Source organism: Podarcis cretensis, assembly GCF_951804945.1.
Source record: "Podarcis cretensis genome assembly, chromosome: 3".
Taxonomy (NCBI): Eukaryota; Metazoa; Chordata; class Lepidosauria; order Squamata; family Lacertidae; genus Podarcis; species Podarcis cretensis.
In genome coordinates, this window is record NC_137172.1 from 595,808 (window position 1) to 731,750 (window position 135,943).

The following is a 135,943-nucleotide window of genomic DNA, read 5'->3' on the forward strand; positions in this document are numbered from 1 at the left end:
GATATTATTGTAACTGTTGAGTGGATTTCTGTTTAACTTTTATATGTTATCATTATGTTATACTATTCTAATTAATGGTTGAATGTTGCTATTTTGATGTAGGCTGTCAATTTTAAAGTTATGTTTTATTATCACATTTTTGTATTGCGTTAGATTGTTAGAAGATGTACATTTTATGTTTCTTCAGCTTGTAAACCACCTTGAGTATTGTAAGATAGAAAGGCGGTATACAAATTAAAATTGATGATGTTGATGATGACAAAAGTTTTCTTAAACGCTTTCTTTAATTCAGTATATATCATTTCCCAGAATGCTTTTACCACTCCACAGGACCACCACATATGATAAAAGGTACCTTCTTTCCTTTTACATTTCCAGCAGAAATTTGAGCTAGTTCTGTACATTTTTGCAATTTTACTCAGTGTTAGGTACTGCAATGCGTTACATGTTGGGCTGCCTCTGAAGACGGTTCAGCTGGTGCAGAATTCAGCGGCCAGGTTGCTCACCGGAGCAAGGCGGTTTGAACATATTGCACCAATCCTGGTCCGACTGCACTGGCTGCCCATTCAGTGTGCTGGTTTTGACCTATAAAGCCTTAAACAGCTCAGGACCGCAATTCCGCAAGACGGCCTCTCTCCATATGAACCTCCCCGGACCCTGAGATCATCTTCTGAGGCCCTTCTTCATGTCCCTCCTCCTTGAGAGGTCCGGAGGGTGGCAGCACAGGAACGGGGCCTTCTCTGCAGTGGCTCCCCATGTTAAGTATGCTCTCCCCAGGGAAGTTCCCCCAAGCGCCTTTGTTACACACCTTTATGCACCGGGCAAAAATGTTCCTTTTTAACCTTTGGTTGATTTGATTGACATCCTATGGCCATATATGATGGACTGTGGCAAAGGCCTGATTGTGATGGATGGGCCTCAGTTTGGACTGAAAGGATGGAAGGATCCCATTACACAGGGATCTATGGACTGTTGGAAGATGGATATGTGTTTGGAAATGAATGAAGGTTTGGGGGCTACTAGATTTGGATGCTTTCCCAGTAGTGATGTATGGAAGTGAGAGCTGGACCATAAAGAAGGCTGATCGCCGAAGAATTGATGCTTTTGAATTATGGTGCTGGAGGAGACTCTTGAGAGTCCCATGGACTGCAAGAAGATCAAACCTCTCCATTCTGAAGGAAATCAGCCCTGAGTGCTCACTGGAAGGACAGATTGTGAAGCTGAGGCTCCAGTACTTTGGCCACCTCATGAGAAGAGAAGACTCCCTGGAGAAGACCCTGATGTTGGGAAAGATGGAGGGCACAAGGAGAAGGGGGCGACAGAGGACGAGATGGTTGGACAGTGTTTTCGAGGTTACCAGCATGAGTCTGACCAAGCTGCGGGGGGCAGTGGAGGACAGGAGTGCCTGGCGTTCTCTGGTCCATGGGGTCACGAAGAGGCGGACACGAGTAAACGACTAAACAACAACAACAACAAAGATTTGGATTCATTGGGAAATATCTTTGGAAAGACCACTTAAAATCTAAACCTGAAAATTTGGTTGAAGGGTTTAAATGGTACAGCTATTACGTGAGGAAGGGATTCCCCAGAGATGTGTCTCTGGGAATTAAAGAGTATGAACAAAATTGCCAGAAGGGGCCTGGGGGGGACCTAAGAGCCTCCGACATCAGGTTCCCGGATTAACGAGCTTTAGGGAATTGACGGAAAGGATTGGCAGTTTTTTTGGGGACCAGGGGAGGAGCTGTGGGGAGAGGATTGGGAAATTTAAAGTTTTTATTGAAATGTATTATAAAGTTTAAAGGCTATCTTAAAGTAAAGCAAACCGTAAGAGAATTTGGATAATGGTGGATAGATACCCACAGGTTTCAGCAGAAATGTCGTGAGAAGTTATGTATTTGTAAGTTAAGAATCTAAAGTCAATAAGGTCATGAGAAGTATGTTATGTATATGTAAAAATTTTGGAAAGATGGAAAGGATTTGCTAAAATAACAATTGAAGCAGAAAACAAAAAAGGGAGGTGTGAGGAGGTCAAAGAACTAAGCTAATGAAAGTTACATTATTGATGTACATTTTATTTTTATGTAATGTTTTGTTTTCTTCTTTTTTCTTTTCTTTTTGCGTTTGTTTCTTTGTGTGACTGTTTACTTTTGTTATAGTTTTGAAAATCTAATAAATATTATTTTAAAAATAATACATCCTATGCCCTTTTAAAATGTGTTGGGGGGAGGGTTTATTGGGTGGTTGTTTTTATTTTGATTATTCTGTGGTTTTATATTCTGCTTTTATTTTGTGAATTGCCCTGAAAGCCTGTGTGCATAGGGTGGTATATAAATTTAATAAAGAAATGAAACGCCTCCTCCCAGGATTGTATCCCCCTGTGGATAAACAGCTCCTGCTGAAGTTGGAGAGGGGTAGCGGGAGCGGCAGTCGCAGACCCAGCAGCCCAAGTCTCAGCGGCTTATAGACCACAGAACCCCCTGCGCCCCACGACTTGTCCATAGTCGTCAACCTTCCCGTTTTTTGCGGGAAATTCCCTTATTCCAGCCCCGTTTCCGGCTGCTATCCTGTATGGACATCCCATAGACTGTCCCCGGGACAGGGGAGGCTGCTGATCCCTTATTTTCAAATCTGACAGTTGATAGCTATGGCAGGATCCTGGGCCGGATGGGACCCCTTTGGCTCCATGCAGTTGCCTTGGGGCTCTTCCTGCATGGAGCCTCCATGGACAGAGCCAGTCTACCTTAGCGGGCCAAAGGCGCTCTCCTCCTGCTTGGGGCGCCTGAGTGCCACTGTGGGCGCAGGATCCTGGGCCGGATGGGTCCCCTTTGGCGCGATGCAGCTGCCCCAGGGCTCTTCCTGGTTTCTGAGGAGTCCTGCATGGAGCCTCCATGGACAGAGCCAGTCTACCTTAGCGGGCCAAAGGCGCTCTCCTCCTGCCTGGGGTGCCTGGGTTCCACTGTGGGCACAGGATCCTGGGCCGGATGGGTCCCCTTTGGCGCGATGCAGCTGCCTTGGGCCTCTTCCTGGTTTCTGAGGAGTCCTGCGTGGAGCCTCCATGGACAGAGCCAGTCTACCTTAGCGGGCCAAAGGCGCTCTCCTCCTGCTTGGGGCGCCTGGGTGCCACTGGGGGCGCAGGATCCTGGGCCGGATGGGTCCCCTTTGGCGCGATGCAGCTGCCCCAGGGCTATTCCTGGTTTCTGAGGAGTCCTGCGTGGAGCCTCCAGGGCCAGAGCCAGTCTACCTTAGCGGGCCAAAGGCGCTCTCCTCCTGCTTGGGGCGCCTGGGTGCCACTGGGGGCGCAGGATCCTGGGCCGGATGGGTCCCCTTTGGCGCGATGCAGCTGCCCCAGGGCTATTCCTGGTTTCTGAGGAGACCTGCATGCAGCCTCCATGGACAGAGCCAGTCTACCTTAGCGGGCCAAAGGCGCTCTCCTCCTGCTTGGGGTGCCTGAGTGCCACTGTGGGCGCAGGATCCTGGGCCGGATGGGTCCCCTTTGGCTCCATGCAGCTGCCTTGGGGCTCTTCCTGCATGGAGCCTCCAGGGCCAGAGCCAGTCTACCTTAGCGGGCCAAAGGCGCTCTCCTCCTGCTTGGGGCGCCTGGGTGCCACTGGGGGCGCAGGATCCTGGGCCGGATGGGTCCCCTTTGGCGCGATGCAGCTGCCCCAGGGCTATTCCTGGTTTCTGAGGAGACCTGCATGCAGCCTCCATGGACAGAGCCAGTCTACCTTAGCGGGCCAAAGGCGCTCTCCTCCTGCTTGGGGTGCCTGAGTGCCACTGTGGGCGCAGGATCCTGGGCCGGATGGGTCCCCTTTGGCGCGATGCAGCTGCCCCAGGGCTATTCCTGGTTTCTGAGGAGACCTGCATGCAGCCTCCATGGACAGAGCCAGTCTACCTTAGCGGGCCAAAGGCGCTCTCCTCCTGCTTGGGGCGCCTGGGTGGGGAGAAGGTGCTCTCCTCCTGCTTGGGGCTCCTGGGTGTCACTGTGGGCGCAGGATCCTGGGCCGGATGGGTCCCCTTTGGCGCAATGCAGCTGCCTTGGGGCTCTTCCTGCGTGGAGCCTCCCGGGCCAGAGCCAGTCTACCTTGGCGCGGCCGGATCCCTCTCTTGCCCCGCTGGGGCTTCCCTCTGGGGCCCCCCCTTCCTCGGGGTCTCCCGGCTCCTCCCGCCCCGGCGGGGCTCCCTCTTCCCGGCGTCATCCCCGCGCGCCGGGCGGAGGGAGGCGGCGCCTGTCCTTGCCAATGTCAGCTCCGCCGCCGCCGGAGAAGGAGGAGGAGGAGGAGGAGGAGCCCGGACCCGGACCCGGCGGCGGCGGCGGCGGCGGCACGTGGGCGGCCGAGCAAAGGTCTCTCTGGCGGGGCTGCCGGGCGGAGAGCGCGCCGTCCGGGCGGCCCAGGAAGCGCGATCCCCGGCGGACGCCCGGCTGGGAGGTGCGCGCTGGCCCGCCCCGCACGTGGGAACCGGGCCGGCGGCGGCGGCGGCGGGACGCGTGTTCTCTCTCGGGCTCCGGGTGCCCCGAGCAGGTACAGCAGCAGCCGCCGCGCCCCGCGGTGGGGTCTCCGGGAAGGGGGCTGCCCGGGCGGGGGGTCGCAGGGACGCCGCTCCAGATCCTCCCTCCCATTGAGCAGATCCAGAAGGGCAGCTTGGCGCCAGCACGACAGCCCCGCGGGGTAGGCTCGCCTGAGAGCTCGTAGCTGAGATAAAATCATCATCATCATCATCATCATCATCATCATTTTTTATTATTTATGCCCCCCACTTGGGTTCTGGGGCTGCCAGCCCTGCAAGTAGGGAGCCCCCCCCCAATTGCCACCCGCTGGAATCTGGGCATAGGCTGGGGCGCCCGCTGTGCGGGGGTGGGGGGTTGGTCATGGAACTGTAGAACTGGAATAATAATAATTAATAAGAATTTATTGTTTGTACCCTGCCCGCTCTGGGCTGCTTCCAACAAAGATTAAGAATACATTAAAATGGAAGGGACCCCAAGGGGCATTTGGGGCAGCAGCAGCCCCAGCCTTGCTTAGACCCATTGGCCAAGGGAGCCGGCGTACAGCTTCCGGGTCATGTGGCCAGCATGACTAAGCCGCTTCTGGCGAACCAGAGCTGCACACGGAAACGCCGTTTCCTTCCCGCCGGAGTGGTACCTATTTATCTACTTGCACTTTGATGTGCTTTTGAACTGCTAGGTTGGCAGGAGCAGGGACCGAGCAACGGGAGCTCACCCCGTCGCAGGGATTCGAACCGCCGAGCTTCTGATTGGCAAGACCTAGGCTCTGTAGTTTAACCCACAGCGCCACCCGCGTCCCAATATATTCAATATATTCAACACCAAAAACAGGGACAATTTGTTGTTGGCAAAGGACAGCTGCACATATAAAGGGCGCCATTACCTTCAGGAGCTGAGGGCCACATCCAACCTCAATCTGGCCCTGGATGGAGGTGTAGGAGAAGACAGGCCTTCTGGCTCCAGGCCCCCCGTCCCCCTTGAGGACCCTCTCCACCCCAGGGGTCTGGGGGGCCGCGTGACACAGCGTGGTCATCCTGCACGTGGCCTGAGGTGCCACGTGATGCCGACAGTGTGAAGGGACCCCCAAAGAGTCAGGCTGGGGGGGCGGGTAGTGCACCTCTAGCCGCTGGATGCATCACCCGATCCTGGAATCCTAGAGCTGTAGAGTTGGGCAGGGACCCCCAGAGGTCATCCAGTCCAGCCCGCCTGCACGGCAGGAATCGCAGCTCCAGAATCCCTGGCAGGCGGCTGCCCAAGCTCCGCTGACAATTCTCCAGGGAAGGAGTGTCAAAGGGGGCTCTTCTCTCCCCATGAAGACCCCACAGCCCTTGTGCGTTATTCAGACGCAAGATATCAGGAGCATCCTCTGAACAGTACGATCTGTTTGGCAGTGGGGCTGGCTGTGGGGTGGGAAGGGGGTCACTTTTGCTGGAGGGGGTGAGGCAGAGGGATTCCCCGGAGGGGCGGAAATGGCCCCCCCGCAAGCGAGGCTGTAGCTGCTTTCCACTGAGCGGCGGGGTGGGCTGGATGTCCTCTGGGTGTCCTTGCCGCTTTGACATTATTTGCGACAGCAGAGCTCTGGGTGACTCGGGAGAGCCTTCGGGAGGAAGCCAGCCTGTTCCTAGCGGACCCCTGGTGGGCAGGAGGCTGGATTGGCAGAGCACCCTTGAGCTCTGCAAGTTGCCGAGGGGATTGGGGCCCCTGGCCTGGGCGGTGGAAAATCCCCACTCACAGCGTTGCTCCTGTGAGGTCACGAGGCTCCCTCTCCCCCAATTTGGAGGCTCCAACGCATCTCCTCGGATGCTGTCCTTGGGTGAAGGTCAGGAAAAACTAGAGGGGGCCCACGGAGGGCAGGGGGCAGAGTGGGGAGCCCACCTTCCCTCCCCCAGACCCCCCACCCATCTGGCTCGTCTATGGGGTGCAGGAGAATTGGGCTGGGCTGCCAGTCACGTCTCTGGGCAGAAACAGTTCTTCAGTTCTGGAAAATCAGCTGAATGGGGGGGCATTTTGGGAGTGGGGGGGCTTCTGGGTGTGAGGGCAGGGAATGCCAGTTGGGGCATGTGAAAGACAAGGGAGTCCTGAGGTGTGTGGGGAGCAGCTGGCCACACATAGCACCCCTCCTTATTCCTGCCCGCCCCCCCCGTCAGCCGTGGAGACCCCTGAACTCAGAGGGCCTTGAGCCGCTTGGCACAGCTGCAGAGGGAGTGCCTGGGTTGCGCTTACAAAGCCCCCCCCCCCATTGTGGCATTTGCGTGGCTGCTGTGAGGGCAGGATGCTGTGCTGGGGGGGGGGGCACTTTGGCCAGATCCAGCTGCAGCCAGACGCTTCTTTGCTTCTTCTTCTGCAAGGCCTCAAATGCCGATACTCTTGCAAACAAAATAGGAAGCAGACATGGCAGCAGCAGCCCCCCTTCTGCACTTTAGAGAAAGCCCCCCCTCGCTTCTCCTGGGCCCCTATCCTGACCCTCAGACCGGCACTTCGGCTTTTCTCCTGCTAGGATCAGACAAGCCCTAGCAAGCCACCGTGGGCCGTAATCCCAGGAACTATGCATTCAGCATTCAGCATTCTGTGGCTCAGTGCCCTGCAGGATCAGTGCCCTCCCGGCTGGTTGCTCAGCGGCTTCTCCCCCACCCTCCAGAAGTCATTTTCCTCCATGGTGTTGTCTCCCCCCCCCCCAAACTCTCCTTTGAACTGGCAGCCTGGAGGCCGGCTGACTCCTCAAAGTTTGCCAGTTGTAGAGGCTAATCTCCCTCTCTCCCTCCTGCTTAAATGCTTAATCTCTCACCCAGTTTCCCAAGCGCTGTGGCTGATGATTAAGGAGCCCTTTCCAAGACCTGAGCTTGCTAGGTGGAAGCAAAGCCCTTTGCAAGAGAACTCTGTCCCTGCTGCTTGCTTTGCTAAACCTGAGCTGCCCGCTTGCTGCATCTCAGGTCTTGCAATGCACCCGGGTGCCTCGGTTGACCCAGAATTTGTTTCTTTGCTAGCCGACTAAGCAGAATGTAAAGGGACCCCTATCAGGGGTCCCTTTACCTTTACTAGGGGATGCGGGTGGCGCTGTGGATTAAACCACAGAGCCTAGGGCTTTCTGATCAGAAGGTCGGGGGTTCGAATCCCTGCGACGGGGTGAGCTCCCATTGCTCGCTCCCTGCTCCTGCCAACCTAGCAGTTCAAAAGCACGTCAAAGTGCAAGTAGATAAATAGGTACCGCTCTAGCGGGAAGGCAAACGGCGTTTCCGTGCACTGCTCTGGTTCACCAGAAGCAGCTCAGTCCTGCTGGCCACATGACCCGGAAGCTGTACACTGGCTTCCTCGGCCAGTAAAGCGAGATGAGCGCCACAAGCCCAGAGTTGGTCACGACTGGACCTGATGGTCAGGGGCCCCTTGACCTTTACAAAGCAGAATGTCTCCTTCCCCACTCTTTCTTTCACATGACTCTTTTCCATTGTAAAATCACAGGCTTGGCGTTTCCATGCGGTGCAGCTCTCTGCCTTCTTAAAATACTTTACAAATATTGGTCATGCCTAGATGAGAATGTGCAAATTGGGAGAATAACAAAAGCTGACATGTGAGTCTGGTTGAAATGCGAGTCTCTCTCATTCCTTTGTGCTGTGCCCTGGGGAAGGCTTCCAAGCCACACAGAGGAGCCTCGCTTCTCTTCGGGGGGGGGGGGGAGTCCAAAGAGGGCTGCCTGGCAGTGCCCCCCTCCTCTCCACGCTGACCCTCGTTCCCCCCAGGCTGCCCTTGCAGGTCCAGCTTTGGGGGCCTGAGCTCAGATTTCCAGCCCTGCATGTGGGACCCCCACAAATGATCCTCCCCCCCCCGCAAGGGGCCTGTGCTGCTCTCCCCCCCCCCATTGGACAGAGGTCTGCTGGGCTCCCTCTCCTCATTTCTTCTCAGGCTACCAGGAGCTATTTGGGGCTGCAATTTCACAACTGGCTCCATCCTGCTGAGTCCCCACATTCTGGGATCTCAGCCGGGCCAGACCGCCTTCCTCCTCCTGGTTTTTATGGGGGCTTCACTCTGTGGAGGTTTGCAAACAGAGGCTGGGGGGCCATCAGTCAGGGATTCTTGAACTGCAGTTCCTGCATTGCAAGAGGTCAGGCTGGATGAGCCCTGGGGGTCCCTTGTGACTCTGCAGTGCTGTGATTCTATGAACCCTTCCCAGGCCCCCTCAACAGGGACACCCGCTTTCTCCTTAAACCCCCCTCCCCCCCCCAAACCTGGGCATGGATGGTTCCCTTCCACAGTCTCTGCTGGGAGGCCAAGCGGCCCCCTCTGCAAGCTGAGAGCAAACAGGGCTGGATCAGGCCCCTTTTCTGTCCTGTGCCTTTTCAGAGCCTTGGGCTGCTCGACTCTCTTTCCGTGTGGAGGAGAGGACATTCTGTGCAGCTGACCTCAGGAAGCGTTTTGCCTCGCAAACCTGAGCAGAACGTAAGAGAAGCACGATGGACCAGGCCAATGGCCCATCTGGGGCAGAATCCTGTTCTCACAGTGGCCAACCAGATGCCCATACATGATAAAAGATCAAACATTAATAAAATTCCCTTCAGATGCCTTCTAAAAGTCAGATAGTTTTGTATTTCCTTGACATCTGGTGGGATAGGGTGCCACTACCGAGAAGGCCCTCTGCCTGGTTCCCTGTAACTTGGCTTCTTGCAGGGAGGGAACTGCCAGAAGGGCCTCAGCACTGGACCTCAGTGTCCGGGCAGAATGATGGGGGTGGAGACGCTCCTTCAGGGATACTGGGCTATCCATAGCCCTCTCCTCCTCCATCAATTTGTCCAACCCTCTTTTCAAGCCATTCAAGTTGGTGGCCACCCCAGTCTCCTGTGGGAGAGAGTTCCACTGTCTAACTCTGTGCTGTGAGAATAAAGCCTTTCTTTTCCCGTTCTACAAGTTCTGGTGTAGGAGAAATGAAGAAGAGCTTTTCTCCACCCCTCCCTCCAGGCGTCATGTTATAAACTCCCATCGCATCTGCTCCTACTTGCCTCTTCTCTCGACTAAAACCCCCCAAATTCTGCTTCTCCTGGGCTGGGCAGATGGCGCCAGCAGATGCTTCTCCTGGTGGCACCCCCCACTGCGCCCTCGGCACTCGGAGGCTGCTTTTGGGCGGCTCAGGCTGTGTGCTTTGGCCCCGGGCGCTGCTCCTGGGGCGCTTCTCCGAGTCCTCCCTGCCCCTCGCTGGGAAGGCCTGGCTCCCTGGTGCCAAAAACACTCCGGGCCGTGAAGATTGGCAGCCGGCACTTGCCTCACTTGGGGTCCTGCCAGAAGACTTTGCTCGCTCCCTCTCTGCCTTGCAGCCTTGAGACGGGGAGATTAGCAGCGGCGAAGGTCTGCTGCCTCCCGGAGCTGGGGTGTCTGGAGGAGGGGGTGCTGGCTGGGTCACGCGCTCCCGGGTCCTTGGGCTCATTCGTCCTCCCTCTCTCTTCCAGATCGCCTCGCCTGGGCCATGGCAGCCTCAGCGGATCCCTGGCAGCGAGGCCGGCGCTTGGCAGGCTGGTGACGAGCCGGTGCCCGGTTTTGGGAAGGCAGGCTGAGTGGCTGGAGCCGGGTTTCAGCGCGGGGGTCCCTCCCGTGATGGCCAAGGGACAGTAGAAGCCCCTCGCCCTCCAAGAGGCTCCGGAGAGCCTGCGCCGTGGGGACAGCCATGCCGGTGCTGACGTTTGGCGTGGCCGACTACGCCATTTTCGTCCTTCTGCTGGTCTTCTCGGCCGGGATCGGACTCTTCTACGCGCTGAGTGGCGGGAAGCAGAGGACCACGCAGGAGTTCCTGCTGGCCAACCGCAGCATGGGCTTCTTTCCTGTGGCGCTCTCCCTCCTGGCCACCTTCCAGTCGGCCGTGGCCATCCTGGGCGTCCCCTCCGAGATCTACCGCTTCGGCACCGAGTACTGGTTCCTGGGGTGCTCCTACTTCCTGGGGCTCCTCATCCCCGCTCACGTCTTCATCCCCGTCTTCTACCGCCTGCGCCTGACCAGCACCTACGAGGTGAGTGGCAGCGGGTGGGGATGTTGAGGGTCTCCTTGGAGATGGGCTGGCCTGAAGATGGGGTCAGAATTGGACCCACGACCCTCTTCTCTCGGGGTTTGTCTCCCGCTGCAGCTGGCACCGAGGCACAAAGTGTGGTGCTCTTTTGGTGTGGTGGCATCTACACTGCGGAACTCCCTGCCTCTTGAAAATCAGGCTTCATTGCACTCTTTTTGGCACCTACTAAATATACTCTCTTTGTTATATAAAACTTTATTTATTTGTTTTTTTAAATTAAAATTTTACAGAGATGTATCAGACATAAAAACAAGATTCCAAAGAATCTCCTGGACTTCCCTCCTCCCCTTTGTGGGTCCTATTATTTATCATTTCCTCCTGCATCTTTTATGATAGTCCAAATCTTTTACATCTCCATTGTATTCAGAATTCCCCCTGAAACTACAAGTGATGTTCCTATCCTACTAACAAAATATTCTCACTTAGACAGGTGTCTGGAAAGTTGGTCTGTTTTTATTTTGTTGCCGTTTTAACTTTTTGAAAGTCTTACACTGTTGGTGTTATTCATTCTTCTTGCTGACACTTTTATCGCATTGTCTTCTCGGCAAAACCGCCTCGAGATGTTTTCTTGGTGGGCGCTGCTGAGTCGAGTCCTGCAAGGAGGCCGGCTGGCTTACAGCCCCACTGGGAGGCCGGCGGTTGGAGGTCTCTGGCCGTCCTGGGGTCCCCCCTCCTCTCAAGTGGTGCCTGCAGATGGGGGAAACATATGGGGACGTGGTGGGTGGGTGGGGGTCAGGAATGCTGCCCCAGATGCCCCAGGAGAGCAAGGGGGCTGTCCAGGGCTCCTTGGGCACCATCTTGTGGGGCTCCTGCCCTCCCACCAACAGGGCAAAGGCTGCGCCTGGAAGCCAAGCCATATTTGCTCTCTGCCCCACTGACACCCCCAATTCTCTTTCTCGCCCCACCCAGTACCTGGAGCTGCGGTTCAACAAGGTTGTGAGGGTGTGTGGAACAGCCACCTTCATCTTCCAGATGGTGAGTGCAGAAAACCACCCTGGGCTCTCTGCCTCGGCAGCCATGGGGAAAAGGAGGCCTTTTCTTTTTAAGCTTCTGCCTCAAGCTCCCAGTCCTTCTGCTTAAAACTCTCCATGTCTCCCTCCCTCACTCCCTGTCTTCCTTCCTTCCTTCCTTCCTTCCTTCCTTCCTTCCTTCCTTCCTTCCTTCTGTTGCAGGAATTTATGTATAGGTTGGGGGGGGGGGCGGTTTGCCCCTCCAGCAGATATCATGCGCATGCAGCCCACTACCAAAACCAGCACAATCGCTTTTGTGACTTTCGTGATTTGTCCCCACAAAACACTTCATCACAGTTTATTCCTATCTATTCAAAGGGCCTCTGCTGCACGATACCAAATGTAAAAATTCACTGATAAATGTATATAGAATCATAGAATCCTAGAATCCTAGAGTTGGAAGAGACCCCAAGGGCCATCGAGTCCAACCCTCTGCCAAGCAGGAAACACCATCAGAGCACTCCTGACATATGGTTGTCAAGCCTCTGCTTAAAGACCTCCAAAGAAGGAGACTCCACCACACTCCTTGGCAGCAAATTCCACTGTCAAACAGCTCTTACTATCAGGAAGTTCTTCCTAATGTTTAGATGGAATCTTCTTTCTTGTAGTTTGGAGCCATTGCTCCGTGTCCGCTTCTCTGGAGCAGCAGAAAACAACCTTTCTCCCTCCTCCATGTGACATCCTTTTATATATTTGAACATGGCTATCAGATCACCCCTTAACCTCCTCTTCTCCAGGCTAAACATGCCCAGCTCCCTTAGCCGTTCCTCATAAGGCATCGTTTCCAGGCCTTTGACCATTTTGGTTGCCCTCCTCTGGACACGTTCCAGTTTGTCCGTGTCCTTCTTGAACTGTGGTGCCCAGAACTGGACACAGTACTCCAGGTGAGGTCTGACCAGAGCAGAATACAGTGGCACTATTACTTCCCTTGATCTAGATGCAATACTCCTATTGATGCAGCCCAGAATTGCATTGGCTTTTTTAGCTGCCGCGTCACACTGTTGGCTCATGTCAAGTTTGTGGTCAACCAAGACTCCTAGATCCTTTTCACATGTACTGCTCTCAAGCCAGGTGTCACCCATCTTGTATTTGTGCCTCTCATTTTTTTTGCCCAAGTGCAATACTTTACATTTCTCCCTGTTAAAATTCATCTTGTTTGTTTTGACCCAGTTCTTTATATGTACTGGCTCACTGGGAATACTTCAGAAATTCCTATAGACCTGTGAGCTCAGCTCCTCAGCAGCCCCTCTGCCTGAGGGATAATTCCTGGCATCCTGATACCTGAGTGCCAGACAGGCAGCCATTCCAGAAATAAGGTTTGATTAACTTGGCTGGGAAACAGGGAAATGTAAATGTCTCTTTTCTTACACTTGATGGGTGTTTGGTGGAGGGCAAGGGGAACCATGGGGCAGGGTCCAGGATGCTCAGATTCCTGCCACCAGACCTCCCCTTTCATGATGTAACCGTGATGTATGAGTGATGTAGTTTGGGGGGGTGTAAAATGGGGATTAAATGTAAAAGGACCCCTGACCATTAGGTCCAGTCGTGGCCAAATCTAGGGTTGCGACGCTCATCTCACTTTATTGGCCGAGGGAGCCGGCGTACAGCTTCCAGGTCATGTGGCCAGCAGGACTAAGCCACTTCTGACGAACCAGAGCAGCGCACGGAAATGCCCTTTACCTTCCCGCTGGAGCGGTACCTATTTATCTACTGCTTTTGAACTGCTAGGTTGGCAGGAGCAGGGACCGAGCAACGGGAGCTCACCCCGTCACGGGGATTCGAACCGCCGACCTTCTGATCGGCAAGTCCTAGGCTCTGTGGTTTAACCCACAGTGCCACCTGTGTCCCTAACATGGGGATGAGCAGCTAATAAAAGTTTGGGGGCTCTTTTGTTTGGGGCTTCCATCTTGTTCCACCTGGTGGCAGGCGGGAATCCTGTCACGACAGTCTTCCATCAAGACCAAGCCTCCTGGCTGCTGTTTTGCCCTGGTATTCCTGGCTGGGGTCCATGTTTTTGGTCCAAGGGAGCCCTCAGATTTCTCCGTAAACAGTTCCTTCCTTCCTTCCTTCCTTCTTGCCTTTGTCTTCCTCCCTCCCTCCTTCCGCTTCCTTCTCCCCCCCCCCATGCTGTCTCCCCCGTCCTTCCCTCTCATTCTTCCTGCCTTGGCTGTGGCGCTCAGTAGTTGGCGCAGAGCAAGGCCTTCTCTCTCAGCCTCGCCTCCCTCGCAGGGCTGTTGTTGGGCAGGTGGGGGAGGGAGGAAGACCCAGAAACCGGGGGGGGGGGGGGATGATCACGGTCATGATTCTCCTCTGGAGTCAGCTCCCCCCCCCCCCGGCATGTGGGTTTTGTCAGTTGTACTCTGCCTCATCCTCCGGTCTTGGGGCGGGTTCACAACCCAGAAAGGCCCTGTGGGGTCCACGTCACAGTGGGGCTGCCTTTCTCCCCCCAGGTGGTGTACATGGGGGTCGTCCTCTACACCCCAGCGCTGGCTCTCAATGCAGGTGAGGAAGTGGACCTGATCCCGGGGGGCAAGGCTTTTTCGCAGCTGGAGCATTTTGGGTGGTCTGGGGGGCAGGGAAAGTGGGCAGTCTGGACCCAGCCCCCCACTTGGGGGGAAGGGGGGGTCTGATGCTGGGCTGCTGCTCTTGAGGGGCAGGCACTCGGCCGCAGGGCCCCTCCCTGAGGACTCTTCCTTGCTTGCAGTGACCAACTTTGACCTCTGGGCCTCTGTGCTGACCATTGGGCTGGTCTGCACCCTCTACACCGCCCTGGTGAGTAGACCCTGCAAGGGGCAAGGGGGCAGCCTGAGTCCCCCAGAGATTCTGGGCTGCAGGAGGTTGGAGGCTCCACAGGGCCCCCAAAGAGGGCAAATTCTTAACCACCGGCCATGAACAGAGTGGCCACTGATTGGGGGTTGGCTAGATGTCCCTTGGGAGTCCCAGCTCCACAAGTCTATGATTCTGGGGTGGGGCTGGAGGTGCGAGTGGCCACGCAGCCCCTGGGCCCCTTCTCCTGTCTAGATTGGTGGCTTCTGGCCCCCTTTTTCCCATATGACCATCCCTAGTGCCCCTCACCCTATAAAATGCATTGCAGTGTCCAGATGGGCAGGTTATAAATTATTTTTATTTAGACCCCACCCATCTGGCTGAGTTTCCCCAGCCACTCTGGGGAATATTAATTATTATTATCATTATTATTAGCAGTTTGCACTCCCCACTAAGGAAGAGAACGACACGAGGAACTCCAAGACAGTGACAATTAATTCCGTGCTTATTCAAAATCCCATTTAAACCACAGAATGGATGGACTTGATCCAGGAAAGCCTGATATTCAGGGACCCCCTTCAGTGTGCCTCTCAGAGCCCCCCACAAAATCCCATTGCCCACCCGCCAGGGGGCAGGACCACCCACTGTGGAAACCGTGGGACAGTGCGATCGCCCCGAATGTTGCCCCCCTTTAACCGCCCCCTCCTTCCCTTTGCAGGGCGGCCTCAAAGCCGTGATCTGGACGGACGTTTTCCAGACCTTTGTCATGTTTGCCGGCCAGGTGGCCGTGATCGTGGTGGGCACCGTCAAAGTGGGCGGCATGGGGCGCGTCTGGCAGCTGGCAGCAGAGAAGGGCAAGGTGTCCGGCATCGAGTAAGTCGGGGGGCAGGTGGGGGGATAGGGGGGCTGGTCCCTCCGTCTGCTGCTGCCCCGCGGGATGGGCCCAGCAGAACCCAGAATCAGGGCCCCGGGGCCCCTGGCCTTAGAGCCACGGGTGCAGATCCGTCCCTTTGCACTGCACCTCTGCACAAGGAAAGCACCTGGGGAAAGGATCTGGGGGTCTTGGTGGACCCCAAGCTGAACCCGAGCCCAGAGGGTGATGCAGCAGCAAAAAAGACCAGCGCTGTTCCAGGCTGCATCTGCAGAAGTCGAGGGTCCGAGTCAAGGGAAATCAGAGTCCCACTCGATTCTGGAAGATCGTGTCCAGTTCTGGGCACCACAATTTATATTGGATATTGACAAGCTGGGAGGTGGGCAGAGGAGGGAGACCAAGAGGGTCAAGGGTCTGGAAACCGAGCTTGATGAGGAACGGTGGAAGGAACTGGGAATGTTTTGCCTAGAAATGAGGAGACTGAGAATAGATATGAGAACCATCTTCAAATATCTCAAGGGCTGCCCCATGGAAGATGGAGGAAGCTTGTTTCCTCCTGCTCTGGAGGGCAGGACTCGAACCCATGGCTTCAAGTTACAAGAAGTGAGATTCTGACTAACACCAGGAGTAACTTGCTGGGGGAATGAACTCCCTTTCCTTGGAGGGTGGATGGCCAGCAGCCAGAGATCCTGCATTGTGGGGTTGGGGTTGGTCTAGATGACCCTTGGGGTTCCCTTCCACCTCAACCGTTCTCTGCTCCCCTTCCCTCCCCAGCCTGAACCCCGACCCTTACGAGCGCCACACCTTCTGGACCTTGGCCTTTGGGGGCGTCTTCATGATGCTGTCTCTCTACGGGGTCAACCAGTCTCAGGTCCAGCGATACCTCAGCTCTCGCTCGGAGCGGCAGGCCGTGCTGTGAGTGGGGCGCCGTGGGGTGGGGGGCGGGGTAATTGGGAGACGTGGGGCTGTGGGGCCCAAGGGGCTCCAGTCCCCGCCTGGAAGCAGGAGGGGGCAGCTGGGAGGAGGCTGTGGGTCAGCCTAAGGATGTCCTGGGAGAGAGAGGGAGCTATGGGGGGCTTCTATCTGGGGTGGGGGGGCTGACCTCTTTCCCTGTGGAGCATCTGCCTGGCCGCTGGGCCAGATTTGCCTCCTTTGGCCTGATCCAGCAGCCTCTTCGGGTGCCCTTGTGGAACCTCCAGCTCCAGAGGCAGTCTACCTGGAGTCCTAGTTCTATGGGGCCTTTGGGGGGAGAACAGGATGCTGGGCCTGATCTGGTGGCCTGATCCTCCCTCCCTCTTTCTGCCCCCCTTCCAGGTCTTGCTACGCCGTCTTCCCCTGCCAGCAGCTGGTCCTCTGCCTCAGTTGCCTCACCGGCCTGGTGATGTTTGCTTACTACCAGGAGCATGAGCTGAGTGCCGAGCAGAGCAGCGCCTCCTCCGATCAGGTGGGTCAGGCGCCTGCTTCCGCCGGGAGAAAGACACCCCCCTCCCAAATCCCGGAGAGGCATTGCAGCTGCCGGTCAGTGCAGGCAATACTGTTGCACACAAAATTGGAGTGGGCTTTTGCCGCCCAGCCCCCCATCCAGGGACCCAGGACCCCCTAAGTCCGTTATTGATCAGAGAAGAATGGGTGGGGTCTCTGTCCCAGGGGCTGCCCCAGATGATCTTCACGGGCCGGTTCCTGTTTGGGGGGGGGGCAACTGCCCTCCCTGAGTTGCCCCCTGATTTGCATCTCCCTCATCCACTTTGCAAACCTCTACTGCGGTTTTTTTTAAAATTATTATTATTATTATTACTGAAATTTCCCAACAAAATTTACCATAATCAATACTAAAAACAAAAAACAAAAACACAAATTGCATATTATTATTATTATTATTATTATTATTATTATTATTTATTTATTTATTTATACCCCGCCCATTTCTATTCCCTTCCCCCAACTTCCCTTTCTGGTTTATCACTTATTCATTTCTTCTGTGTGTAATTTTCCATACCTTGTATATTGACATTGAAATCATACCTTATTGACATATTCTTAACATTTTATCCTCATATTTATTTTTTCTGTTTATATTTGTCCGTTGTAAATGTATTACTCGAATCCTGCAAGTGAGTTCATTTCAGTACGTTATTTCTGTATATACATCATAAAAGGTTCCCAATCTTTCTTAAAGTCCTTATTGCCCTTAAGCTCTGCCATTTCCGCGTATTCCATCCACTTTTCTTGCCATTGTTCTTTCGTTGGCATTTCATCGCTTTTCCACCTTTGAGCTAATAAAACACTGGCTGCTGTTGTGACATACATCAGTAAATTCTTCTTGTCTTGGTCACTCTTGCAGATGGTCCTCTACTTTGTGATGGACGTCCTGCAGGGAGTGCCCGGCCTCCCCGGCCTCTTTGTGGCTTGCCTCTTCAGCGGCTCCCTCAGGTGAGCTCGGCAGGCAGCCAGCCCTTCCTTCCTGGGGGATCATGAGGACTAGAACCCTTCATTATTCCAAGCACAATTCAAAGTGTTGGTGCTGACCTTGAAAGCCCTAAATGGCCTCAAAGGCCCAGTAGACCCAAAGGAGCGTCTCCACCCCCATCGTTCTGCCCAGACACTGAGGTCCCGCTCTGAGGGCCTTCTGGCGGTTCCCTCATTGTGAGAAGTGAGGTTACAGGGAACCAGGCAGAGGGCCTTCTCGGTGGTGGCACCCGCCCTGTGGAACGCCCTCCCATCAGAAGTCAAGGAAATAAATAACTATCTGACTTTTAGAAGGCATCTGAAGGCAGCCCTCTTTAGGGAAGCTTTTAATGTTTGATGGATTACAGTATTTTAATATTCTGTTGGAAGCCGCCCAGAGTGGCTGGGAAAGCCCAGTCAGATGGGTGGGGTATAAATAATAAATAATAAATTATAAGTATAAGTATAATTAGGATTAGGATTAGTATTAGTATTATTATGATTATGGAAGGACCAGAGCACAGGGCTTGGCACGCAGGCTCTGCCAGGTTCGGTCCCTGCCGGCAGCATCTCCAGGGAGGGCTGGGGGGAAAGACCCAGGAGGGCTGGTGCTGCCAGCCAGTGTCGACATTATGGAGCCTGTGTTCCTGCTTAGATCTTCCTTCGGAAACATGAGGACTAGAGCCTTGTGTTTATTTCCAGGGAAGTGCATTGTGTCTCCCGGGAGGGCTCTGCCCAAGGGGCTTTTTCTGCCCCCTTCCCTTCGGCTGACCCCTCCCCCTGCCTCTTCTCTCGGCAGCACCATCTCCTCCGCCTTCAACTCCTTGGCCACCGTGACCATGGAGGACCTGATCCGCCCTTACGTGGCCAGCATCCCCGAAGGACGGGCCACGCTCTACTCCAAGCTGCTAGGTAAGCTGCCCCTGGGGGAGAGGGGTTGGGGGGCAGGCAGCCTCCCAGTGCCCCCAGCTCCACGGCTCCAGCCACACAGCCCAGGGGTGCCCCTGCCTCTCCTCTCCCTCTGACTGGAGCCCCTTCTCCCCCCAGCTCTGGCCTACGGACTCCTCTGCCTGGGCATGGCTTACGTCTCCTCCATGATGGGTTCGGTGCTGCAGGTAAGGGGTCAGTGGAGGGGGCGGCCGGGGAGGGGGGAGCTGAGTTTGGAGGCGGTGCACGTTGATTTTTTAAAATAATAATTTGGGGTTGGTCTGGATGACCTTTGGGGGTCCCAACTCTACGGTTCTCTGATTCTCTCCCCCCTTAGGCTGCCATCAGCATCTTTGGCATGATGGGGGGCCCTCTGCTGGGGGTCTTCTGCCTGGGCATGTTCTTTCCTTGTGCCAATTCCGTGGTGAGTATTGCTGTTTATTTTTTTGGGGGGGTGTTAGGAGCTGTTGTTCCCTCACCCCTCTTTCTTTGGGGTCAGGAGCCTTCCCCTCCTCTTCCCACGCTCCAAAGGGGGTGACCAGCGTTGCAACTGGCAGAATAGCTGGTGGGGTTTTTTCATGGGGGTGGCTTGGCCTAGCTTGCAATGGGGGGGGGTCAGGATCCCCTTAATACTCTCTTCCTCGCAATGGGATATTGGCTCTGCCCAAGGCAGGATGGAGAGCAGCAGCGGCTGGGAATACGCAGACATAACATTTTACAAGGACAGGACCAGGGACAGAATAGTCGTCGCACACAGAAGGAATAAGGATATGGTTTGAATGTTTCACCTATGGGTTTATAAACCATTTAATGTATCTAGACGAATGGATGCCGTTAATATTGCAGTTGTTGTATAAGGGATTGTTATTCAGACTGGAACGTAATTGAGATGAACAAGATTTTGGGACTCAGAAACAAAGCAACGTCATCAAACCATGCGGGGGGGGGAACCTAAATTACATAATTTGGCATCTGAATGGTTGGGATTTGTCATTGTATTATAATTTGGCTGCCATTGGATTATTGTAATTGAAAACTAATAAAAATGATTGTCAAAGAAACACACCTTAAATAATGAATTATTATTATTCCCAGCAGATGTCAAGGGAATAAACAACTATTTTACGTTTAAAAGACAACTGAAGGCAGCCCTGTTTAGGGACGTTTTTAATGTCTGACGCTGTATTGTTTTTAATATTCGCTTGGAAGCCGCCCAGAGTGGCTGGGGAAACCCAGCCAGATGGGCGGGGTATAAATAATAATTTATTATTAATTATTACTATTACTCTCTTCCTCAGGGGGCCGTCGCTGGCTTGGCTGCCGGGCTGGCCATGGCTTTTTGGGTGGGCATCGGGAGCTGGGTGGCCAACCAGGTGCTTGTGCCCCCCGGGACTGGCGCCCCCCAACCGGACGGAAACCTCACAACGGCCGTCATCACGACGCTGCAGACCTTGACGGCGACCCCACAGAGGTAATGGGGAAAGGGACTGGGGGACCCCAGGACACAAGGATTGGGGGGCTGGCTGTATGTGTGTGTGTGTGTGTGTTTAGGTCGAGCTTACTATTATTTCTGACATTCCTATCCCACCCTTTTCCCCAAGGAGGCATCCATGCTTCTCCGCGCTCATTTAATCCCAACAATGACCCTGCGAGGTAGACCAGGCAGAGAGCGGCAGGGAAGGAGCCTTGTGGCTGGGGGGGGTATGAGCCCATTTAACCCCTGCATCCCCCCTGCCCAGAGGTTGGGGTTCCTGTTCCCAGGATGCCTTCCCCATGTTTGCTTAACCTGACCGTTGCTGGAAAGAGGTTTGGTGGCCCTGAGCGATGGGGCCATGGCTGACAAGGGATTCTGGGATGCTGCTCTGGACTCTGGGCTCCCTGTGCCGCGGACGGGATCTGAGCACCCAAAATCCCCTGCCCAGATCCCAGCGTGGCTTCAGGGCAATTTGTGGTTTCAGTGGTACCTCTGGATGCGAACGGGATCCATTCTGGAGCCCCGTTCGTGTCCAGAAGTGATTGCAACCCATGTCCGCGCATCTGTGCATGCGTGTGACGTCACTTTGATGGTCTGCGCATGCACGAGCGGCAAAACCTGGAAGTAACGCGCTCCATTACTTCTGGGTCACTGCAGCACTGCCGAAAATACTTATTTTGAAGCTACTTCAACCCGAGGTATGTGGGGGAATGCCCTTCCGTCTGGCCCAGGATTTCCTCTTCCTCCTTTTCCTCTCTTACCTCCAAGCTCTCATCCTGCCATTTCCTTCCAGAACTGTAGAATTGGAAGGGACCCCTGAGGGTCATCCAGCCCAACCCTCTGCAATGCATGGTTCAAGCATCCCTGGCAGGCAGCCCTCCCAGGAAGGAGAGCCCACCACCTTCCAAGGGAGTCGGTCCCACTGCCCAACGGCTCTTGCGCTTGGATATTCCTTCTGAGTGTGAAGTCAGAATCTCCTTTCATGCCCCGTGAAGCTGTGGGTTCGAACCCTTCCCTCCAGAGTGGCAGAAGACAAGCTGCCTCCGCCTTCCATGTCCAGGCAGGCTCATCAACAGGCGAGGGGGGCAAGCCGCATTCGCAGTATGGGGGTGCAGCACTGGCCAACCCTAGAGGGTTGTTGTAAGGATGGCTCTGCTGGGTCTGGCCTGGCGGTTGGCTTCCCCAGCGGCCCCCTGGGAGACCCACAAGACCCCCTGTGGCTGGTGGTTGTATAGCAGCCCCCCCTCCCATGCGCTCTGGGGGCATTTTCCCAGTCTCTGCTTGCCCCCTTTGTGGAAGCCCCTTGTTCCCCACGACTAGGGCAGGCGGCTGCATCCAGGTGCCAGCATCTCTTTCTTTGATAGATTTTAAGAAGATTTATGAAGGTTAATTTGCAAGATCCAAAGATTAAAGATACTGATGTAAATAAAGACTCAAAGCAGAAGAAGGGAGGAGGGAGAGAAGAAAAGAAAAAAGGAGAACTTTCTGTGCTTTGTAGAAAATTATTCAAGACACTCCCTTCAAGATAAACACCTTTCTGCCTTTTTCTGCAGGGTCACGGGGCTGCGCAAGTTCTACAACCTGTCGTACTTGTGGTACAGCGCACACAACTCGACCACCGTCATTGTCGTGGGACTGCTGGTCAGTCTCCTCACAGGTAGGACGGGAGCGCGGGTGGCGCTCGATTTCGTGGTCGCCCCACAAAGCTGAGTGTTGGAAGATTCGGGACGGAGGAAATTTGAAAGGACTTCCTCTTGCAGTTTATTGTTAACCTGTGGAACTCCCTCCCTCAGGAGGCAATGATGGCTGCCATTTTGGATGGTTTTAAACGGGATCAGATAATTGCATGGAGGGGAGGAGGGTGATTGATGGCTCTGCAGAGACAGCAATGCTTGTGAATCTCAGTTGCTGGAAGCCACAGGAGGGGAGAGCGATGCTCACAGCCTAGGACCCTCGTACCTACGGGACCGCCTCTCCCGATATGCCCCACGGAGGACCTTAAGGTCCATAAATAGCAACACCCTAGAGGTCCCGGGCCCTAAGGAAGTTAGATTAGCCTCCGATAGGGCCAGGGCCTTCTCAGTGGTGGCTCCAGCCTGGTGGAACACTCTGTCTCCTGAGACCAGGGCCCTGCAGGATCTGATTTCTTTCCTCAGGGCCTGTAAGACGGAGTTGTTCCGCCTGGCCTTTGGCTTGGAATCAACTTGATCCCCTCCCCCTCTTTCCTTTCTCCTCCTGTGATGGAATTCCCATTTGGGGACTTCACTGGCTTTTTCTGGCCCATGTAGGACCAGTCTGGAAAGTTAGCCGTGGTGAAGACTTGACGTTTTCATCCCCAAAAAAGTTTTTGATTTGAGTTTCCACTGAAATGAGGCTGCATTTTAATGTTTTAATGTTGTATTTTAATCTTGTTTTTAAGTTGTATTTCAATCAATTTGTTTTTATATCTAACGTTAGCTGCCCTGAGCCCGCTCTTGGCTGGGGAGGGCAGGGTATAAATAAAAATTATGATGATGATGCTCGGATCCTGCTTGCGGGTGTCCCATTATGGGCACCTAGTTGACCACTGTGAGAACAGGAGACTGGACCAGATGGGCCCTTCAGAGGTTCCTGCGACTGGAGGAGCAGAGCTGGCCCAAGTCAGAAGAGGCAAAGGGGGCAGGCGCTGGGGTCTGTGTGCGTATTCTGCACCCGGCGAGCCAGGGGCCGAGGCCTCTGCCCCCCTTGCCATTGCAGAGGGTGGAATCCTTATTTCATTCTTCTTTGAAGCCTCCACCAGCATTTTATAGTGTGGGGGGGTGTTTAATAATATTTGTACCCCGCCCATCTGTCTGGGTTTCCCCAGCCACTCTGGGCGGCTTCCAACAAAGATTAAAAATACATTAAAATGTCACACATTAAGAACTTCCCTGAACAGGGCTGCCTTCAGATGTCTTCTAAATGTTAGGTAGTTGTTTATCTCTTTGGCATCTGCTGGGAGGGCGTTCCCCAGAGCCGGTGCCACCACCGAGAAGGCCCTCTAATCTAATAAATGTATAAAAGAAGCCTGGAGTTGGGGGCATGGAAGGCAGAAGGGTGAAGTGGGGGGGGTGTTGGGGGGCCCTTCCAACCAGACCCTTTGTGCGCCTTCACTGTGCCTTGGCATTCTGCCTGGCACCTGGGCTCATGCCACACTGCGGGTGCCTAGGAGACTGAGCAGGGCCGCCTCTTCCAGCCCCATCAGGAGGGGGTGTGACGCTGCTGGAGCCCAGTAATGCTGCCTTCTTTCCCCCCCCCCCCCAGGCCCCACGCGGGGGAAGGACGTGGACCCCCGGACCATCTTCCCTGTGCTGCCCCGCCTGTTCTGCTGCTTGCCGGCGAGGTACCAAGAGAAGCTGCGCTGTGGGGTCTGCAGCCCCCAAGAGGTGAGGTTTTCTGCGTGCGCCTTGAGTGGGGGGGGGGGAGTTCTGGGAGGGGGCAGGCTGGGCAAGGCAACCTCCCATGCGCTTTGGAGCCCTGAGAAGCGCACCGAGGGGGGTTGGAGGGGGAAAAAAGGGGTTGCGAAGAGCTCCAGATAGACCGCCCCAAACTGAGAAAGGGGCGCTAAAGCAGCAAATGCGAAGAAGGGTAAGCAAGGGGAAAGTTTAGCATCCTGGGAAAAGGGGACAAGTGGGGGCTGCAGGCTCCTGTCCTGGGACTGTTGTTGTTCAGCGTCTTTCTAAATGACTTGGGTGGCGCTGTGGGTTAAACCACAGAGCCTAGGACTTGCCGATCAGAAGGTCGGCGGTTCGAATCCCCGCGACGGGGTGAGCTCCCGTTGCTCGGTCCCTGCTCCTGCCAACCTAGCAGTTCAAAAGCACGTCAAAGTGCAAGTAGATAAATAGGCACCACTCCGGCGGGAAGGTAAACGGCGTTTCCATGCGCTGCTCTGTTTCGCCAGAAGCAGCTTAGTCATGCTGGCCACATGACCCGGAAGCTGTACGCCGGCTCCCTCAGCCAGTAAAGCAAGATGAGCGCCGCAACCCCAGAGTCGTCCACGACTGGACCTAACAGTCAGGGGTCCCTTTACCTTTAAAAGGACTTGGATGACGTAATCGAGGGGATGCTCACCCAATTTGCAGATGGAGTACTGTAGCTGATGCCACAGAAGTCAAAATCAGAATTCAAAATGACCGTAACAGACTGGAGAACTGGGTGCAAGCTAACAAAATATATTTCAATAGCGACAAAGGTCAGGTTCTGCATTTAGGCCGGAAGAACCAGATGCACAAATAGAAGGTTATTATTATTATTAGATTTATATATCGCCCTTCGTGACAAAATCTCAGGGCAGTTCACAAGGTGAGGGACACCTGGCTTGTGAAAAGGATCTGGGGGTCTTAGTAGACCACAAGCTGAACAAGCTGAACATCCATTGTGTGATGCAGCAGCAAAAATGGCTAATGCTATTCTAGGCTGCATCAACAGAAGTCTAGTGTCCAGGTCAAGGGAAGGAATAGTCAAACTCGATTCTGCCTTGGTCAGACCCCCACCGAGGATCCTGTGTCCACTTCTGGGCGCCACAATTTAAGAAGGATGTTGACACGCTGGGAGGTGTGCAGAGGAGGGAGACCAAGAGGATCTGGAAACCAAGCCGTATGAGGAACGGTTGATGGAACTGGGTTATGTTTAACCTGGAAAAGAGGAGACTGAGAGGAGATAGGAGAGCCATCTTCAAATATCTCATGTGTTGCCGCATGGAAGAGGGAGCAAATTTGTTTTCTCCTGCTCTGGAGGGCAGGACTCGAACCTGTGGCTTCGAGTGACAAGAAGGGAGATTCCGACTCAACATCAGGAAGAGCATTCTGACAGTAAGAGCTGGCACTCAGTTTCATTGGAGGTTTTGAAACAGGTTGGGTGGCCGTCTGTCAGGGATGCTTTAGCTGAGATTCCCGCGTTGCAAGGGGCCGGACTAGATGACGCTTGAGGTCCCTTCAAACTTTAAAATTCTATGGTACTAAACCGCAGACCTGCAGAGTCGGCGTTTGACTTGTGCCCTTTCTCTCTCTCTCTGCCCAGGACGGAAACTGCTCAGAGCCCGTCCCCCTGACTGTGGAGAAGACCAGCAACGGGCTGCTGAATGGGCTTCCGGAGGGGCTGCCCCTTGGGGGGGGCGATGAGGGAGAGGAGCCCCCCGGGGAGGGGGCGGCCCGGCCAGGCGGGAGCCACAGCTACATCCTGCGGGAGACAGCCCTCTGAGCGGGACGGCGGGAGCAGGCAGGCGGGGGTGTCTGCAGGGCTTGGCTCTGTTCCGAGAGAGGACACCCCCCAGGGAGAAGGGGGTCCCGGACCCTCCTTGGGGCACCGTGGGCCACTCTGCACTGGATCCTGGATGAGCACTGGAGGGGGGTCAGACTGGACCCCACATCTGGGTGATGGAGCAGCCCTTTCCGGGGTCCCTCCTGCCATACTGTGAATGTGCCAATCTCTTAAGTGTGGGTGGGGGGCTGCCCCCCCCATAACTCAAGCACACTGGGCGAGGCTGGAGTGTCTGGGTCCTCAGAGCCCTGCAGCCCACCCACCTGAGGCCTCACCAAAGAAGCCCCCCTGGACCTTCAGTGGGGTGGGGGGTACCCTCTCATTCCACTTCCAGACATTCCTCCATCTCAGCGGCTCCCTTGACGGCAGCCCCCCCCCGTCCGCTCGTGGGCCTCGTCATCCCCTCTCGTTTTCTGTTTTCTGTACCCCGTCTTGCACTTCCTCTGAGCGGTTCTGTTTCCCCGGTTCCTTGCCATTCTGACAACGCTCAGCGAAGGATTTTGGCTGCTGTTAATAAAAACGGTTCTTGTTGCTGCTGGCTGCTTCGTGGGTGGAAGCTGGGGACTGAGGGAGCCGGGTTCAAATCCTGCCTTGCTGGGCTGCTCTCGGAAGACGTCTGGGGCTCTGCTCAAGGGGCGCCGCTGTGCATGTGGGGCCCGTTGTTGTGTCCACTGGAACTTATTTATTATATTTATAATACAGGACCGCCTCTCCTGGTATGCCCCGCGGAGGACCTTAAGGTCCACAAATGACAACACTTTGGAGGTCCCAAGTCGCAAGGTGGTTAGATTGGTCTCAACTAGGGACAAGGCCTTTACAGCACTGGCCCCGACTTGGTGGAATGCTCTGTCCCAAGAGACCAGGGCCCGGCGGGACTTGACATCTTTCTGCAGGGCCTGCAAGACAGAGCTGTTCCGCCTGGCCTTTGGTCTGGACTCAGTCTGACCTTTATGTTTCCCTCCCCTTATGGTTTTGATCTGTGGACTACTTTTAAAATGAGGCTGCATTTTAAATTGCATTTTAATCTGTATTTTTTTACTTATTATGTTTTTTACTGAAATTTTTATTGGTGTTACCCGCCCTGAGCCCGGCTCTGGCTGGGGAGGGCGAGGTATAAATATTAATAAATTTTATTAATATTATTATTACTATTATAACCCGCCTTTGCTCCCCAGGAGCTCAACGTGGAGCCCACCGTTCTCCCCTCTCCTTCTAATCCCCACAGCAACCCTGTAAGGTAGGCCAGGCTCCGAAAAAGACAGAGAATGGGTCACCCAGGCAGCTTTGTGGCCAAGTGGTGATTTGAAGCCTTTTCTCTCAGATCCCAGTCCAACACTCTAACCACTACTCCATACTGCCTCATGCAAACCACAGTCAGGGATGCAGGCGGAGGGGGGAACCTGGAAATCACAGGCTGGATAGACCCTGGAAAACAGGAGGACGTGGTGCCCAGCATGGAGGAGGAGGAGGAGGCAGCGGCTCTGGGTGGAAACTCGCCAGGGAGCTCGAATCCTTCTTGCCCGCCTCCCACAGCCCCCTGGCTGGCCTCTACGAGAACAGGACCACTGCACTGCAGCGGGTTGGACTAGATGACCGCAGGCTCCCTTCCACTCTGCAGTTCTAGGATTCTGTGTCTAGATGGGTCCCCTCTGGCCGGATCCAGCAAACAGGCCCTTCTGTGCCAGGAGACAAGCTGCTGCTCTTTCCTGCTGGGTTTGAGGGTCCCTGGTGGGGATTCCATCTTTGGGGAACTCAGCCATATTTGGGGAAATAATAAAAATTGAAAAGTTTAAGGAAAAAATTGGAAAATTGTACAAAGCCTTAACGGGATGCCAGCTACAGACCTCGTTAAGGCTTTGTAGAATTCTAGGTTTTTCTAATTCTTTCCTTAAACTTTTTGATGTTTATTATTTAGTTTATTTCTAGTTGATTACTTCTCGTTTCAGGGATTTCCACAGTATTTCATTTGTTTTGTGTAATTTCTCGGTTCCGTGACTGGCTTTCCCCCCCTACTGCTTTCCAGCAACTGGCATTCAAGAGCCTTGCTGCCTCCAGTGGCAGTGAGTTTCGTAGGTTAACTGCACAAAGAAGTCCTAGCAGCCCTGGAGGCCTCGCCTCGGTGCCCCACATGCCACCCCTTCCCCCATGCTCCTCTGCCCCATAAGCCGCTCTCCCTGGCTCCTGCTCCGGGCCCTTAAGCCGTGGGGAGGGAGTGGGGGGTGGCCCAGCTGCTGAGTGGCTGAGCCAACTTTTCCTGGGAACGTCAACGCCAATTCACCCCCTAAAAATATCTCTTGTCTGGGAGCAGCTGGACTTTTGCAGGGCTGGGTGACCCCTCTTTCCACGGACCTTTGAGGGTCCTGCCTGGAGGAGGAGGAGGAAAGCTCGTTAGCTCGCTCGTTAGGGAAGGCTTTGGTCTGGGGCCAGGGTGGATTTATGAGTTCGGCCTTGGCCCCAGCCCCCTTTCCCAGAGAAGAACAGATGAGGCTGCTTTCCTTCTCCCCCCATCGCCCCACAAGCAGAAACTGGAAGCCTGAGCTTCTCTTAGCCCCACAGGCAGCCCCACCAAATATAGGTTTTTCTCCCCACCCCACGCCTCCCATGGGGTTCTTCCAGAAAAAAAGATGCCCCAAGGATGCCCAGACCCCCTCCTCAGGGACCCAGGGGATCCACCCCAATCTTCTTGCAGCCGTAGAAATGCACTCTGCACATGCTCAGAGCCACACTGTGCAAAGGATGCAGTTTTGTTAATACAGATTGTGTGTGTTTCAGGAGCTGGCAAAATTCAATGCAGTAAAAGCATGGTGCAACATCAAGATTTAGGCACTAGGTCAGTGCGTCCCTAAGTAGGTGGTGGGGTTGCCTAGGGGGCGCTGAGAGGGAGGGGGAGATGATGGTCAGCTGGTCTCCCCAGATCAAATTCAACTGGTTTGAACTGGAATCTGAACAAACTGCAAACGATTGTGACTGGTTTGGATTTGATGGAGTTCTCTTCCTCGTAGCGAGACGCGCAAGCCGCCATTCTGAATAGGGTTTTCTGTAGGGTAGGGGGCACTGGGGATGCATGGAGGGAACCTAGGGGGCAGGCCCCTAAAAAGGTTTGGGACCCAAAGATGCACAAGATGGAAGACTCAAAGAAGAACAGCTGTCCAGAGCTGCGGCAAGTTTCAAAGGCCGGGGGAGATAAAAGGGTTTTGTCCGTGCCAAACCCCCACAAATTCAGGAAGGCCTTTCTGGGGTCTCTGGCAAGGAAAGGCCCGTCCTCTGGGCTCCAGGCCGAGTTGATCCCGCAGGAAGAGGCAGCTCAGCCCCACAGCCTTCTGGTCCCAAACCCTAAAGGGCTTTAGCAGTCAAAACCAGCCCTTTCCACTAGCCCTGGAAACAGACTGGGGGGTGGCATAGCAGGGGGCCATAAGCTCAGCGCCAGGGGTGGACTAGAGGACCTTGGGAGTCCCTTCCACCTCTAGGATTCCAGCAGGCAGCAAGTCTGAGCACACGTTGCAGGAGGGGGAACCCCACGCAAAGGCAAGCTGCTTATATAGAACAGTTGTAAAAGATGTTTCTGAACAAATGCCTGCAATGCAGGGGGTTGGACTAGATGACCCCAGGTGTACATTCCGACTCGAGGATTCTGTGAAATGCTGGAAGTGGTCTTGCGCCAGGTCACCTCCCCTCTGACCCACCTAAGACCTCCTGCCTTAGATGATATGGACTCCAGTCCGCCCTACAAACAGCTTTTAAGGGGTCCAGAGGGGTCCTGTAACCCGCTCTGGGAAGAGCACAGCCTGGGACTCGACTGTCCCTCCAAATGCAGCCCCAGAGGGCAGAGGAGGGTTTGGGGGCATCCAGGCTTTTCCACGAGGCAGGAAGCACCCCATGGCACCATCACCCCTGGGAGAAACGGATAACTGTAAAGTTGGAGGGATACCCAAAGGTCATCCAGCCCAACCCGCTGCAGTGCAGGAATTTCAGCTAGAGAATCATCTCCCTTCCGAGGGAGTCCGGTCCACCGTCAGGTCTTCCTTCACGGAGACGGGTCCTGGCTGTACCCCCCCGGCGTCAGGACCCGTCTGAGCCCACCCGCCGGGGGCAGGCAAGGGTACGACTGCTGCTTCTGTGGAAGGGCGGCCTCCAGGCCAGGAGCCCATGTAGAGGGCGCAGCGCAGGGGCCACTTCTGCAAGACAGGAAGGTGAGATGGGGGTGAGGGGGAGAAGGAGCGAGAGGAGCCCTGCTGCTCTGTCGGGCCCCTCCTGCCTCTGATCTGGGCCAGCCAATCATAATAATCATAATCAACAAGACAGAAGTACTGTTTTGGGGGACAGGAGGCGGGCGGGTGTGCGGGATTCCCTGGTCCTGAATGGGGTAACTGTGCCCCTGAAGGACCAGGTGCGCAGCCTGGGAGTCATTTTGGACTCACAGCTGTCCATGGAGGCGCAGGTCAGTTCTGTGTCCAGGGCAGCTGTCTACCAGCTCCATCTGGTATGCAGGATGAGACCCTCCCTGCCTGCAGACTGTTTTGCCAGAGTGGTGCATGCTCTGGTTATCTCCCGCTTGGACTACTGCAATGCGCTATACATGGGGCTACCTTTGAAGGTGACCCAGAAACTACAACGAATCCAGAATGCGGCAGCTAGACTGGTGACTGGGAGCGGCCGCTGAGACCACATAACACCGGTCTTGAAACATTGGCTCCCAGTACGTTTCCGAGCACAATTCAAAGTATTGGTGCTGACCTTTAAAGCCCTAAATGGCCTCGGTCCAGTATATCCGAAGTAGCGTTTCCACCCCCATCGCTCAGCCCGGACACCAGGGTCCATCTCCCAAGGGCCTTCTGGCGGTTCCCTCCCTGCGAGAAGCCAAGTTACAGGGAACCAGACAGATGGCCTTCTTGGTGGTGGCACCCACCCTGTGGAAAGCCCTCCCTTCAGATGTGAAGGAAATAAGTAGTTATCCTATCTTTAAAAGACATCTGAAGGCGGCCCTGTTCAGGGAAGTTTTTAACATTTAACGCTGTACTGTTTTTAATACTTGATTGGGAGCTGTCCAGAGTGGCTGGGTATAAAGAATAAATTATTATTATTATTATTATTATTATTTCAAAATCAGTGCCTAAGTTTTGAGTTTTCCTCTTCCCTCCCTGTTGCTGTTACCTTGCATGCCGTGAGGTTTTTTGGTGACGGGGAGTGTTAGCCTGCTGGTAGGGCCTGTCTCATTTCAAATGTATATAGGTCACTCTGGACGCCATTTTGGTGAAAGAGCAGGGTGCAAAGGCCAAAAATGAAGCAAAGCAAACAAACTTGGGGGAGGCACAGGGACCCCCCCCCCAGGGCTTCCCCAAAGGACTCTGGCTGCTGAACAGATATTCCCGCCCGCCTCGCAGGGCTCCTTGTGAGGAAACCGCCAGTGCTTCAACGTGCGACTTGGGCTTGCCAGTTCCCTGGCAGATGCTGCCAAAGCGAGCCCCCTCCATTGCCCGTTCGCAACTGCCAAGGCCAGACCCCAAGAGGGGGAGACCAGCCCTCTCCCTCCCCCCTTACCTTCAGTGGGTGCAAGAAGGCTGCTGGGGGCATCCTGGGGGCGAGGGACCCCTGCTGGAGGGTCTGGCTCAGGTGGGTGATGTAGCTGGTGGCCAGTAGGAGGATGTCCAGCTTGGAGAGCTTGGTGCCAGGGGGCACAGCGGGCAGCGCCGCCTGCAGGGCGAGGAAAGCCTGGCGGAGGGTCTGCACGCGACTTTGCTCCCGGGCAGCAACAGGGGCCCTCCTGCGGCCCTGAGGACGAGGAGACGCAGCAGCGTCAGCCCAAGGTGGCGCTACCAATGGGCCCCTGCCTGTCCGCCTGCTGGGCTGGCCAGGCCCAAGCCACACATTCCTCTGGCCCTAGAGCAAGGACATCACATGACCCACTCCCCACAGAACTGGGGGCTTGGCTGAGGGTGCCCTTGTGCTCTTTTTATGTCCCTTTGTTCCAGCTGTTTAGCTGCAATTCATGTACTGCAATGGGGTGGACTAGATGAGCCTTGGGAGCCCCTTCCAACCCTACGACTCCCTACACTTCCAGCCGCATAAGAGCCAGTGTGCCATAGGTAAAGGTAAATGGACTCCTGACCATTAGGTCCAGTCATGACCGACTCTGGGGTTGCACCACTCATCTCGCTTTACTGGCCGAGGGAGCCGGCGTACAGCTTCCGGATCATGTGGCCAGCATGACTAAGCCACTTCTGGCGAACCAGAGCAGCGCACGGAAACGCCGTTGACCTTCCTGCTGGAGTGGTACCTATTTATCTACTTGCACTTTGACGTGCTTTCGAACTGCTAGGTTGGCAGGAGCAGGGACCGAGCAACGGGAGCTCACCCCGTTGCAGGGATTCGAACTGCTGACCTTCTGATCGGCAAGCCCTAGGCTCTGTGGTTTAACCCACAGCGCCACCCCAGCTGCATAAGAGCCAGTGTGCCATAGAAGTGTCCAAATGGGGCCTGGCAGAGACCAGGGTTCGAATCCCCACTCGGCCAGGAAGCGGACTGGGTGTGGCCGTAGGTCAGTCAGTCACTCTCGGCCTGACCTCCCTGGCAGGGTTGCTATGAGGCTAAAATGGGGAGGGACAGAACCACGTGTGCCACGTAGCTCAGCGGCAGAGTGGCAGACCTTCCATGCCAAAGGCCCCGGGCTGGGAGAGACTCCGTGTCTGAAACCCTAGAGAGCAGTAGGCAATTCTGAGCTAGATAGAACACAGGCAGCTTCCTATGTTCCTTATGCTCTCTGGTGGGATAGAAGTGCAATCAATCAATCAATCAATGCTTTGTTGGGCCTCAGCGCCATCTCTCAAGCCGCAAACCCCAGGCTCCTCTGCAATGGGAACAGGGAATGTGCCTGGCCAGCAGTGGGGCTGCCAGCCTGGCTAGCAATTGAGGCAGGAGTCATCGTTCAGCAGTCTCTGGGGTGACCCACCACACGCCCACCCTGCTCCCAGCCTTGCTCTGCAAGCCCTCCCTCCTTCCTTGAACCAGCAGTTCCAGGTGTGGCGTGCTGCTTATGAACAGAGGAACACGAGGCGAGCCCTCCTGGATCAGGCCCAGGGGAGCCCAGCTAGCCCAGCGGCCAAATACCCCAAAGAACCCAGAAGTCTAGATAGACTGCCTCTGGAACTGGAGGTTCTATCAGACCAGCCTAGCTGTTGGTCAGTGGGGATCCCACCTAGTCCAGCATCCTATGCCCATTGCGGGAAATCCACGAGCAGGATCCGAGCGTGAGGGCAACCCTCTCCCCTGCTCCGTTTCCAGCCACTGGCATCCAGCTGTGGATGCAGAACAGAGCCCCCCTGGTTATGAGCCATCGGCTGCCCCCTGGCTGCTGCCCTCCTTACCCTCCTTGCAGCTGGGACTGGCCCTTTGTCCCTGGACAGCTGGCTGCCTCCTTTGGCTCTGCTGCCCCTTCTCTGGCTCCTGCTCAGCCCCACTGGTCCCCTCCGTCTGCGACCCAAGGATGAGGACAGCTGGGACTCCCTCTGGCTGCTACTCCCACGGCACAGGAGGCAGGCAGCCTGGGGGGCGCAGGGGCCAAGCGTCATCTTCTCCCCAGTCCCGGCCACAGACTCTGGCTCAGCCATCCCTCCTGCTGCTGCTGCTGCTGCCGGCCCTGATCCTCCTCCTCGGGGACCAGATGTGCTTTGCGGCCGCCAGGAGGACTCCCAGCGCCCCTATCCCAGCTGGGAGGATCCGGCCCCAGCCCAGCCTCCTGCTGGGACAGCTCAGGCAGCTCCACCCAGCTGGCTCCAGAAAGAGACCCTCTGTCTCACAAAGAGGGGCTCGGAGAACTCAGGCCCAGGTGGGGCTGGCCAGAGAATCATAGAAATACAGAATTGGGAGGGATCCCTGAGGGTCATCTACTCCAACCCGCTGCAATGCTGGGCCTTGCTTTGGGGCAGGCACACAGGGGCTCAGCAACACACAGGGCACATAAGAAGAGCTTGCTGGATCAGGCCAGGGGCCCGTCTAGTCCAGCGTCCTGTTCTCACTGTGGACAACCAGGTGCCCATTATGGGAAACCTGGAAGCAGGATTCGAACACGAGAGCGACTCTCTCCTCCAGCAACGGGGATTCAGAAGCATGGCTGCCTCTGACTGCAGAGGCAAGATGGAGCCATCCTGAATTTGTCTAATTCTTTTATTATTGTTGTTGTTTATTTAACATAACTTACAAAAAAAGCAAAATGTTACAAATACATACATATATATTTCAAATAAGCACATATATATGAAAAAAGGAACAAAAGGGAAAAGGAGAAAAGGAAAAAGAAGAAAAAAGAAAGAGAAAAAAAAAAGAAATGTTGGAAGAATTTCTTCCAAGTTCATTCTACAGATATCTCAATATGAAAATAATTATAAAATTTCATTGATTGACTTCCATCACTTACACTGCACTTCCTGTATACATTTTAAGCAAGATTATATCTGTTATTCCATTTCTAAGTTTTCTAAATCTCTCATAAATCTATTCTAAACACAACCAATACCTTACATTTAATCCTTGTCTACATAGATAATCATTTAAACATTTCTATTTTTCTGGATTAGACTTTTTGGTTTTTGTCTTATCAAATTGGTCAACTTTGGAATTTGTCTAATTCCTTTTAAAAGCTGTGCAGCTTGGAGCCCCCCCCCCCGCCAACCTGCTGGGGAGCTCTCCCTCCCAGGGACCCGCATGGCTTGCTATACTTAGGGGGCAGGATGGGACCAGCTGCTCCTCGCAGCTCTATCCTTATGCAGGTGTGTTCACAAGAAAACAGCCCTGAACACAGCAGGGCTGGATTGCAAGTAAATCTCTGGAGGATCGCACCCTTGGCCTTTCCTCTCCTCCGGCGCATGGGGCCTTTTCCTCTGGCGCATGGGGCCTTTTCAGCAGTGAGCCTGCCTCGTGGGCTCAGAAGGCACTCAGAAGGGAATTCAAGTATAATAATAATAATAATAATAATAATAATAATAATAATAATTTATTTATACCCCTCCCATCTGGCTGGGCTTCCCCAGCCACTCTGGGCGGCTTCCAACAAAATATTAAAATACCCTAATACATAAAACATTAAAAGCTTCCCTAAACAGGTCTGCCTTCAGATGTCTGGTAGTTGTTCTTCTCTTTGACATCTGGTGGGAGGGTATTCCACAGGGCAGGTGCCACTACCGAGAAGGCCCTCTGCCTGGTTTTCTGTAACAAATATTAAAATACCGTAATACATCAAACATTAAAAGCTTCCCTGAACAGGTCTGCCTTCAGATGTCTTCTAAAAGTCAGTTAGTTGTTTTTCTCTTTGACATCTGGTGGGAGGGCGTTCCACAGGGCAGGCACCACCACCGAGAAGGCCCTCTGCCTGGTTCCCTGTTACTTGGCTTCTCGCAGTGAGGGAACCACCAGAATGCCCTTGGCGCTGGACCTCAGTGTCCGGGCAGAATGATGGGGGTGGAGACGCTCCTTCAGGTATACAGGACCGAGGCTGTTTAGGGCTTTGAAGGTCAGCACCAACACTTTGAATCGTGCTCGGAAACGTACTGGGAGCCAATGCAGATCTCTCAGGACCGGTGTTATGTGATCCCGGTGGCCACTCCCAGTCACCAGTGTAACTGCCGCATTCAGGATTAGTTGTAGTCCAAGTAGTAGCAGTCCATTTCATTTCTTTTCACTGAGAGATCGCAAGCACAGTGTGCTGCTGGTCCCGGTCTACAGCTTTGGAGGCAGCAAAGGTAAATTGTGTTGAAAAGAGGTTTACAACAAATTCTGTTAGCTCCCAGACTTGCTTTGTCTCCTGTTTGGCCCATCTTCTTCACACAGCGCAGTGTTAGACTGTGGAACTCTCTCCCACAGGAAGCACTGATGGCCACCAACCTGGATGGCTCCAAAAGATTGGACAAATCCACGCAGGGTTTTTTCGATGGCTACTAGTCAGGATGGCCCTGCTCTGCCTCCACAGTCGAGGAAGCAATGCTTCTGGAAACCCCTTTCCTGGAGACAAGAGGAGGGGAGAATGGAGCTTGTGTTCGAATCCTGCTTGCTGGTTTCCCAGAATGGCATCTGGTTGCCGGCTGCTGTGAGAACAGAATGTTGGACGAGATGGCCTGATCCTTGGGCCTGATCCAGCAGGCTCATCTTCTGTTCTTCTGGAACCTCCAGGTCCAGAGGCACTCTATCTTGGTTCCTAGGTTCTTTGGGGTCTTTGCCGGACCAGATGGGCCACTTCTCCTCCGAAGTCTCTGCTCCCCAGGAGCTTTCGGTCAAAAACTGGCAACGCAGCTGTGCTTTCCACAGGGAGGGAAGAAAGGGATGAGCGACCCAGGAGGGCTGCTTCGCTCCTGGCCAGAGCTGGGACCAGTGCTGGATTTACATATAGGCTAAACAAGCTATAGCTTAGGGCCCCACTCTCTTGGCCCCCCAATTTTTTTAAAGGAATAAGAAAACTGGATGTACATTTCCAAAATGTAAGATAAAAAACAAATACAGTGGTACCTCTGGATACGAATGGGATCTGTTCCGGAGCCCCGTTCGAATCCTGAAGTAAAGGTAAGACACGACTGTGCATCTGTGCGTGCGTGGGTTGCGTTTAGCCGCTTTCGCGCATGCGCATGACGTCATATTGAGCGTCTGCGAATGCACGAGCGGCAAAACCCGGAAGTAACATGCTCCATTACTTCCGGGTTGCCACAGAGTGTAACCCAAAAATATTCACCCTGAAGCTACTTCAACTTGAGGCATGACTGTAGAATAAAACCTACATACAGCAACAGTGTTTTGTGTTGTGTAGGCTCCTGTGATGTGAGTCATGGGCTCCGCCTGCTCTCTCAAATATCCCTGGTTTGCTCCTTTCTATATAGAGGGTGCCGACATTCTGAATGGACTGCTTGCAGGGCAACATGGGCAAATGGCTTGAGATACCTATGAGGTCCATCAGTGACCATCTAGTATCTATTCAACACAAAAAAACAGCTACAGTTTGTTGCTGACAAAGGGCAGCTGGACATAGAAAGGGCCCCATTCCCTTCAGGAGCTGAGGGCCACATCAAGCCTCAATCCGGCCCTGGGTGGGATCCAAGAGAAGCAGCTGCTGTGGGTCGGCCCCAGTTCTGGGCACCACAGTTCAAGAAGGACACGGACAAACTGGAACGTGTCCCGAGGAGGGCAACCAAAATGGTCCAAGGCCTGGAAACGATGCCTTATGAGGAACGGCTAAGGGAGCTGGGCATGTTTAGCCTGGAGAAGAGGAGGTTAAGGGGTGATATGATAGCCATGTTCAAATATATAAAAGGATGTCACATAGAGGAGGGAGAAAGGTTGTTTTCTGCTGCTCCAGAGAAGCGGACACGGAGCAATGGCTCCAAACTACAAGAAAGAAGATTCCACCTAAACATTAGGCAGAACTTCCTGACAGTAAGAGCTGTTCGACAGTGGAATTTGCTGCCAAGGAGTGTGGTGGAGTCTCCTTCTTTGGAGGTCTTTAAGCAGAGGCTTGACAACCATATGTCAGGAGTGCTCTGATGGTGTTTCCTGCTTGGCAGGGGGTTGGACTCGATGGCCCTTGTGGTCTCTTCCAACTCTAGGATTCTAGGATTCTATGATTCTATGAATCATGTGGAACCTGCAGGCGCAGCCTCTGGGAAGCCACAGTTAAGCAGCAGAGACCGCTGTCCCTTTAAGATCTCCGGGCTTCCGCCCTTCCCAAAGATGGCGCGCCGCGCGACGGAGGGACGCAGGTGACGCGCGACTCCTCTCGCGCCGGCCGGGCTGGGCGCTGACGTGGGCCGGGAGTCCGCGCATGCCCACTCCGGACCTGAGCGCCGCCGCCGCCGCCGCCGCCGAGAGGGGCTGAGGAGGAGGAGGAGGAGGGGATGAGCTGACCTTTGACCCGCCCGCCATGGCCCCCCGGCGGCCCCCGGAGCTCTACCGGGCCCCCTTCCCGCTCTACGCCCTGCGCGTGCACCGCGGGGCCCGCCTGGCCCTCATCGCGGGCGGCGGAGGCGCGGCCAAGACGGGCATCAAGAACGGCCTGGTGAGGGGGAAGAGGGGGAGCCAGGCGCGAAGGGGTTAATGTTCTTAGCAATGGCTGACCTGCCCCCCTCCCCTCCCCCTCCCTTGGCACCCTTGGGTGCCCCCTTGGCCTGGAAGACCCCCCCCCCCCCAGGGCCCGGGGAAAGAGGGGGAGCCCTGGCCGGGGGGGGGAGAGAGGCGCGAAGGGGTTAATGTTCTTAGCAATGGCTGACCTGCCCCCCTCCCCTCTCCCTCCCTTGGCACCCTTGGGTGCCCCCTTGGCCCAAGGGGGAGGAGGGCCTGGAAGACCCCCCCAGGGCCCGGGGAAAGAGGGAGAGCCCTGTCCCGGGGGGGGGGGGAGAAGCACGAAGGGGTTAATCTTCTTATCAATGGCTGACCTGCCCCCTCTCCTTTCTCTCCCCCCCCCCCAGCATTTCCTGCAGCTGGACTGGCGAGGGGGGGAGCTGTGCGCCTCGCTGCTCCATGCCCACGACACGGAGACGCGCGCCACCATGACCATGGCGCTGGCCGGGGACCTCATTGCGGCCGGACAGGACGCCTCCTGCCACATCCTCAGCTTCCGCCTGCAGAAGCCCAGCGGGAAGAAAGCGGAGGCAGGGGCCGAAGGGGCTGCCGACAAAGCAGGTGGGGGCCGGCCCCATGGAGAGAGGGGCAGAGGGGGATCCGCTGGTGGGGCTGGTAGAGTTGGAAGGGATCCCCAAGGGACATCTAGTCCAGCCCCCTGCCATGCAGGAATCGCAGCTCAAGGATCCCCTTTGGTCTCTGTTTATAAACCTCCAAGGAAGCAGAATCGATTCCAGGGGAGTCCCTTCTTACCGTCAGAAAGTGCTTTCTAATATTTCACCGGAATCTCCTTTCTGGAGCAGCGGAATGGCAGCTTGCGGCCTCCTCCGTTTCAGTCTTGCTCCGTCTTCCCCGAGGGAAGGGGCATGGTGGGCAGAGTTGGCCACAGCCCTCGATCTCTTCCGTTGCGCCCCCAGGTGCTGGCGACAAGGGTCCCCGGAGGCGCAAGGCCCCCGCCCCCAGCGGGTCGGGCAGCAATGGCGGCATGCGCAGCGAGACGAGCCAGGTGGCTGTGGAGACCCTGCACTGCGTCCAGACCGACACCAGCCCAGACGCCCTGCAGAAGGCCGTCTGCTTCAACCACGACCACACTCTCCTGGCCACGGGGGGCGTGGACGGCTTCTTGCGCGTCTGGGAGGTAAGGGGAGGGCGCCTGAAGCTGTGGGGGGGGGCAGCCTGAATGGGTGTTGTGATGGGGGGGAAGAAGGGGTGCTCTGGTTCCAGTGGTGCCAAATATCTCCTTTTGTCTGCAGTTCCCCAGCATGAAGAAATCTCTGGAGTTCCAGGCCCACAACGGGGAGATTGAGGACATAGCGCTGAGCCCAGACAACAAGGTGAGGGGGTGCTGGTCTGGTCCCTGGGGGTCTGTTAGGGGGCACCGCAGGAGGACCCGAGACCCCCGTCCTGGTGGTCCTTGGAAGAGTCACTAGCTTGCAAAGGGAAGAGGCGCCTTCGCTGTCTGGGTTCAGGGACCAGGAATTTGTTGAGCAGGAGGAGGGAGATGGGCGATGCCAAGGCAGGTGCCCTTGGGGTGCCCATGGGGTTAGGGGGGTCAGGGGGTTGTTCCTCTTGTGACTATGCAGAGGGGTCTCCAGCATATTACTTCCTGGAGCAAGGGAGGGGGGCTCCAGAGACCCCCAGAAAGGCAAGTTGAGCAATGGGTTTGACCAGTTCATGGAGAAAAGGCCTGTTGCTGGAAGCCCCAGGAGGGTGGAGAGCTCATGCGCTTGGATCCTGCTCACTGGGTTCCTATGGGGACTTCCGACCGGCCGCTGTGAGACCGGGATGCAGGACCAAATCTAGCAGCCGGGCTCCTCGTGTGTCAAGGAAATGGAAGTGCGTTTTTTATTTTGGCTGGGGAGGGCTTTGCTTCCTTGTCGCTCCTCGTCTCTCAGCCCAGGGGCTCAGAGCAAACGGCCCCTTTTAAAAAGTGGGGCAGGCGATGGGTCTGCGCTGCACAGCCAGGCCCAGGGAGCAAAATGAGCGCATGGTTCTGAGCCCACGTGGTCCCCTCTGCCTTTGAGTCACTAGGCCTTTTCCAGCCCTTCCTTGAGGCCATTGGGCTTCTTGCAAAATGCTCCCCCTGGGGCAGCGCACTGTGAATAGGGGCCAAAGTCCCTGCTTGTGGAAATGAAGCTCTCAGTTCTAATCCAGACCTTCCAAGTCTCCCAAGGCTGGGTGCAGAAGGGGGGAAAGGCAGGAAGCAGCCCTCGCTTTGCCTTCCTTCTTCCGCCAGCAAGGAAAGTGACGGACTCTGGAGGGCCTCCCTCCCCTGAGCAAAGGCTGGTGGGCGTCTTGACGAGGGCTGGGGGTTGTTGCGGGAGGGGTGGTGGTGTTCCTGGGGTCCCTCGTCCTCCCTGAGCCCCGCCCTCTTGCCCCTCCACAGGTGGTGACGGTGGGCCGGGACTTCCAGTGCTGCGTCTGGCAGCGGGACCAGATGGTGACGGGGCTGCACTGGAACGAGAACCTCCCGGGCATCCCGGAAAAGGCCTACCGCTACCAGGCCTGCAGGTAACGGGCTGGGCAGGGGGGCAGGCGGGGCCCCTGCGTGGGCTGTCCGCCCCCTGACGCCTCCTCCCCCTTCTGGCGCAGGTTCGGGACGGTGGAGGACCAGGCTCAGGCGCTGCGTCTGTACACAGTGCAGATCCCCCACAAGCGGGAGCGGCGCCCGCCCCCCTGCTACATCACCAAGTGGGACGGGCACAGCTTCCTGCCGCTGCTCACCAGGCCCTGCGGCAACGAGGTCGTCTCCTGTCTGTCCGTCAGGTAGGCCACGCCGCTCTCGCTTTCCTCCTTTTGGAAGTGCAGGGTCCTCCCGGCACCTAGGGGCTCCACTCCCCTCACCCCTGACCATTGGCCTTGCTGGCCGTTGGGGGTTGGAATCTGACGGTGTCGGAAGAGGGGCCGGTCCGCCTGCTGGAGCAAGACTGATACTGAATCTCCCCACTGCCTGCAAACCGCACCCCCTTGGGTTCAGCCCTTTCTCCTTTAATTCCAGGCGGATGCTGTAGTTGAGATTCCTGCCTTGCTGGGCTGGGCTAGATAATAATAATAATATAATAATAATGATTTATTATTAATACCCCGCCCATCTGGCTGGGTCCCCCCAGCCACTCTGGGCGGCTTCCAACAAAACACTAATATACAATAACCTGTTAAACATTAAAAGCTTCCCTAAACAGGGCTGCCTTCAGATGTCTCCTAAAACCACAGCTAAAGGGTCCCTGAGGGCTGGTCCTCCGACCTCTGTGTAAACACCTCCAATGAGGGGTTTTTCATGCGCTCTGGGGGTAAGATGTGTCTGGCCTTGAAAGGGCTCTCCATATATGCGCTAAAGAACTTTTGACATACTTGCTGATTGCTGTTAGGCAAACACAGAAGCGCAGCCCAAGAAGCCGTTGCGCAATGTCGGCTGGCGTCAGAGCCCTTGCGACACCGCAAGCACCCACAACCCACGTTTGCTGTAGGTCAAAGGGAGTTTATTTTATCTGCCTCCGGATCACGCAAAGAGCACCTGTCTGAAAATGCAGGACAATTTGCCTTGCACAATCTTCTCCCCATTGAGGTCCAGCTTGTTTTTGCATTTGCAGTGACTTTGCCTCCCCCTGACGTAAGATTTCTGAAGATGTGCCAATGCTCCCGCTCTCCTGTTTTTGTTATGTGTTTTCTGCCGCCTTTATATTTCCCGTGCAATTTTGGGGTGGGGGTCCCCCACAAACCTGCCTGCCTTGTTCTGAAGCTGACGGCTGTCTGTCTGTGCTTGCAGTGACACGGGCACATTCCTGGGGCTGGGCACCGTCACGGGCTCCGTGGCCATCTTGGTGGCCTTCTCCTTGCAGGTAGGCAACTTCCCGCTCCTGCCTGACACTGCTAGCCCAAGGGCAAGAGAGGGCAGCAAAGGCCCTGGGCAGGTCCTGGGGCTAGAGCACAGAGAGGGCTGGAGTCGAGCTGGGAGGGATCCACCTGGTAGGGCTGGTGTCAGAAAAGAAAAGCCCCGCTAAGCCGGCTGGGCAGGGCTGGGGCTGAGCCTGAGGACAGGCACTCTGCAGGCATGGCCAGCTGCTTCGCTCCTAAATGGCATCGGGGAACAAGTGCGGATCCTGAGAGCCCCATCGCTCCTCCACCTCCCCACTCCCTCTCTGGAAGACCTTCACGTGAGGCCTAGGACCCTTGTACCTAGGGGACCGCCTCTCCCGATATGCCACACGGAGGACCTTAAGGTCCATAAAGAGCAGCACCCTAGAGGTCCCAGGCCTCAAGGAAGCCAGATTAGCCTCAACCAGAGCTAGGGCCTTCTCAACACTGGCCCCGGCCTGGTGGAACACTCTGTCTCATGAGACCAGGGCCATGCGGGGTCTTATTTCTTTCCACAGGGCCTGTAAGACAGAGTTGTTCCAGCTGGCCTTTGGCTTGGAATCAATTTGATTCCAGTTTCTGGAAACTAATGGAAAGTAGCTCTCGCACTCGTGCCTCTGGGGAATATGGTTGGCGACAGTGAGAAGAGGATGTGGGGCATGAGGGGCCCCTGGCCTGACCCGGCCGGCTCTTCTTCTCTCCCGCAGAGGCTGTACTACGTGCGAGAGGCGCACGGCATTGTGGTGACGGCGTTGGCTTTCCTGCCGGACACCCCTGACCTGCTCCAGGACAACGAGGCGGCCCTGCTCAGCGTGGCCGTGGACAGCCGCTGCCGCCTGCACCGCATCCCTTGCCGACGTAGGTCGGGGGTGGGGAGGCAGTGCAGGGGGGCTTGGGGGACCCCTCCCCTGCTTTGCTCAGCTGTCTCCCCTCTCTCCTCGCAGGGAGCTTCCCCGTGTGGCTGATGCTACTCTTGTGCGCTGGACTCATCGTGGCCTCGGTCCTGCTGCTCCAGCTGGCCTTCCCTGGCTTCCTCTAGGCCTCGGCTCTGCCCTTCCTGCGTGGGGGGCGCCCACCCCTTCCTCATCCCACAGACTGCAGAAGGCTCCGGGGGTCCGGGGCGAAGGCTGCCCCCTCAGAGCCTGTGGACAGGTGTGCTTGGCTGAGCCAGGGGGGCAGAACCCCCACAGATGAAGGCTTGGGGTGGGGCATGAACTCTCCTCGTCCGCCCGTCCCCCCCCCCGCTGGTGACTACGGGTGGGGCAGCCCCACTCCTCCGTTCTGGACTGCCACATTGAAACATTCCAGCCTCGGCTGCGTTGGGCAAGCGAGGCTCCTCCCAGCCCCCGGCAGGGGTCTTGCAAGTTGCCATTAAACAAGAGGATGGAGCAAGAGCTCTGCTCCCTGCCTGCCTGCCTGGTCTGTCCCCTCCTGGCTGGGGCGGGCCTGGAGCACCCCGCAGGTGCGTGAGGGGCTGTTTTGTGCCAGGACTGGGAGCAGTGGAGGTGGTCTGCCACGTGGCACCCCTTCCCCGCTCTAGGAAATGGCTGCAGCCTGGCAGCCCCCACTTGGCCTTGTGCCCATGGGTGTCGGGGCACGAGGAAGAGGGGAGCAGGGGGGCTTGTGCCTTTGGTGGGTACATGGGCTTTTTAGGGGTTGCATGTGCCATCAAGCTGCGGAAATGCTGATCAGAGCAGCGGGTTGGACTTAGATGACCCACGACTTATGCGATGACCCAACTAAGCCACTAAAAATTCCCCTAAGCTGTAATCTGACCTCCTTCCTCTTGCTCAACTCCGGTATCTCTTTTCCCTCTGTGTAACTCTAAACCCCTCGCTTTCTGCAGCTGAGACGATCCTTTGCTCCGCCATGTGCAAAGCTGTCAGGAATCTCTCAGCTGCTGCTGGGCTCCTCCAGCTTCCCAGGAAGCTCACATTTCCGCAGGTCAGCTGTGAGGATCCTGCTTCCGACGCCATTGGCTCCCAGTTGCTGTGTCCTGAAATGATGACGGCCCTTTATTTCCCCAGCAATGAAGTTGTATTACGAACGGCCTTTGCATGCCACCCTCTGCCCTCATTGAGGGGCAAGCAAGGCTTACCCGGTTCAGCGGCAGCCCAGGTGTGCTCTGAGCTGGCTGCCCATCACCCCTTGAGGGAGTCAACCAGGAAATCAGAGGCTGGAGGGCGACAAGGCCCAGAGCAGTTGTGGAAAGGACAACTAATAGTCTTCAGAGGGTCGGTCTCCACCCAAGCCCACACCTGCTGCCTAACATGCAGCCTGGCTCTGAGTGGCACTGAGAGATTTTTGTGTGGTAGGTGGGGGTAGAATGTCCACATTTGTGTGTGTTTATTTTACAGGAAATTGACCCAACTCAATCAAAGATCTCAGCCCTTTCTCTCCTTTCACCAGTTCGGCCTCCTCTGGTCGCTGCTGGCTGGGAGTGGCTCTCTTGGGTCTTTATTATTATTATTGATTATTGATTAAATTTGTTAGTCACTTAGGGCAGTCCAAAGCGACTTGCGACCATTTTAGATGGGTGTCCTTTGCCAGCTGTTCTGACTCTCTATAGTTCTTTAACTGGCAGCCGCTCTCCGGGGCTCCAGACGGAGAGTCTTTTTCCGCAGCCCTCCCTGGAGACGCTGCCAAAGGGGTTTGAACCCAAGGCCTTCTGCAGACAGAGCAGCTGTTCAGCCCCTCAGCTCTTGCTGCCCCCCCTCCACCCAAAGAAAGAGGGGAAAGGGCTCGTCACTGGGCTGGAAGCAAGTTTCTGGGCAAAAGAAGTGCAGCTTCCTTTGTGCCCGGAACGGAAGCAGCCTCACGCCAAAGTACTGGAAAAGCCATCTTGTATTCTGCATGGTCCTGGTGCTAGCAGCGCTGCTAGCTGGAAGCCCCCCGGAGGACAGAGGCCAGGCCCTTGGAGGGGCTGCTGGCCCTCCTGGCCTCTGGTTTCCCCCCTTGGAAGGAGCAGGGCAACAGGCTCAGGCCCTCCACCTGTGGGGCTCACAGGGCCTGCGCTAGGGGCCTCCTCCTCCTCCCTGGTTCTGCTTAGGAGGTTGCCACCTGGGCGCCCGGCCCCTGTTCGTGGCACTGCTGCAGCTGCTGCTCCTGCTCGGCTGCCACGGCTGCCGCCAGCTCTTCCTGGTGCTCAAAGACGGCCCCCGCAAACTGGGCGAAGACGCGGTCCATGTAGCTTTGGTGGCGCGGCAGGAGTCCCTCCAGGAAGCCGATGTGCCCCCCTCGTGCCGTCACCAGCAGCGCCAGGGTGGAGACGCTCTGGGCTTCCTTCATGGGGATGGCTGGAGGAAGGCAGATGGGGGTCAGTCGAGAGCAGGAGCCCCGGGGGGAGAGGGGCGCCCGCCTAGGGAAGGCCGGGGGACTCACCGTGAAGTGGGGAAAAGGGGTCGTCGGAGGCGTTGAGGCACAGCACCGGGACCTGGAAGCTGTGCACCTTCTGGCAGGGGCTGGCGGCCTGGTAGTATTCCTCGCAGGAGCGGTAGCCAAAGGCCACGGCCGTGTAGCGCTCATCAAACTCCCGGATGCTGCGCGCCTGTGAAGAGAGAGCACAAAAGCGTTCGCTGTGGTGTTGCAGGGGGGTTGGGCTGGATGACCCTCGGGGGTCCCTTCCAACTCTGTCAGGGAGGGGGCTGTACCTTCAGCACGTGGTCCACGTCAATTCGCTCAGCAATGACCTTCCTGTGCCTGAAAATAGGGTTGAGGTGTGAGAAGGGAATGGAAAAGGGGGCAGCTGGGGGGGGGAGGGGGGTTCTGGGAAGGAAGAGCCGAAGGGCAGGGGGGTCTTGGGGCCCCTCCCTCCCAGAATGGGGCCATAACACCAGACCTGCCTCTGGTCCACACACACACACACACAACAGCCACGCACCGCTGGATGAGCTTGCGCAGGTTGGCCGTCAGGTGCTGGTTGAAGAGCACCTGGTTGAGGGGGCTCTCGAGGGAGTGGGTGGTCTCAAAGGAGTCCCAGCTGACCGAGCACGTCATGGCGGCCACCAGTCCGGCTTCCGGGCCCTTGCGCCCCAGGTAGTTCAGCACCAGGATCCTGGGGGCAGGAAGAGGAGTTTGGATTTGATATCCTGCTTTATCACTACCCAAAGGAGTCTCAAAGCGGCTCACATTCTCCTTTCCCTTCCTGCCCCACAACAAACACTCTGTGAGGTGAGTGGGGCTGAGAGACTTCAGAGAAGTGTGACTGGCCCAAGGTCACCCAGCAGCTGCATGTGGAGGAGCGGAGACGCGAACCCGGTTCCCCAGATTACGAGTCTACTGCTCTTAACCACTACACCACACTGGCTCTCCAGAGGGATGCTTCAAATGGATGGAGGGGTGGCTTTGCCCCAGGTACGTTCTGGGCACAGCTGGACCATCAACCCCTGTCCTGCCCCCCCCCCAAGCCCCTCTCTATCGCAGGCGGCCCCTGTGATTGGCCAGCAGCTCTCTGGGAAGCCCTCTCAGTCTGGAGAAAAGGCAGCAAAACAGAAGTTTATAATATGAAATAAATAAAGTCCTTTATGTAGCACATAGTTAAAGTGTGGAACATTGCAAGATTCAGGATGGATTTTAAAAAAGGACTTCTTCACACGCCACAAAGTTAAACTACGGAACTCCCTGCCACAGGAGGCAGTGCTGGCCACCAACTGGGGTGGCTTTAAAAGAGGAGGAAAGGGCCGTCAATGGCTACTAAGCACGATGGCTCTGCTCTGCCTCAACGCTGAGAGGCAGTGATGCTTCTGGATTCATAGAATCAGAGGGGAAAGGGACCCAGCGGTCATCTAGTCCAACCCCCCGCAATGCAGGAATTCCAGTCACCAGAGGAGGGAGGACTCATGCGCTTGAATCCTGCCCTTTAGGACCACTGGGGGAACAGGATGCTGGGCTAGAGGGGCCAGCGGCTTGATCCTGTTCTTGCGCCTCCCTGCAGTGTACTGCAAGCGGCAGCGGCACCCTCCTCTTTTGGGCCAAGACTCAGGGCAGCTTCCAGGCTGCTCAGAACATTTCTTCAGGTCCAAACCGCTGCAGGCCAAAGGCTGGCACCCCCCCCCCCAGAGAGCTGCTCCAGTAAAAGCCCACCCGCCCCCATTCCGGAGTATCGCCCTTGAGCCACTTCTGCTTTGCTCTTCTGCTTCTGCTTTGCTCTTCCATCCTCTTCCACACTGGCAGAAGAACGTGGGCAAGTTCTGGAGGAGCAGGCCTGTGAGTCCAGAGGGGCAAACGGGGCAGACCTGGAACATCTGGAGCCATCAGATCTGCCACATCGGGGCTTATAGGACATGAACACGAATGGCTGCCACAGGCCACTTCCAGGGTCACACCGGAGCATTCCTCTGGCATTCCTAGTACTGGGGGTCCCTTTCGCAAGCAGACCGGATCTGGTGGTGGAAGGGGGGTACAGCCCCCTGGCACCCCAGAGCTGGACTGAGACCCTCGCTCTTTTTGGTCAAGGTTATCAGCTGAATTAAAAGATGCCTGCTTCTTGGGAGAAAAGCGATGACAAACCTAGACAGCATCTTAAAAAGCAGAGACATCACCTTGCCAACAAAGGTCCGTATAGTCAAAGCAATGGTTTTCCCAGTAGTGATGTATGGAAGTGAGAGATGGACCGTAAAGAAGGCTGATCGCCGAAGAATGGATGCTTTTGAATTCTGGTGCTGGAGGAGACTCTTGAGAGTCCCATGGACTGCAAGAAGATCAAACACATCCATTCTTAAGGAAATTAGCCCTGAGTGCTCACTGGAAGGACAGATCCTGAAGCTGACGCTCCAAGACTTTGGCCACCTCATGAGAAGAGAAGACTCTCTGGAAAAGACCCTGATGTTGGGAAAGATGGAGGGCACAAGGAGAAGGGGACGACAGAGGACGAGATGGTTGGACAGTGTTCTCAAAGCTACCAGCATGAGTCTGACCAAAATGCAGGAGGCAGTGGAAGACAGGAGTGCCTGGCGTGCTCTGGTCTGTGGAGTCACGAAGAGGCGGACACAACGAAACAACCAATCAGCTGTACCTCTGAGGGCTTCCCAGGGGCTTTCCTGTGCCCCCAGCTGGCAAATTTGCTAGTAGGGGAAACCTTTCTGTAGCATCAAGCAGAGACTGACGCTGCTGGGAGCAAACTCCTGAGTCATAGGAGCAGGAAGGTTGACTCACCGGCTCCCGTAAGCACCACAGCCGGCCAAGCTGGGCTCTGCCTTCCCTTTCACCCAGATGATCAACCGCAGCCGAGTCCCGGTTGTGTGGGCGCAAAAGCCTCTCCAGCATTTCAGTTCCTTTCCCCTCCAACCATGGCTGGATTCAGGACACAGGAGGTCCGGCCTGTGGGTCCCTTGAGCGAGGGGCACCTTCCCCCTTCCAAAGGGTTCCCCCAGGACACCCTCGCCCCTAACTGGCTTAAGAGAAGGGGCAGGAGGAGCCGTTGGGAAGGAGACCCACTGGCAGGAGACTCCGCTCCAGAGTGTCCTCGCCCAGGACTTAGGTGCTGCCAGGAGCTGTTTCTGTGCCCTTTGCACCGCCACCCTGGAAATTTGTTTTAGGGGAGAGGCAGCTTGGCTCATAAACAGAGTCCTAGCAGGATGCAGAGGTCATCCTCCAGCTCCTGCCTTCTGGGTGAGCCCTGGAGTGAGGCTGGCAAGAGAACAGCAGGATCTGACCAAAGGGGCCCTTTGGGTCCAGCCCCCTGCTCTCACAGGGGGCACCTGAATGCCCAGAAGCAAGCGGGAACTGAGCGCCACAGCCCCCTGGCTCCTTCCTGAAGTGCCCAGCACCCAGGATTCAGAGGGGGGGACACCTTGGCAGTTCCTGGGGGACAGAAGAGAAGCCGGCCTCAGGCGGGGGGGGGGGGGGTCTGGGGGGGGGGGAGGCCCAGGCTTCTTCCAGCAGGTACCTCCTGGCTCAGCTCAGCAATGCTTCTGAATCTCAGTTCCTGGAAACTGCAGGCGGGGAGAGTCTCTCTTGTGCTCAACTCCCACTTTAGGGTTTCCCACAATGGGCACCTGGTCGGCCTCTGTGAGGACAGAATCCTGGGCTAGAAGGGCCACGGGCCTGATCCTGCAGGCACTCCTGGTGCTCTTTCCTTTCTACGAGGCCCAAGCTGGGAGGCAGCGGGACTCCCCATCCTGGGGCAACAGAGCTGCTTCTCTTCAGCGCAACTCCCCTTTCCCACCCGCCTCCCCCCGCCGGAGCCTCACCCGCCAAGCGAAACGCCCACTGCCATCAGGGGGGCCCGGGGGAAGCGGCTCTTGATGTGCCCCACCACCAGCTCCAGGTCTTCGGTGTCGTTGGCGCAGAAAGCCCTGTGGGTCTGTGGAGGGAGGAGGAGGGAGGGGAGATGGTGGGTGGGGCTTGCCTCTTCTGCAGAGACAGGGAGTTGGGGTGCCCATCCTGCCTTCGCCTTGCAGCCCCAGGGAACCCTTCCCCCCCCCAGCACCCAAGGGTGCACCGCCCCCCAGCTGTGGCCACACTCACCAGCAGCTCCTCTCCTTTGCAGCCTCGGTTGTTGAAGACAACAGCCCTGCGAGGGAGACGGGAAGAGAGTGAGAACCAAGGAAAAGGCTGCAAGTCACGATGGCTACATGCTATGCCTGTTGCTGGGAAACAGCAGCTGGGAGGAGAGGGCCAAGACCCTCCTGCCCGGGGGGTCCTGGGCAGGGGGGCGCACCTGGTTGGCCGCTGTGGGAACCTGGATCATGGGCCCCCCGTGACCAGACACAGCAGCCGGGCTCTTCTCCGTTTATTGTGATTGCTAAATGGAACCTCCATAGACAGAATCAGTTTAACTTACGGTGGAAAACAAGAATGGGAAAAGGCAGTGGTGCGTAATGGCTAGAGTGTTGGACTAGGACCTAGGGGTAAAGGTAAAGGGCCCCCTGACCATTAGGTCCAGTCGCAGACGACTCTGGGGTTGTGGTGCTCATCTCGCTTTACTGGCTGAGGGAGCCGGCATACAGCTTCCGGGTCATGTGGCCAGCAGGACTAAGTCGCTTCTGGCGAACCAGAGCAGCACACGGAAACGCCATTTACCTTCCCGCCAGAGTGGTACCTATTTATCTACTTGCACTTTTGACGTGCTTTCGAACTGCTAGGTGGGCAGGAGCTGGGGCCGAGCAATGGGAGCTCACCCCGTTGCGGGGATTCGAACCGCCGACCTTCTGATCTGGTTTAACCCACAGCGCCACCCGCGTCCCAGGCCCTAGGGGAGCAGGGTTCAAATCCCCCCCTAGGCCATGAAACTCGCCTCTCAGCCTACCCTACCTCACAGGGTTGTTGTGCGCCACCTTGAGAGAAAGGTGGGGTGTAACGCAACAAGTAATAGCACCGCCGATGCCAGGACCCCCCCCCCGGGGCGCCCTTTCCCACCTGTAGCCCCGTTGCTGGACGCCAAGGACCATGTGCAGAATGTAGGTCTCCTGGCTGTTGCCCGTCAGGCCTGGCAGGAACAGCACAATGGGGCAGCTCTCTGGGTCAGGATGCTGCCCGCTCTCGCCATCAGCCCAATCCAGCAGCAGCTGGCCTCCGTCTGCGGTCCTCAGCACTTCACTGGATGGGAAAGGCAAGGAGGAGCAGGCTGGTGAGACGGGCTCCGTGGCATCATACCCCATGCCCACCATCTCCCCAAGCAGACTGGCACCGGCCCCCACCTCGGGCCTGGCTCCCTCCCCTCCCTTGTCCGGCTGACCTGCGGTAGGAGACGGGCGGGCTGGACTTGAGGAAGACGCGGACGATGGTCTGGAGCCGTCCTTCGAAGCACCACGGCGTGGGGTAGAAGGTCTCGTTCACGATGGGGCAATATTTCTCCAGGAAGGAGCGGAAGGGCTGGCAAGCCACCAGCAGTGGGGGCTGCGGGGGGGGGGGAGAAGAAGGTCACAGGGAGCTCAAGCTCAGGCGGCCACAGTGCTGCCCCAGAGCTCTCCTTCCTTGGAGTTCAATATTCCTGTATTACGGGGTTGGACTAGATGACTTCTAGGGGTCCCTTATAACACAGAGGTTGCTTTCCTGCCTATTGCCAAAGGGCCTCCGGCTGGCATTTATTGCGCCCCTGGGCAGGGTCCTCTCCTGGTTTCACAGGGAGACTTTGCTCACCCTTTCCTGCAAAAACGCCTTTCACAGGCAAACTCCTATTGCTGCCCAAAAGTCCTTCCTAATGTTTAGTTGGGATCTCCTTCCTTGTCATTGGAATCCATTCGTTTGGGTCCTGCCCTCCGGAACAGGAGGAAACACGATCCATGTGAGAGCCCTTGAGATCTTGGAAGGTGGCTATCATAATCAATCATAATCATAATTTATTATTTATACCCCGCCCATCTGTCTGGGTTTCCCCAGCCACTCTGGGCGGCTTCCAACAAAATATTAAAATACAGTCATACCTCGGGTTGAATGTGCTTCAGGTTGAGCGCTTTCGGGTTGCGCTCCGCGGCGACCCAGAAGTAATGGAGTGCGTTACTTACAGGTTTCACCTATCGCGCATGCACAGACGCTCAAAATGACGTCACGGGCATGCATGGAAGCGGCAAAACGCGACCCACGCACGCGTAGACATGCCGGCGCGTCTTACATTCCATTCAGGATGCAAACGGGGTTCCGGAATCCCAAGGTACCACTGTACAGTAATGCATCAAACATTAAAAGCTTCCCTGAACAGGGCTGCCTTCAGATGTCTTCTAAAAGTCTGGTAGTTGTTGTTCTCTTTGACATCTGGTGGGAGGGCATTCCACAGGCGGGTGCCACCACTGAGAAGGTCCTCTGCCTGGTTCCCTGTAACTTGGTTTCTCGCAGGGAGGGAACTGCCATATCAGTGGCGGATTTGGGGGTCTCCAATTTCAGGAATACCACGTGTGCAACACCAATATTTACGCCAGTTGCGCTTCCTTTTCCTCTCTTTTCCTTCCTAAACACCCCAACTTCTTCCACTGTTCCTCACAAGGCTGTTTTCCAGACCCTTCATCGTCTTCCGCCCACCTTCCAGCTTGTCCATTCCCTCCTGAAACCGAGCTGCCCAGAACCTCAGAAGGTGCTTCCCTGCCAGGGAGAGCCAAAACCAGGCGTGGCAGGGAGGAATCTAGTTTCTGTCCCTGATTATTGTTCTGGCAGACACCTAATGAATACTTCCCAACCTGTTTTCCAAAGCGGGGGTTTGCCGCACGTGTGTCAGCCTCACACGCCAGCCAGCCGGAGGCAGGTGGGCAGGCAGGCAGCCCACCCCGCCGTCTGGGGCAAATGCCAGGCTTGGCCCCGAGACCCCCGAGGGAAGAGAGAGCAGAGATCCCACCCCCATCCCCGTGGCCCTCCCGGTGCCTCTTGCCTCCACCTCCGGACCTGGCCAGGGGTCACGTCGGGCTGCCGTCGGGGGAGCTGAGCTCGCGGGGGTGGGAGGAGAAGGGTCCCCCCCAGCCTAGTCCCTCGCCCGCAAGAGGGGTGCCAAGGATGCCCGGGATGCCCTCTCCCCCTGGCCAAGAGGCTCAGCCTCCGCCCGCCCCGTCGAGGCTGCCCGGAGCAGCGCCCGCTTCCCCGGCTGACCTTGGGGACGCGCGCCCAGTAATAGGCCAGCCAGCCGGTGCTGAAGCCCAGCAGCAGCGACAGTCCCAGCATCTCTCCGCCGTCCGCGCCGTCGGGCAGGTGCTGCTGCTGCTGCTGCTGCGCCAACCAGGCGCCCAGAAAGTGGCCCCGGACGGGAAGGCGCTCGCGCAGGCGCACACAGCCGCCCGGCCTCACCGGGGAGGCCATCTTTGGAGCGGGCGAGAAGCCGCGCCCCGCCTATCTGCGGCCATCTTTGGGGCGGGCGCCCCATTCCAGCCCGAAGGAGCCCAAAGGAGGGAGGCTCCTTAGCCCAGTTTCTGGAGGAGGAGCTGGCCGGAAGAAAAGCAGTGGCGTAGCGTGGGGGGTGCAGGGGGGCCGGCCGCACCCGGCGCAACATCGGGGGGTTAGGGTTAGGGGGCGCAAATCCACGGGTTAGGGGGCGCAAATTACTTGCCTTGCCCCGGGTGCTGACAAGCCACGCTACGCCACTGCCTCTGAGAGCTCTGTGCATGCTCAGAGGCACTCTTCTTTGCCTCCCTTCCAGGCTGAGCAGTGGAGAGAGGGAAGGAAAGAAAATTTATTTATTTATTTATTTATTTATTTATTTCTATCTATCTATCTATCTATCTATTAAGAGACGCCTGCTTCTTGGGAGGAAAGCAATGACAAACCTAGATAGCATCTTAAAAAGTAGAGACATCACCTTGCCAACAAAGGTCCGTATAGTAAAAGCTCTGGTTTTCCCAGTAGTGATGTATGGAAGTGAGAGATGGACCGCAAAGAAGGCTGATCGCCGAAGAATGGATGCTTTTGAATTCTGGTGCTGGAGGAGACTCTTGAGAGTCCCATGGACTGCAAGAAGATCAAACCTCTCCATTCTGAAGGAAATCAGCCCTGAGTGCTCACTGGAAGGACAGATCCTGAAGCTGAGGCTCCAAGACTTTGGCCACCTCAGGAGAAGAGAAGACTCCCTGGAAAAGACCCTGATGTTGGGAAAGATGGAGGGCACAAGGAGAAGGGGACGACGGAGGACGAGATGGTTGGATAGTGTCTTCGAAGCTACAAACATGAGTCTGACCAAACTGCGGGAGGCAGTGGAAGACAGAAGTGCCTGGCGTGCTCTGGTCCATGGGGTCACGAAGAGTCGGACACGACTAAACGACTAAACAACAACAACAACAAATCTATCTATCTATCTATCTATCCCGCCCATCTGGCTGAGTTTCCCCAGCCACTCTGGGCGGATTCCAACCAAATATTAAAATACAGTAATACACCAAACATTAAAAGCTTCCCTAAACAGGGCTGCCTTCAGATGTCTTTTAAAGAGAAGATAGCTGCTTATTTCCTTGACATCTGATGGGAGGGCGTTCCACAGGGCAGGCGCCACTACCAAGAAGGCCCTCTGCCTGTTTCCCTGTATCCTCACTTCTCACAATGAGGGAACCATCAGAAGCCCCTCGGCTCTGGACCTCAGTGTCTGGGCAGAACGATGGGGGTGGAGACGCTCCTTCAGGTCTACTGGACCGAGGCCGTTTAGGGCTTTAAAGGTCAGCACCAACATTTTGAATTGTGCTTGGAAATGTACTGGGAGCCAATGCAGATCTCTCGGGACCGGTGTTATGTGGTCCTAGCGGTCACTCCCATTCACCAGTCTAGCTGCCGCATTCTGGATTAATTGCAGTTTCCGGGTCACCCTCAAAGGTAGCCCCACAGAGAGCGCATTGCGGTACTCCAAGCAGGAGATAACTAGAGCCACTCTGGCAAGAGAGTCTGCGGGCAGGGAGGGTCTCATCCTGCATACCAGATGGAGCTGGTAAACAGCTGCCCTGGACACAGAATTGACCTGCGCCTCCATGGACAGCGGTGAGTCCAAAATGACTCCCAGGCTGCGCACCTGGTCCTTCAGGGGCACAGTTGCCCCATTCAGGACCAGGGAGTCTCCCACACCTGCCCGCCCCCTGTCCCTCCAAATCAGTACTTCTGTCTTGTCAGGATTCAACCTCAATCTGTTAGCCGCCATCCATCCTCCAACCACCTCCAGACACTCACACAGGACCTTCACCGCCTTCACTGGTTCTGATTTAAAAGAGAGGTAGAGCTGGGTATCATCTGCATACTGATGAACACCCAGCCCAAACCCCCTGATGATCTCTCCCAGCAGCTGTCTTTTCCTTCACAGATCCTGTCTTAAGGGTATGTCTGTGTATGAATAGGGTGAGCCTGTGACCTGGCTCAGGAACTAAGTATTTATCATTACGAAAGACTGGCCAGGCTCCCCAGGCAATCCAGTCAAGTGAGCATTAATAGGAAACCTGCCAGACAGGAGATAAACAACGCACTCAGATTTCCGTCGTAGACCGCCCTTGCTGCGATGTAGGTATGATGTGTCTGGGGGTGATCTTGGACTCCAAGGTGGGCAACTTAAAATGTCTATATAAGGGCAGACACACCTGGGTTCTGGGTCCCTGCTGCAACTGTTCAACAAAGACCAGGTTTACTAGCTGCTTTGCTTCTCCATCTTCTCTGGTTGGCCTCTGCTCTTTTCTCCGACCGATGGAGAACCTGCAAAGGACTCTAAAGGGGCTCTTGTGTCCCCCATAAGAGAATAAGGGCAGATTTCCGTTTATTACAGGTGTCCACCTGGCAGGAATTCGTCCTGCGTGGCAGGGGGTTGGACTAGATGACCCCTGGGTGCCTTCCAAGTTCTACGACCCCTAGTTCCCATAAAAGCTACTGCCCGGAGCCTTCCCATCTCTCTCTATGCCTGCGTGTCTGGTGCCTTTGCATCATCTCCCGAGGGTTCCTTGGCGCAGGAAAGTCCCCTCCCTCGGAGAGCGCCACGTCGGAGCCGGCTGCGCCCAGAGCGGCTGCGAGGCCCAATGGTCGGAGCGCCTGGCAGGCAGCTCCCGAGGGAGGGCGCCAGGGGCGCGCCTGGCAGCGCCCGCCTCCCCCGCGGGCCCAGGACGGCCGCCAGCAGCCGGGGATCGGCGCCTGTCGCTGGTGGGTCCCTCGGTCTGCCTCTCATCCCCACGATCCACGCGTGGGGAGGAAGATTCCTCGTGTTGCGCGTGGCTCGGGCCGGGGCTGTGCAGCAGCCGGGCAGGGCGAGGAGGAAGAAGGCGGCGGGCGGTGGCATCTCCTGGGAAACTCCAGTTCCCCCTCCTCCCGGACCCAGGTCCTCCTTTCCCACGTGCAGAATATTAGACAGGCAGGCAAGGGGATCTCCCTTTCCCCGCTGCAGTGGTACAGTCCATTCTGCCGCCGCCGCGGCCGCGCGCATCCTCACATCTTGGGGCGTCCCCGGGGGAGGCGCGTGCCTGCGTGTCAACGGGTTCTGTCTGTCCGCCGTCGGAATCCGTGTTCTGGGTTGCTCCCCGGCTTCCCTGCCCGTGGGAACGCGTCCGCGTGGGCCCTCGCCACCTTCGGCAGCTGGTTGGCAAAGCCCCGGTGCCCACCGAAGCGACGAAGCGGGCAGCCCGCCGCGTTGGCAGGGCATGAGCGGACGGCGGGTTCCTGTGCCAACCCCGGAACGGTGCCAGGATGAAGGAAATGCTTCTGGCCGCGCTGCTCCTCGCGGTGCCAGCCAGTTGGGCGGCCCTAAAGGAGGGCACTAACAGGTACCAGGTGGGAAACTGGGGGTGGGGAAGGAGGCACGGGCGGGGGGGGGTTGAAGCTGGGTGGGGGGCTGGGGAGGAGGTCCTGGGTGCCCCCTCCAACAACACCTTCTCTTTGTGCCCTTTAGGTTGGAGCCCCTCCCCAGTGCCAGGGAGCCCCCCATCCCAAACCCCCTCGACCTGGGGCAGGAGTCTGCCAGGTGAGTTCCTTGCCCATCACACCGCTTGCCCCCACCCCTTTGCCCCGGGGGGGGGGGGGAGACTGGCAGAGAGGGAGGCAAGGTCTCTCTGCCTCTGACCCAGTCAAATTTCCACTCCATTCTCAGCCTCAAAGGGCCCCCAGGCTTGAAGTTGAGGAACCCCCCCCCCCCATAGAACCATAGAAATATTGAATTGTAGAATTGGAAGGGACCCCAAGGGTCTTCTAGTCCACCCCTCACAATACAAGTGGGCAGCTTAGTCTCCAGGCAGAGAATGGGCCCCCTCCCCTCTGCCTCTGCCCCCCCCCCCCAGCACTCAGTTTTCTTTTTTAAAAAACATGATTTTTATTGAGTTTTCCATATTTCATTTCATTACACATATCACAGCTTCTATTATTTGCTCAGACAGAGCATTGACCTCCTTCCCTCCCTCTTTTCTGACTTCCCTATAACATTAACGCATCTATCACATTTCCATAATCACTTATTTATCTTATATTCACATTTAAGAATCACTCTCTCATTTGTAAATTAGCACCTTCATTTCACAAAGCTACAAACGTTTTCAAATATTTACAACTTTCTTTCAAAAAATAAATAAATTTGCTCCACTCCTTTTGAAACCTTTCATCGGGTCGATTCCTGATTCTCCCCATCAACTTTGCCAACTCCACAAATCCTGCCATCTTGATCTGCCAGTCCTCCTGCGTGGGGAGTTCTCACTGTTTCCATCTTTGGGCCAGGAGGATTCTTGCTGCCATTGTGGCGTACATGAACAAATTTACATCTTTTTTATGATATTCTTCGCTAATTAACCCCGATAAGAATGCCTCTGGTTTTTTGCTGAAATTATATTTTAATATTTTTTTTAGTTCATTTAGCAGTCAGTTTTCAATTAGGCTTGGTGCTCACTCAAGCCCCCAAACCAGGCATCTAATAAGGCAGCTTCTGAACATGTATAGGTAGTTCATCCCTGGCATATAGTAAGAGGGCCTCTGAGCATGTGCAGAATACGCACCCTCCCAATGAGGAACTGCGGGTCTCCCTTCCCACCCCTTCAAGGCGCAGTTTCCCCATCAGGCATTTTGATCCTGAGCAAACAGGAGCTGCCCGAACTTCTTTGTCTGCAAATGCCTCAGTCTGCCAGTCCTTGAAATGGGCAGACCTTGGCTCCTTCCTGACCGTTGCGCCTGTTGCCCAGGCCCAGAGGCTCCCTGCTGCCCCCTGCCCTTGCCAAGCCCCACAACCCTCCCCTGCCCCCTGGTTTGCTGACCTGTGGCTTGGCCTGCCTTAGGTTGATACAGGAGTACCTGAAGAGCGCTGGGCAAGAGGATGGCACGGCCAGCGCCATGAGCAGGAAGCAGGGTAAGTTGCAATGGGGTCCCAGGGCCAGGATGGCGTTGGATGGCACCTCGGGGCCTGAGTGCCAGGGCCTGGCAGGGCAGGGAGGGTAGAAGGCTGGCCCTGAGCACCCTGGGGTGTGGGCTTTCTTCCAAGAGGGGGCTCAGGAAATCCCCTGGGGCAGGTGACTGCTGTCCGGCTCCCTTTATTTGGGTTGGGAACAAATGCTTTGGGGAAGAAATGGGGAAGAATGAACAAATTCTGCTGGGGGAGCTGAGCAAACCTCAGAACAGGCCAGTGGCGTAGCGTGGGGGGTGCAGGAGGGGCCGGCCGCACCGGGCGCAACATCTGGGGTTAGGGCAAATCCATGGGTTAGGGGGGGCAAATCCACGGGTTAGGGGGCGCAAATTACTTGCCTTGCCCCGGGTGCTGACAACCCACGCTACGCCACTGGAACAGGCACTGGTGTGTGTAGCAAAAAGCAGGGGAGGGGCAAAAGCTGGAGCAGCAGCTGATTTTGGCAAGAGGAAAAAAGAAGAATCATAGACCTGTAGAGTTGGAAGGGAACCCCAGGGGTCATCTAGTCCAACCCCTGCAATGGAGGAGTCACAACTCATCACACACACACAACCTCTGCTTGAAAACTTCTGACCCAGGAGAGTCCACCCTCTTCCACCCTCAAAGAGCTCTTGCAGCCAGAAAGTTCTTGCTAAGGTTTAGTCGGAATCTCCTTCCCTGTAATTCGAATTCGGGTGCCGCCCTCCAAAGCAGGATGTAAACAGAGCGAGGGGAGGGGAAGCAGGGAGCCTGTCTGTGTATCGCAGGAGAGGGGAAGTCAAACAGGGAAACGAATGGGAAATAGGTGCTTTGGATCTTGAAGAGAGAAGGGGGGGCCCCTGACAAAAACCAAGGACCCCAGCCAGGAATGCCAGAGCAAAACAGCAGCCAGTCGGCTTGGTCTTGATTGAACTGTCACCACAGGACTCCCACCTGCCACCAGGTGGAACAAGATGGAAGCCCCAGACAAGAGAGAACCCAAACTTTTGTTAGCTGCTAATCCCCATGTTACACCCCAACTACATCACGGTTACATCATGAAAGGGGAGGTCTGGTGGCATTAATCTGAGCATCCTGGACCCTGCCCCATGGTTCCCCTTGCCCTCCACCAAACACCCATCAAGTGGAACAAAAGAGACATTTACATTTCCCTGTTTCCCAGCCAAGTTCATCCCACCCTTTTGTCTTCACCTGGGTTTGTCATTTCTGGCATGGCTACCTGTCTGGCACTCAGGTATCAGGATGCCAGGGATTATCCCTCAGGCAGAGGGGCTGCTGAGTAGCTGAGGTCACAGGTCTAGATGGATTTCTGAAGTTTCCCCAGTGAGCCAGTACATAGATACATTTATCAGTGAATTCTTACATTTGGTATAGTGCAGCAAAGGCCCTTTGAATAGATAGGAAGAAACTGTGATGAAGTGTTTTGTGGGGACAAATCACAAAAGTCACAAAACTGATTGTGCTGGTTTTGGTAGTGGGCTGCATGTGCATGAGATCTGCTGGAGGGGCAACCCCCCCCAACCTGTACCTAAATTCCTGCAACAAAGTTAAACCACTCAATAAACAGAAAAAGACCTTCAGGTAACAAGGTGTCACTATTAAAAGCACCCTTTTTAAGGCATAGCAAAGGATGCTGGGAAAGGGGCCTCGTTGCTCCAGAGTCGTGGCCCCTGCAGATGGCCAGCATCTTCCCAGTGAAGCACAGCCTGTGATTATGCAGAGCCTAAAATAAGTCCCTGGCTGCCCACACGGCCCAGCCGGCTTTGCTCTCCTTTCCCCAAGGGAGCGGAAGGAAGGGAGAATTTTGATTTGGACACCCAGAGGAGGCAGCCAAGATGGTCAAGGGCCTGGAAACGCAGCCGGATGAGGAATGGTTGAGACAGGTGGGGTGTTTGGCCTGGGAAAGAGGAGACTCCGGGGAGATAGGAGAGCCATCTTCAAAGATCTCAAGGGCCGAACCATGGAAGATGGAGCAAGCTTGGGTCTTTGCTGCTCCAGAGGTGAGAACCCAAAAGAATGGATTGAAATGCTAGAATAATGGCAGATCAAGTTGATGGATTATGCCGAAATGGCTAAAATGCCGGAAGAATCAGAAATCAGGAAAATCAAAATTTTAATAAGGAATAGGGGAAATTTATAGCTTATCTTAAAGACCATTGTAAACAGTTAGTTAGTTAGTTAGTTAGTTAGTTAGTTAGTTAGTTAGTTAGTTGGATTGGAATATCACTTCTAGCTTAATGGTGAATTTTGGATACAATGGAGAGGTAAAATATGTGGACTATCATAAAAGATGCAGGAGGAAATGATTAACAATCAGACCCACAAAGGGGAGGATGGAAGTCCAGGAGATTCCTTGAAATCTTGTTTTTATGTTGCATGTTGAATATGTGACTGTGAAATTTTAATCTGAAAAACCAAATAAATAAAAATTAAAAAAAGAAATGCAAAAAGGAGAATTCCCAGTGGAGCGGCTGCAACATCTGCCCAGCAACTCTGGTCTGAGTGCTGGGGACATCCTGGAAAATAGGGGCTGTGTTGTGGTGGGGAGGGCTCTGTGGGTCAGGAAGGAGAGGTGAGAGAGTGGGTGGGAGTCTCAGGCTGCAGGAAAACTTCAGCCCCACTGCTGGAGTCACCCCACTGGCTCTGTGGGCTCCTGTGCCCTCTGGCTCAGCCCCCCAATATTTCACCCTCCACGTCGTCCCTCTGGTGTTTACAGCTCTGTTGCTCCTCTTCGCCCTCCACGACTACGACAAGAGCGGGCGGCTGGACGGTCTGGAGTTCATGAGGCTGCTGAGCGAGATGCCCTCCCAGAGAGACAGTTCTGTGCCGGACTCGGTAGGTGCCGCTTTCACTCCTTGGCCTTTGGTGTGCCAGGCAGAGGGGGCATCTCTGCCCAGGCTGCGAATCTGAGTGCCTTCCCTGCTGTGGCTGCCTCTGCCTGCCTGCGATTTCAAAGCACATCCGCTTTGTTGCTGTTGTTTATTGTTCAGTCGTGTCCAGCTCTTCATGACCCCCTGGACCAGAGCACGCCAGGCCCTCCTGTCTTCCACTGCCTCCCGCAGTTTGGTCAAACTCAGGCTGGTCTCTTTGAGAACACTGTCCCACCCTCTCGTCCTCTGTTGTCCCCTTCTCCTTGTGCCCTCCATCTTTCCCAACATCAGGGTCTTTTCCAGGGAGTCTTCTCTTCTCATGAGGTGGCCAAAGTCTTGGAGCCTCAGCTTCAGGATCTGTCCATGGAGTTTTCTTGGCAGGGATACTGGAGTGGCTTGCCGGTTCCTGCTCCAGGTGGATCACGTTTGGTCAAAACTCTCCACTATGACCTGTCCATCTTTGGTGACCCTGCATGGCATAGCTCATAGCTTCTCTGAGTTATTGAAGCCCCTTCGCCACGACAGGGCAGTGATCCATGAAGGGGCTTGTCTGCTTAGACATTGGCAAACTCGACCCTCCAGATGTTTTGGGACTACAACTCCCATCATCCCTAGCTAACAGGACCAGTGGTCAGGGATGGTGGGAATTGTAGTCTCCAAACATCTGGAGGGCTGAGTTTGAGGAAGCCTGGCTTAGAATCATAGAATTGTAGAGTTGGAAGGGGACCCCTAGAGTCATCTAGTCCAGCCCCGCCAGTGCAGGAACCTCAGCTAAAGCATCCGGGACAGAGGGCCATCCAACCTCTGCTTTGAGACCTCCAAGGAAGAAGGCTCTCCAGCCCCCCATTTCTGTGTACACTGGACAAGCAGAAAAGTGTCTGGAGCCCACGGTCAGAGGCAGCTGGGCTTCCGAAGGACCATCGCTGGAGACTGCAGAGGGGAAGAGTTCCTCTTGCGCTCAAATCTTGCTTGCTGGTTTCCCCTTGGGGGATCTGGTCGGCCATGGGGAGGGCACGATGCTAGACTAGATGGGCCATTGGCCTGATCCAGCGGCCCTCTCCTCCTAGCCCCCTCCATGAATTTGTCTAACCCTCTACTAAAGCTATCACTGCTCCTTGTGGCAGTGAGTTCCAAAGTTTAATTATAAGCTGCATGAAAAAGTTCCTTTTTTAATCTGTCCTGATGCTTCCAACATTCAGCTTCAATGGATGTTCATGAGCTCCAGTGCGATGAGAGGGAGGAAAACTTTTCTCCAGGCATAATTTTATGAACTTCTGTCCTGTTGCCTCTTCCTTGCCTTCTCTCTAAATTACAGAGTTCCAAACGCTGCATCCTTTGCTCACAGGGTAGTGGCTGCATTGCCTCAATCTTTTGGGTGGCCCTTTCCTGAAACTTCTCCAACTCTTTAAGAGAGAAGTTCTAATTCACTGCATGCCAACCGTGATGGGCACCTGCCAGCTGCAGAACCAGAGGTGCCTTGCCTGTGCAATACCTTTTCCTGGGGTCTTAGCAGAGCAGAGACCTTGCAGAGACCCTCAGGTCCTCTTAGTGGGCTTCTGTTCTCACTCATAATTTTCTGGTTTTATTCTCCTTGAGGTTTTATTTTTCCAGTCAAGGGGTGCATAAATGTTACAAAATCAATGGAAATGCCCCCCCTTGACCCCTGCAGGTAGTTCTGATGGTGGACAACATCCTGGCGACTCAGGACCTGAACCACGATGGGCTGCTGGAGCCCTCAGAGCTGCTTCAGGGGCCCTGGCACAGCCAGACCCCCACCCTCCTCGCTGCCCCCAATGGAGAAGAGGGCAGCTTGCTGCGGGCACCCCCTGGACCTGACGGACAAGGCGTCGGCCACCCGGATCCTCTTGGCCAGCAAGGCACTGCTGAGTCCCCGGCTGCGTCAGAGGCGGCTCAGGACCAGGGCGTGATGGAGGCCCCTTCGCTGAGCCCCCCGGCACAGAATCAGGAGGGGGCACCTGGGCAAGGTGAAGCAGCTGAGGCACCTCAGCCACAGGAGCCTGGGGAGCCTCTCACGCCAGGAGACTGAACCACCCCCCCCCCGGGAGAAAGGGGGGCCAGCGGAGGACTGAAAAGCAGAGGCTGCACAGGGTGGCAAAGTTGACTCCCAGCCAACCTAAAAGCACAGTTGGAAGGGGCATCGAGGGTCAACCTCCAGCAATGCAGGGATCACAACTAAAGACGCCTTGGCCAATGGAGGTCCAACTTCTACTTAAAAATCTCCAAGGAAGGAGAGTCCATCGCCTTCGGAGGGAGTCTGTTCCACTGTTCAGCAGTTTTTACTGACATAAAGTTCTTCCTATTCTTTTTGTCAGAAATACATTTATTGCCATTTGAATCCATGGGTTTGAGTTCTACCCTCCAGAGCAGGAGAAAGCAAGCTTGTTCTCGGTCCCACTTGACAGCCATTAAAATATATTAGGGATGCGGGTGGCGCTGTGGGTTAAACCACAGAGCCTAGGACTTGCCAATCAGAAGGTCGGCGGTTCGAATCCCCGCGACGGGGTGAGCTCCCGTTGCTCAGTCCCTGCTCCTGCCAACCTAGCAGTTCGAAAGCACATCAAAGTGCAAGTAGATAAATAGGTACCGCTCTGGCGGGAAGGGAAACGGCGTTTCCGTGCGCTGCTCTGGTTCGCCAGAAGCGGCTTAGTCCTGCTGGCCACATGACCCGGAAGCTGTATGCCGGCTCCCTTGGCCAATAAAGCGAAATGAGCAACCCCAGAGTCAGTCACGACTGGACCTAACGTTCAGGGGTCCCTTTACCTTTACCTTTAAGATATTTGAAGATGGCTCTCATATCTCCTCTCAGTCTCCTCTTTTCCAGGTTAAACATAACTCAAGTTTCATCAACCATTCCTCATACGGCTTGGTGTCCACACCCTTCATCATCTTAGCTGCCCTCCTCTGCACACCTTCCAGCTTGTCAACATCCTTCTTAAATTGTGGTGCCCAGAAGTGGACACAGGATCCTCGGTGGGGTCTGACCAAGGCAGAATAGGGTGGGACTATTCCTTCCCTTGACCTGGACACTAGACTTCTGTGGATGCAGCCTAGAATAGCATTAGCCATTTTTGCTGCTGCATCACATGGTTGACTCATGTTCAGCTTGTGGTCCACCAAGACCCCCAGATCCTTTTCACATGTACTGATGCCACACGTACTTTTCTCATGTTCTACTCGTAAGCCAGGCGTCCCCCACCCTATATTTGTGCACCTGGTTCTTCCTGCCTAAGAGCAGAACCTGACTTTTGTTCCTGTTGTAATTCATTTCATAATTTGGGCCCAGTTCTCCGATCTGTTAAGGTCATTTTAAATTGGGATTCTGGCATTAGCTACCTGGAGCCCCCTGCCATGCAATGCCCCACAAGATCAAATGACCCACCAGCAGTTCTTCGTAGGACCTGGTGCCGCCCTCCTCAGCTCTCTCGATTTATGCAATCTCTTCTCCAGCCCGGCAGGACAGAGTTCCTTCCCTCCCCCCTTGCTGTGGGTCACCCTTGGGAGAACCGGTCCTGAGTGTTGCTGCAGCTGCAGAAGAGAACCCCCCCCCCCCCGCATTGCTCCATCCTTGCTGCTTTGGGCTCCCTCTTCTGCAACCCCCACAGCCTGTGCTTCTTCCTCTACTGTGCTTACAGTGTCAGGTTATGACTCAGCCACAAAGCCAACTGGCCCTGACTGTTAGCCTAATCTGCTTTACAGGGATTAATTGAGGGGGAGACCCATGCATGCCACCCAGAGCTCAGAATATAAATGCAAGAGATAAATAAAATATCTGGGGCAGGCCAGCCCTTTCCATCCTGCCCCCTCACCCTACCCACACAGGTGGGGCTTCCACACAGAGGCCACTGGTCCAAGCATTTTATTGATTGGCCTTTGCAAAGAGGCAACGCGGGCAAGTCTCTCTCTCTCCCCAGATCCAGGCCCAGCCAGGACACACAGGGCAGCCCGGGCACAGCAGAGAACCGGCTTTGGCTGCCCAGCCCCTCCGCTTCTTCCTCGCTGAGTCAGGGGGGTTGTGTGATTTTGGTCCACGGCTTGATGAAGGTCCCCAGAAAAGATGGGCAGACATGGCTTGCCGCTTGCAGCTCACACAATCCCATCATAGCCGTGCACACCGCACTTCCGTCCGGCCACCTGACACCCGTAGGTGATTGCCTCGGCCAGGGGTCTCCCTGGAGGGGGGGGGGGAGACAGAGAGGGGTCAGTTGAGCTCCGAGGCAGAGAGGTGCCCTGGGGCTCAGGCAACAAGAACTCTCCCCGGCAAGACCCCTCTCCCCAGGCTCCAGGGCTACTCTTTATTAGGGGCGGGCAGAATTCAGGGCGTGCGAGATTTACCGTATTTTTCGCTGTATAAGACCCACTTTTTCCCTCCTAAAATGTAAGGGGATATGTGTGTTCATCTTATGGAGCGAGTGCAGGCTGTGCAGCTATCCCAGAAGCCAGAACAGCAAGAGGGATTGCTGCTTTCCCAGGTGCTTTCCTTGTGCAGAGGTGTCTTGCAAAGGGAAGGATCTGCACCCGTGGCTCTAAGGCCAGGGACCCCGGGGCCCTGATTCTGGGTTCTGCTGGGCCCATCCCATGGGGCAGCAGACCAGCCCCCACCTCCGCCCCCTCACCCCACCTGCCCCACCCGACTTACTCCTTTCTTGTCACTTGAAGCCATGGGTTCGAGTCCTACCCTCCAGAGCAGGAGAAAACAAATTTGCTCCCTCTTCCATGCAACAGCCCTTGAGATATTTGAAGATGGCTTCATATCTCCTCTCACTCTCCTCTTTTCCAGGCTAAACATCCCCAGCTCCTTCAACCGTTCCTCATCAGGCTTGGTTTCCAGACCCTTCATCATCTTGGTCTCCCTCCTCTGCCCACCTCCCAGCTTGCCAATATCCTTCTTAAATGGTGGCACCCAGAATTGGGCACAGGACTCTGACCAAGGCAGAATAGTGGTACTACCACTGGTGCCAACTCCAGGGGGCCCTGGGCACCTACGATTGTTTTGTGGGTACTCAGCGCCCACACCCCAGGGCCTCCAACATGACTTCTGGGGCCCCGCAAAGAACTGGAAGTTATGTCTGAGGCCTTGTGGGGCCTTGGAAGCCTTCTGGGGCTCCCAAGTGCTGCAACATGAAGTCACGATCTCACGTTATGTTGCACATGTCGCTGGGCACCACTGGGTACTATGAATTCCCTTGATCTGGGCACTAGACCTGCTGGTGCAGCTGAGACTAGCATTCACTTTTCTTGCTGCTGCATCACACAGTTCATAGAATCACAGAAAGCAAAGCAAAGCAAGAGACTTGTAAGAAAGCAAAGCTCAAAGCAAAATTCATAAGAAACAAAAGCAAAGCAAAGCAGAGACTCATTTTCTCCCCCCAACTCCAGTCCTGGTCTCCCCCCCAAAAAAAAACCCCTTTCTTATTTGCAGAGCCTAATTTTGAAGCAAGTTTGGGCAAGCTTTTTTGTTGCTCCTATAGTTAAAACTGACAGACAGTCCGAAGAGCATGGCGATCTACTGCAGACCCTGGAGATCTCTCCGTAGATCCCATGTCTGATGAGCAGGTTGCAGATCAGATCACAAAGGGGAGATATGGACATGCGGGCGACAGGGAGGAGAGAAGCCCCCGCGACTCACCCCTGCTGAGGGCCAGGATCACGGCCGCGTTGAAGGTGTCCCCAGCACCCAAGGTGTCCACCACCACCTCGGGGGAGAAGGCGTCCGAGTGGACCAGCACCCCGTCCGGTCCCATGGCGTCAGCCCCCTCCTCAGCCCAGGCACAGACCAGGGTGGCTCTTGGGGGGGGGGGGAGAAAGACGAAGGAGCCTTTAGCCTTGGGACAGAGACCCCACAGGTGCCTGGGTGTGGAGGCCCAGGGGGCAGAGGGAAAATGGGGGCACCCCCAAAACACCCTCCCCACCTCCAAAAGTCCTGGTTCTTTCTCCCAAGGGAACTGGGCTCAACAGGGCCTGTTTGGTTCAACCCAGGGAGGGGGGACCTGGGGGGGGGGTCCGCCATGTCCCAGCAGCCAGGATGATGAAGTCCCATCCTGCAGACCAGCTTCACAGGTAATTTCAGCAAGTAGAATTGCATAATAATAATAATAATAATAATAATAATAATAATAATATCCACCCTTTACCCTAAGGTTCCAGGGCAGGTTGTAGCGTTGAAAAACATATTAAGCACTACGTAAAACAACTTACAACCACTTTAAATAAGGTGGCTCTGAAAAAACAGAAACCCCAAGTGTCAGAAGTTGCTTTGTAATTTTTTTAAAAAATGTAACTCATTTTTAATGTTTGCTCTAATAATAATAATAATAATAATAATAATAATAATAATAATAATTTATTTATACCCCTCCCATCTGGCTGGGTTTCCCCAGCCACTCTGGGTGGCCTCCAACAAAATGTTAAAATACAATAGTCTGTCAAACATTGAAAGCTTCCCTGAACAGGGCTGCCTTCAGATGTCTCCTAAAAGTCTGGTAGTTGTTTTTTCCTTTGACATCTGGTGGGAGGGCGGGTGCCACCACTGAGAAGGCCCTTGCCTGGTTCCCTGTGACTTACGGATATTTTATGGATATGGATATTTTAAATGAACATTTTAAGATCATCTTTTTGCAAACCGCTTGGGAGCCTTCAAGGTTTAGGGCAAGCGGCGTAGATACATTTTGTTAAATAAAAACATAATGTAAAGAAAAGATGGAGGGAAGAATAAGGAGCAGTTCTGGAGCATTGCGTAGAACTGTAGAATTGGGAGGGACCATGAGGGTCTAGTCCAACCCCTGCAAGGCGGGAATCCTTTTGCCCAACATGGGGTTTGACCCCACGACCCTGAGGTGAAGAGCCTCATGTTCTAGCAACTCCCCTAAGTTCTTTGCAGCCCCCTTGGCATTTCCCACAGAGCCCCGAAGGGCCAGTGGTCATTAAATCTAGATGCTGGAGTTGGCACGAGTTCCCCTCCCATGCCAGAGGGTGGGCAGGGGGGCTGAGGGGCACCCCAGAGGCAATCCAGCCTGCCCCCTTCTCCTTGGGGGTCTCCACCTACCCTGGCTTCAGATATCTGCGGAGCCCCTTGACAGCTTCGGCGGCCGAGTAGAAGCCCCTCGCCTTGGCCACGTCCTTGCTGACAAAGACCTGGAGGGGGGGAAGAGAAGCCAGAGTCACCTTCTCCTCTTGGTCTCTCTCTCATAACACTAGAATTCCCAGGCACCCAAGGAAGATGAATGTTGGAAGATGCAGAAAGGACTCATTCCTGCAGCACAGTGTTAGACTGTGGAACTCCCTCCCACAAGATGGCCACCTACCGGGACAGCTTTAAAAGAGGATTGGCTAAACTTATGGGGGAGAAAGGGGCTCTCAGTGGCCACTTGCCAGGATGCAGAGATGCTTCTGAATGCCAGGGGCAGCAGGGGAGAGGGTTACTCTCGTGCTCAGATCCTGCTTGTGGGTTTGCCGTAATGGGGATTTGGTCAGCCACGGTGAGAACAGGAGGCTGGACTAGGTGGGATCCCCACTGACCAGCAGCTAGGCTTGTCAGGCAGAGCCTCCAGTTCCAGAGGCAGTCTAGACTCCTGGGGTCTTAGGGGTATTTGACCACTGTGAGGCGAACAGGATGCTGGTCCAGCAGAGCTCATGTCATGTTCTGAGGTCAGACCTCCACACCCAGGGCAGCCCTGCCTTCCTGCTGCTCAGCCCAGGCAGGGCTTCACAAGCAGAACTTAGAATCGTAGAGCGGGAGAGTTGGAAGGGACCCTCAGGGGTCATCCAGCCCTGTTGTGGTTCTGGACAGTTGAGAGTTAACACTCCCAGGAGGCGTTCTTATTAACTGGGCGCACTGCCCATATAATCCGGGCATTTTCCTGTGGGCTGAGCTCTCTCTGAGTGCAGAGTGTCTGAGAATGTGAGCGAGGTAGTTTTGGTTTTGTTAGAGGCAGAAAGCTGCAAGCATGCAGCTAGATTCTGTAGGTTCTCTTTTCTGTTTGTTATCCTTCTAAATAAAGAGTGTTAGATTAGAAGCACTGGTGTCGAGCCGAGTTATTGAAGACACCACACAGACACAGACAAAGCCACAGTTCCTGCATGACCCACTGGCATAGCTGTCAACTTACAGATTTGAAAATAAGGGACCAGCAGCCTCAAAAATAAGGGATCAGCAGCCAAAATAAGGGATTTTCCGGGCACAGGTATGTTCAACTTCTGAGCCCCTCCGAGCCAAAGGCAGAAAGCCCAGCCAGCAGCCAAACGAAGCCTCAAGCGGTGGTTCCCACAGCGCAGCAACCCGGCAAAGGGGATGCAGCAAGGAAAACCACCGTCACCTCTCCGCTGGGAAGCGCTGAGCAAAGGCGAGTCCCCAGGCAAGGCGGCCGATTTGATTGGCACAAGGCATGCAAGCTCCACCCCCCAGTCGTTCTTGGACTCCTTATTGGGTGAGCAACGCAGCCAAGCAACACAGTTGGAGCTGGCCGGGAGGGAGGGAGGGAGAGAAGCTGCTTCCTTTGAAACCCGGGAAATTTAAGGGACATCATCAATCCGGGACAGCAGTGGGACACGGCGCTGGGATAAGGGACTTTCCCGCCAAATAAGGGACGGTTGACAGCTTTGCCCACTGGATTTACGACCCACAAACTTTAACAAGCCCAACCCCCCCGGCCATGCAGGAACCACAACTGAAGACTCCCTGCCAGATGTCCACCCATCTTATAAATCTCCAAGGGAGTCCGTTCCATGTAAGGAGGATGTCCTGAGTATGGAGGAGCCTGCCCCCCAGGACCACCGGGCGAGGAGGGCTGCCTGGTCCAGCCTGTGGCTCTTCGGAGCTGCGCAAAGGCCTCTTCTGCAGCCAAAGGCCTCTTCTGTGCAAGAGTCGGAAGAGCAGCAGCTGCTGTGCTCAGAGGCTTTTGCCCTTGCGTAGAGGAGGCTGATGGGCAAAGGACCTGGGCAACGTTGGGCAGCGCCAGGGTGGTGCCGCCAAGCCCTGACCCTGAATGGGGGCTCCTGCTCCGAAGTCAGGGGGCTGTTTGTGGTCTGTGTGTGTGGTTTGGGGGCTGCATGGTCAGGGAAAAAACAATGCTGTCCAGGGTTGTCAAGACTGCGTAGAGAATAATTGGGTGCACTCTTCCCACCTTGGATCAAATCTACGCTTCCAGGTGCCATAAGAAAGCTGCAGAGATAGCGCAGGATAGTGCGCACCCCGGAAATGATCTCTTTCAGCTTCTGCCTTCTGGAAGAAGGTCCAGGGTTATAAAGACCAGGACTAGCCGCCTGAGAAACAGTTTCTATCCAAATGCAATTTTGGTTTTAAACGCAGTGTAAGGTAGTATCTCTATAAGGGACGTGGGTGCCGCTGTGGGTTAAACCACAGAGCCTAGGACTTGCCAATCAGAAGGTCGGCGGTTCGAATCCCTGTGACGGAGTGAGCTCCGGTTGCTCGGTCCCTGCTCCTGCCCACCTAGCAGTTCGAAAGCACTTCAAAGTGCAACTTGATAAATAGGTACCACTCTGGCGGGAAGGTCAACGGCGTTTCTGTGCGCTGCTCTGGTTCGCCAGAAGCAGCTTAGTCATGCTGCCCACATGACCCAGAAGCTGTACGTCGGCTCCCTCAGCCAATAAAGCGAGATGAGCACCACAACCCCAGAGTCGGTCACAACTGGACCTAATGGTCAGGGGTCCCTTTACCTTTACTCTTTAAGGTAGTCTCTATGTGAGTATATTATGGGGTATCAGAGTTTTTAGGGGGCTAACCAGGTTGGGATAGCTGGGATAGCAGGCTTGTTGGTTTCTGAATGTCTTATGTAGATTTTTCAGTTTCATTGTTCTGTATGGGACAATGACAATAAAGATTATCGTATCGTATCGTTTCTGGCCCATCATCCTGGCTTCCCCCTCAGACAGAGGCTTTCCTACCACGTCTCCGTAGCCGAAGAGCTGGTATATCTCTGGCCGTGTCTTCTCCACTTCCACGGACATGGTCACTCGGTCGGACGGTGGGCAGGTCCTGTTATACTCCTCCACGCGCTGGATCATCTTCACCTGCTCAGAGGCATTCCTGCCCTGGGGGTGGGAGAAGGTGGGTCTCAGAGGGAGACAGGAGCTCACCCTGGCATCCCAGGGAGCGTCCGTGGCCAGGACTGCTGCACCCACAGCCAGAAGGTTGTGGCCACGGTAGTCCTGGCATTCATGCTCTGCTGAGCTCTAGACTACTGCAATGCCCTCCCCGTGGGGCTGCCCATGAAGACTGCCTGGAAATGCCACCCCTCTGGGCACCAGAGGGTGAATGGCCAACAGCTGGCATTCTCAAGGGCAGTGACATATAAGCAGTGGCTCCCAAACTTTTCTGGGCCCCTGCCCCCTTGGTTCCATAAAGTCACTCCCAGCAACCCCTACCCTATAAAAAGCATTATTCAGCCATTACAGAGGAGAAAAACCCAATAAAATTCAAAACGGGAATGATTGCACATTTATTCAAAATCCAATTAAAAACTATGTTGTTGAATTAACTCCAACAAAACTGATAAACTTGATCCAGTGATGCCAGTGAAGTCTGACAGGTCATGGATAGCTCCAGCACCATGAAGCCCCTCCTTGCCTCTTAGTGCCCCCCTCCCGGTAACCCCACGACTCTAAGATCCGGTAACAAGAGACTTTAAAGGGGGCTATCCCTGAAGCAAGGCCCTGCAAATGCGACACGAAGCCCCCTTCACAAAGAGGTTTGGCCCTGTCACCTGTGGAGTGAGCCGCCTTGTTTTCAAAACCATTGCATGTGTTTACTGGCTCACAATAAGTCTTGCTCCCAAGGGCAAATGTGTGCAAATGGCCAGTGTTGAGAACTTATCAATGGCCACCTATAATAATCATAATAATTTATTATTTATACCCTGCCCATCTGACTGGGCTTCCCCAGCCACTCTGGGCGGCTTCCAACAGAGTATTAAAATACAATGGTCTGTTAAACATTAAAAGCTTCCCTAAACAGGGCTGCCTTCAGATGTTTTCTAAAAGTCTGGTAGTTGTTCTTCTCTTTGACATCTGATGGGAGGGCGTTCCACAGGGCGGGAGCCACCACCGAGAAGGCCCTCTGCCTGGTTCCCTGTAACTTGGCTTCTTTCAGTGAGGGAACCGCCAGAAGGCCCTCGGAGCTGGACCCAGGTGTCCGGGGTGGAGACGCTCCTTCAGGGATACTGGGCCGTTTAGGGCTTTCAAGGTCAGCACCAGCACTTTGAATTGTGCTCGGAAACGTCCTGGGAGCCAATGTAGGTCTTTCACCTATACTTTTCCGTCTTCATTTCCTGCTGATGGCAACCCCTCCTGGCACCTTCATCCCTGCAACTCAGGAAGACCCTTCCTCCCTCTCGCTCCCCCCATCTCCCCAGCAATGGCTTCCTTCACTCACCTCCCAGTGGATCCACTTGTATTGAGACAGGTTGACCTGCTCAAAGTCAGCCGCCGTCACGTCCGGCAGGTTGCTAGTTGGGGGTAGCGGGGAGAAGGCGGAAGGGTGGGATGGGGGGGGGGTTACAAAGGTCTATGAGATGCAATGTCTTCACAGCCTCCTCTCCCACCCGAGATTATTCATTTGAACAAATTGATTAAAAAGCACAAAGGAAGGTGTTGTCTTGGCCTCCCACCGTAGCACAAGCCAGGCCCAACTGGTGGGGTCCATGCAGCCAGACGCCCTCTCCCTATGGGCCCCCCAGGTGCCCCGCAAAGTATGTGAGGAGGGGGCATCAAGGCAATAGTCAGCCCCTCCTATCTGACCCCAGGGTCCTATCCAGAAGCCCACTGCCTCAAAAGCATGTGTCTCAGATGCAAGGCTGATCTTGCAATGAGGTATGTCCACTTTGATCCCCTTCTATGTACAGTAGTGCCTTGGTTCCCAAACGCCGAAAACCCGGAAGTAAGCGTTCTGGCTTTCAAATGTTTTTTGGAAGCCGAACGTCTGATGCGGCTGTCGGCTATTGTTTCCGGGGCGCCTGCACCAATCAGAAGCTACGCCTTGGTTTTTGAACATTTCGGAAGTCAACCAGAGTTCCAGAACGGATTGACTTTGGTGCTTTTGTTTTTGCTATTTATTTTGTGTTTTTGTTTTTGAGGTTTTTCCGGTTAATTTGTTTTTGTGACTGTGTGGAATCCAGTTCAGCTACTGATTGATTGCTTGTGTGACTGCAGAAATGGATAAAAGCAAGCAATGACTATCATCAGTGCAGGTGAGGGGGGAAAAATACCGTATTTTTCGCTCTATAGGACGCACTGGACGATAAGACGCATCTAGTTTTGGGGGGAGGAAACAAGAAGAAAAAAATTCTGAACCCCAGAAGCCAGAACAGCAAGAGGCATCTGGCTTCTGGGATAGCCTCTTGTTGTTCTGGCTTTGGGGACAGCCTGTGAAGTCTCCGCAGGGCGGGGGGGGGGGGGAGGAGGCACCCCACTGTCCTGCGGAGGCTTTGCGCAGCCACCCCCAAGCTAGAACAGTGACACGGAGCACTGCGCTGCGTTCCGTCTCCCTGTTCTGGCTTTGGGCTTAGCTGCGCAGCCTGCATTCACTCCATAAGACGCCCACACATTTTCCCTTACTTTTTAGAAGGGAAAAAGTGCGTCCTATAGAGCGAAAAATACGGTAATTTTAATTTTTGCAATCTACAATACTGTCTTATTTATTTTATAGTACAGTACATTGATTATTGCTTTCATTTTATGGATCAGTGGTCTTGTTAGATAGCAAAATTCATGTTAAAATTGCTGTTTTAGCGGTTGTTTTTAAAAGTCTGGAACGGATTAATCAGTTTTGCATTATGTTCTATGGGAAAGTGTGCCTTGGTTTTGGAACGCTTTGGTTTTGGAACGGACTTCTGGAATGGATTAAGTTTGAGAACCAAGGTACCACTGTATGCTGGGCCCCTTCCAAGGTGCTGGCTTCCATCTGCACAGCCCAAAGAGGGTTGCCTCTGAGCCTGCGGTTTCTGTATTGCAGGGGGTGAACTGGATGGCCCTTTGAATAGTTCTGCGATTGTGGCCTAAACCTTCACATTTGGACAACCAGAAGGAGCATTAGCATAAGAACATAATAAAAGCCTGCAGGATCAGGCCATGGGCCCATCTACTCCGGGATCCTGTTCTGACAGTGGCTGACCGGACCCCTGCGGGAAACCGGCAAGCAGGATTCGAACGCAGGATCAACACTCTCCCCGCCTACAGTTCCCAGCACCTGGTCTTCAGAAGCATCCCTGCCTCGTCCATGAATCTGAGGTGAGCAAGGAGGGCTATGAGGACACCACACAGGCTGACCAGAGAGCAGGGAGGAGATGGAAGGGAGATGGAAGGGAGAGAGACGTTCTTCTTCCTCTCCTGTAGAGGCAGTGATGGCCACCAACTTCAAAAGGGGAGCCAGACCAAGAACATGAAGGTCAAGGGGGTGCCAGGGGGAAGAAGGAGGGACCCCTCCCCAGCCCTCTTCTCTCCCCAACACAGGCCCTGCCCCTCCTAACACCAGACCCCGCTTTCCAAAAAGCAAGGGGAGGGAACACCCCCCCCGCCTTCCTCTGTCCCCACCTGCCCCTAAGAGCCCCCATTTGCTCCCCCCTCCAGACCAGGCAATGACCAGGAAGGCGGATCAGCAACGGATTGAGGGAGATGATTGGCTGCTGCATCTGGGCTGAATTATCAGGTGAATCTGCCAAAAAATTATTGGGCATGCATGGCGGTGCTTTCCCCTCTTCTCCCACTGGGTGGCGCCACTCAGGGAATGTGGGGGGGGGCATTCCAACTCCAATTCAGGCCATAAAGATAAAGGTAAAGGTAAAGGTAAAGGTAAAGGTAAAGGTAAAGGGACCCCTGACCATTAGGTCCAGTCGTGACCAACTCTGGGGTTGCGGCGCTCATCTCGCTTTACTGGCCGAGGGAGCCGGCATACAGCTTCTGGGTCATGTGGCCAGCATGACTGAGCCGCTTCTGGCGACCCAGAGCAATGCACGGAAATGCTGTTTGCCTTCCCGCCAGAGTGGTACCTATTTATCTACTTGCACTTTGACGTGCTTTTGAACTGCTAAGTGGGCAGGAGCAGGGACTGAGCAACGGGAGCTCACCCCGTCGTGGGGATTCGAACCGCCAACCTTCTGATCAGCAAGTCCTAGGCTCTGGGGTTTAACCCACAGCGCCACCCGCGTCCCTATATTTCAGGCCATAGCTGTCAACTTTTCCCTTTTCTTGCGAGGAATCCTATTCAGAATAAGGGAATTTCCCTTAAAAGAAGGGAAACGTTGACAGCTATGGTTCAGGCTTCTCAAGCAAACCGCTACCCTCTGAACTGGGCCGTAAGCCAGAGGGTGCAGACAAGCCTCAGGCCGCTTGGCCACAGGTGTAGCTGAAGGGATCGGAATTAAATGAAGTTCAATTTATGAACACTTTGATGTGTATTTTTTGGGGGGGTGTAAAGGGGGACAGGGGAGGGTTTTAGACAATTTATTTACTTTTCCTATGTCCAGTTTTCCTGTTGTTATTCTGTCTCTCACAGCTACAATAAACCTACCGTTAAAATTATGTACTGGTCATTTCCTCGTCAGAGGGCAAACGGGCAAATTTAGCAGGGGATTAAATACTCCCCCCCCCCTCACTGTAATTGGTTCATTTTTTAAAAGTAGTTTTAAAATAAATAAAGTCAGTGAGAGGGAACCTGGAGGTCTTGGCAGCTCAGCCGCCAACTTCCTCAGAGGCCTCTCGGCCTCAGTGCTTCCAGTCTGCAAAATGGGAAGAGAGGATTTGAGCAAGGGGGCTGGGGCTGGCGGGGGGGAGCTGGGCAGCTTGGCTTTGGGAACTGTGGGGCAAGCAGAAATTCAGCCACTGCAGCTTTGCACCTGAGCAGATCAGCTTGCAAATCTGAGCTTCTTTTGCTTGTGGCGTAACTGTTAAAACCTCAAGAAAAAGGCTTGCTGGGGGGGAAAGTGAAGTAACCTTAGTACTATTAATGATCAAATGCACTTTGCACTTTAATAGTCCAAGATTAATGATTAATATTACGAATAAGAAGGGGGAGGGGGCAGAAAGAGAGAAGGTGACATTGAGCTGCCCCTTTGCTCTCACACACCTTGCTCACGCACTCTTGACAATTTATTTCTCATTTACTGTATTTTTCCGTCTATAAGATGCCCCCCTGTATAAGATGCCCCTTATTTTTGGGGACTCAGATTTAAGAAAATGGGGGGAGATGCATCCGTGCATAAAACGCCCTCTAATTTTTGACATTATTTTTTAGGGAAAAAACCTATGGTACAGTCATACGGTACAGTCATACCTCGTGTTACAGATGCTTCAGGCTGCGGTTTTTTGGGTTAGGTAAAGGTAAAGGGACCCCTGACCATTAGGTCCAGTCGTGACCGACTCTGGGGTTTCGGCGCTCATCTCGCTTTATTAGACGAGGGAGCCAGCGTACAGCGTACAGCTTCTGGGTCATGTGGCCAGCCTGACGAAGTCGCTTCTGGCAAACCAGAGCAGCGCACGGAAATGCCGTTTACCTTCCCGCCAGAGTGGTACCTATTTATCTCCTTCCACTTTGACGTGCTTTTGAACTGCTAGGTTGGTAGGAGCAGGGACCGGGCAACAGGAGCTCAATCCGTCATGGGGATTCGAACCGCTGACCTTCTGATCGGCAAGTCCTAGGCTCTGTGTTTAACCCACAGCGCCACCCGCCTGAAAGTACCAGAACGGGTTACTTCCAGGTTTGGCCGGTCGCGCATGCGCAGAAGCGCTAAATCATGCTTTGCACATACACAGAAACACTGAATCGCAAACCCACGCATGCACAGATGCGCTGCTGCGGATTGCGATCGCTGCAGGTTGCGAACATGCACCCCGCACGGATCACGTTCACAACCCGAATGTCCACTGCTGGATTATAAAAATGGCAGCCTCAAAGCGGTTTACAAAACTAAGCACCATACAAATCTTATCGAATTGATAAAAGGGTTGGGACGGTTTCTAGAAAAAGCTGGGTCAATGCCCACCCCCTGGGATGAGTGACAGCTTGCCTGCCCTGTGGCAGCCGGCAAGGTTATTGTTTTGCTTATGCATTTCATCCCCCCCCCCCATTTTGTATCTTTATGCCCTGAACTGCTCTGAGGTCTTTGGGCAAAGGGTGCAATGCAAATTCAATAAATATTAGTTGGGAATAATGAATAGAGGGAGCCCTGTGGCGCCAACCAGTGGCAGGGTGGGGAGTTGGCGGGCGGGGGGCAGCAGCTGCCCGCCTGGCCTTACATGTCATACAGAGTGACCGTCCGAGAGCCGTTGTGGCAGTTGACGAGACAGATGGCGCAGGGCATCTCCCCCCGGCTTTGCCTCACCAGGTGAGAGACATCCACGTTGTAGCGGCGGAAGTCGGAGAGGATGAATCTTGGGGGCAGCGGAGGGGAGAGAAAGAGGAGGTTAGAGGCTGTGGCCCAGGGGGGAGACCCCTCACCCTAAGCACCTCGCAGCGTGCAGGATGGTCCGGGTGCCCGTCGTGGAGTTGCTGATCACCATGGAGGTGGGCAGGGCGCACGCCGGGCGCGGCACCACATGGGCAAGGTCCACCTCGTAGCGCTGGAAATCCTCACGGACGAAGCTGGGTGGGCAGAGAAGAGGAGCCCCCTTAGGGGTGGGGAGGGCAAGAGAGGATGGAGACCCCCTTCCTCGCCCTGACCTGTCCACAGTGATCCACACGAAGGGCACCTCCAGGCTTGACTACTGTAACTCGCTCTACGTGGGGCTGCCCTTGAAGCTGACCCAGAAACTCCAGCGGGTGCAGAATGCAGTGCGAGACACCTTACAGTGTCCTTGCTGTGGGATCGCATTCATCCAGTGCTTTACCAACTGCACTGGCTCCCGGTGGAGTACAGGGTCAGGTTTAAAGTGCTGGTTTTGACCTTTAAAGCCCTTCACGGCCTAGGACCCTCGTACCTACGGGACCCCCTCTCCCGGTACGCCCCGCAGAGGACCTTAAATGACAACATTTTGGAGGTCCCAGGTTGCAAGGTGGTTAGATTGGTCTCAACTAGGGCCAGGGCCTTTTCAGTACTGGCCCCGACATGGTGGAAAGCTCTGTCCCAAGACACGAGGGCCCTGCGGGACTTGACATCTTTCCGCAGGGCCTGCAAGACAGAGTTCTTCCACCTGGCCTTTGGTTTGGACTCAGTCTGACCCTTATGTTTTCCTCCCCTTATGGACTTGATTTATGGGCTACTATTAAAATGAGGCTATTATGTTTTTACTGTGATTTTATTGGTGTTAGCCGCCCTGAGCCTGGCTCTGGCCGGGGAGGGCGGGGTATAAATAATTTTTTTTATTATTATTTATTATTAAGGACGCTCCTCTCCCACTGCTTGGGAACAGGAGTTGGTGCCTAGACTTGCAGGGGTCAGGAAACATTTTCAGCAGGGGGCCAGTCCACTGTCCCTCAGACCTTTTGGAGGGCCGGACTATTTTTTTTGGGGGGGAAATGAACGAATTCCTATGTCCCACAAATAACTCAGAGATGCATTTTAAATAAAAGGACACATTCTACTCATGTAAAAACACGCTGATTCCCGGACCATCTGTGGGCTGGATTTAGAAGGCGATTGGGCCGGATCCGGCCCCCAGGCCTTAGTTTGCCTACCCATGGCCTAGAGAGTGCTAGAAGCTGCAGGCGCCATTGGACCATGAAGGTATAGGTAAAGAGACCCCTGACCGTTAGGTCCAGTCGTGGCCGACTCTGGGGTTGCAGCACTCATCTCGCTTTACTGGCCGAGGGAGCCGGCGTACAGCTTCCGGGTCATGTGGCCAGCAGGACTAAGCCACTTCTGGCGAACCAGAGCAGCTCACGGAAACGCCGTTTACCTTCCCGCTGGAGCAGTACCTATTTATCTACTTGCACTCTGACGTGCTTTGGAACTGCTAGGATGGCAGGAACAGGGACCGAGCAACGGGAGCTCAGCCCGTCGTGGGGATTCGAACTGACAACCTTCTGATCGGCAAGCCCTAGGCTCTGTGGTTTAACCCACAGCGCCACCCGCGTCCATGAAAGAGGGCCCCAAATCCACCCTGAGCTCCGAGTACAAAATCTCTGCTGGAGAGCAGAAGGTGTCTCACAGAGAAGGCGGGAATTGGGTGAGGATTCCTGCAGGTACATGGGAGCAAAGCCTTTGTCTTGAGGGGAGCATGAGCTTCACCTTCCCATAAAACTCTGGGTCCAAGCAGGCAGCGACAGAGGGATTTCTCAAGATCTGCAAGACCCACATACTTACATTCAGCTTCTCAACGCAAGAGGTGTCTGGGCTTGTGATTCTTGGGTGATGTTCCACCCCTGGTAAGCAGCTGCCCTTTGCTCTTTAATCCAGCTGTGTGGTGGCTAAAGGAACTCTGCACATGCTCAGAAGGACCAGGGAAGGTGTGTGGGCCTTTATATTTCACATACCCAGTGCAGAGTCCCAGGACTCTTCATGGATCCTTTCTTAAACAAGACTGCCCCGACACATCTCATAGAATCACAAAATTGTAGAGCTGGAAGGGACCCAAGGGGACATCTAGTCCAACCCCCTGGAATAGGATGAGGCCTCCTTCTCCCAGGCTGATCCTCTCCCCATTTTGCAGACTGGAGTCCTACCATTCAAACTGGTTCTCAGAGCTGAATTCAGCCGACTAACTTATTAGGGAAATCCAGCCACTGCCTGGAAGAAAACTGTGGGCCCTGGAGCCCTCTGGGGGTCTGTGCCTCTCCCTCACCCGCCCAGCACAGCACCAGGATCTGACCCTGCTCCTCAAAACCAGCAATGGATGGTGGGGGCAGAAATCAGCAATGGGGTTTTTTTCTGGCATGTTTTGATTTGAGAAACTTTCTGTCCCCCGAATCTAAAGAGATCTGATTCCAGCATGTACAGCTGACACATATTTCGTAAAGAATACTCACAAGTATGTAGTGTTAACTTCACATGCTGTAAAAAAAATCTCAGTACTATATAAGTATCTTAAAAGTACTTCTAATTGTCGAAAGTAGCTGAAATCGAAGCGGGTTTGTATGACCGTTGGGGGTCCCTTCCACTCTACAATTCTTTGGTTCTATGAAATGAAATTTGAGGCCAGGCAAGTGAAGAAAACAACCGAGGAAGCAGATAAAAAAGCAGGCTGCCTTTTACTTGGGAGTAACCCTAATAAAATACAATTCGACTTACTTCCAAATAAACGTGCAGGGGGATAAACTATGCCGTTGGAAATTTTTTTATTGTGGATAAAGCTTTTGTGGCAAGAGCCCACCCTGTCTGATGCAGGCGTGTTCACACCCAGGTGTAGAAAAAATGGCAAGGTGTGAGGTCCGATTTGCATACATCAGGGATGTCCAACAGGTAGATAATAATAATAAAAAAATTATTTATACCCTGCCCATCTGGCTTCCCCAGCCACTCTGGGCGGCTTCCAACAAAATATTAAAATACAGTAATGTATCTACTGGCAGGTATCTGTGGTAGATCGTGGGACCCCCCCCCCCAAAAAAAAGCTCTAGAATTTTGACTTCCCAAAAAAAGCTCAACAACTTTGGCAGATCACTGACAGTTTTTAGTAGATCTCAGTCTGTTGAAAGTGGGACATGCCTGGGACACGTGAATGGAGTGGCCACATTTGACCTCAGGTAAAGAGAGTGACCATTTACACAGAAGCAGTTGCTGCTAATGCAATCAGCCTTTCCTTGCCAAGCGAATGGAGCATCTCTGTCCTCTCCCCCTGAAGGCCCAGAGGCAGTTGCAGGGTGATTCTGCTGCTGGAAAGGGGCAACTGCTGGGCTCACCATATTTACGCCACCTTTCTCTCCAGAGGACCTCAAGGTGTTCCCCACGGTTCTCCTTCCCCCCATTTCATCCTCATAACCAGTGCTTTTTATCTGGGGGGGGGGACGCATACCACTAAATATTTTGTGGATCTAAGTTTGGCCTCATTAAGTGGCAGGATTTCAATATGAACAGGAGAATGAGAGTACCCCTAAATATTTTTTTTTTAGGAAAAAAGCACTGCTCATAACAGTGAGGTAGGGTAAGCTGGCTCAAGGTCACCCAGTGACCTTCATGCCTGAGTGGGGATTCGAACCCTGCTCTCCAAGGTCACGGTTTGATACTCTAACCCAGCGGCTCTCAACCTGGGGGTCCCCAGATGTTGTTGGACTACAACTCCCATCACTCCTGAGCTTTGGCCTTGCTAGCTAGGGGTGATGGGAGTTGTAGTCCAATGACATCTGGGGACCCACAGGTTGAAAAGCGCTGCTCTAACCACTACTCAACACTTATCAGTCCTAGACATTGATACAGAATTGTCACAGGCTGCCCTCCTTGAATTTCATTGCCATTTGACTCAGCACCTTATATTCTCTGCTGTCATGGATGCTGAAATTTCTGCATTGCAGGGGGTTGGACTAGATGACCCTCGGGGTCCCTTCTTTGACTCTGCCCTTCTGCCCCAACACCTGCCAGCTGCTGAGCCTTAAATGGCTTCACTTACTCATTAAAGTAAGACTTGGCTATTCATTTGTCATGCTACTTATTAATGTTAGAAGAGAATGTATTACTAAAAGTAGGGAAAGGAGGGGAAAAATCTAGGAGTGGAAATTCCCCAGCCCTCCCCTCCCCTCTCGGAAAAGGCATCCGGGGTCAGGATGGGACCAGCACCCAAGTCCTGCCTATGCCAGACTGGCTTCCACCCTGGGGCCCCTGACTTCCCTGGAGGAGGAAGAGGATGGATGGATCCTGCAAGACAAGGAGCCCATCACAGATTTGTGGCTCTGGAAGGGACCCAGCGGGTCATCTAGTCTGACCCCAGTCCAAAGGACACCCGGCTGCTGGGCAAAGGGCCCGTGGCCTCGCCCACCCTGCCCTGAAGGAGACCCACAAGGTCCCCCCCCCCACCGGGACACTTACTCTGCGGCGTGGCCGGGCGCCAGGGAGCCCATGAAGGCGCAGGGGGCGCCCAGCAGGGCCAGGACGGTGCAGGTGTTGGAAGCGTTGCCCCCGCGCTGCCATCGCTGCGACAGGCACCTGCCAGCCAGGGAGGAAGGAAGGAAGGAAGGAAGGAAGGCCGTCTGTCCCGGGTGCAGTGCAGCGGGCGGGACTAGATGACCCCCGGGTACCCTTCCAACGGTGCTCGGAGGAAGGGAGCCAAGCCGGCAGCTCAGCCGGGACAGGGAAGCCGCGCGCCCACCGCCCACCCGCCTCTGGCACCAGGCACGTCTCCAGGCCGGGCGCCTTCCAGTTCCCGAGTGCCAAGGCAGAGCCAGCCGCCCGCCCGCCCGCCCGCGGGGAGCCGGGCATCTTTCCCCAGTGCCAGCTCGCTCCGAGACCAGGAGTGCCCTGGCCAGTGGTGCCATGCAGCGTGCATGGCCCTGGCACCCAAAGTGGTGGGTGCCCGGCCGCTTCGTGGGGCATTTGGTGGGTGCCCGCCCGGGCACCCCGGGAGGTGGCACCTCTGCCAGGGGGTACCTGGTGTCCGAGTCCTCGGCCGGGTATCTCTCCACCACGCTGATGATGTCGAGGCACACCAGCCCCACGCACAGCACCCGCTTCTCGCCCATGGGCGCCGCTGCTGCCAGCCCGGCCCGCTGCTCCAAGGCTCCGCTCGCCCAGCGCAGGCAGGCAGCGCACTCGGCAGCCATTGGCCGGCCCGCGCCCCGCCCCGATCCCGGGGCTCATGCAAATCCCTGCCTCCCTATTGGCCAGTCGGGGCAACGCCCCCTCCCTCGCCAGCCCCGCCCCAGGATGTGGGGCCGCCAATCAAGAGGATGGGGGAGCAAAGATGTACATAGAGAACAAAGGAGGGGATTCCTGCGTCCGGAGTCCTCTTACTAATTCTGCAAAACCAAGTTAGAGATAAGCTCGCAGTATCTCCAAATCTGGGAGGGTTGTGCACAGCTATGCACCAAATGCGTATAGTTCAAGCTCTGGTTTTCCCAGTAGTGATGTATGGAAGTGAGAGCTGGACCATAAAGAAGGCTGATTGCTGAAGAATGGATGCTTTTGAATTATGGTGCTGGAGGAGACTCTTGAGAGTCCCATGGACTGCAAGAAGATCAAACCTCTCCATTCTGAAGGAAACCAGCCCTGAGTGCTCACTGGAAGGACAGATCCTGAAGCTGAGGCTCCAAGACTTTGGCCACCTCCTGAGAAGAGAAGTCTCCCTGGATGTTTCCCTGATGTTGGGAAAGATGGAGGGCACAAGGAGAAGGGGACGACAGAGGACAAGATGGCTGGACAGTGTTCTCGAAGCTACCAGCATGAGTCTGACCAAACTGCGGGAGGCAGTGGAAGACAGGAGTGCCTGGCGTGCTCTGGTCCAGGGGGTCACGACTAAACAACAACATTCATCAAATGAAAAACAAAAAGCCAGCAGACCTGATGGGATACCTGCTGAAGTCTTCAAAGTGGGTGGAATGGAACTTACACAACAACTTCACATGCTCATCAAAAAAATCTGGGCGAGAGAAGAGATCCCAGCAGACTTTAGGGATGCCAAAATTATCAATCTCTTTGAGAAAGGTGTTGCAAAAATTTATGTACAGGTTGGGGGAGATGCCCCTCCAGCAGATATCATGCACATGCAGCCCACTACCAAAGTCAGCACAATCACTTTTGTGATTTGTCCCCACAAAACACTTCATCACAGTTTCTTCCTATCTACAGTATTCAAAGAGCCTTTGCTGCACAACACCAAATGTAAGAATTCGCTGATCAATGTATCTATGTACTGGCTCACAGGGAAAACTTCAGAAATTCATCTAGACCTGTGAGCTCAGCTACTCAGCAGCCCCTCTGCCTGAGGGATAATCCCTGGCATCCTGATACCTGAGGGCCAGACAGGTAGCCATTCCAGAAATAACCAACCCAGAGGAAGACAAAAGGGTGGGATGAACTTGGCTGGGAAACAGGGAAATGTAAATATCTCTTTTGTTCCACTTGATGGGTGTTTGGTGGAGGGCAAGGGGAACCATGGGGCAGGGTCCAGGATGCTCAGATTCCTGCCACCAGACCTCCCCTTTCATGATGTAACCGTGATGTAGTTGGGGTGTAGCATGGGGGATTTATTATCTAATAAAAGTTTGGGTTCTCTTTTGTTCGGGGCTTCCATCTTGTTCCACCTGGTGGCAGGTGGGAGTCCTGTCTTGAGAGTCTTCAAGAAAGACCAAGCCTACTGGCTGCTCTTTTGCTCTGGTATTCCTGGCTGGTATTCCTGGCTTTTTGTCCAAGGGAGCCCTCAGATTTCTCCATTAACAAAGGTGACAGAACTGATTGTGGAAACTGTCAAGGCATCTCTCTATTCTTCTTTGGCTGTGGCCGGCAAAATTCTTGGAAGGATCTTAGCAAACCATCTCTTAACTATATCCGAGGTGCCCCTTCCTGAATCCCAAAATGGTTTTCTGCCTTCTAGGGGGACAGTGGACATCATTTTCACCCCTTGACAGCTTCAAGAAAAATGCAGAGAGCAAAACCAACCCCTGTGTATGGCATTTATTGACCTGACTAAGGCTTTTGACACTGTAAATCATAATGCCCTGTGGGCTGTCCTTCTGAAAATTGGCTGCCCAGATAAATTTGTGAACATTCTTCGGCTCCTCCATGATAATATGACAGCAACAATCGCAGATAACAATGGCTCTCAAAGTGAACCATTCATAGTAGGATCAGGGGTTAAACAGGGTTGTGTTATTGCCCCAACTCTATTCATTACTTTCATTGCCATGATCCTACACTTTGTCAAAGGGAAACTCCCCACCGGAGTAGAAATCATATACTGAACAGATGGAAAGCTCTTTAATCTGAGCAGGCTGAAAGCAAAGAGTAAGGTTACTGTAACTTCTGTCATAGACCTTCAGTATGCTGATGACAATGTAGTGTGTGCACACTCAGAGGATGACCTCCAAACCATTCAAAATATCTTCACAGAAGCTTACAAAAAAGCTCAACATCCCAAAAACCAAAGTGCTGCACTGACAAGTACAAAATACCCCTCTGCAGCGCCACAAATCCAACTCAATTGTGTAATGTTGGAAAATGTCAATCACTTCTCCCACCTGGGCAGTTATCTTTCCACAAGGGATAACATTGATGCCGAAATCCAGCATCGCCTGAGCTCTGCAAGTGCGGCTTTCTCCTGATTGAAGGGCAGAGTATTTGAGGACCTGGACATTTGCAAGGAAACCAAAATGCTTGTTTACAAAGCTATTGTATGCTTGTGAAACATGGACCACTTATAAAGGCCATCTCCAACTCCTCGAAAGATCCCACCAACGGTGTTTCCCAAAAAATTACAATCACTTAGGAAGACAGGTGAACTAATACCATTGTATGGGAAGAAGCAAAGATCACCAGTGTCGAAGCAATGATTCTTCAACATCAGCTTCCTTGGACTGGTCATGTTGTGCAGATGCCCGATTGCCGTCTTCCAAAGCAACTACTCTATTCTGAACTTAAAAATGGAAAGCGTAATGCTGGTGGTCAACAAAAGAGGTTTAAACCAAAAGAGATTTAAAATTTGTCTCAAGGCAATTTTTAAAAAAATGCAGTATAAACACCAATAATTGGGAAACACTGGCCTGCAAGCGCTCCAATTGGAGAACAGCCTTTACCAAAGGTATCCTGGGCTTTGAAGACACTCAAACGCAGGATGCAAGGGAGAAATGTGCTAAGAGGAAGACACGCCTGGCAAACCCTCAAGGGATCAACTCCCACCTGGAAACCTCTGCCCCACTGTGGAAGGATGTGTGGATCCAGAATTGGCCTCCACAGTCACTTACGGACTCCTTGTTAAAACCATGTTTACTTGGCTACAAGGGTTCGCCAAAGGAAGCACAAAACTGGATTTCCTGCTGCAGCGGATCTTCTGCAAATGCGATGGCCAGAAGCTGATCTCTCTGCTGCTTCTCTTTCCTCCCTAGGGGGAGCTCTAGACTTTCCCGCATCTCAGCACAGAGGCTTTTGCATGACCCGAGGGGACCTTGTTCCTATCCAAAGGGTGCAGGGAAGGCTCTCTCCCTTGCCAGCCTGCCGCAGGGCCAGCAGCTCAGGCCAGTTATGCGCCAACTGCCTGCCTCTGCTCTCTCTCTAGAGGAGGCGGAGAAAAAATGAGAGAAGGGGCTCCAAGGGTCATCTAGCCCAACCCGTTTCCGGTTATCTGAAACTGGAAACACTTAGCATATTCAAGTAACCCTGAGCATTTAGTGCAATTGCACAAAAGTCATACATAATAATCCATTGGCTACTTCTTAAAGGGGGAAAATTGGCATTAAACTCACCAGACATTGCTGTGTGCCGCCTCTGCGGATCTGCGTGTGCTGAGGGACAGGCCCATAAGCATCTCGGTCGGCCATAGACATCTCTGTGCCTGAGCCAGAAAACTCAGGTGCCTTCCTCCCTTTGAGGAAGGGAGCAGAGAAAAAGAGAACCCTAAATCTGAAGGGTCCTGTAGTCCAACCCACTGATGCTGAGCCCCCTGGGTGTCTTGTGGCAACCCTGGTGAAGCTAACAGAGCAATTTCCCCAACAAGAAAGAGGAGGGAGGTTGGAAAAGGAATGGTTGTCTGAGAGATCGGTGCACTGTTTTGGGATTTCTAGGAAGTGGCAGTGGCAGCCATCCTTTCCCTGTGCTTTCTCCCCGCTGAAATGAGTAACGGAAGCAATTTGGGCTTTTGAATGTCAGAACCTTAGAAAACACACATGGAGACAGATGAACTTGTTTAATAACAGAATACAGAAGAACGGCATGCATAATATATGGCGGTGGTGAGAATATGGTTGCTGGCACCTGTCTGTCCCGAGAGAGAAGGGAGAAATGGCAGCACGCAAGGGACCTGGGCTGTGTGTCTGGAGCTCCTGGGCTGCCCAGGCGACCAGACCCCCCTCTTGGCCTGGCTGATGTGGTCCAAAGGAAAGCAGAGCAAGATATTTGGCACCAGTTTGGCTGCATGAATTGCCGGAAGGAGACGCACAAGGCGCCACCCAACCGCCTTAGGGACTCCGCTCTGGATTTGCATAGGATTCACTCCTGAGCCTTTCCTTCTTCTGGAGATGTACTGCAATGCAGTGGGGCAAATGAAAATATATACGATATACGATATATGATATCTTTATTGTCATTGTCCCATGCAGAACAATGAAATTGAAAATATATTGTATTACCAAAAATGCTCATAACTGAGAGAGTAGCCAGCACCTTTTTAGGATGCTATTTGTTTATATTGGACACTTGACTATATTATCTGTGTGCTTTAGGCTGCCTGACCTTTTTATTTGTTTGTTTAGTTATTTTATATCCCCCTCTGCCCAAGTCTCAGAATTACAACAGGCAAGCAAATAAAAAACACGTAAAGACCATGAAATCCTTAACAGCCAGGAAGAGCAATTCACCGAAGAGCAATTGGAGGCAGCAGCAGTTGCAGCAGCAACCAGGCCTCCCTTCCTGCCGGCACCTGCAGAAAAAGATGGGACTTAAGTAGCAGAGAGATTTGAGCCAGACGCAGCTCAGTTGGAAGGGAGTTGCACATTTGAGGAGCCACCACAGAAAAGACCCTTTCCCAAGCCTGTAAAGCACATTGGAAGATTCAGGACAGGTAAAGGGAAGGACTTTTTCATGCCGTGTGTAGTAAAGCTCTTTGCGGTCGGAGGCAGTGATGCTTCTGGAATTCCACTTGCTGGAAACCGCAGGACGGGAGAGTTGGTCTGTGTTCGAATCCCACAATGGGTGTTGGGTTGTCCGTGGTGAGAGCAGACTGCTGGACTGGACAGACCAGGTCCTCCTCTGGAGCGCAGGGTGGGCTGGACAATGGCAGTGGAGCTGTGGGGCAGGACCCCCTGCCTTGCTGCAGTCAGAAGGGAGCTGGGACCCCTTCCCCCTTCCCAGCTTGAGCCACCCCCTCTGGGCTTGGCCATGGCAACCCCTTCCTGGTTCTGCCATTTGTGTGTGTGTGTGGGGGGGGTCCACTGTGTGCCTGGCACCCTTTCCTTGCCGCCAGTGGGGCGCAGCAAAGGCGGTTCTTCCTGGAGAGGCATCTCTGAGAGGGAGGAGAGGCATTCCACCTCCTGAGTTAATGCCTAACTTGCAGGCAGGGTGTGTCCGGCCAGGAGCTCAGGGACACTTGGAAGATTCCAGCGCTGACATGGAACCCCCCCAGGTTTGCTCAGGGCAGGGAATGGGGCTGGGGGGCTGGAGGAAGAGGGAAGTGTGGGCGCAGGGGGGAGAGAGGGCACCCCACTTCCACCCCAAGGCAGACTCTCGCCCTCCAGCATCAGAGGCAGGAGACTGGGGGCGACTAGGCGGGGAGGGGAGGCCTGTTGCCTTTGCACCCCCTTCCTGGGCTTCTGAAGGGGCGTCTGGCGGGCTGGGAGGCTGGACTAGAGGGGCCCCTTTGGGCCTGATCCAGCCCCTGCTGCAGGGCTCTTCAGAGGCGCATGTGGCTCAGGCTTTGGAGCCTAGATTCCCAGAAGTGGCTGGTGGTCTCTCGGGTGGGGGGCAGGTGTCCCCTCCCCAATGTTTCCAGGGGTCTTGGGGTCTCCCCTGTGTGTCTCTGAGACATTCTCCTTGGATGTGCAGGAAAGCCCTTATGTGTAGGGGGGGGGTGCCCCCACAGCTTGGTTTTCTCGGGGGGGGGGGAGTCTCAGCCAAGACCTTCCATTAAAAGGTCTCTGCCCTGGTCCAGGCAACAGAAGGCAAGCAGCTGGGGGTCTGGGGAGGGGGCAGGGGGGCATTTCTCTCTCTCAATAATTTTTATTTATTTTCCATTTAATTATATACATTCACATCATCATTATCCACTTTACCGCCCTGGCTCTTTAGATCCTATCAACTTTCTTCCCTCCCACCTCATGGCTTTCAAAATTAAATTTGTATCATTGCATTTTGTACGTTTTCCAATTCTAATTGCACTCATTACAGAATGACTCAAAATTTAAACAGATGTAGAAAGGTAGAAAATTTCTCATTACAAGTCTTCAGACAACCCTGCTAGCGATGTTAATTGCTTACAATAATCTTTCAAATATCGTATAAATTTACTCCAGTCCTTTTAGAATACTTGATCCTGCCGGTTTTGGATTTTTCCTGTCAGCTTCGCCAGTTCCGCAAAGTCCATCATCTTCCTCTGCCCCTCTTCTTGGAACTCGGAGCCTGCTTAGCAATCTCACGCCCAGAGGAGGAGACCCAGCGCTGCTCTCTCAGGGCACAAGCCACACCGGGCAGCTTCCAGCCCCCTGCCCAGCTGGGCATCCTCAAAACCAAGCTCCAGCCATCCTGAATTTTGTCAAGCTCTCAGTAAGAGGTGACATGTTAGAAGTCTCTAAAATTACACAAGGTGTGGATAGAGGAAAGTTGTTCTCCCTCCTCTCTCCTAACACTGAAACCTACAGACTTTCAATGAAGCTGAAGACGGAGGAAAGATGAAAGAAATTGCTTCTCTATGCAGTGCAGTGTTAACCTATGGAACTCACCCCCTCAGGAGACAGTGATAACCACAAACCTTTGTTGTTGTTGTTTAGTCGTTTAGTCGTGTCCGACTCTTCGTGACCCCATGGACCAGAGAACGCCAGGCACTCCTGTCCTCCACTGCCCCCCGCAGCTTGGTCAGACTCATGCTGGTAACCTCGAAAACACTATCCAACCATCTCGTCCTCTGTCGCCCCCTTCTCCTTGTGCCCTCCATCTTTCCCAACATCAGGGTCTTCTCCAGGGAGTCTTCTCTTCTCATGAGGTGGCCAAAGTACTGGAGCCTCAGCTTCACAATCTGTCCTTCCAGTGAGCACTCAGGGCTGATTTCCTTCAGAATGGAGAGGTTTGATCTTCTTGCAGTCCATGGGACTCTCAAGAGTCTCCTCCAGCACCATAATTCAAAAGCATCAATTCTTCGGCGATCAGCCTTCTTTATGGTCCAGCTCTCACTTCCATACATCACTACTGGGGAAACCATAGCTTTAACTATACGGACCTTTGTTGGCAAGGTGATGTCTCTACTTCTCAAGATGCTGTCTAGGCCTGTCATTGCCCTTCTCCCAAGAAGCAGGCGTCTTTTAATTTCGTGGCTGCTGTCACCATCTGCAGTGATCATGGAGCCCAAGAAAGTAAAATCTCTCACTGCCTCCATTTCTTCCCCTTCTATTTGCCAGGAGGTGATGGGACCAGTAACCATGATCTTCGTTTTTTTGATGTTGAGCTTCAGACCATATTTTGCACTCTCCTCTTTCACCCTCAATAAAAGGTTCTTTAATTCCTCCTCACTTTCTGCCATCAAGGTTGTGTCATCTGCATATCTGAGGTTGTTGATATTTCTTCCGGCAATCTTAATTCCGGCTAGGGATTCATCCAGCCCAGCCTTTCGCATGATGAATTCTGCATATAAGTTAAATAAGCAGGGAGACAAAATGCAGCCTTGTCGTACTCCTTTCCCAATTTTGAACCAGTCAGTTGTTCCATATCCAGTTCTAACTGTAGCTTCTTGTCCCACATAGAGATTTCTCAGGAGACAGATGAGGTGATCAGGCACTCCCATTTCTTTAAGAACTTGCCATAGTTTGCCATGGTCGACACAGTCAAAGGCTTTTGCATAGTCAATGAAGCAGAAGTAAATGTCTTTCTGGAACTCTCTAGCTTTCTCCATAATCCAGCGCATGTTTGCAATTTGGTCTCTGGTTCCTCTGCCTCTTCTAAATCCAGCTTGCACTTCTGGGAGTTCTCGGTCCACATACTGCTTGAGCCTTCCTTGTAGAATTTTAAGCATAACCTTGCTAGCGTGAGAAATTAGTGCAATTGTGCGATAGTTGGAGCATTCTTTGGCACTGCCCTTCTTTGGGATTGGGATCTTCTCCAATCTTCTGGCCACTGCTGAGTTTTCCAAACTTGCTGGCATATTGAGTGTAGCACCTTAACAGCATCATCTTTTAAAATTTTAAATAGTTCAGCTGGAATACCATCACTTCCACTGGCCTTGTTATTTGCAGTGCTTTCTAAGGCCCATTTGACTTCACTCTCCAGGATGTCTGGCTCAAGGTCAGCAACCACACTACCTGGGGTATATGAGACATCCGTTTCTTTCTGGTATAATTCCTCTGTGTATTCTTGCCACCTCTTCTTGATGTCTTCTGCTTCTGTTAGGTCCTTTCCACTTTTGTCCTTTATTATGGAAATCTTTGTACGAAATGTTCCTTTCATATCTCCAATTTTCGGCATAATTCATAGCTTCTCTGAGTTCTTCAAGCCCCTTCGCCACGGCAAGGCAGTGCTCCATGAAGGGGATTTAAAACCTAGATGGCTTTAAAAGAGACAGCAGTGCTTCTGAATGCCAATTGCTGGAAACCACAAGAGAGGAGAGGACTCTGGTGCTCGGGCCAACCTAATAATAATAATAATAATAATAATAATAATAATTTATTATTTATTATTTATACCCCGCCCATCTGGCTGAGTTTCCCCAACCACTCTGGGCGGCTTCCAATCGAGCGTTAAAAACAGTACAGCGTTAAATATTAAAAACTTCCCTGAACAGGGCTGCCTTCAGATGTCTTTTAAAAATAGGATAGCTGCTTATTTCCTTCACATCTGAAGGGAGGGCATTCCACAGGGTGGGTGCCACTACCAAGAAGGCCCTCTGCCTGGTTCCCTGTAGCTTTGCTTCTTGCACTGAGGGACTCACCAGAAGGCCCTCAGAGCTGGACCTCAGTGTCCGGGCAGAATGATGGGGGTGGAGACGCTCCTTCAGATATACTGGACCGAGGCCATTTAGGGCTTTCAAGGTCAGCACCAACACTTTGAATTGTGCACGGAAACATACTGGGAGGCAATGTAGGTCTTTCATGACCGGTGTTATGTGGTCCCAGCGGCCGCTCCCAGTCACCAGTCTAGCTGCCGCATTCTGGATTAGTTGCAGTTTCCAGGTCGCCTTCAAAGGTAGCCCCACGTAGAGTGCATTGCAGTAGTCCAAGCAGGAGATAACTAGAGCATGCACCACTCTGACGAGACAGTCTGCAGGCAGGGAGGGTCTCATCCTGCATACCAGATGGCTGCCCTGGACACAAAATTGACCTGCGTCTCCATGGACAGCTGTGCGTCCAAAATGACTCCCAGGCTGTGCACCTGGTCCTTCAGGGGCACAGTTACCCCATTCAGGACCAGGGTGTCCTCCACACCTGCCCACCCCCTGTCCCCCCAAAACAGTACTTCTGTCTTGCCAGGATTCAACCTCAATCTGTTAGCCGCCATCCATCCTCCAACCGCCTCCAGGCACTCACACAGGACCTTCACCGCCTTCACTGGTTCTGATTTAAAAGAGAGGTAGAGCTGGATGAACACCCAGCCCAAACCCCCTGATGATCTCTCCCAGCGGCTGCATGTAGATATTAAAAAGCATGGGGGAGAGGACAGAACCCTGAGGGACCCCACAAGTGAGGGCCCAGGGGTCTGAACACTTGTCCCCCCCCACCACTTTCTGGACACGGCCCAGGAGAAAGGAGCGGAACCACCGTATAACAGTGCCCCCAGCTCCCAGCCCCTCTAGATGGTCCAGAACGATGCTATGGTCGATGGTGTCAAAGGCCACTGAGAGTTCCAGCAGTTTGAAAGCATACCAGTGCAAGTAGATAAATAGGTACCACTGTGGTGGGAAGGCAAACGGCGTTTCTGTACGATCTGGTTTCCATCACGGTGTCCCGTTGCACCAGAAGCGGCTTATTCCTGCTGGCCACATGTCCCAGAAAGCTGTCTGAGGACAAACGCTGGCTCCCTTGGCCTGAAAGCGAGATGAGCACTGCAACCCCATAGTCGCCTTCAACTGGACTTCACCGTCCAGGGGTCCTTGACCTTTTTAACAGGCATCCTGTCAGCCACTGTGATGCGGGACTAGATGGGACCCTGGCCTGATCCAGCATGCTCTCCTCATGTTCTGGGGGGGGGGTGTGAAGACCCTCCAAATGCCCCAATTTTCCAGGGACAGCCCCGGAATTACAGAAGCTGTCCCAGTTTCTGATTTGATCCCGGAATATCTTGGTTTTCCTTTTTTCCTCCTCCTCCTTCTCCACAGAGAACAATTCAAAGTGGTGGCTGGGTGTGTAGGTGGGAAAGTGGAGTCCTGTTTCTCCTGAAAATAACTTCCGTGCTCCAGTTGAAGGAAACGCTCATTCTCACAGTTCCCATTAGTATTATTAATATATTCCACCTTTTCCCCTGGCAGCCTCAAGGCAGCTCACCACCACGTTTTTATTTCATTCCATTTATCTGTGGAAGGTGTTGTACACGATCCCTTCGCTCCCACATTTTTCCTCACCCTGTGAGGAGGCAGAGAGGCGACAGGTGTCTGTGTGTCTATGATGATCAACGGCAGAAGATGATTCCTGATGTGGAATGGGATGTCCCTCTTTTCACTGGGGAAAGGTTAGAGGGCATCGAGGTGCCCCCTCACCAGGTGGCAGGTGCCCCCTCCTGGTCTGGCCCTCTGGAAGAACCCCTTGCCCAGAGTAGAGCAGAGCTTTGAGGGCTCCCTTGAGGGCATCCAGCTGGCCCCAAGGGGAGTTTCATCTGCCTGCCCAGCCAGGGCCAGATCTGTATCTGACAGGAGGCGCTGGGCCTTAGCCCCCCCCCCCCAAAGCCCCTTCCAGATCCCTGGAAGCTGCCACCTGGTTGCCCCATGGCTCCCGTGCTTCTGACATGCTCAGAGGCACCCTCTTCTCCTTCGCTACCAGCTGCCTTCAACCAAGTCAAGCCTCTTGGTCCGCGTAGCTCAGTCTTGCCCACACTGACCACCAGCAGTAACAGGTCTCCCAGGGTTCCAGGTAGGGGGCAGTTCCTGGTCCTGCACACCTGGCAACCTTCTGGATGCCAAGCAGGTGGTCTGTGCCTGAGCGACCCGTGGCCCTTCCTTCGGGCTGACTTGTGGAAGTCTCCTGCGCCGTTTTCTGTCTCGGAATACACCCTGGAGGAGCTGGCCAGGCTGAGACCATGAATCGTGGCTGCCTCTCTGGGGCCCTGGCACGTCAGCCTGGCATCTGCCACTTGCCTCAGGGTTGCCTCAAGCCACCTGCTGGCATATAGGTGCCTCTTGGGGGGGGAGTATTTGCTGTGTCTCCTGGGTCCCCCCTGCCTTGCCTTTCTCTCTGTGGTGGTGGGTGTTTTAGGACATGTTAGGGGGTTGGACTAGATGACCCCAGGGTCCCTTCCTATTCACAATGCTCTGATTCTGCGATACGACTGAATGGGCACAGTGTTTGGCTCTGCTCGACGCCCCCCTTCCCTCCCCACTCCTATTCCATCAGCGATGGAGTTTGCCCCCCCTGCCCCCCCGGTCCAGGACGGATGCCCCCCTCTCCCAGCCCCTCCCCCAGCTCACCCCACTTTGCTTTGCCCTCCCCCCTCCTCCCCCCGCATTCTCTGGGGAGAATCCTGCGCTTTAGTGAAAGGCGCTGGAATTGGGCTGGTTGCCCTGGCAACAGGTTGGCATCATGTTTGGCGGAGGAGCTCAGAGGGCAGGGAGCTAGCGGCGCAGCAGCCATGCCCAAGCGAGGATGTTGGCACGCCCCCCTGCCCCCCTCCCCCCTCCCACAGAAACTGGGGTGACTCATTCGCCCACCAGCCCCTCACTCGGCAGCTGGAGCGGCGGCAGAGCGGAGGCACCCGGGCGCTTGGTAGCGCTTGAGAGCTGGGCTACAGGTGCCGCCTTGGGGAGGGTGGCACGGAGTGTGGGGCAACGGGGTTCGGCGACTGTGTGGGGCGCTCTGGGTGCTGGCGGGATGGAGAGAGCCTGTGGGGGGCTGCTGCTGGAGACTCCAGTGCCCCATACCTGGCTGGGTGTCCCAGAGATTCCTGGGGAGATGAGGGTCCCTGGCATAATTGGTGCCACTGCCCCCCCCAGCTGGCATCAATGGCAGTGGGGAACTACTGGGGGGGCATCTTTCTTCACCCTCCCCAACACTCTTCTGCTTCCTGACAGCCTCGAAGAAAACGGAGTTGACGCCTCTTGAAATCTGCCCCCCCCCCGAAAAAAGGAGATGGATCTCCGCCTGAGGGATCTGCGCTTGCAAGAGGAGAAGGAATTCCTGGAGAGCGTGGCGCTGCCCCAGGCTGGTAAGGAGACCCGGGGCAGAGGGTGGGGGGGTTTGTGTGGGTCAGAGGAGAGGGAGACCCAGAAAGAGGTGGGGCTGCCCCCTTTCTGCCTCTCTCTATCTCTGGAGTTCCACTGAAAGAGCAACAGGTTGTGGAGGAATCTCGTCCTCCGCACAGAAGTCGTGGAAGATCATTCTGGGATTCAGAGACCTCCAGCTCTGCAGGCAAAAAGCTCAGGCGGCATCTTTGCGCCTTCCCATTCATCGCAATGGGACATGATCTGCCGGGAAGTTCTCCTGCACAAGCACGGCGTGGGCTCCTGTTCATCTCAATGGGGCTTGTGCAGGAGGGCTCCCGGGGGGGGGGGGAGGGGGAGGAATGGGCATGTCTCAGGATCTTGGGGTTTGGGAGTCGGGACCCTCAAACGTCACCTCGCCCAACCCCTTGCAATTCCGGAATCACAGATCAAGAATCCCTGACTGACAGATGTCTGTTTAAAGATCTGCAATGGATCACAGAACGGTAGAACTGATAAGTTGGAAGGGATTTCCAAAGGACATCTAGCCCAACCCTCTGCGATGCAGGAATCTGTGACCAAGGAGAACCCACCACCATCCAGGGGAGCCCCTTCTGTTGCCAAGTGGCTCTTCCTAAATCTCTTCCTGTGGGTCAGATCTGTCCATCACCCAGCCTGCCACTTAGGGGGTGCCCCACGTAATCTGCCCACCCCCCAGTCCTTTCCTTGCAGTAAAAGCAGTGACTGCCTTGAATGCCTCTGGCTCCTTTGTCCGGATTTCTAGGCTGCCTCCGCCTTGGGGCAGAGACCTTTTTAATCCTCTCTCATAGGGGCTGCCCCCTTTGGCCTGACGCTTCTGATGTTCTTTGGAGCCTTAAGTTCAAGAGGTGCCTGGCCCCAGCTCTTCCTGCCCCATATGTCTTTAAGGCATAGGAGCCCCTACTGAGGCTGCCCAAATGCCCCCCCAATCTTCAGAAGCAGAACTCCCCTCAATGGCACACCAAGAAGAGGTTTGGAGGGGGGAACAGAAACCAAGCCTGGTGAGGAGCGGTTGAAGGAGCCGCGTATATTAAGCCTGGAAAAGAGGAGACTGAGAGGAGTTAGGAGAGCCATCTTCCAATATCTCAAGGGCTGTCACATGGAAGATGGAACAAGCTTGTTTTCTCCTGCTTTGAAGGGCAGGACTCGAACCCAGGGCTTCAAGTTGCAAGAAAGGAGATTCCGACTAAACATCAGGAAGAACTTTCTGACAGTAAGAGCTGTTCAATAGTGGATCAGTCTCCCTCAGGAGGTTGTGGTCTCTCCTTCCTCTGAGGTTTCTAAGCAGAGATTGGAGGCCAGCTGTCATGGAAGCTTTAGCTGAGATTCCTGCCTTGCAGGGGTTGGAGTGGATGATCTCCAGCTCTTCAATTCTGTGATTTCAGAAGCATGGGAAGCTACCTTGCACTGAGCCAGATCCTCAGTCTATTCGGCTCCACGTTGTCCACAGTAATGGGCAGCCACGGCTGTCCAGGCTTTCGCACTCAGGCCCCTCCCAACCCTACAGACAATGTCCTGGGGTGGGGCTGGTGGCGTGTCCCCCTCAAGCCAGGGTGGCCCTTCCAGCAGCTTCTTTCAAGAAGGGTGCAAAGGGTTCCTCTGCCCACCCCTGTTTTATCCCTGGAGGTAGAGGCTTCGGCTGAGAGACTGTGACCGGCCCAAGTGTGTTTTTTGTGGCTGTCCGTTGCCGGCTCTGAAATGGGGCTGTCGGAGTGTGGGGTGGAGATCGGAAGGAGAGGGGCTCTCCTCCGCTGGAGGGTTGAAAGCGGAGCTCAGGTGCTCAGGGATCCTTTAGCTGCAATTCCTGTACTGCTGGGGGTTGGACTAGATGACCCCTGGGGTCCCTTCCCCCTCTACAGTTCCCTGTGTGCTTACAGGCAATGCAGTGTGTGTGTGTGTGTGTGAACATTATGGGAAAGAGCCCCATCCAGTTATAAAACAGGAAGGAGATGGAAGGGACCCTGGAGCCCCTCTGGGGGAACAAAGGAGAGATCTGGAATGGGGGTGTTTTTCTTGGGGGGGGGAGCACAGTAAGGCTTATTTCTGCTTCCTCCCTCTTTCTTTTGCTTTGCACAGACTTTTATTCTTGTTTTTTAATTTATTTTTTGAATTTTCAACACACAATTTTACAGATATATCAAACATAAATCATAAAAACAAGATTCCAAGAATTCTCCTGGGCTCCCGTCCTCCCTTTTGTGGGTCCTAATTATTAATCATTTCCTGCCGCATCTTTTATGATAATCCAAACCCTTTGCCTTTTCCATTGTGTCCAGAATCAAACTCCAAGTGATATTCCAACTCTGCTAACGATTTTCACTTGTTTACAATTGTCTTTAAGGTAAGTGGGGACGAGGGTGGCACTGTGGGTTAAACCACAGAGCCTAGCACTTGCCAATCAGAAGGTCGGCAGTTCGAATCCCCGTGACGGGGTGAGCTCCCGTTGCTCGGTCCCTGCTCCTGCCAACCTAGCAGTTCGAAAGCACGTCAAAGTGCAAGTAGATAAATAGGTACCACTCCAGCAGGAAGGTCAACGGCGTTTCCGTGCGCTGCTCTGGTTCGCCAGAAGTGGCTTAGTCATGCTGGCCACATGACCCAGAAGCTGTACGCCGGCTCCCTTGGCCAGTAAAGCGAGATGAGCGCCACAACCCCAGAGTTGGCCATGACTGAACCTAATGGTCAGGGGTCCCTTTACCTTTACCTTAAGATAAGTTTCAAATTTTATCATTTCTTGATTCCTCTTTGGCTGCAGCTGAGGACTCGGAGGAGACCAGGGACCCCGCGGGCGAGAGCGCTCTGGATCAGTCCCCGGTGGAAGACGCCCGCAGGGGCAGCCGAGGCCACGGCATCGTCCCCGAGCCCCTGGACTCCGATGGCGACTGGCAGCTGCCCTGCATTCCCAAGTCCCCCAGGTAAGCCTTGGGTGGACTGGCCAGGTGGGGCTGCTCTGCTCAGGCAGGTGGCGGCCAAGCTGGAGATGAGAGGGACATGAGAATTGGCGCATGGATGAGGCCCAAGGAGCCCAGGATCCTGTTCTTATCATGGGCCAACCAGATGTCCACTGTGGGAAACTCGCAAGCGCGTTTTCCAGAAACTGGGATTCAGAGGCATGGCGGCCGAGCCGAGCTTTTGATTCTGGGATGGCCACCAACTCCCTCCTCTTCCCTCCCCAGGGACACCGGCCTGATCCTGGACGCGGTCAAGCGCAGCGAATTCCTGCGGTGCCTGGGGGACGGGAAGAGCCAGCCGCTGGTGGAGAGCTTTGTGCCCGAGCAGCACCAGCCTGGGGGCACCGTGGTGGCCGAGGGGGACGACGGGCACACCATGTACATTGTGGCTGGTGAGCAGACAACAGAGGGCCCCCACTCCAGAGCCCAGCGCCCTCCTTGGCTTGGAAGACCCCAGACCCAAAGGAGGACTGATGATCCGCAGGCAGCGCCACCACCCCCTGGCGCCTGCGTTGGGATGGCCCCTCCACGCACACACCCCAAATTCTTGGCTGCACCTCCTCGCACCCAGGGCCAAAGAGGTTTCTTCTGCCTGCCTAAAACCAATAAAACCACAGAATTTTAGAGTTTGGAAGCACCCCAAAGGGAGAGGGGCTCCATTTGATTTTCTAAAGGGGAATTGCCTTCATTAGACACCTTTAGGCGAAAAAGTTCCTTTTGCTGATGGACGTCTGATGCCCTTTTAAAATGTATTTTGGGGATTCTTTTTTGTATGTTTCTGTTCTTATTTTTATTTTGTGTTTTGTGGTTTTTATATTGTGGTTTTATGTTGTGAACCGCCCAGAGATCTATGGGAATAGGGCCGTATGCACATTTAATTAACAAGAACAAGAACACCAGCAGCAATTTCCTGGCTCTTTGACTCAGAGAATCCTGGGAACTGTAGTTTGTTTCAGGTGCTGAGGTTGGATGGCCACCCGTCAGGGGTTCTTCAGCTGGGATTCATGCATTGCGGCGGGGTAGGTCTGGATGACCTTTGGGGGTCCCTGCAAAGGGAAACCGAAGTTCCCGAGATCTTTTCTTGGGAATCCTATTCGGAATAAGGGAATTCCCTTTAAAAAAGGGAAATATTGACAGCTGTGCTCCTTTGAGAGGCAGTGACTTCTCTTTCCTTGGAGGAATTTAAGCAGAGGTTAGCTGTCCACCTGTCAGAGATTATTATTATTATTAATAATAATAATAATAATAATAATAATAATAATAATTTTGTACCCTGCCCATCTGGCTGGGTTTCCCCAGCCACTCTGGGCAGCGGCTTCCAACAAAGATTAAAAATACATTAAAATGTCACACATTAAAAACTTCCCTAAACATGCCTTCAGATGTCTTCTAAAAGTCAGACAGCTGTTTATTTCCTTGACATCTGGTGGGAGGGCATTCCATAGGCAGGGTGCCACCACCGAGAAGGCCCTCTGCCTGGTTCCCTGTGGCTTCGCTTCTTGCATGGAGGGAACCTCCAGAAGTCCGTCAGTGCTGGACCTCAGTGTCCAGGCAGAACGATGGGGGTGGAGACGCTCCTTCAGGTCTACTGGACCGAGGCATTGCAGGGGTTGGACTAGATGACTCTCAGGGTCCCTTCCCACTCTACAATTCTGTGGCTCTTTCCCACCCTTTGCCCAGCCCCCCCCCCAAGACATTTTCCAACCACCTGGCACCCGGCAGCGGCTTCTACAAGTGCTGAGCTTCCAAAGTGGCAAGAACAGGTGTGTTGTGTGTGCATGTGTGAACCCGCCCTTCTTCTCCTGTTGCAGACGGGGAGCTGAGCGTGACACAGAAAGGACGCCAACTCCGCCGCCTGCTCCCGGGGGACGTCTTTGGGGAGCTGGCTGTGCTGTACAACTGCCGGCGCACGGCCACCGTCACAGGTAAGGCAGTGTGCATGCATGTGTGTTGGGGGGGGGGTTGTCCCTGGGACCCTCCTTGCCCCCTTCTGCCCCTGACACCAGCTGCGGATGCTCTTGACCCCTTGGAGTGGGTCAGGCCATCCTGCCCCTTCCCACCCACAGGTCCCACTGCAACTTTCCTGGGTGTCTGGGAGGGATTGTCTGAATCCTGCTCTCTCCAGATGGCAGGAGGTGCATAGGGGTCAGCAACCTTTTCCAGCTGGGGGCCGGTCCACTGTCCCTCAGACCATGTGGGGGGCCAAACTATATTTTGAAAAAAATAATGAACGAATTCCTATGCCCCACAAATAACCCAGAGGTGCATTTTAAATAAAAAGACACATTATACTCATGTAAAAACACACTGATTCCCAGACAGTCCACTGGCCGGATTGAGAAGGTGATTGGGCTGCATCCGGCCCCTGGCTGGACCTTAGGTTGCCTACCGCTGCATAAGAGCAAGAGAAGAGCTGGCAGAATCAGACCAATGGCCCATCTTGCTGTTTCCGTTTTAGCTGTAAGCCTCCTTGACTCCGTTTCAGGGGGAAAGGTCATATAAGTAAATATCAGCATCCTCTATCCCAGCAACTTGTTCTCACAGTGGCCAACCAGATTCTGGCAGGCAGGATCTGGTCCTCTTGTGCCCTTCAGCAACTGGGATTCAACTGAGGAGGCAGAGCATAGCTGTTATTATGTGTTTTGATATTGTTATTTAATAATAATAATAATAATAATTTGTTATTTATACCCCGCCCATCTGCCTGCGTTTCCCCAGCCACTCTGGGCGGCTTCCAACACAGTATTAAAATACAGTAATGGGTCAAACATTAAAAGCTTCCCTAAACAGGGCTGCCTTCAGATATCTTCTAAAAGTCAGATAGTTACTTATTTTCTTGACATCTGGTGGGAGGGCGTTCCACAGGGCGGGTGCCACCACCGAAATGGCCCTCTGCTGGGTTCCCTATAACCTCACATCTCGCAGTGAGGGAACCGCCAGAAGGCCCTTGGAGCTGGACCTCAGTGTCCGGGCTGAACGATGGGGGTGGAGATGCTCCTTCAGGTCTACTGGGCCTTTGAGGCCATTTAGGGCTTTCAAGGTCAGCACCGACACTTTGAATTGTGCTCGGAAACGTACTGGGAGCCAATGCAGATCTCTCAGGACTGGTCTTATGTGGTCCCAGTCCCCAGTCTGGCTGCCGCATTCTGGATTAGCTGTAGTTTCCGGGTCACCTTCAAAGGTAGCCCCACTTGAGTGCATTGCAGTAGTCCAAACAGGAGATAACCAGAGCATGCGCCACTCTGGCAAGACAGTCTGCAGGCAGGGAGGGTCTCATCCTGGGTACCAGATGTAGTGAAGCGCCCTGAGACCTGCCCGGGTATAGGGCAGAATACAAATTTAATAAATAATAGTAGTAATGCTGGCTACTAGCCATGGGCCGCTCTCTCCTCCTCCACGAATCTGCCCGATCCTCTCTTGCAGCTGTCCCAGCTGGAGTCCATGGCTGCCCCCCCCCTGTTGGAGGGAGTTCCGCAGTTGCACTCTGCGCTGCATGAACAAGTTGTTCCTTTCGTCGGATCCCCCAAGTAGAGCAGGGGATGCGAGTGCCGAGGGCATCATCCGTGGCCGCAGCTGCTCTCCCCTGAAAAGGTTTAATTAAGAGAATAATAACCAGAATAATAACCCAAACACGGCACGTCATCCCGGCTCCTGCGGCGCCTTAAAAAATGAACAAATATATTAAGGCAGAAGCTTTTGTGCCCCAGATACCACTCAAGATTTTTAATGCACTACAAAAGGGGGAGTGTGAGCTTTTATGTAACAACTTGATGGTAACAGCTCCTCATAACACGGAGCAGCTGGGGAAACGGTTTCCACTTATCTGAAATAATTAGGCTGAGAGCCAGGAGGGAACCAAGTGTTGGGTAAGATTTGACCCACTTAGCAAGCCCCCTGCATTAGCAGTGGGCCTGCCCCAAGTGGGTCTCTGCCCTGGGCAGCCATCCCTGCCCACCAGTGTCGGCTTTCTTGCCTGTTTGGGGTCCAGGAGGCGAGCAAACTCCTCCGTGGGTCCTGCCTTTGCCAGCCAGCCGACTGGGGCATCCTTGTCCTGTTGCCATGGTGATGATACAATGGCATCCTCTACCTATTGAACAGAGGCTGCATCAGCCTCCCCTCTTTCTCCCGTCCCTCCCTCGTGTCTCCGGAAGATTGCTTGGGGGGGGGGCATCAGAAACATGGGGAGGAGGGCCCTGCTTTTTAAGTGCCAGCCCTTGGCTTTAGTTCCGGAACGAAGACTTTCCGGTGCCATGTTTATCATCCATCTGAAGCATGGCAGGCCTTTTGCGATGCCACGTGCTGCCAGTCGAGATGCGACGGTGGTTTTTTTTTTGAGAAAGTTAATGGCAAGAGAGCTGCCCACGCCGCGTCTTGGAAATTGCCGTTCCCTTCCGCAACACCCTCGCGCGCATTTATGACATTGGCATGTGACAGATGCACTTTGTGAGGAGTGGGGAGGGGCGCATGGTGAAGCAGGGGGCATTCTTGCGCAGGGGAGGCCCCCACCCTGGGCAGGTATCGGGGCAAGGGAGGTGGGCAGCCAGGCCCCTTGGCTCACTGGCGTGTGGGTCGTAGGGGCGCCTCTGAAAGGCAGCCGTGCGTCTGAATCCCAGTTTCTGGAAACTGCAGGAGAGGAGAGATGCTCTTGTGTTCATCTGGTCAGCCACAGTGAGAACAGGGTGATGGACTAGATGGGGCCCCCTTTGCCCTGACCCAACAGGGCCCTTCTGAGGGTCTAATGGAACCTCCAGCTCCAGCAGCAGTCTACCAAGATTCCTGGAACCAGCTGGCTCTTCTTAAGCTATTCAGCCAGACATTTTCTTCAGGGGGCGGTGTCAGGAAACTGCCATCAACTCAGAGGCGAGAGATGGAAGGGCAGTTATGTTATCGGGAGCCTCCGAAAATATCTCTTCCAGCGAGGAGGGAAACCCCACCTGCAGTGGGGAAGAAGTGCAGGGGCCAGAGGAGGCTAGGGAGAGCCTTAACACTGAGCCTGAGCAAGCCGGAGAGGCGGGAAGCGTGCCCTTGCCAGCGCCCATCCTGGCGCAGGGAGGGGTGGGAAAGACTGGGGGTGACATGACTTTTATGCTGGGGGAGGTACCAAAACCAACCACTCCTGGATACTGCTAGCGATTGAGCCAGACATGAACTTACGACGCTCTTCACTGTGAAAAGTTTGCACCAAGAATAAAGCCTGCAAAAGACAGGTCAGAGTCTTGCCTGGTTACTCTCGAGCAACCGCCACACCCCTTGACAGCCGGCTTGCCTCTTCTTGCTTTCCGAATGGGGCCAGTGCAGAGTTGCAGGAGAGGAGAGATGCTCTTGTCCTCAGATGCTGCTTGCAGGTTTCCCTTTGTGGCATCTGGTCGGCCACAGTGAGAACAGGGTGATGGACTAGATGGGGGCCCCTTTGCCCTGGCTCCCGGTGGAGTACAGGATCAGGTTTAAGGTGCTGGTTTTAACCTTTAAAGCCCTATACGGCCTAGGACCCTCGTACCTACGGGACTGCCTCTCCTGGTATGTCCCGCGGAGGACCTTACGGTCTTCAAACAAAAACATCTTGGAGCCACAGGGAGGTTCGGCTGGCCTCAACCAGAGCCATGGCCTTTTCGGCCATGGCCCCGATCTGGTGGAACGCTCTGTCCCAAGAGACTAGGACAATGCGGGACTTGAGATCTTTCCACAGGGCCTGCAAGACAGAGCCGTTCCACCAGGCCTTTGGCCAGGGCACAGCCTGACCCCCTCCTTTGGCAATCCTCACAGAACTCTAGCCCAATGGTTGCCATGAATTTGATTCTGAACTGATTTTAGAATGAATTGATTTTAGAATGCTGTGTTACTTTTATTGTTGTTAGCCGCTCTGAGCCTGGCTTCGGCTGGGGAGGGTGGGATATAAATATATTATTATTATTATTATTATTATTATTATTATTATTATTAACCTCCAGCTCCAGAGGCAGTCTACCAAGATTCCTAGAACCAGCAGGCTCTTCTTAAGCTATTGAGCCGCCCATTTTCTTCAGGGGGCGGCCTGCCTCTTCTTGTTTTCCAAACGGGGCCAGTGCAGAGTTGCCTGGCAGGGAGGGGCTCAGATATCCGGGGGGGGGGGGGTATTGGGGTCGCCTGTCTCCTCAATGCAACCCCAGCCCTGCTTTTCTCCCCCCAGCGCTCACCCTGGTGGAGTTATGGGCCATTGACCGGCAGACGTACCGCACCATCATCACCGAGAATGCCAAGCGGCAGAGGGCAGAGGTGCTGGCCGGCCTGCGGAGGTGAGGGTGAGGGTGGCCAGGGAGCCCCCCCTAAAGCAGCTGGACACCCCCCTACCCCTTGGCTGTTCCAAGCAGGAATTTGGTGCTCCCTTCTCTGGGCAAACCTGTTGTGAAACCTCTCCCTCTTTCTCTCAAACACAATCGCACACCTCCTTCTTCCACAATGCCCATCATGGTATCTGGTTGCTGCCTGCCTGGGATGGTTTGGGGACAGAGGACAAACCAGTGGCCTGAAGGCAGATGGGTTCCCTTCAGGGCTTGAGAACTGACTGCCCAGTGAAGAGAGGGCACCTCTGAGCATGTGGCGAACGCGTTTCCTCGCCGCAGTTGGGCAACCCCACCTGGTGTTGGGGCTTGCAGGCTGCCTTTGGCCTGGGGGATTCTTTCGTTTCGATTCCTGTGTCCTAGCGGGTTGGACTAGATGATCCCTGAGGGGCCCTTCCGACTCTATGATTCCACGTCTGGGATATCCGGGGCATTTCTGTTTTCTCTTCCAGGGTGAAGCCTCTCCAAGGCCTGTCAGATGCCGCCCTGTCCCAGCTGCTGGACTCTGCCGAGGAGGTAACAAGGGCCGGTCCTCCTCTTGGGTAGGAGGAGCCTGCTGCTTCAAGGGGTGGGCAGAGGGGGGCACAGGAGGCCTGGGCCTTGGCATTCCCAGGGCCTCCTTTGCCGCTGTCAAATGCCCAGCAGGATCCAGCTTATGCTCCATCTGGCTCTGGGCATCAATTGTAGGGTGTGGGGGGCAGGAAAATGATGTGGCCTGGGTAGCCATGCAGCCCCCTCTCACCTCTGGCACTGGCCTGGCATGGGAGGTCAGTGCCCAAAGTTGTGATCTCCAGTACCAAGACGGATGGGCAGTGGGCACACAGACTCCGCTTCTCCCCCCTCCCTCTGTGCATGCCTATTTCTTCATTTCATAAAAGAAATAAGCGGGGGACGACCTCAGAGCGGTTTACAAAAAGATTTTTAAAATCCAGAAAAATCTACAACAATACTTTAAAATAAAAAAAAAAGTTAAACCACTTAAACAACAAAAGTTCACAGCAACACGAGAACAGGGCCTTCTCTGCAGTGGCCCCCCATTTGTGAAATGCTCTCCCCAGGGAAGCTCGCTTGGCACCTTCATTATACACCTTTAGGCACCGGGCAAAACCGTTCCTCTTCAAACAGGCCTTGGGCTGATTGACATCCTATATCCTTTTTAAAGTGTGGGGGGGGGGGGGACACCGCAAGTTAATGATTTGTTTTATTTTTGTTCTTTTTTTGCATCTGGTTGAGTTTGTCTAATCAAGAATGTCAGGCGTCAAAAGGAGTACAGTGAAGGTGTCTGTTTTTAGCGTCAAGGGGCAGGGAGTTCTGCAGGTTCTTACGAAGGTGGAATGGGTATTCCGTGGCACCTGTGGCAGCTCCAGTGCCACCGATCAAAGCGGCCAAGTGGGGCTCACAAGTGGGCTGAGGCGACCTTGTGGGTAAACTGGTGCCCAGTTGCAGCATCTCTTTCTCTGCCCCCTCCAGCGCACCTTCGCCCAGGATGAAATGATCATCCAGGAAGGAGATGAGGGGAGGACCTTTTTCTTCATTCTCAGTGGACAGGTGGGTCCCAGTTCACCCTCCCCCCCCCCCCGAATTTTCTGAAGAGGAAATGCCCAGTGTCACCCCCCCCAACTTCACTGACATCCTTCCACATGTGTGGGGCTGAGGGTGTGCCTCTCAAGAGCCCCAGAACCTTCCCCCCCCCACCCTCTGCCCCAGATGGGCTCTTGCATGTGTGCTCTGGCAGGGGTCGAGAGTCTCTCTGCATTTCAGGGGTGGGCTGGATGACCTTCAGAGGTTCCTTCCAAAGAGCAGCAGGATAGCCAGGCCTCCTGCAGTGACCTCCAGGACAGTCCCTGGCCAGCCACATCCATGCCAGGGCGACCTGATGGGTGGGGAGAGGACTGCCCCCCTCCCTGGCCATGGGGCAGCAGGGAGCTGGGGAGGCCAGCCATGCACCTGCCCAGTCTGTTTCATGCCCTCTCTGGGCTCCACAGGTGGAGGTGACAAGGAGCGTGGAGGGCAAAGAGGAGCACATCCGAGTCCTGAAGGCCGGGGACCACTTTGGGGAGCTGTCCCTCATCCGGTAAGCCAGTGGTTTTCTTGGCACCCTGAGATGCCTTGGAGGATGGTCAGGGGTGCTGCAGGCAACTCTGGTGAAATATACTCTGGCCTCTGTTGCAGCGTTCCCAAAGCAAGGAAGGATTCGACTCTGATTCATAGAATACACACGTGGCTTGACCAGCAAGACTCTGGGAGGAGTGTGTATAATAGTAATTCCCCTCCACCCTCCGGCCCAGGTCGTTTTATTCACAAAAGAACTTTTTACACAGTTTTCGTAAGAACCAATCAGATTTCCTCTGAGCATTTCAAAAAACCCCACGTGGGGACAAAGTCAGATCAGAAGAAATTATTTTAACTACAAAGAAACTATTTCCTACTTGAGCATGCATACATAGTTCAGAGTAAATAAAAGAGGAAGCAAGGAGTTATGCTTTGAGGAAACCCCAGAGGTCATAAACAGGAGAGGCAGAATGGCAGTGTCAGCATCGCCCTTGAGCCAGTGTCACCAACTGGACTCATGCACTTCAACCCCGACTGGGCTAGGCAAGCTGGGTAGCACTTCCAGAGACCACCAGGTCAAAGTGCTGTGGACTCACAGCTTAGAGTTGTGAGCACCGGATTCACTTCCACAATACAGTCGTCGCACAGCAGAGTATAGCAGGGTCTAGCAACAACTCGGAGAGCAGCTCTGTAGAATATCTTCTTCTATTCTATAACTATAACTATGATGCAAAACTATATACAGAGCTAAATAGGTCTAAGCATAAATGAATGCAGCACTGAGTGTCTGCAGCTGCTTTTAGCAGCAACCTTATCTCTACACACGATCTCTAACACTCAGTCTCTCTCTCTCTCCGACACACTGACTGACTGACTGACTTGGTGCTGGAGCTGAATAAGTAGAAAGCAGAACACTGCTCCTCCTCTCTGGAGAATCAGCAGACTCGTCAGGAGATTCTTGGATATGGGAGGGGTGAAATCTCCTGAGGCAGTATTTACCATCTCCTTGTGAACTCTCTTCCTGGCCCTTAAGATCTATCTAAAGATTAAACTACATCAAAGTAACTTACTATCTTTATGTACTGAGGATGCCTGATGAAGTAACTGGCCTGTGTTTAGGATGCTTATACCTGCCTGTCAGGCATAGAGAAAGCAAATGGCAGAGGTGCAGAGGCTTGTGGGATTCGATCAGAAACCATTGTCAATGAATCAAACCCAGCCAACGCAGTGCTTTCATCGCGGACACAATGGCTTGCTCCATATTCCTTAATTCCTCATAGCAATCCCACCTGACCCCCACACTCTGGATGTTTGCACCCGCACACTCGGCAGTGGCTGCCCAGAGGACTCCCAAGGAGAGGGAACACACCACGAGGGAGGGTGTTTGAAAAAGGGTGAGGGGCTGCCAGCTCTGCAGGCAAGGGGTGGCGCAACTGGGCTCCTGAGCCCCCCAGGGTTGCCACAGAAAGAATGTAGTTGGTCAAGGCTGTGGACCCAAAAAGGTTGAAAACCTTTGCAGTAAGCGGTCAAGCAGGGGGGTTGGTGGCCCTCTGTTTTGGAGAGGACCCACCTTCCTGGCAGGCAGTTGTGAATAAAGCCACAGGCCCCCCTAAAAATATCTCTAGCGTAGACTTAATTCTTCTGTCTTTTTCTCTCCCTTCTCTGCTTCTTCTCCTCGCCTGCAGCAACATCCGCCGGACAGCTAGCTGCCGGGCCCAGGAGGAGGTCACCTGCATTGCCATCGCCAAGGAGTAAGCCAGGATCCCGTTGAGCCTGTCTGTGGGGAGGAGGGGAGGGGCCCGGGGGGCTGCTTGGGGCCATCCTCACACTTCAGGAGGGTCCCCCATCCATGTGCACCAAAGTGGATGGTATCACGCCCTGGGGATTCCCTGGGGGGTGCTAGGAGGGAAGGGGGGAGCAGGCGGACACTGGAGGTTTAATTGAGTACCAGGCTTTGCAAAACTGGTATCATGGAACTGAGTTCATCCATTTTGTCGAGTTAAACTAAGTACTTTTAATTGGGATTTCGATAAATGCACAATTTATTGTTACTGCTTTGAATTCTGCTGTGCTAGTACCTTCCTTAGTGGGCCGTGCAAACTGCTGTTCTTTTGAATAATGCTTTTTAATAGGGTCGGGGGCACTGGGGATGAGTTTATGGAGCCAAGGGGACGGGGGCTTGAAAGCGTTGGGGAGCCACCGAGCTTATAGCAGTTCTCCAAATTGCGCAGCTCTCAGCTCTTTGCAGGGATGGGTGTTTGAAACTCAGTCAGAAAACTGGAGGTCAAAGGTCTCTGGACTCCCAAATCAGCGCTTGCCTTCAACTCTGACTGCCAGGAAGGAGCTGAGAACCAGCGCCCCCTTTGGCCTTCCTGGTGGCAGGTCTGCACCTGAGCCCAGGTGGGCCTCCAAGCGGGATCTCAAACTGACATCTCCCCTCTTTCCTGCCTTTCCCCACAGGGACTTTCAGGAACTGAGCCCAATGTGCAGCCAAGAGCCGTAAGTATTTGGCTCCCCTTTAAAGGGGCTTCCATGTGGAAGGAGTTGCATTCGTGTCCTCCTTCCTCTCTCCGTATCAAGACCACTCCCCACACAAATCTGGGGTCCCCTGGCCCTCGGTGTGTATTAGCTGCAGGCATACACAACCTGTCTTTGGGGTTCAGCAAGACTTTGCAGGAGGAGATTCTGGCCCCAGTTCCTTCCTTCCTTCCTTCCTTCCTTCCTTCCTTCCTTCCTTCCTTCCTGTTCATTCATTTTCTTTGATGCTGAAAATCATGCTCAAAGTGTGAATCAGGAACACAAGCAAACCGTGCAAGAAGCCATTTCTTAATAACACAGCAAAACAACACAATGGCAAATGCAATAGCATACAAAAAAAAAAAACATGTTTCAGTACTAGAAATATACCAAGGTTACATAAGCAACTTCCAGCATTCAATAGGCAAAATAATAAGGGAGCTTGAGAGACAGAAATATGTGGCTCCCAGTCCCTCTCCTCCAGCAGACTGCATGCTCTTCGTTCTGCCCCCCAAAACATATTTTATTGTTTTCACTTATTTATACAAGAAGCAACAATCAATATTCAGCAATCCCACCCACTCCCAGCAGAAGCACTAAATGTCTGTTTAATTGCGTTTAATCTCCAAATCAATGTGGTTTTCAAACAAAGGCCTCGTTCCACAAGTTGTCATGTGTCCTCGGAGGCCCATCGTCATGTTCCCTGGTTGTTGCGGAATCTAATACAACTATGTCAGGTGGATGGGAATGTGACTTGGGCTGTTGAACTCTCTCAGAGGGTGGATACGGAGTCCCAGGGTTGTGAGGTCTGCATTTAGGGTCTTCCGACACGTTGCAAGGGGGTGTTTGGGGCCTCTGACCCCGTTCCGGCTGCCCCGTCCTTCAGGCGGGACCTGGGATGGGGGTTCCTCCTGCCCTGCGGAATTGGGTGGTCTCTGCCTGCAGGGTCCCACCAAGGTCCTTCCTCTTCCTTGCTTAAACCAAGGGTTCACCCGAGGCCCCAATCCAGGATCCTGTCATCCCCCTTGAGCTGTGGTGGCGTCCCAGAGCAACTCATTCCTATCCCAATTTCTCCTCCAAGGAGCCACGCATGGCTCTCCCCTTCCTCATTTTATCCCCACAAGGACCCTGTGAGGGAGGTTAGGCTGAGAGAGGCAGCGACTGGCCCAAGTCGCCCCCAGCAAGCTTCATGGGGATTTGAACCCTGGTTTCTCCCAGCTTCTAGTCTGGCGCTCTAACCACTACACCACGCTGCCAAGACGAATGGGCTCAGTCCCTTTGGCGAATGTTGCCAAGAGGTAAAGTTGGCTTCAAGTCTCCGTCTGAGAACTGCTTAAGTGACCCTCAGTCGGTAGAGCACGAGACTCTTAATCTCAGGGACGTGGGTTGGAGCCCCATTCCTGCTTTGCAGGGGGCTGGACTAGATGACCCCCCGAGGTCCCTCCCAACTCTGCATTCCTATGATTCTGTGACCTGATTTCTGCACTTTGCCTGTGTACTCAATTCACCCCCTTTGGGACAGAGCAGGCTCTTGGGAGCCCTAGAGGACGACGACTTGCTTGACCCGGGAAGAGGCTGGGGGAAGAGAGTTGCCAGTAGTTAGGAAGGGTGGTTTGGGGTGGGGGGCTCCTCTGGCCCTGGGGGTGTTTGTGGGTGCATGTTTGGGAAGAGCTGGGAGGGTTGGGAAGGGACCTTTCATTTGGCTGATTTCGCCTTTTCTTCCCCCTCCCCGCAGGGAAACGGCGGCGCAGGAGGCTCCCCCCTTCTCTGAGCCCAGACGGTCAGTGCTCAAACTCCTGCGGTTTGGGTGGGGGCATCAGGGCTGGTGGGGTCCCCTGTGGTGGTCCAGGGAGCCCAGATGCAGAGGAAGAAAGAAGCCCACATTTTGGACTAGATTGACCCCTTGGACCCCTTCCAACTCTACCAGGCAGCAGCCAGGCCCTTTGCCCTCTGTCCAGGTGGGCAGCGCCAGGGCAACCTTCCCCCTTCCTGGCCATTTTCTCCCTGCGTTCCTGAGCCTGGGCAGGTGCCTCGCCTTGCCTGGCTAGTGGCCAGCCCTCTGGGGTTGCCTGTTTTTGAAAGACCCCCTCCACAGCAAGGTGGGGCCCCTCGTTGGAGATCCAGGGAAGCGACAGAGCAGCTGTTTTTCATCCTGACCTCCAGCCAAGCTTGGCATCTGCAGGTCGAGCTGGGCGGACAGACACCTTGAAGCCCTGGAGTGGCGTTGCTGCCAGCCAGTGTCAGCACTATTCAGCTCAAGGGACCTGGTTCTGCCGAGCTGTCTCTGCTCCTGTGTCTCTTCTGATTCTGGGGCACCACTGCAGGGCTGGCGGCAGACGTGAGGAGGGGCTTGGCAAGGGGTCAGCAACGGGCCCGCAAGCAGGGGCACTGGCAACTGCCCTTCCCAGGGCTGGGCGTCAGGGGCATACACACAGCCCAAAAAAGGCAGCTGTTCCAGCTTGCCATGGTGGCAACAAGAGCGAGGGACCTCTTCATTTCCCACGCAGAAGAGGGACCTGAATCTTCACCCCCCGGGGAGGGAAAGTCTCCAGCAAGATTTCATGGCTGCTGGGCACCCAGTCTCTCTCTCTCTCTCTCTCTCTCTCTCTCCAGGGGGTCCTTCCTAGAGGGAGCTCAGAACCCCCTGCAGCTCCAGGACCTCCTACCTGTTTTCTACGAAGATGGGGATCAGCGAGGGAAGCCAGTCATCCTGGGCACTGGGGGGTTTGGCACCGTGGAGCTGGTAAGGTCTGGGGAGGAATGCGGGGAAAAGTGTCCTGGGAAATGATCAATTGAATCGAATGAATTGAAACAAAAATGTTTAAAAGTACTTCCCTCCAAAAAAATGAGTCTTTTCTGTGGGGGATAATTCAGACTGAAATTCCCAGGTGTCAAAAAAGATTGTTTATGTATGCTACTACTGCGGCCCGTGTTTTGTAGCCCAGAAATGGAGAATGAGTGAGGCCCCAACTAAAGAAGAATGGCAGCTTAAACTGATGGAATATGTGCATCTTGCAGGCTTAACATATAGAGTAAGAGAACAAGAAGAACATAATGGGTGCAATAATGGAATAGTGAACGGCATAAAAGGTAAAGGTAAAGGTACCCCTGCCCGTACCGGCCAGTCTTGACAGACTCTGGGGTTGTGCGCCCATCTCACTTAAGAGGCCAGGGGCCAGCGCTGTCCGGAGACACTTCCGGGTCACGTGGCCAGCGTGACATCGCTGCTCTGGCGAGCCAGAGCTGCACACGGAAACGCCGTTTACCTTCCCGCTGGTAAGCGGTCCCTATTTATCTACTTGCACCCGGGGGTGCTTTCGAACTGCTAGGTTGGCAGGCGCTGGGACCGAGCAGCGGGAGCGCACCCCGCCGCAGGGATTCGAACCGCCGACCTTTTGATCGGCAAGTCCTAGGCGCTGAGGCTTTAACCCACAGCGCCACCTGCGACCCAGTGAACGGCATAGTTTATGTAAAATATGCAGGGATTTATTATATGTAAAATGAACCACAGAAAGAGAAGAAGTTATTGGTATCTTAAGGACGTAAAAGTGAGTATTCTAAATTGTAAAAGAGAATTATATACAAAGGGCTGGGGGAGGAATGGGCTAACTTGGGAGGTCTCCTCCTTCCTTGGAGGGGGTCCAGCAGAGGTTGGGTGGCCACCTGGCCAGCGGTTCTCCAGCTGTGACTCCTGCTTATTGGACTGGATGACCCTCAGGGTCCTTCCGACTCTACAGATCTTTGGTTCTGCTCTGGACGGATCCTTCCTTTATCCTTCCATCAAATGCCCACCCTGGGTGATGCCACCTCCAGTGCCCTGCTGGGGTCTGGCTGTGCCACCACCAGGGCGGGGACAAGAGAAAGAGCCTAAGAAGGGCTTGATGGATCCAGCCAGTGGCTCATCTGGTCCAGCATCCTATTCTCACAGGGATTGACCAGACGCCTGTCGGCAGGACCTGGGTTCAAGAGCCGCTCTGCCCTCCTGAGGTTTCCAGCAACTGGGACTCAGAAGCATGGCTGCCTCCTGGCTACCGGCCATCGATAGTCCTCTCTTCCTCTATGAATTTATCCCATCCTCCTCCAAAGCCATGCATGTTGCTGGTCCTCCCTTCCTCCTACAGCGGGGAGTTCCATAGTTTGCCTGCGCGCCATGTGAAGAAGGACTTCCTTTCATTTATCCTGAATCTTCCAACAAGCCTTGAAGAATCCTAGAATTTTTTGATAATTTATTACGGTCAGAGACCAGCTTATAAAACACACTCGGGGGTCCAATCCCAGAAGGAAAACAAACATTTAAAACAATGTACAACAATAAATTTAAAATTTGTAAATGCGATAATCGTATAGACACTTAAAACTTTAAGATAAGCTACCGCAGAGAGATGATCCGGAGTCACCCATGGAACCGAGTTTGGGGATTTTCTTAATAAACTAGTTTGGGTCAGGGGATGGCCTGTGCCTACACAGAATCTGGCCACCATCCAGGTCGTCTTATGAACTTTGCCTAACAGGAAAAGGTCATTTTTTTTGCTTTTCCAGGAGGTCAGTGAGCCTCACCTGCAGGGGATCCAATGCAGGGATCTTTTGCCCTCCGTGGGGCTTGAACCCTGAATTTAAGAGTCTTGCACTCTGCCTACGGAGCTTTCTTGGCCTGGGCTGTGCCAGCGGCCCCCCACTTCTCCCCTCTCTCCCCTCCCTGCCTACCTCGCAGGTCCGTCGCGTGGAGGAGGGCCAGGAGCTCTTCTTCGCCCTCAAGCGCCTGCGGAAGGACCACGTGGTGCAGAAGCGGCAGCAGGAGCACGTCCTGATGGAGAAGAAGGTCCTCCGGCAGAGCCGCTGCCCCTTCATCGTCAGGTGCTGGCGCCTTCCTCTTCCCACTCCCCGTCTCCAGTGGGGGGCAAGGGGTGGGGGTCTGGGGCCCGGAGCCCACAGAGATGGACGTCAGGCGATCCCTGCAGCGGCAGCAGCCCAGCCTCCTGTTCTCGCAGTGGCCAAATACCCCTAAGGACCTTGGACTCCAGGTAGACTGTCCCTGGAGCTGGAGGTTCCACAGGAACACAGGAAGGGCCTGGCTGCTGGATCAGGCCCAAGGAGGTCCTCCCATCAAATGACGTCAAGGAGATGAATAACTGTACGACTTTTAGGAGGCAGCCCTGTCTAGGGAAGCTTTTGCTGTTTTATTGTGTTTTATATCTGCCGGTTCCTGGGGCAGCACTAGAATTTTCACAGCTGAGTCCTCAACCCCTGTATTACTGTGCTTTGCTTTCTTCAAGTGGGGCTTTGTTTAAAACTTGCCATTTAGGTTTTCAAACCTTTTTTGTAAATTCAGTCTTTGTACTTTTGAGTCCTCAATCCTTTATTACAGTGCTTTGCTTCACCTAGGTTGAGCTAGGATTATAATACTTCAGAATTTTGGAAGGTTCTACCCTTTTTTGAATTTTGGTCATTTAAAGTTTATGATTTTTCTATTTCCTTCTGAGGAAACTGAATAGTTCAGTGGAACAAGGTTTGTAGCCGGCATCCCGTTAAGGCTTTGTTCAATTCTAGGTTTTTCTAATTTTTTCCTTAAGCTTTTTGATTTTTCTTATTATTTAGTTTATTTCCACAAGCTAATATTTCTAGTCGATTACTTCTCGTTTCAGGGATTTTCACGGTATTTCATTTGTTTTGTGCAATTTCTCAGTGCCGCGACTGACTTTTTTCTATTGCTCTCTCTCTCCTGCAGGCTTTTTGCCACCTTCCGGGACAGTCGCCACGTCTACCTGCTGCTGGAGTTCTGCCAGGGGGGCGAGCTGTGGGCCAAGCTGCGTGAGGCGTAAGTGGGGGTAGAGGGAGGGGTGGGGATGTGGGGCAGGCTATGCCAACAGGCAGGTGGGGGCTGTGATCCGGAAAGGAGGCTGCTTGGGACAAATCATACAATGGAAGCATAGAAGGGCAGAGGGGACCCTGAGCAGGAGCTCCACCTCCTGGCCACTAGAAGCCCCGCCCCCAGGGGAGAAGGCCCCGCCCCCAGCCCAAGCTGTCCCCATTGGCAGGAGGGGCCCTGGGGGTGCATTACAGTCCTGGATTTAACCCTGGGAGTTTCTTGCAGGGGTTTGGGGAGGAGAGCAAAGGATCCTTGCAAGGAGTCCTGCTGGCCCCAATAATGGAACTAACGGTTATTAACCTCTCCTGATTGTGTTCAGGGTGGCAGGAGAGGATATATTCTTTATTTATATCCTTCCTAATTTGCGCTAGCAAGTTCCTTTACTTGGCAGAGTTTACATTCCCCTTCTTCTTACATGCACAGCAGATAGCTGGCTGCAGGCTCGTGTGAGCCTCTCACTAGTATACAATTCAGTCTGCCTCAGATCAAATTGTACGTTCCTGGTAAGTTCCCTTGAATCCCTCTTAAAAGAATAAGGACGCCACAATCTTATTCGTAAGCAATAAAAAGATAGTTTACTCACGATCAGGCAGAGCACAGTGTGATCCCTGAAGGCAGCCTTTAGGCTTAAAGTTACAAACGTATAAAGACAGATTTACCCCATAAGGGAGATTACCTGAGGGACTGCTTGGCTGGCAGCCAGCAGTTCATCCAGCGAAAGGAAGATGGAAAAGAAGGAAAAGAGGGAGAGTGCTGCATGACTCGTCCTTTTGTTACCTGGACAGGTTAGGTCACGCCCACCTTCTATTATTATTATTATTATTATTATTATTATTATTATTATTATTTATTTATTTATTTATTTATACCCCACCCATCTGGCCGGGCTTCCCCAGCTACTCTGGGCGGCTTCCAACCAAATTTTAAAATACAGTAATACATCACACATTAAAAGCTTCCCTAAACAGGGCTGCCTTCAGATGTCTTCTAAAAGTCTGGTAGTTGTTTTTCTCTTTGACATCTGCTGGAAGGGCATTCCACAGGGTGGGTGCCACTACCGAGAAGGCCCTCTGCCTGGTTCCCTGCAACTTGGCTTCTCACATGGAGGGAACTGCCAGAAGGCCCTCGGAGCTGGATCTCAGTGTCCGGGCTGAACGATGGGGGTGGAGATGCTCCTTCAGGTATACTGGACCGAGGCCATTTAGGGCTTTAAAGGTCAGCACCAACATGCAAAGGAAGATGCTCCAACCAGGAGGAACAGGAAGTTTTGACTGGCTGGACCAAACATTCCCTTGCATGTCTTCTCTAGTATTACACGGAATGTTGTACATGACTGCTCCCAGTGGATCACATCCCACACTGATCATGCCTGATCCTAAGAACCGACCTTTCACCGTTGGAGACCCTTTGCATTGCAGGGGGTTGGCATAGATGACCTTTGGGTACCTCCCATCTCTACAATTCTATGAGACTCTGAGTCCCTCCAGTTCAGTATCTGCAGCAGCTTCACTCAGAGAGCCTTTCCCAGCCCTGCCTGCAGCTGCAGGAGACTGAGCCGCAGGCAGACCTTCTGCATGCTAAAGCAGCTGTCCTTGATTTTCCCATCTCTCATTAAAAGCAAAAGAAAAAAGACAAATTATAATATATACATATAATATATGGGAAAATTGTCGAATGGAATTTTCTTTTTTGACCCTAGGGGAAACGTTTCAAGAATAAGTTCAGATATATAAGTTTTAATGAGAAATAAGATTAAATAAAGTAAAAGTGGATGGTTAATTGGTGAAAGAAAGAATGGAAAATTACAGTATAATAAGATAAGATATAAGGATAAAAATAAGGTGAAGGATTTGCTTGAAATATCTGTATGAATTAGAATACAAAGAGGGGAGATGTGAGGAGGTCAAGGAGATAAGTTAAGAAAGGGAGTTATTTTAAGGTTTAATTTGTTCTTTTGCTTTTTTTCTTTTTGTTTTTTGGATTGGTATTCTTTTTTCCTTTTTAGCTGTTTTTGCTTTTTTATTTTCCTATTTTTATTTTTCTCTTGGATATGTTTTGCTTTTATATATTGTGTTTTTCTTTGTAACCTTTTAAAACTTGAATAAATATTATTGGGGGGGGGGGAAAGCTAAAGCAGCTGTCCTGTCGCTGGCCTATTCAGCTAAAGGCAAAGCAAGTTTCTAGTCCTCCTTGTTCTGAATTAAAGGGTTGGTTTAAGCAGGAACAAGAAAGCTGCTTTACTCCGAGTCCACCAAGTTCAGTATTGCCTACACGGACTGGCAGCAGTGGCCTTCCTGGGACCCCAGCCCTGCCCAGGGCCTCTGGGGACGGAGCCTGAGGCCATCTGCATGCCAAGCAGCTGTCCTGCCTCTGAGCCTGGCTCCGCCTCCTCTCACCCCTCCAGCCGCTGCTTCTCGGAGCCGGTGGCCGTCTTCTGCTCTGCCTGCGTGGTCGAGGCCCTGGACTACCTCCATGCCCAGGGGGTCGTGTATCGCGACCTGAAGCCAGAGAACTTGATGCTGGATGCCAAGGGCTACGTCAAGCTGGTAACGGAGGGGGAGGGGAGGGTGGCATGGAGGGGTTCCTGGACAGGTGGGCACCTCAGAACAAGCCCCCCCAACCCCTGACCTCTGAGGGTGGAGGGATGGACCAGTGGCAATGGCAAAGGGGAGCACACTCTGCTTATGCTCAGAGGTGCTTTTCACCAGGCAAACGTTCCATGTGAAAAAATGGCCCTGGTCCTGACATCTTGTTCAGCTGAAGCTCTGCAGGAAGAAAATGCCCTCTAGATCGGTGACTCCTAAACTTTTTCAGGCCCCCACCCACTAGCCTCCAGTGCCCCCCTCCCCTCTAAAAAGTGTTGAGATTCCTGTATTGCAAGGGGTTGGGCTAGATGACCCTTGAGATCCCTTTTAACTCTACAGTTCTATGATTCAGAATACAGGCAGTGGGTTTGCATGACCCATTAAGGAAAATAAGAGCACAGCAAAATTCAAAACAGTAATCATGAATCCCACCTTTATTCAAAAATCCAGTTAAAATCATTTAGTTTAACTGATTATCTTGATCCAGCGATACCAGCTTTTCCAATGCCTGATAGTCATTTACACCTGCCGCAGCCCCCTGCCCCCTTTTTGGTCCCCACAGCTAACTCCACCACCCTCCATGGGGCAGAGCACCCACTTGGGAAGTGCGACACTGATGCCAGCAGGGAGAAAGGGCAGGGGCAGAGATGCCCAACTGGCAATGAAAGGGTGGTTGCATTAGCCACGGTTAACGGTGCTGTGTCCTCCTTACCTGTCGCACCTCCATTCATGTATGCAAAGCTGACCTCACAGCTTGCCATTTCCCCCCCTACACCTGTGTGTGGACACACCTGTCGGTTGAGGATAAACCCTACCTGCGTCTGGCCGAGTGGGCAGCTTCAGCTCCAATAAAATTGGTTTTGACATTACCCAGTGCATTCCCTGTCACAGTGCATCCCTCTGCACATTTATTTGGAATAAATCCAACCGTCTTCAAGTAAGAGGTCCGGGCGGTGACGGGGTGCGTGTCAGCATAACTCTATCTCTGCATTATTGGGGCCCCATTGGGGCCCCTCGTCGGCCACTGAGATAAAGGATCATTGGCACGATCCATCAGGACAACTCCTGCAATAGCAGAACCTCCATACCCAGCTGCAGTCTACCTTTGAATGCCAGACAGCGGGGGACACAACAGGAGAGTGCTTGCGGGTTTCCCCTTGGGGCATCTGGTCAGCAACTGTGAGAACAGGATGCTGGGCTCCTGGGCCTGATCCAGCCGCTTTCTTCTTAACCCCCTGTGTCTCTGCAGGTGGACTTTGGCTTTGCCAAGGCGCTGAGGCGGGGGGAGAAGACCTACTCCTTCTGCGGGACCCCCGAATACCTGGCTCCCGAGATCCTCCGCCACGAGGGGCACGACTTTGCCGTGGACTTTTGGACCCTGGGCGTGCTCATCTTTGAGATGCTTGTCGGGCGGTGAGACATGGACCCCCCCCCATATGCACAAGATTATGGGGGGGCCCTTGTGCTGTGTTCTGCTCACTTCCAGCAGCAGCTGTGGGGCGGGGCGGGCGGTGGGGAGAAAACACAGGAAGGACAAAGCAATGGGTGCACCCTAAAGTTTGGGGGTGCCAGAGCTGCCAGCTGAAGCCCAGCAGGGGAAGGGGCTACAATGCTGCAAGGGGGGCACCCCAGATTGCCTCAAGGAAGGCCATAGCACCCTCTCGCTCAGCTCCTTCTAGTCAGGGTGACGGATCTCTTGTGATTTGGGGAGGGATGGGAGCCAGTTGCAAGGAAGGGGAATCCTTGGGGGGTCAGGGAGTGGCTTTGGGGAGCACAGAGGCGCTCAGCATCACCTCCTGGCTTTTCGGTGCATCAACATATTCAGGGCTGACCCCCCCCCATGAGGCAGGCTGAGGCAGGTGGGGAACCCCAAGAAGCAGCAACCCCAAAGGCAGCCCCACTGCGATAACGGCTCCTGGCAAGATGCTGCAGAAGTCTTGCCCGATTTTGTGCGCTCCGAAGGATCTTGCCAAAACCTCACAAGATCTCCTTGAAATCTTGTGAGATCTCGCTAGAACCCACCCGCCTCAGTTTTGACCAGGGGTCAGCAAACTTTTTCAGCAGGGGGCCAGTCCACTGTCCCTCAGACCTTGTGGGGGGCCGGACTATCTTTCGGGGGGGGGGAATAATGAACGAATTCCTATGCCCCACAAACAACCCAGAGGTGCATTTTAAATAAAAGGACACATTCTACTTATGTAAAAACACGCTGATTTCTGGACCGTCTGTGGGCCGGATTTAGAAGGTGATTGGGCCGGATCCAGCCCCCGGGCCTTTGTTTGCCTACTCATGGCCTGGACCAAAACAGTGAAATGGGGCAGGCCAACAGATAGGGGCAGGTTACGGATAGGTAACCTAGATAGGAAGAAACATGAAAACAGGGATTTGGATAATCTCCTTCTGAGAACTGTGTTAATGATGAGCTGAGAAAGTTTGCAAAGGACAAACTCTTGGCCTTGAGCTGGAGAGAGACGAGACACGCTGTTCTTCTCTCAGAACCCGGCACCCACCTCTGGTCAGGAAGGCTTTCTCCTCTGGAAAGGTGACTTAATTTCTCTGCATGTGTGAAGCGCAGAGAAGGTGAGAGAATGCCTGCCGGACTGTGACTTGGAGACCCCTGGACAGGGGTGGAGAAAGGGGGTGCGGTGGGGGTGGTCCGCCCTGGGTGTCACCACTGAGGGGGGTGACAGAATGCCAGGCGGCACTCACCGCTGGGCCTGCAGCACACCTGGGCCACGCATCTGTCCTGGGAGAGACACAGTGGTTGTGGCGCTCGCAGGCTCCACACTCCCCAAACAGTCCGCCCGCTGCCTCCCCAACAGCTGTAGGGCAGCTGGGTGGGAGGGGGCAGGCAGATTCCTCGGAGGCCCCACGGAGCGTCCTGCACCGGCTTGCTCCACCGCTGCCCCTGGACTCTGCTTTTAGGGGTTCCCAGAGGCTGCTGCCCAAGTAAAAGCCCCCTTACATTCTGCAACGGTGTCGTTGATAGGAGAAAATTCACGCCGGCTTCCCCTGTCTCCCCAACCCCCAGGCCCCCCTTCCACAGTGCGGAGCCTCAGAAGATCTACAGCAAGATCATGGACGGCATCTTCTCCTTCCCGGTGTTTGTGAGCGAGTCTGCCTGCTCCCTCGTGGCCAAGCTGTGCAGGTGTGTCTCCCCACCAGCTTCAGGGGGCCTCCCCTCTTAGCGCATGGAAAGTGCATGCGTCATGTGCAAAGGAATGAAGCTGAACCTCTTCTTCTTCTCTCCCCCCCCCCCGGTTTTTATGGCAGGCGCCGGCCAGGGCAGCGCCTGGGCAATACCAGCAGCGGCATCCGAGGCATCCGTAAGCACAGGTGAGTCCACAGGGCAGAAGCTGCAGTGCCTATCTCCGCCAGCAGGAGGCGCAGGAGAGGCCAAGGGTTTCTCTTCCCTCCTTTGGCCTTCCTGGACCCGGTGCCTTCCAGCTGTTTCGAACTACAACTCCCATCAGCCCCAGCCAGCGAGGGGCGGGGACATAGGAAGCTGCCTTATGCTGAGTCAGACCATATTGTGGTTGTTGATCTTGCACATTTGGAAGCCATAGGATGAATCAAAACTGACCGTTCTTGAAATAAAAATTGTCCAGGTGAAAAATATGGTTCAAAAGCTTTACTAACCGAACTCGCAGCAAAACAAACTTAAATCGATAACGTTACATCCGGATAGTTGCATAATATCGTGTGCTGATCCTAGCACAGATAGAACATCTTAGAAATATGAAATATCTTCCTCCGGAGCTGAAATCGAAGCTCCGCCTCTCCAAACCCAGTCTGCATTAGCCAGAGGCTGTGTCCCTAAACAGAGAGAAGCCTTTCTTCTTCCCGGCTGCTTTCAGAACAAAGACACACCCAAAAGGGAGACTTGTAACTGAATGCTTCATGTGACCTAAGTTACACACCTCCTGAGAGCTAGCAGAGGTGCATTCTCACCTGATGATTAATTTGTTAGGCACTCTGAGAGGTTTAGTTCAGCTCCATGGAATTTTCCATACCATGCTATGCTTTTAGCAGTACAGTGGTATCTCGGGTTACATACGCTTCAGGTTACATACGCTTCAGATAACACACTCCGCTAACCCAGAAATAGTGCTTCAGATTAAGAACTTTGCTTCAGGATAAGAACAGAAATCGGGCTCTGGAGGCGCGGCAGCAGCGGGAGGCCCCATTAGCTAAAGTGGTGCTTCAGGTTAAGAACAGTTTCAGGTTAAGAACGGACCTCAGAACAAATTACGTACTTAACCCGAGGTACCACTGTACAGTGATACCTTGCTTCTCAAACTTAATCCATTCCAGGAGTCTATTTGACTCCCGAAACTGTTCGAAAACCAAGGCGCGGCTTCCGATTGGCTGCAGGAACTTCCTGCTCTCAATCGGAAGCCGCAGAAGCCGCGTTGCATGTTTGGCTTCTGAAAAACATTTGCAAACCGGAACACTCACTTCTGGGTTTGCGGCATTCGGGAGCCGATTTGTTTGGGAGCCAAGCCGTTCGACTACCAAGGGACCACCATACACTTACAGAATTATTTTGAACAATTAAAAAATTATACTTATCAGACCTTTGGTCCAGTTTTGACTCTGTGTTGGATGAAGAAGGGTTTTCAATGATCTGTGTCCTGAATCTTCCACCCGGCTGACCCTTGCCTTGCCTTCCTGCCGCAGGTGGTTCAGCTCCCTCTCCTGGAAAAAGCTGGCGCTGCGTCAGATCGAGGCCCCCACCACCGTTCTGCTCAAGCAGGTATTGGGTGGGGGCGAGGGGCTCTTTTGGGCAGCAAGGACTCCCCTCCAGCTGCCGTCCACCCTCACGACTGCCTACTTTCCCTCCTCCTCCTCCTCCAGGGTGCCCCCTACGTCAACTTCAAGCGCTTCTCCGTCTCCCGGCAGCAGCAGCCCGAAGAGGAGTTTTCTGGCTGGGACGAAGACTTCTGAGCTCCTGGCACCGCGGAGGGGGGAGGGCAGGAAGACCCTTCCTTTGACCCCACAGACTGGAGCCGCAGCTGAGAGGGAGCCCCCGCAGGCTCTCTCCCCCCTCGAAATGCTTTTCAGCAGGGGCCCCCCAGCCTGGATGTCCTCAGCCCCCCGCCCCCAGTGCTTGGCCAAGGCTCTCGTGTGCCCCTTCCTCTCCCCCCACAACTGCCTTGTCTGGGAGCTGATGGCTGCAGTGGGCAGAGTCACTGTGAAAGGGGGAAACCCTCCAGTCTGCCTTGTCTCGTCCTGCTCAATGTGGAAAATAAAATTAGTTCAGGGAACAGTCTGGCCCCTGCCTCCTCCTCTGCGATTTGGGCATGCAGGGGGGTGGCTGCTGGTGGTCCGTATTCTGTCTACTCCAGCTCTCCAGGTGCGAGGACATTTGGAAAACACTGTGTGCCGTTCTGGTCACCTCACCTCAAACAGGAGCATAGCTGTCAAGTGTCCCTTATTTGGCGGGACAGTCCCACTGCTGTCCCTTAATGATGAGGCTTTGTTTGGCTGCTGGCTGGGCTTTCTGCCTTTGGCTCAGAGGGGCTCAGAAGTTGAACATACCTGTGCCCAGAAAATCCCTTATTTTGGCTGCTGATCCTTTATTTTCGAGGCTGCTGGTCCCTTATTTTCAAATCTGTAAGTTGACAGCTATGAACAGGAGATTGTAGATTTGGAAAAGGTTCAAAGTGACCGAAGGGATAGAGCAAAAGCTGCAGCGTTTGGGACTTTTTGGTTTAGAGAAAAAGCCAGGAAGAGGCGACTTGATATAAAATTAGTCCTGGCTTGGAGAAAGTAGCTACAGACATGTTTTTTTCTTCCACTCTCATAATGCTGGAACTTGGATATTGAGTGAAGCTGAAGGTGGGGAGATTCAGGAGAGATGTAAGGAAGCCCTTCGTCACACAGCACAGAGTTAAACTGGGGAACTCCTTGCCACAGGAGGAGGCAGTGATGGCCACCAAGCTGGATGGTTTTAAAAGAGAATGAGACCAGTTCAAGGCCCTCCACAGTCAGAGTCAGCAAGGCTTGCTGGTTTCCCGCAAAGGGCATCTGGCTGGCACTGGGAGAAGAGGGTGCCAGGCTAGATGAGCCGCTGGCCTGATCCAGCTAAAGGCTCTTCTTATGTTCTTACTTTCTCCACCTAAGGCAGGATCAAGGGGCCTTCCAGATGTTGATGGACTCCAACTCCCAGAAGTCTCTGCAGCCAGCAGGCCAGTGATTAGGGCTGATGGGAACAGGAGCCCAGCAATGCTACAGGGGGCACCAGCAGACCCCTCCCCCAAGTGTGTCTCTCCCCACCACCACCCCAGATTTACAGAAACTGTCCCGGTTTCTGGTTTGATCCCAGATTGTCCCATTTTTCCTTTGTTGTTGTTGAGTCTTTTTGTCGTGTCCGACTCTTCGTGACCCCCTGGACCAGAGCAGGCCAGGCCCTCCTGTCTTCCACTGCCTCCCGCAGTTTGGTCAGACTCATGTTTGTAGCTTCAAGAACACTGTCCCACCATCTCCTCCTCTGTCATCCCCTTCTCCTTGGGGCCTCCATCTTTCCCAACATCAGAGTCTTTCCCAGGGAGTCTTCTCTTCTCATGAGGTGGCCAAAGTCTTGGAGCCTCAGCTTCAGGATCTGTCCTTCCAGTGAGCACTCAGGGCTGATTTCCTTAAGAATGGAGAGGTTGGATCTTCTTGCAGTCCATGGGACTCTCAAGAGTCGCCTCCAGCACCAGAATTCAAAAGCATCCATTCTTCGGTGATCAGCCTTCTTTATGGTCCAGCTCTCACTTCCATCCATCACTACTGGGAAAACCAGAGCTTTAACTATGGCAAGGTGATGTCTCTGCTCCCCCCCCCGCCCTATTTTCATGGGAGAAATGTTGGAGGGTGTGGAAGAGGACATCCCCAGGGCTTTTTTCCCCAGCTGGAGCTCACAGGAGCTCTGTTGTGGCACCTCCCTCTAAACCAGGGGTCGGCAACCTTTTTCAGCCGTGGACCGGTCCACCGTCCCTCAGACCTTGTGGGGGGCTGGAGTATATTTTTTTGGGGGGGATGAACACATTCCTATGCCCCACAAATAACCCAAAGATGCATTTTTAATAAAAGGACACATTCTACTCATGTAAAAACACGCTGATTCCCGGACCGTCTGTGGGCTGGATTTAGAAGGCGAATGGGCCGGATCCGGCCTCCAGGCCTTAGTTTGTCTACCCCTGCTCTCAGAGAATGAGGGAGGCTTTCATGGCGAGTTCCGGCACCTCTTTTGCTCGAGGAATAGCATCAGAGAAATGTTGGAGGCTACACACCAGGTCCCCCAACTTAGACTCTGCTGTGGCTTCAGGTTCCATCTGGTCCTAAGCAGTGCTTTTTTCCTAGTAAAAAATGTTTAGGGTACTCCCATTGTGACTCAAGGAAATCATTTTATAGTTCAAATCGGGAAAAATAAATACAGTAAATGGACAAAAGTACAAAGATTCACAAAATGTTTTGGGGTATGCATGCCCCTGTGCCCCCTTCCCCAGAAAAAAGCACTGATCATCAGAGACCATTTCTTCTTCTTCTTAGGAAGCTGCCCAGAGTGGCTGGGGATATTATTTTGATATTATTATTATTATTATTATTATTATTATTATTATTATTATTTTCTTAGGAGTAAGTAGCCCTGAGCCTCTTACAAGAACCATTTAAAGAATATAAATAAATAATATAACTTATGCTCCACAAAATGGGTGGGTTGGGGGCCTTTTAGTCTAGTACTCCCTTTTTCTTTTTAATGGGGCCTCTGTCCCCCTCCTGCCCCGGACTGTCACCTGAAGAAAAATAGATGAAGTAAGACAGTGGTTTTGAAAAGCGCCTAATGGCTCGATCTGAAAGGGCTACATTGCTGCGTTTTAGCGAACAAGTGCCCAAGATTCACCCCTCCAGAACAGGCAGGGAAGGGCATAGCTCTCAACGTTTCCCATTTTTAAAGGGAAATTCCCTTATTCCGAATAGGATTCCTCGCAAGAAAAGGGAAAAGTTGACAGCTATGGAAGGGTGGCACCATCTGAGGAGCCCCCCAAGCTGGGCTGCTGGGGATGGGTGGGTCGGTGCCGCGTTGCGTGCCATCCAGGGCGCACTAATCCGTCTCCGTGCCAAGCCGGCGGCCACTCCTGCCTCCCTTCCGGCTGCGTTCGCGGCTGCTGGGAGAACCACGGCTTCAAACACAGCTTGAAAGCAAAGCACTTCAATCAAAATTTATAAAAAAAACCCCCCAGAAGAATAGCTTTTGCGGAGCTGAAATTGCCTCGGGGAACAAACAATGCGTGTTCCACCTGCTCTGAAAGAGAGACGACAAGGGCTGCAGCGCCTCTGAAAAGACTGAGCATCTTAGTCACTCCTGGTTTCCAAGGTAAACTGTGAATCGTGTCGGCGGGGCGGGAGGGGGGCCGGGGGGGGCGCCTCTTGACGCCTGACAGGGAAGCCTGGCTGCAGCGCCCCAGCCCCCCCCCCCGGCAGGCAAATCCCCCAAGTGTCTCGCCCTAGAAGTGAGTTTCCAGCTCCGTCCGCTCCCTCCATCTCTGCCCCTCTGCCTCTTGCAGACGCAGGACTCGCACCAAGAGAGGTGGGGGGGGGTCTTTGTCCTGGCTGGGCAGCAAGGCTTTCTCTTCCCGTGCGCCCCCTTCCCTGGGTCGTTCCTGGGTTCCTGGCCTGACAGCCACGCGGGCGCAACTCTTGAGGTGCCAAGTGGAAGGGGTGTCCGGAGCAGCGGAAGGAAGGGAACTGCCACGTTTCTGAATAATAATAATAATAATAATAATAATAATAATAATAATAATAATAATAATTTATTTATATCCCGCCCTCCCCAGCCGAAGCTGGGCTCAGAGCGGCTAACAGCAATAAAAGTAACACAGCATTCTAAAATCAATTCATTCTAAAATCAGTTCAGAATCAAATTCATGGCAACCATTGGGCTAGAGTTCTGTGAGGATCACAGAAGGAGGGGGTCAGGCTGTGCCTTGGCCAAAGACCTGGTGGAACAGCTCCGTCTTGCAGGCCCTGTGGAAAGATGTCAGGTCCTGCAGGGCCCTGGTCTCTTGTGACAGAGCGTTCCACCAGATCGGGGCCACGGCCAAAAAAGCCCTGGCTCTGGTTGAGGCCAGCCGAACCTCCCTGTGGCTCCCTGTGTTTTTGTTTGAAGACCGTAAGTTCCTCTGTGGGGCAGACCAGGAGAGGCGGTCCCATAGGTATGAGGGTCCTAGGCCATATAGGGCTTTAAAGGTCAAAACCAGCACCTTAAACCTGATCCTGTGCATGGATAGGGGCCTTGGGGCAAGGACTTCAAAGAAAAGGGGAGCTTGGAGGGGTGAAGAGGGCTTGGCACAGGTGCTTTGGGTGGCATTGGGGGGTAAGGAGGGAGGTCAAAGGGGGCTGGTACCCTCAGGGTCAAAGGGCAGGGGAAAAAGTCGGGTGTGGGCAGGCAAGGCCCCAGAGGGCTTTGAGGGTTATATATGTGGGGCTGTAAATAGGGGAGAGAGTGGCATGTTTGAATCGGAACGGAAGAGGTGGAAGGGACACCCCAAAGGTCATTCAGCCCAACCCCCTGCAATGCAGCCACCACAGCTAACGAATCCCTGATGTTTGCCCCCCCCCCACCTCTGTATAAAAAGCTCCAATGAAGGGGAGTCAAAGGACCACCTGTTTTTCTGAAGGGAGAGCCAGCACCTCTCTGAAGCTAAGCAGGTCTGAGTCTGGTCAGTGTCTGGATGGGAGACCCCCACCAAGCCCCCCGCCCTGGTCTGCGCCTCCCTGGGCTCCACCCCCAGAAGGAAGGTGGGCTGTGAAGGTAGGGAAGGGAAGAAATAAGGATCCTTTGCATCAGGCCAAGGTTGTGATGGCATTTAAATGTCCTGGAGGCCGGCTGAGAGAGGTGTTGCCTTGTTCCCCGGTGGAAAGAGCAGGAACGCAAGAGTTGGGTAGCTGGTGAAAAAACAGTTTAAAATTAACTGTTTTAAGTTGGGCATCAACTTCCCCAATGCTGACTCTCAATTCTTCCATGGTCAGAAGACTGGAGTGGAAGGCCACCTTCAGATATACCGTATTTTTCAGTCTATAGGACGCACTTTTTCCCTTCTAAAAAGTAAGGGAAAATGTGTGGGTGTCTTATGGAGTGAATGCAGGCTGCGCGGCTAAGCCTAAAGCCAGAACAGGGAGACGGAACGCTGCACAGCGCTCCATCTTACTGTTCTAGCTTGGGGGTGGCTGCGCAAAGCCTCCGCAGGACAGTGGGGTGCCTCCTCCCCCCCCCCCCACCCTGCGGAGGCTTCACAGGCTGTGCCCAAGAGGCTATCCCAGAAGCCAGATTCCTCTTGCTGTTCTGGCTTCTGGGGTTCAGAATTTTCTTCTTCTTGTTTCCTCCCCCCCCAAACTAGGTGCGTCTTATCGTCCGGTGCCGTCCTATAGAGCGAAAAATACTGTATATTCACTGAGGAAAGAGATCGAATCCTGCCTCTGTCTCTTTCTGTAACTCATGAACAAGCAGTTGGTGTCTGACATCATCAGAGGGTCCTGGGCAGTGTCTGAAATTCCCCAGGCACATTTTGCACCTGGCTATTGGCCTCTTGTGACCCAGTGAAGATGTCCAGGCGCCAGGATGATGCCCAATGTCTCCACCACCTGGAGGTGCATCCCTGGCGATCCTTGGTTCTTGACCGTTTTCACACATGCTCACAGCACATCCTGAAGAATTCCATCAGTTGTATTTTATCTGCACAATCAGAATGAATTTCAGGGGTGGAAAAGTCTTATAAAAAACATGACTTTTGAGCCGTCCAGCCCCCCCCCCAATGGCAACTGGGGGCGTTTTGTTTTGGCGCCTGTAACCCTGGTTTAAGGAGCCATTTGGCGCCTCGCTTATATATCTGAGTTTCTAGCACTGGTTCTGGGCCGTAAATCTCAGCCTGGGGGTCCAGCCCAACCCCAGAGGAGAGCAGCCATCCGCCCATTGCTCCCTCAGCCCCTGTGAGGGAGACCCTGTGGAGCCAAGTGACCCCCTCAGGCTCACCCCACTGTGCCCAGAGGAAGCCACCTGCCCCTCCCTCTTCGCCTGCCCAGCCATCCCACCAGCAGCCAAAAGACAGGGCCACTCGCCCACCTCTCCTCCCTGCTGAGAAGCTGTTCTTCTGACTCCCCCCCACACACGCAAAGTCCAGCCTCATTCAGTAAAGCCCTCTGCCCACCTGCAGCCAAAATACCTGAGACCTAAGCCCAGAGTGTGGCATTTGTGAATATCCCCCTCCTGCTCCAGTTGAAATTCTGACTGCGGGCTCCTGGGGGCAGAGACCTGGGATGGATCTACACACAGGGGGGGAAATGCTATAAATAAGTCAGAAATTAGGGTTCATTTGTTTTCTGTTATCATGATTATGTTAAACTGTGTAGAAAAGTTTTCTGCTCTACGGCACCATCTGGTGTCACAGTGTTTTAACGCATGTAGAACACTTTTTCTTTACTAATGTAGCCGAGTCCCGGGTTTTGACTAGTGTTGCTCTGTTAAAACACCATGTGGCACGGATGGTTCCAGATGGAGGACAGTGGCAGCGGTGGCTGAGAGGGGTGGTGCCCTTTTGGGGTGCAAGGGAGACACACACCAACACCCCCCCGCCTTGTCCTTGGAAGCCTCTGTGCCAGTGGCTGCTGTTCATTCCAAGGCCCAACGCAGAACTGCAAAGCCTCTTAGTTATTTTTGCTTTTGGGTGTGGGGTTTGTGCAATCTTGTTATCTTTCTGGTACGGAAATGCCTTTTTTCATATTACATTTGGCAGTGTGTTGTTTTGCTTTGTTGTTATGAAACAGATGTTTGCATCTTTTGGCTTTGAAATGCATTCCTGCTTTGTTTGTTTAAGTGTGACATTTTTCTGTGGAAAAACAGCATATAAATAAAAACAGTGAGTGAGTGAATGAATGAATGAATGATCCCCGGATGACAGATACAGCACAGGGCCGTGGTTGGTGGTGGTGTTTTTTTAAAAAAGTTGTGTTTCTTTATTCAATAATTATATTGATAGCTGAGTTGGGCCTTTACACAGCATATACATGAAGGGTGACCCACACAGGAGACGGAGGCTGGAGGGAGGCCCTTTCCTCCTCTTCCTCTTCCTCCTCCTCTGCCCACCCCCAGTCCTGTGAAGGGGCCTCTCTTCCTCATCTCACATGAATGGCGGTGTTGGCTCCTTGGGGTGGGGCTCCTGTGTCTGGCCCATCCATGGCAAGCCTGGCATAGCACTGGCATCTGAGCAGCTCTGCAGTGGACGTGGCGAGAAGAGGCAGCCTCAGCGGTGGCAAAGCTGTGACAGAGAGCCGAGGGAGCAAGCCGGCTGGTGGTGGAGGGCAGTGGCATGAGGAGGGAGGGGTCCTTTCTCTGGGGTACGACAGACACAGATAAATAACAAAGGGGACTTTTTCATTCCCGCTGGGCCATGGATGCAGCTGGCATTGAGGTGGCACTTTCTGTTGGCCTGGGCAGTGGCACCCCCCCCCCCCTGCCAGGCCTGGGGAGCTGTGTGGGGCAGAGGGCAGAATTCTGCCTTCCTCCCCACACTGCCTTGGGAAGAGAGAGAGAGTCTTGCAAGCTTTGTGCCGCCCGTGGGTGGCAGGGAGGCCATGGGGCAGGGGGTGCCAGCAAGAGGAGAGCCTGGCGGCTGCAAGGGATGCCCTCCTTGCGGTGTTGGCCCAGAGGTGGGAGGAGGGGAGGCTTGGCCGGGGCTGCAAGAGGGCAGTGTGGAGGGGTCCTCAGCTCTCCCTTCCCAGGCTGGAGGGAGGCGCTGCTTCAGCCAGCCCCCTTCCCCCGCCCAGAAGCCGCCTAGACCCCCAAGTCATCCTCATAGAGCAGGGCTGCGCTGAAGACAGTCAGTGGCTCATCCGAGGAGTGGGCCAGCCGGCCAGAGACCAGGTCCACACAGAGAGTTTCTCCAGCCTCCATGGGGACGACGAGGGTGAAGACGGCCAGCGCTCCGGTGCTGGGCTGCCTCTCGGCCACCGGCTTGTTCTCCAGGCCTTCGGGCTGGTAGCCGGCCGAGTCGCTGCGGGCGATGGCCTGGTTGGAGCGGGAGAGGACCGCCTCAATCTTCTCCCCCCGGTGGCCGGTCAGGATGGCGCTGACCAGGTAGCGGCCAGGAAACGGAGCGGTGAAGATTCCTGCGCAGAGGAGAGGTCCGTTACAGGTGCCTGGCATTGGTCCTCCCACCTGCCTTGCACCCCACCCCAAGCACCCCCCCCCTGGCTTTGTGAGCTCCAGTTCTTCAACCCCTGAGAACATCAGAACATTAGGAAAGCCCACTGGATCAGGCCAGTGGTCCACCCAGTCCAGCATCCTCCTCTCAGAGTGTCCAACCAAATGCCCATCCCCCCCAACTGTCCTGTTTTACCATCACAGATCACAGAAGGCGATGGCAGCTTCTGTTTGGATCCCAGAACGTCCCGTTTAAGACTGACACCCTGGTGCAAGTCAGCAGAGTCATGCCAGAGCACCTGCTGGGTGTGGGAATGTTGAGGGTAGGAAGAGAGGATATATTGATTAAATAATATCCTTTCTCACTCACACTAGTGAGCTGGTAGCAGAGGACATTCCCCTGTTCATTTCAGGAAGCTGGGAGCAGCCAAGTACAACATTCCTCGTTTTCCTAGAGTGGACATGCAAGGGAGTGTTTGGTCCAGCCAGTCGAAACTTCCTGTTCCTCCTGGCTGGAGCATCCTTCCTTTTGCATGTGATAGAAGGTGGGCGTGACCTCACCTGTTCAGGTAACAAAAGGACAAGGCATGCTGCTACTCTCCCTCTTTTTCATTTCCCTTCTACGTTTGACCAGCTTCTAGCTAGGACTGCCCTGCTAGCTTCTCAGAGATCATTCCTCCCTATGGGATAGAGCCACATGTACATATTTGTAACTAAGTCTGCCTTCAGGAATCCAACTGTGAACTGATGTAAGTAAACTTCTTTTTATTGACTTTAAACAAGATTGTGGCATCTTTATTCTTTTAAGAGGAATTCAAGGAAACTTAACAGGAACGTATAATTCAATCTGAGGCAGACCGAATTGTATAATAGTGAGAGGCTCACACTAGCCTGCAACCAGCTATCACGAGCCTGCAACCAGCTATCTGCTGTGCATGTAAAAAGGGGAATGTAACTCTAAGTTAGGAAGGATGTTAATAAACAATATATCCTCTCCTGCCACCCCGAACATTCCCACACACCTGTCTTTCTGAGGCCTTCCCACCCCAAGCCCCATCTTCTCCTTCCTGCATTTCCCAGCCCCTCACTGACCAGATTTCGGGTCGTAGGCGTCCCCATCGTTCAGCAGCTCCCGGTCGAAGGCGATGGTCCCTGTCTCCACATGGCGGGCGGTCAGTGCTGCAGTGAAGGAGACCTTGGGCGTCGTTCCAGGTGGCCCAGGCAGGCCTGCAAGTGGATGGGGAGCAGGAGGTGGGTTGGGGAAACAGAAAAACTTTCAGGGACTTCTCCCTTTTTCCCTGCATTGATCACCCACAAGAAACTGGCTCTCAAGAACTGGCTGGTTTCTGTGCTGGCAACTCACTCTGTATGTGCCTGCTTCCCTCATAACACCTGTTCTGCATTTGTACGAATTCAGTCTCTTAGTGGGCACCACCTGCACTTCGGAACTCTCTGCCTCTTGATCGGGTTGGCACCTTCACACGACTCTTTTTGGCGCCGGCTAAAAACATTCTTGCTTAGACAAGCCTGCCCAGATGTTCAGAAAGTTGACGCAACCCTGTTTTAAGTCTGCTTCTATTTCAACTTTTCAGATGTCTTAAATTACTGTCGTTCATTTTCCTTTTGAAAATTTTATTGCTTTGTCTTTTTTGTAAGCCTATTTGATGTGATTTTCTTCTTCTTTTACAATGAAGAAATTTATAAATTTATGAAATAAATAACTAAATAAATCAAGACACTCCCACCCAGGCCTGTCCATTTGTCCAGCCGCTCCTCACAGCAGAGACCTGGGGACTCAGCCACATTAGTCAAAAAACAGCATTTTGAATGTGTTATAAACCTGCAACACCAGATGGCGCTGGAGAGCAAAAAAAATCTAAGCGATCTTCCATAGTGTTTTTTATTCTTTCTTTTGTTTTAAAGATTTAAATTCTGACTTTTATTTGTAGTGGGTTTTTTTCTGTGTGTAGATTCACCCCAGGGGCCATTCTGCAAGCTCTTGGGGAGGGCAGCTGTGTTGCACAGCCCAGGTTCAGCCCCTGATCTCTCCAGAGGGCAAAGACCCCGTTCGCCTGCCTGGGGAGGTATTGCTAGGTAGCCCTGAGCTCACTCTAAGGCTCTGCCTGAAGTCTCTGTTAGGATTTTTATCCACATGTTCTGCTCCAGTACGTAGCACTGGGTGTGAGAAACGAAGTCTCAGCACTGTTGGGAGTTTAGTTTCACTTCTGTGTGATGCTTTTCTGTACTGATGCTCAGAGAGCACAGACATGCAGATGGATTCTTTGCATATACACTGTAAAATAAAGTAGTTTAGAGCTACTGATTGTCTCTTTCTTCTGCAATGAGAAGCCAGAAGACGAGTGCGCTCCTCTCAGGAGGGAGGGGTAGCTTATCACCAGTCTCTCTGGACTGAGGGAGATTTACAGCCAGAGAGTGACCATCGGAGTGTCTTGGGAAGGTGGTGGCCTTCCCAGGTGTTTAATTCCAACAGTCCCAAGGCTCACCCCCCCCCCCAGACGTTGCCTTGAATGTAGCTTCCCCACAGAGGAGGGAACAGGGTATGTGGAGGCATAGTGAGGTGACTGGCTGTGCTGGCTGCTGGAACCAGTCCCCCCCCCACTGCTGCAGTGGACAGGAGCAGCAGCACCTCCACACACACACACACACACACACCGCCAGCCCTATCAGCTGTGCCCGGTCATTACCTTGTTCTCCGGGGAGACCTGCAAGAGAGAAGGGAAGATGGGTGAGACTCACGGGGACAAGGGAGAGGTGGGAGTGGTCATCCCCATTCCACTTGTTAATTCATTAATTTCAATAATAATAATAATAATAATAATAATAATAATAATTTATTATTTATACCCCACCCATCTGGCTGGGTTTCCCCAGCCACCCTGGGCAGCTTCCAACAAAGTATTAAAATACATTGGTCTGTTAAACATTAAAAGCTTCCCTAAACAGGGCTGCCTTCAGATGTCTTCTAAAAGTCTGGTAGTTGTTGTTCTCTTTGATATCTGGTGGGAGGGCGTTCCACAGGGCAGGCGCCACCACCGAGAAGGCCCTCTGCCTGGTTCCCTGTAACTTGGCTTCTTGCAGGGAGGGAACCGCCAGAAGGCCCTCGGTGCTGGACCTCAGTGTCCGGGCAGAACAATGGGGGTGGAGACGCTCCTTCAGGGATACTGGGCTGAGGCTGATTAGGGCTTTCAAGGTCAGCACCAACACCTTGAATTGTGCTCGGAAACGTATTATTGTTATTATATTTATTCAGATCCCGCCTTTGAACCCAGGCCAGGATTCGAGGCAGCTTGCACAAATTAAGACACAGGGAAGAGATGCAAAGCTAAAAACATATCACAGATATTTGCTAAGAAGTAATTAAACCCTAACAGAATGAAAACAAATCTCTTAAGATACAGATAATACCGTATTGGCCTGAATATAAGCTGCACCCGAATATAAGCTGCATCTTTAAAATGGGGGGGGGGAGAGAAAAAGCTCCCAAATATAAGCTGCTCCCTTCCTTGCTGCTCCTGGCTGCGTACTATGTGGGGGGGGGGGGAGTTGGGCTGCCTTGCCAGCAGCCTTTCCCCTTCCTCGCTCTCTCCCTCCCCGGCCTTGGGGGAAGAAGACAGGGGACTATGCGTGGAGCAGGCGCCGCTTTGCCACACTCCTGGTGCTGTTTGCCCTGTGCTCTTAGCTGCATATCATAAGGTTGTAAATATAAGCCGTACTTTAACTTTTCACGTTTGGAATTTGGAGGAAAAGTGAGGCTTATATTTAGGCCAATACGGTAAAAACAGTCCAGCACTATTACAAGCCCTTTGCTTTAAAAATAAAATAAAATAGTCAGTTCCCAAATGCCTGTTGGAATAAGGGAGTCTTTAGCTGCCGGTGGAAAGACAGCAAGGAGTGAGCCAGTCAACCTTCTCAAGGCAGGGAGTTCCTAGGAGCCACCACCAAAAAGGCCCTCTCCTGCCTCTGCAACAAGCAGGCCTGGAGCTATTAATGAATGGAGCCCCCAACCCCCTAGAGACAAGACTGGGTGCTCTCCAGAAGGGAGGCTGGGGGGGTCATGTGTGGTCAACCAGGCAGGTGTGCACACCTGAGGTGGTGGAGAAGGCCTCTGGTGGAGGGGGGCTGTGGGGTTGGCAGCTGCCACTCATGCAGCTCACAGTCTCAGATGGGGCAGAGCAACCCAGCATGGGGCAGGGAAGGGGACCCCCTCCCAGTGCACCTCCCCCTCTGTCCAGGAGAGGGCGCCAGCCCACTGCAGCACATGGAGGGTTAATTGTTCTGGGGAGACTCTTGTGACCTTCCAAAGGCCCCGATCCCCTGGTGCTCCCAGGGCAAGGAAAGGGGTGTTGGGACACAATGGGCTCTGGGAAGCCAAGCAACCCCCAAATGGTAGAGTTGGAAGGGATTCCCAAAGGTCATCTAGCCCAACCCCCTTCCGAGGGAGGCACAGAACCATAGGAAGGGACCCAGAGGGTCATCTTGCTGTCAGACACCATGATGCAAAAACTCAGCCTGGCCAGTTGCTCACCTGGAGGCCCCACAGAGCCGGTCCTTCCGTCCTTGCCAGGGGGCCCAGCTGGGCCTACGGGCCCCTGCTTCCCCATGGGGCCCTCCAGTCCAGGGGGCCCGGGAGGTCCTGTGGATGGAGAAGAACATTAGTTGTCTAGGCAGAGACAGAGGCAAGAGGGCCCCCCTGCCCCCTGCCGTCCGCCCCAGAGTGTGTACCTGTGAAATCCTGCAGGGTGAGGCCGTGAAGCTGCCCCTGTAAGGTCTGGAGGGAGCCGTTGAGGGTGCTGAGCCGGCGGTGGATGGTGCCTAGCTGGCTGCCATGGATCTTGTCCAGGAGGGCTCCGTGGGTCTGCAGGGTCCCGTTCACCTCCCGCAGGCAGCCCCACAGGGCCGAGACGTGCTTGTCCAGCCCCTCCTTGATCTTGCGCAGGCTCCCGGAGACGGTGTCCAGCCTCTCACACGCCCCCTCCAGCTTGGCCAGCCTCTCCGCCAGCCCCCCGGAAGCCCGCCGGCAGTCGGAGGCCTCCACGCGCAGGGCGCCCCCAAAGCGCTGCACCTCGCGCCCCAGCACCTGGAAGCGCTCCTCGCTCTCGCTGACGTGCTCCGTCACCTCCTGCTGGACCCGGTTGATCTCGGCGATGATGTGGTCCTTGGTGGTGCCCAGCTCGTGAATGTCCGTCTGGTGCTTCTCCACAGTGGCCTGCAGCCCGGCCAGCGTCTCGTTCAGGGAGCTGAAGCCCAGGATGACCTCCGACAGCTCGCCCTGCAAGGACTGCAGGTGGACGCTGGAGCTGCCCCCGATCACGCTGAAGCCGTCCAGCGGCCGGGAGGCGTCCCCTGCCTCCTTGCCCAGGTCAGGGCGCCGCCCAGGAGGCTGGCAGGCGGCCTGGCAGACCTCCACCTCGGACCGCAGCTGGCCCACCTCCTCGCGCAGCTGGGCGCACTCCTGTCCGCAGGAGAGCTGCTCCAGCCCCCGGACCTCCTTCTCCAGCTCCTCCAGACGCTGGCGGGTCCGGTTGGCCTGCAGCACCAGCTCGGGGGGCCCGGCACTGACGGAGACCACCATGCGGTTCTCCAGCTCACCCACCTCCCCTGCCAGTCGGCTGAGGGCGTCGCTGTGGGAGCCCACCAGACCCTGCAGGCTGCGCAGCTTCCCCGAGACGTCCAGCTGGTGGAGGTTGCTGCCCAGGACGCGCAGCTGCCCCTCCGTGTCCAGCAGCCTCCGCTCCAGGTCGCTCAGGATGGTGCTGATCTGAGAGTCCTGGTTGCCCGCAGGGGCGCAGATCTGCGTGCAGGCGTGGGCTGTGCTGTGCACCCGCTCCAGGGCCCCCTGCTGCTGCAGGCTGCTGTCCTTCAGGGCGCCCACATCCCTCGACAGGTTGGCCAGCGCCCGCCCCACGTGGCTCTGGAAGTCGTTCAGGCGGGAGAACGCCGAGTCCAGCTGGCCCTCCGCACGGCGCAGCCGCTCGTCCGCCCCTTCCAGCATGATCTGGAGGTCCCCAAAATGCTCCTCCAAGCTGCGCTGCGTGGTGTTGACCCGGCTCTCCACCTCCGACATGCGCCGGTCCACGCTCCACGGAGGCGGCGGGGGTGTCCTGCGACCGGCCAGGTGCTCGCTGAGGGCGGAGAGGGCCTCCGTGACGGCGTTGAGGCGCCGCTCCAGCCCGCTCACCCTGCTCTCGGCCCGGGCGCAGCAATCCTCAGGCGGCTGGGAGGCCAGGCGGCTCACGTGTTGCCGGACGGTGTCCACAGCATCCCGGTTGCGCTGGTCCACGGAGGCCACCAGCTTCTCCAGAGCCCGCATTCGGTCCTGGTCTTCCTCCCTCTGCTGCCGCAGGTCAAAGACGCCCGTTACGCAGGAGGAGCAGGTTTCGTGGATGGTGCGCTCCACCTCCCGCAGGACCTCGCCGTGGACGTCTGTCCCGCCTCCCTGGGCCACCCCCTGCCCGTTCTCGTGGTTGGAG

General features: G+C 54.1%; 8 protein-coding genes across 13 annotated transcripts in view; 4 read left to right on the forward strand and 4 right to left on the reverse strand.

The window, feature by feature from the left end:
- The first annotated feature begins 7,948 nt into the window (after positions 1 to 7,948).
- On the forward strand, positions 7,949 to 25,848 carry SLC5A6 (solute carrier family 5 member 6). The gene is made up of 16 exons (XM_079968695.1): positions 7,949 to 8,069; positions 9,937 to 10,490; positions 11,457 to 11,522; positions 14,008 to 14,059; positions 14,262 to 14,329; positions 15,042 to 15,196; positions 15,969 to 16,109; positions 16,509 to 16,638; positions 17,536 to 17,624; positions 18,439 to 18,551; positions 18,687 to 18,754; positions 18,904 to 18,990; positions 19,865 to 20,037; positions 21,594 to 21,697; positions 23,323 to 23,444; positions 25,078 to 25,848. The coding sequence occupies exons 2-16, from the start codon at positions 10,152 to 10,154 to the stop codon at positions 25,255 to 25,257; spliced, it is 1,887 nt and encodes a 628-aa protein (XP_079824821.1). The 5' UTR covers positions 7,949 to 8,069; positions 9,937 to 10,151; the 3' UTR covers positions 25,258 to 25,848.
- Positions 25,849 to 27,248: 1,400 nt separating this feature from the next.
- TCF23 (transcription factor 23) lies at positions 27,249 to 33,098 on the reverse strand. Its single transcript, XM_079971449.1, has 3 exons — positions 32,679 to 33,098; positions 30,856 to 31,086; positions 27,249 to 29,492 (listed from the first exon to the last, which is right to left on the reverse strand). The coding sequence occupies exons 1-3, from the start codon at positions 32,919 to 32,921 to the stop codon at positions 29,298 to 29,300; spliced, it is 669 nt and encodes a 222-aa protein (XP_079827575.1). The 5' UTR covers positions 32,922 to 33,098; the 3' UTR covers positions 27,249 to 29,297.
- Positions 33,099 to 37,151: 4,053 nt separating this feature from the next.
- PREB (prolactin regulatory element binding) lies at positions 37,152 to 42,656 on the forward strand. The gene is made up of 9 exons (XM_079968868.1): positions 37,152 to 37,345; positions 37,755 to 37,968; positions 38,325 to 38,545; positions 38,661 to 38,741; positions 39,794 to 39,918; positions 40,000 to 40,173; positions 41,174 to 41,246; positions 41,970 to 42,120; positions 42,207 to 42,656. The coding sequence occupies exons 1-9, from the start codon at positions 37,211 to 37,213 to the stop codon at positions 42,299 to 42,301; spliced, it is 1,269 nt and encodes a 422-aa protein (XP_079824994.1). The 5' UTR covers positions 37,152 to 37,210; the 3' UTR covers positions 42,302 to 42,656.
- A 1,523-nt stretch (positions 42,657 to 44,179) lies between these two features.
- On the reverse strand, positions 44,180 to 51,999 carry ABHD1 (abhydrolase domain containing 1). Its single transcript, XM_079968852.1, has 9 exons — positions 51,778 to 51,999; positions 49,940 to 50,100; positions 49,621 to 49,800; positions 48,730 to 48,775; positions 48,453 to 48,565; positions 45,143 to 45,316; positions 44,913 to 44,961; positions 44,644 to 44,809; positions 44,180 to 44,558 (listed from the first exon to the last, which is right to left on the reverse strand). The coding sequence occupies exons 1-9, from the start codon at positions 51,982 to 51,984 to the stop codon at positions 44,308 to 44,310; spliced, it is 1,347 nt and encodes a 448-aa protein (XP_079824978.1). The 5' UTR covers positions 51,985 to 51,999; the 3' UTR covers positions 44,180 to 44,307.
- Positions 52,000 to 54,638: 2,639 nt separating this feature from the next.
- CGREF1 (cell growth regulator with EF-hand domain 1) lies at positions 54,639 to 62,218 on the forward strand. The gene is made up of 5 exons (XM_079969023.1): positions 54,639 to 55,397; positions 55,523 to 55,594; positions 56,889 to 56,959; positions 59,709 to 59,827; positions 61,532 to 62,218. Exons 1-5 carry the CDS (start codon positions 55,321 to 55,323, stop codon positions 61,907 to 61,909), a joined length of 717 nt encoding a protein of 238 aa, XP_079825149.1. The 5' UTR covers positions 54,639 to 55,320; the 3' UTR covers positions 61,910 to 62,218.
- A 1,505-nt stretch (positions 62,219 to 63,723) lies between these two features.
- Positions 63,724 to 81,529, reverse strand: KHK (ketohexokinase). 4 transcript variants are annotated; one of them, XM_079971194.1, is made up of 8 exons: positions 81,345 to 81,529; positions 80,787 to 80,903; positions 76,337 to 76,471; positions 71,270 to 71,342; positions 69,784 to 69,930; positions 66,926 to 67,014; positions 65,510 to 65,667; positions 63,724 to 64,052 (listed from the first exon to the last, which is right to left on the reverse strand). In XM_079971194.1, the coding sequence occupies exons 1-8, from the start codon at positions 81,515 to 81,517 to the stop codon at positions 63,967 to 63,969; spliced, it is 978 nt and encodes a 325-aa protein (XP_079827320.1). In that variant the 5' UTR covers positions 81,518 to 81,529; the 3' UTR covers positions 63,724 to 63,966. The 4 variants fall into 4 exon arrangements, with proteins under 4 accessions (XP_079827320.1, XP_079827318.1, XP_079827319.1 ...); XM_079971192.1 differs by having other exon boundaries at positions 76,328 to 76,471; XM_079971193.1 differs by lacking the exon at positions 76,337 to 76,471 and adding an exon at positions 76,126 to 76,260 and having other exon boundaries at positions 81,345 to 81,528.
- A 5,387-nt stretch (positions 81,530 to 86,916) lies between these two features.
- On the forward strand, positions 86,917 to 121,536 carry LOC307211736 (cGMP-dependent protein kinase 1-like). 2 transcript variants are annotated; one of them, XM_079968668.1, is made up of 21 exons: positions 86,917 to 87,024; positions 93,817 to 93,950; positions 96,737 to 96,896; positions 97,158 to 97,324; positions 98,744 to 98,857; positions 103,099 to 103,204; positions 103,702 to 103,765; positions 104,720 to 104,797; positions 105,235 to 105,323; positions 106,987 to 107,052; positions 107,762 to 107,800; positions 109,554 to 109,598; positions 110,432 to 110,561; positions 112,530 to 112,672; positions 113,544 to 113,633; positions 116,089 to 116,230; positions 117,519 to 117,682; positions 119,301 to 119,417; positions 119,543 to 119,605; positions 120,950 to 121,025; positions 121,127 to 121,536. In XM_079968668.1, exons 2-21 carry the CDS (start codon positions 93,875 to 93,877, stop codon positions 121,214 to 121,216), a joined length of 2,019 nt encoding a protein of 672 aa, XP_079824794.1. In that variant the 5' UTR covers positions 86,917 to 87,024; positions 93,817 to 93,874; the 3' UTR covers positions 121,217 to 121,536. The 2 variants fall into 2 exon arrangements, with proteins under 2 accessions (XP_079824794.1, XP_079824793.1); XM_079968667.1 differs by lacking the exon at positions 86,917 to 87,024 and adding an exon at positions 93,367 to 93,536.
- A 6,694-nt stretch (positions 121,537 to 128,230) lies between these two features.
- Positions 128,231 to 135,943, reverse strand: part of EMILIN1 (elastin microfibril interfacer 1) — a 17,509-nt gene continuing 9,796 nt past the window's right edge. For both annotated transcript variants that reach the window (XM_079968525.1, XM_079968526.1), the window contains exons 4-8: positions 134,196 to 135,943; positions 133,999 to 134,106; positions 132,158 to 132,175; positions 130,545 to 130,679; positions 128,231 to 129,418 (exon numbers count right to left, since the gene is read on the reverse strand). The exon at positions 134,196 to 135,943 is cut by the window's right edge and continues 238 nt beyond it. In XM_079968525.1, the coding sequence (XP_079824651.1) occupies positions 129,084 to 129,418; positions 130,545 to 130,679; positions 132,158 to 132,175; positions 133,999 to 134,106; positions 134,196 to 135,943 (2,344 nt within the window). In that variant the 3' untranslated portion in view covers positions 128,231 to 129,083. The remainder of the gene's footprint in view (positions 129,419 to 130,544; positions 130,680 to 132,157; positions 132,176 to 133,998; positions 134,107 to 134,195) is intronic.

What these genes read in the sequence shown, in the direction of transcription:
- ABHD1 (XM_079968852.1), bottom strand. Translation starts at nt 51,984, where the DNA reads ATGGCCTCCCCGGTGAGGCCGGGCGGCTGTGTGCGCCTGCGCGAGCGC. An exon ending in ACTGGGCGCGCGTCCCCAAG is followed by an intron (nt 50,101 to 51,777) that starts GTCAGCCGGGGA and finishes CCCCCCCCGCAG; the next exon opens with CCCCCACTGCTGGTGGCTTG. An exon ending in CCGCCCGTCTCCTACCGCAG is followed by an intron (nt 49,801 to 49,939) that starts GTCAGCCGGACA and finishes TTTCCCATCCAG; the next exon opens with TGAAGTGCTGAGGACCGCAG.
- KHK (XM_079971192.1), bottom strand. Translation starts at nt 81,517, where the DNA reads ATGGCTGCCGAGTGCGCTGCCTGCCTGCGCTGGGCGAGCGGAGCCTTG. An exon ending in GCCGAGGACTCGGACACCAG is followed by an intron (nt 80,904 to 81,344) that starts GTACCCCCTGGC and finishes CCTGGCTGGCAG; the next exon opens with GTGCCTGTCGCAGCGATGGC. An exon ending in GATCCTGGCCCTCAGCAGGG is followed by an intron (nt 64,053 to 65,509) that starts GTGAGTCGCGGG and finishes CCCCCCCTCCAG; the next exon opens with GGAGACCCCTGGCCGAGGCA.
- CGREF1 (XM_079969023.1), top strand. Translation starts at nt 55,321, where the DNA reads ATGAAGGAAATGCTTCTGGCCGCGCTGCTCCTCGCGGTGCCAGCCAGT. An exon ending in CTGGGGCAGGAGTCTGCCAG is followed by an intron (nt 55,595 to 56,888) that starts GTGAGTTCCTTG and finishes GGCCTGCCTTAG; the next exon opens with GTTGATACAGGAGTACCTGA. An exon ending in ACAGTTCTGTGCCGGACTCG is followed by an intron (nt 59,828 to 61,531) that starts GTAGGTGCCGCT and finishes TGACCCCTGCAG; the next exon opens with GTAGTTCTGATGGTGGACAA.
- TCF23 (XM_079971449.1), bottom strand. Translation starts at nt 32,921, where the DNA reads ATGGCTGAGCCAGAGTCTGTGGCCGGGACTGGGGAGAAGATGACGCTT. An exon ending in CAGTCCCAGCTGCAAGGAGG is followed by an intron (nt 31,087 to 32,678) that starts GTAAGGAGGGCA and finishes CCTCGTCCTCAG; the next exon opens with GGCCGCAGGAGGGCCCCTGT. An exon ending in CCTTCTTGCACCCACTGAAG is followed by an intron (nt 29,493 to 30,855) that starts GTAAGGGGGGAG and finishes CCTGTCTTGCAG; the next exon opens with AAGTGGCCCCTGCGCTGCGC.
- PREB (XM_079968868.1), top strand. Translation starts at nt 37,211, where the DNA reads ATGGCCCCCCGGCGGCCCCCGGAGCTCTACCGGGCCCCCTTCCCGCTC. An exon ending in CGGGCATCAAGAACGGCCTG is followed by an intron (nt 37,346 to 37,754) that starts GTGAGGGGGAAG and finishes CCCCCCCCCCAG; the next exon opens with CATTTCCTGCAGCTGGACTG. An exon ending in TACCGCTACCAGGCCTGCAG is followed by an intron (nt 39,919 to 39,999) that starts GTAACGGGCTGG and finishes CTTCTGGCGCAG; the next exon opens with GTTCGGGACGGTGGAGGACC.
- LOC307211736 (XM_079968668.1), top strand. Translation starts at nt 93,875, where the DNA reads ATGGATCTCCGCCTGAGGGATCTGCGCTTGCAAGAGGAGAAGGAATTC. An exon ending in TGCTGGACTCTGCCGAGGAG is followed by an intron (nt 103,766 to 104,719) that starts GTAACAAGGGCC and finishes TGCCCCCTCCAG; the next exon opens with CGCACCTTCGCCCAGGATGA. An exon ending in TTTGAGATGCTTGTCGGGCG is followed by an intron (nt 117,683 to 119,300) that starts GTGAGACATGGA and finishes CCCAACCCCCAG; the next exon opens with GCCCCCCTTCCACAGTGCGG.
- SLC5A6 (XM_079968695.1), top strand. Translation starts at nt 10,152, where the DNA reads ATGCCGGTGCTGACGTTTGGCGTGGCCGACTACGCCATTTTCGTCCTT. An exon ending in TCGGAGCGGCAGGCCGTGCT is followed by an intron (nt 16,110 to 16,508) that starts GTGAGTGGGGCG and finishes CCCCCCTTCCAG; the next exon opens with GTCTTGCTACGCCGTCTTCC. An exon ending in GCAGCGCCTCCTCCGATCAG is followed by an intron (nt 16,639 to 17,535) that starts GTGGGTCAGGCG and finishes TCACTCTTGCAG; the next exon opens with ATGGTCCTCTACTTTGTGAT.